The following is a 120,250-nucleotide window of genomic DNA, read 5'->3' as shown; positions in this document are numbered from 1 at the left end:
CAATAAAGATGTAAAAAAAAAAAATGTCAATGTCAAATTTTCTCTTCATTGCCGCCTCAAGTTCTGCCAGCTGGGCCTTGCTTCATGCTGCATACAAGGATCCTTGTACGTTTTGGCTGAAGGTAAGAACTAGGAATGAACTGAAGCTCAGCTTCAGCCTGGGAACTTGTACATTATCTGCTCCTCAACTTCAGCCTTTGCAAGGTTTAACAGTTGAATGCCTACTTCAGATTGCTTTCTGGCACCCACAGCTTGTGTATAATCAATGACTATGTGATTACATAGGTTATGGTCATACCTAATTAGTATGGCATCTTGATTTATAATTAATCATTGAATGTTCACTTTCAAATAAACATTTTAGATGTAACTTGGGAGTGAAAATCTCCCTATGTGCTTAACATGTCGAAATCTATCCACCAGTTTAAGTGTGAATGTGCCTTTAGAATGCAAGTATTTCTTACATGATGCTTGCTGTAAAGTTTCTCCTTCTACTGCAGGGAAGATGCTGAAATTGGTGTGCATACACGCAACTAAAAATGATATGCAACTTGAAATTCAGAAGCAATATTTTTATCTTGAGAGCCAGTCACATCACTCCAGTGCCAGATTTCTAGAACCAACATTTACTGACAATTGTTTTCTCAAGCAAATGTGTGATGCAGTAAATCCCTGCAAAAACATTAGAAAAAAAAATAAACAAGGGCAACATATCTTAGGTTTCTGAAAACTTTATCCAATTGTGCATAAGGTTTCAGTTAGTGAGAATACTTTAATAAAACTGTATCATCACCACTGACCCCCAAAACTTTAAATCCAGGAGTTAAAGAGGAAATACCTTTTAACTTACTAATGGAGAAAAAGCAAATGATTTGATAGAAACTTCATCATGAGTTGGTCTCTGCTCTACACTTGAAAGTAACTACTTAATACCTTAAATAAGTAGTTTAACATTGAGTGTGGGAGCAATTGAGAAGTTGAAAAAAGTGAGAAATTAATGATTCTGAACTACACTAAAATTTTAAAATATAATTGATGTAATAAAACTATAATTTTTGAATAAAATTAATTCATGTATTTTAGAACTTGTATACTATGATGGTACTTTTCAACTTAGGCCTTGGCCAAATATTAATTTCAAGAATCAACCATTGAGCATTTGGTCAATATGTGCACTATAAATGTGACTCAGCCATATACCACAGTTAAGACATGGCAGTCAGCAAGGTTGCATACCCTATCTCCAGCTTACCCACTTTCCAGGTTTGTGAACCTCATGTAAGAGGTTGACCAGAGCCTACACCAAGACTTGTCCATCCATCTTACTTCCGAAGAGAAAGAAGTAGAAAGCTAAGGGTCAAGTGGGTGCACTTAATCAGAAATGAGATATGGCCCTCTATGGCTAGGATCCTGACTTTAGATTGCTAATTTATCTTATTTTGTTATTTTCAGGTCAAAATGAAATGAAAACTTTTCTTGGAAATGAAACATTTCAGTTAGGCATGCTTGAAATGTTAACTACAGCAACGTGTATGGAAAGTTTGGTTCATACAAGGAAGAATGCAATTTTAATACATTTAAAGCAACTTTCCGCTCTGAAAATAACCAGAGCAGAGTCGATAAATATTTTTCCTTTTCATTCAACAGGACCAAATAACTCAAAAATCATTTCTCATTAAAGACTAAAGCATTTAAAATTTCAAACCGATTCTTTTCCCCAAAGTCAGAAGTCATGGTATACCTTTAGAAAAAGAGGGCAAGTTGTCTATTTGGAAATTCAGGCCAAGACCATCAAATGAAATGATACTTCATGCTCAAGTGGCTATAAAAGAGATGAAGAACAGATATAAGGAGTTACACTACTTTAAGGATTATTCATTCACAAGTCTTTACAAATAGCACAGCTGAAATCTCCCAAAGGCAAGTCATTGTAATAGAAGGGTGGGCATGATTTCATATAAATTAACTGGAATGTTAAGGTTCACTGCCTGACAGAACTTGGGCTTGGTTTAGAAAACCTGGTGGTGTGTAATAGACCTTACCATTCTCAGATCAATGCCACAGCACCAGTGAATTCAGTTCATTTCCTTCTTTACAACCAACCTACCTTGACTGGATCTGTGAACTCTTAATATACAATCAAAGAACAAAGGAAGACAGGTAAACCAGAAAGAGGAAAAGCGCTAGCTAGCCAAATGAGGCTCTGTCAAGTGCTCCTTCTGACAGAAATGCTAATTTGTGTACTTCTACTTCTCATATATGCCAAGTTTATTCTTGTCTTCTGGGCCTTTACCTTCACTGTTCTGTCCATTTCTGGTTCCTTCTCATCCTTCATGTTTCTCTTACAGAGGCCTTCCCAGATGACACTTTCTAAAGTACTGCCCCCAAGCAACTCTCTTCCACTCCTCAGTTCATCATCCTGGATATTTCCCCATCACTATCAGAAGTTTGCTCCTTTACTGTCTACCATCATTAAAATGTGAACTTAAGTGTAAAGGGGAACCTTCTTTATTTTGCTCACCCTTATACCCAAGCATCTATAAGTATTTGCTGAATCAATGAATGAACGGAAAAGAAGAAAATGATTAGTAAGAGTGACAATGACTATAACTCGAAGATCCAGAATGGCAGTCATGGGAAGCACGTGTGTCAAGTTCCATGGTTACCTCTGGAAAAGAGGATGGAAAAATTAAGAGATAAGTTGGAGAAACAAAAGGCATGAGAGTCTAGCAGAAAGGAAGGAACAACTCATTTTTAACTCTTGAGGTACTGTTTTAATAACTGGGGAAACACAAAGACTTGGTAGGTGTATTGCTAGCTTAAACTAAATTGATCTCACCCAGCCAACACTCGCACAACTGCATCTCACAGCTATCAGCACAGCACTGTGCCAATTATAACCCATAAAGCCAGGCTCTTGAGTTTTTTTTCTGGACCCAACCTTCTCTTGCCTCTAAGTTCCCAACTGTCTTTTCTCCTGAATAGATACCAGAGCCCTAGTCCTATGGCAGTGAACTTCTAATATTTTCCTATCGCGGGCGAGGTGGGGTAGTTTAAGAAACTGGCAACACTGGCACAACAGAATAAATAGCTGACTAAATTATGACCTAAAACAGTACAAAGTTCACTCTAAGCTCCTGGAAGGCAGGGGCAAGATCTTACACATCTTTTTCATCTCCAACAGTTCAGACATCTGCTCTCAAACTGACTGAACAGAGGACACTTTGTGACCAGAGATCCTGCATTAGTTCAATCTATTAAATAGGTAATGATTACAGTAAATAAAGATGGATTAATGACCGGTAGGACAGTGATTTCCTTTCTTAATTACATTTAAAATAATATATTGTATAGATTTCTATTTCCTCTGTATATTTAATAACAAAAAGGCCACTTTACCTAGGTTCCAAAACATTTTGTAAAATGGGAAAACTTTCCAAAAAAATGAAGTCTGGGCTGGAATGAGTAATACAAATGTGACTTTAGCAAGCATATTAAAATATAAAGAGTTTTACAAATTAACTTTAGAGGGTGTTATTTTACCTGGCTATTTTATTGCTAATTTAAAAGGTTAGTATTAATTACATCAATTTCGGGGGAAAATATTTTTTTCTTTTTTGAAAATTAGGTATACCAGGCTATTAGTATGAAAGGCAAGGAAAGCCTTACAACTTTTTACTTTCTGATTGGTAGATGTTTTTACTTGAGAAAGATAAAGCTTTCAAAATGACATCTCTGAGAAATGAGGTTAAAATTGGTATATAGTTTCCTACATACAGTATCTAAACACACAAAGGGCAGCTTTTGGAATTAGCTTATTATGTCATTTACAACACCTATTTAATAGTATAAATTTACAATTAAGGAATTAGAGTTTGGTATAATTTCAATCTACTCTGTAGTTCATATATTTAAACTGGACATCTTTTCAGTCTTTAACAGGTATATACCCTTTTTTTATCAATACTGTTCTTAACTTGGATTTGGAAATAAATGTTTTCTACCTCTAAAAGTCAATTAAAATTCAGTAATCAAAGTAGCTGTATACTAACTTTAATTACTATGCACTGTTAGTATATTTTAATAGTCATATCACTATACTCAACATTGTATGGGGGTGTTTTCAATCCTAAATACATGCACTAAAAAATCTTATACATGCAAATGTGTTCAATTAGTATTTTAAGAGAAAATCTTTTGACCACTCCACTTGAAAACAACAAAAAGAATGAAAATGAATAATTCACTAAATAAAAACCAGTAAACATAAAAAAAGATATTCCACTTTACTAATAAGCAAATGTATGCAAATTAAAACAAGATTTATGTTTCATCTTTTAAGGAGGAAAAGATGCATCAACAATAGTAAAATTGGTATATAGTTTACTTATAGGAGGAAATTATCCTCACACAATTGCAGGACTAAAACTGATATAATCTTATTGGAGGGAAATTTAATAGGTATCAAAGTTTAAAATGTATATACCCTTCCACCAAGCAATTTTACCGGTGAGAAATTATCCTAAGGAGATAACAGTCCAAGTTCACTAAGATACAATATATTTGTAATACAAGAATACTTCATTTTATTGCGCTTCGCTGTACTACACTTCACAAATCCTGAGTTTTTTGTATAATGAATGCTGGTAGCAACCCTGCATTATCAGATGATGGTTAGCATTATTTTAGCAATGAAACATTTTAAATTTAGGATGTACATTTTTTAAGACATAATACTATTTCACAGTTAATGTACTACAGTGCAGTGTAAACATAACTTTTATATGTACCGGGAAACCAAAAAATTCGTGTGACTTGCTTTATTGTGGTATGCACTTTTATTGTAGTGGTCTGGAACTGAATCCACAGTATCTCCAAGGTACGCCTGTAGTGAAAAAGAAGAAATCTGTCTAAATGTTCATCCAGATGAATCTTTTAAACTAGTTATGGTATATATGAAGGCTTTAAAAAGAATATAAATATCAAAGACCCTTTTCTACTTGAGTGAAATAAGTAGATTACAGGCAAGCATACATGGTATGATGACATCACTGTTGAGAAAATAAAAACAGTATGTTGTAGTATAAATTCAGAAGAAAATAAGAAAGTTAAGAAAAACAAGATGTTAAAAATAGTAGTCAATTTACTTTTAACTTTATTTTAAAAAATGTTAAATTTATTTATTTTTTGGAGGTAGAAAGACTCTGCAAAAAGCAATCACACAGGACACCAGTCAGTCAGTCAGTTTGAATATATGAGAAAAAACTGGGGCAAGGTAAACTTCACACGACTATAAAAGAGCGATTTTTTTCTTGGCCCGAAGAGGGGTAAATTATGTCTTATGTACATCCTTATACCCTTCAACATATCACCCCAGTCAAAGTGTATATACTCAAATGCCTACTGTACCTCCGAGGATATCATTATCGACAAGTTATTACCACTCTAGGATCCTAATATTTCAAAGCAAACAGCACTTAATCTTAGTTTCAACTGTTACCTGTGTATTTAGGCTATTTCAAGTTTAAAATATTCCATTTAAAAATTCCTTCCCTTTTAGAAAATCCTCATGGAACCACTGGAAATTTTCAACAGATAGTGACAACTATTCCCTGCTTTAAATACAGACTGGAGAAATCATACACAAAATAGAAATATGATAATCTTGTGGCACTTCAATTTCATCCCAGTATCTGAACAACAAAAAATTGTAACTAAGTTCACAGGAGCTTTCTTTTATCTTAACATGAGTTACCAGGGTGTATACATAAGAAGCTGTGAACAACAGAAGCTCTATAAGATATCCAGATACACAGCTGTTGAGAAACAGTCTTTACAATGCCAATCAAAGAGCAAAACATCTGGTTAGTTTTCAAACTAAATGAGCTGCTCTGCCCTCTGTGACAACTGCCAAGCAATAGGTCCTTTATGTCTTTCCCATTCATTACTGACTGATGCAGTAGTTCTCAACATTTTCACTAATTCTATGATCATTCCATTTTTTCCCCCAATCTTTCAAATGTATCTGTCTACTTGCTCACAGATAAAATTAGCAAGTTGATGGCACACAAGATTCATTTTAGCTCTTAATTTTAAAAAAATGTTATGGAGGGACTTCCCTGGCAGTCCAGTGGTTGGGACTCCACACTTCCACTGCAGGGGGCGCGGGTTTGATCCCTGGTCAGAGAACTAAGATCTGGGGAGCGCACCCGCCCCCCCCCAAAAAGCTATGGAATTTTATTTTCTAATTTTAATATTTTTTCTAGCGGAATGTTTTTCAAAACATTTAAACAAATCTTATAATAGGTGACCTGGTATCAACATGCTACTTAGACATTCCTAGAATAAATTAAAGTTTACTTTAAACTAAGTTTAAATGAAAACTTTCATATTACTGAGTAAATTTCTGAGGATCCCAAATTAAAGAAATCATTCAAAATGTGATACAGTCTAGTGTTTATTTTATGTTATGGCAGGTACACTTGAATTTCAAAAATTTAAAACATATAAAAAGTGGTTAGGGACTAACATTTGTATCAACAGTTGATAAATGTCTAAGATTGTTTATTATACAGCAGGGTTCAATGGTAATGCTAATGCCAACAGGGCACCATGGAAATTAGTCTAAAAATTATCATTAGGCTTTATACAAGCAACAACATTTGCTGCTGTTTTAGAATTTTGGGACACAGCCTGCTTCTAATGCTAAGCAGTCCTTTAACATTTTTAATGTTATACAGTGTTATAGTAATTAGTTTGGCAAATGTTTCAAAATAAAGTAGAAATGTATTCATAACATCACAGAAATGCACATCCAGTTTTGTTTTCAATAAGAACCATAATAGGTACAGGTCAGAACTCTTCCCTATATGAAATAATTTACACACAGATGAATGCTATAATATCACTATCTAAAATAATCACTAAATACAATTCTTTTTCAGAAATAAACAAGCAAAGGTTTTTTTTTCCATATCAAATATCAAAAACATAGAGAATGCATGTTTTTCAAACAAATGATACTCTAAAATTATTGAAATAATTTCAGTGAATTCAGTGAATGTGCAACCTAAATCAACCAAGTATACTGAAGTACAACGATATTAAGAAACCAATGATCAGAAAACACAACTGTATGAAAGAAATTTATAATCCACGAAACTGTTTCTCAGGCCTTAAGGTAAAATAGTTCCACAGTTTACAGGTAAAACCGAGGCAACAAAAATGCGTGCTTGTCTTCAATAAGTAGGTATTTTATGCAGAAGATGTAACACTTTGCTTGTAGACAGCATGGTATGCATTTCTCAGCAAGACATAAGGAAAACAAGATTCCAAAAGATCCATTGTCAGGAATGGGGATTCCTGCACAATCTGAAAAATCCCAAAAATGCATCAATTCAACTTATTTATAATGGGAACATTTACTGACAACTAGTAAAGCACAATTTTATATTGCCGTTATTGGGAACAGACATAAGTTTTCCTTTCACTTTAAAATCTGAAATGCGAATGTGCCACAGTGTATGCTATCAAAACATTTTAAATCACTACTTTTCAATTAAATCAATTAATCAACAGGAAATACTGAGCACTTGCATTGCCCTCAACAATATATCACATTTAAAATGTGGTCCATATCATCAAGTCTAACTGGAACCCAACATTAACCTAAAAAGCCAAATCAAACATGAGACCATCTATGATTAAGTGGAAAGCTGTTAAGTTCCAGAGAGTTCAAAAGAGTAGAAAAGTTAACATAGGCCGAAGTAATCAAGAAAGTCTATCTGAAAAAAGATTCGAGCTACGAGGTATGCCGAATCATTATTAGGATAGACACAGACCTCTGCAGATAAAGGAAATTATTCTAAGTGAGGAAAGAATCACATGGTAGAAACAAGCACAGGTGGTTTCATGGCAGTAAAGAGAAGGAACTGACGAGGCACAGAAAATTACAGGAAATGTTATTAGATGGGTGGGATGAAGTCAAAAAACAGAAAATTCGGAAAAGAGTTCAAACTGATACACTAGGAAAATATAAAGCCTGAGTGTTTCCCAATAGGTTGAAAACTATTCATAAAAGAATACTCTACAGGTGATGGTGATCTTTTATTCTGTTGTTTTCTGATGTGATTACCATATGGTAAAGTACAAGCGGTATCAGTCTATTTAGCAATTATTAGAAAGTGTGTGGCTTGGGTGGAGTGAATATAAATGGTCAAAAAAATACACCACTGTTATAAACCAGAAACTAACACACCATTGTAAAGCAATTATACTCCAATAAAGATGTTTTAAAAAAAATACATCAGCTCTTATTATAATTTAATGACTGAAGTATCAAGAAAAGACTATCAGGAATGACTGGAACTTATTTGTTGTTAGCAAAAATTAAAATAAGACTTACCATATCTAGCAGTAAATAAACAGATTCTCTATTTCTTGTTGTTGTTTTATCTGTCTCCTGGCCAATTTTCAGTAGACTGGAGGATGCAAGCTTAAAAGTGTACATACATTTTAAATAAATAAGTATTTTAAAATAAATGTTCACCATTTATTTTCAGTACGCTTCAACTTGCAACACATTTCAATCATAAGGTGAGCTTAGGCTCTTTACATTCAAGCAACAATTTAAGAGCTATTAAGGTATACACCAGATACAAAGGTAATAAATGTAATCAAATATTCTTATTGGTTTTTAAAACTGATTTTTTTCAGAACAAGTCTTTTTTTAAAAAACGATTTAAATTGCTTTTTCTCTTCCCAGTAACTGTATTAACTATATTTCTTAATTCCCAAATAAGAAGAAAATTTCACATTGAGTTTGAGTTAATAGGACCACAATGAGATTAAGACATTAAATCTTAAATAAAGGAAATAAAGAAAATGAAAAGAAAAATTTTCACTCTTAATACCGTTTTCTTTGAAATAGATGTTATTTTGTCCTCAAGTTAGTTTGCTACTACGTTTACTTTAAAAATAAAAAATTTTTTTAAAGCTAACAGGATTTATAACTTAAAAAGAAGCAAATATTCTAGTGTTCTTTATACCACACTGCATCTTTCTTTTAATTAAAATATGAAAAAGGTTAAGTTGATAAAGGGAAGGAAGAGCTACACTACCACAGAAACTAAAAGCTATACTTCATGAGGCTAGAGTTAGCACTACTACCCTCTTTCGGCAGTGAATAGTATTCTTACTTTTGAGTTTGATTCCATTAACAGTCTTTCTCCAAATAAATGGAAATAAGTAAAACACATCCTTTTAGAGGGATACATTCATCTTTTGCCTCAATTTTCCTTTGTTTTGTTTTTTCCTCTTTCAAACTCTAGGCAAAATTCTAGGGCAGTCCAAACATCAGCTTAGAAAAAAAAGTCACATTGCAGAGCTCTAGAAATGAGAGACTTCTAAGTCAAAGGAAAAAATGCTAAACTAACTGCTCCTTGACTTCAATGCCCTGTCTTTACTTATTCCTTATTCCAAAAATTAATTAATTAATTAAGAGAATTTACTGTTACACTTCATAGTTATGATTTTTAATTTTCTCTAAAAATTGTCATGAGTTTTGTTTGATTATACACACCGCCAGAAATTCTTTAAGCCGATCTTCAATGCTTCCCTTGTGAATTGTAAACAAAGCTGCAGCGATCTGGTTGATGGCTTTGGCCAAGCAGTGTATGTTGTTGCAGTGCCCTGAGAAAGCGCAAATAGGGTTTGTGGTTTCTGTGTGACCCCAAAATATCAAATCTTTAATGACTTCATAATCTACATAAATAGTGGCATGATTAAAAACAGAGCTGAAGCATCATAACCTGCCTTGCTTGCTCTCCCTTCACTTTCATGAGAACTAGTGCTTTTAAGAACAGTGTAGAAGAGAACAACAAATAATTATATCTATATTAAACAGGCACATTTTCAAAACCCCCTAAAAGAAACCATGTATTAGTTTTATATTGTCTTGGAAACTTAAAAAATAAGTGCTTAGCTGCTTTACAAATATTTCCTCATTCAATCCTTAAAATAATCCTAAGAGTTGGATACTCCCTTCACCATCCCCTGCCACACACACATTCAGGCACCCACAGGCTCACATATACACATTTCATATGTGTATACGAAACTGGGGCTTAGAAAAAGAAAAACTGACTATCCAAGGTTATACAACTAGTAAGCGGCAGAACTTAACCCACTTTTTATTATAAAAAAAAATCAATTACTTGAAAAGTACCTACTATGTCAAAACTCATAACTTTTCCAGTGCCAAAACAATTTTAAACCACTATTACCTTCTATAGCAGGGCTATACTGAGACATCACATTACTGGCCAGTGTTGGCAAAGAAACTGCCACAAAGACCATGAGGAGGCAGGCAATTTTATATTCTTCTTCTGGACTTATGTTTTCTAAGGGATAAAAATTAAAAATAAAGTCAAGGTATTTCTGTCAAGATTAGTTAAGAGTTGATCACCTAAACCAGAAAAAGCATATTTTAATTCTTGTGTATTTTACTGAGTCTCTATAGAACTGATTACAATTTTGTTACAAGACATATAGAATGAATAGAAATAAAACACATTACTATTGGCTATTATCAAGTCCTTAGGCATATTTCAAGGACATCTAATAAAACAATAAAGCAAAAAAAAATTTTTTTAAACTGTAAGATTTAAAAATATTAGTCCTGTAACTAAATACAGTTTTAGTTACAGGACTAAAAATATGTTTAGAATTACTGGAATCCTAAAATTTCCTAATTGAAAACTAATAATAACTTACTTTATAGGAAAATTCTATGTTTCAGTATAGAAAATTATGTCATAACTTACTCTGCAAAATCATCCAGAAAACTCTTAAGTTTTTTTTCTAAAATAGATATAAGTGAAATGTACTATTAAAAAGAGATAAATGTGGAAAGCAGACTGGATTTCTAATTTCTCCATTTTAGAAGACAGGAGAAACCAGTCATAAATGAATACAACTAGTATTGTCCTAAGGTTTTAAATATTTATTGTAAAATAATTTATCTAAAATATTTATTGTATCCATATACTAAAACTGTGGGTTATCTAGGTACTTCACTTATCGGGTACCTGGGAACTTCTAGTCACCTTACTATTTATCAACACATATAACTAAGAATTGAACATAAGAAAAGAGCCAGAATATATTTTAAAAATCTGGCTGGTCATGACTATCCACAATAGCTAAAACATGGAAACAACCTAAATGTCCATCGACAGATAATAGATAAAGAAGATGTGGTACATATATACAATGGAATACTACTCAGCCATAAAAAAGAACAAATTAATGCCACTTGCAGCAACACGGATGTAACTAGAGATTATTAAACTAAGTGAAGTCAGTCAGGAAGAGAAAGATAAATACCTTATGATATCACTTATATGTGGAATCTAAAATATGGCACAAATCAACCTATCCACAAAACAGAAATAAACTCACAGACATAGAAAACAGACTTCTGGTTGCCAAGGGGGAGGTGGGTGGAGGAGGGAAGGACTGGGAGTGTGGGATTAGCAGATGTGAACTATTATATACAGGATGGATGAACAACAAGGTCCTACTGTATAACACAGGGAACTATATTCAATGTCCTGTGATAAACCATATGGAAAAGAATATAAAAAAAAGAATGTATGTGTATAACTGAGTCATTTTGCTGTACAGCAGAGATTGGCACAACACTATAAATCAACTATATTTCAGGGAAAAAAAAATCTGGCTGATTATGAAAAATATAGCTGTGGCAAATCAAGTAATTATAGTAATTATCCATGTAACTATAATTAACATACTGCACGAATGATGAAACAAAAGTAATGTCAAATCAAAAAAGAACTGATGAACTCAGTCAAACACCATGTTACATCCAAAGAAGTAGGGGAAGGTATTTTAGTGCCAGAAGCAGATGAAATGTTTTTACTTTGTAGAAAAATCTAGAAATATGTAGAGAATTCTGTGTACCACATTTCAAAGGGCTGATTTTAAAATATTCTGAACGTTTAATATTACATAATAATGCACAGACTCTTTATGGTAAGTAGCTCTAGTCCAATTAATATAGGACACCCTTTTCTATTTTTCTATACATTTTATCTATTTGTTTGTTTGGCTGCACAGGAGCTTGTGGGATCTTAGTTTCCCAAGCAGGGATTGAACCCTGGCCCTGGCAGTGAAACAGCTGAGTCCTAACCACTAGACTGCCAGGGAATTCCCAAGACACCCTTTTCTAGATAACAATGCTTCTATCTATTAGACCATCTCCATCAGCACACAAATGCTATTATTTCCCCATGTGAAAAATATCCTTCTCTTGATTTTACTCTTGCCTCCTGCTACTATAATTTTACTTCTTTGCTCCCCTTTTTACAGTAAAACTCTGTGAGAGAGTTGTTTTATACTCATTATCTCTAATTTGTTTTCTCCCAAGCCCTCTTTAATGAGCCTTTTGCCTCTAAGACTTCACTGACATTGCTCTTGTCACACGTATTAATTCTACATAGCTGATCACTCCCTTTCCACTCTCCTCGAAGCGATTCTTTCCTGGTTTTTCTTCTCCTTCACAGATCCTTCCTTCTCAAATTTATCTTTTAGTAGTTCTTCCTTCTCCCTGAACTCTTAAACTTGAGAGTGTACCAGGACTCAGACTCTGATCCTCTTCATTTCTGCACACTAAATGGGCTTAATAACCTCATACAGTCTTATGACTTAAATATCTAATCTGTATGTACGACAAACAAAAAAAAACCTTGATATAAAGCAGGCAGTTGAACAAATAGATAAGTATCACAGCTATATCTGTGTTGTCCTGGTTATTTACTAAGACTACTACATAATTACTAATGCATTTTACCTGATTTTTGTGAGGAAAGAGCTACCACCAAGGCAGGATCAATCTCACACGGTAATCCAGCAGCTGATGACAATTCATATACATTCATTGCAACCTAAAAAATACAAGAATTATAGAGTAAGAAATATTCTAACAAATTTCTGAGAAATCTCACTTTAGTAAGAAAAAGTATAGTGTTTAAATTAGAGTCTGCCTACAAGAACACTAGAGAATTTCAGAAACTTGGCTATAGAAGGAACTACAGCACAACTAACTACACTGAACAAGCTGATTTAGTATTTTGTGTGTGCACTGCTGATTATAACTTGACACTACTAAGCCAAACAAAACTTCTATACTTTCTGTGGCAATTCCAACAGAATCATTCTAAAGCTATTATTTTTCTTCAAAGCATAAGTGTAAGACCAAGATCAAACCAACAGATATGAAAAAAAGAACAAAAGTGAATCAAAATTACCGGCCTTATGTTTTATGTCCATACTTGTCTAATTTAAAATTATAGTGCCTAATCATATTGTATCTATAAATACAGTAAATTACTTATTATAATAGATTTTTAAAGGAGTACTAATTTAAAACCTGATAAAGCAATTTCAAATGACTAATTTCTTTTGGTATCACATAAGGATTTCAAGGATACTCCGCTCAATAACTCAGTTAAAAACTACCTACATGGGACTTCCCTGGTGCCACAGTGGTTAAGAATTCACCTGCCAATGCAGGGGATACAGGTTCGATCCCTGGTCTGGGAAGATCCCACATGCCGCAGAGCAACTAAGCCGGTGTGCCACAACTACTGAAGCCCGTGCGCCTAGAGCCTGTGCTCCGCAATAAGAGAAGGCACTGCAATGAGAAGCTCGTGCAACGCAACGAAGAGTAGCCCCTGCTCACCGCAATCAGAGAAAGCCAGCACATAGCAACGAAGACCCAACGCAGCCAAAACTTAAAAAAAAACAAAACTACCTACATAATTGGTTAGCCCTGATATTACAACAACAAATGTTTACAATCTAGTATAAATTTAAGTGTTAAAACATAACTATAATACAGGGCAGAATATATTTAATTCTACAATGAACAAACAAAAAGTTCTCTGTAATACTAAAAAAAAAAAGAAAGAAGAGATGAAATGATCACTTGGGGATCCAGCAATATTTCTTAGAAGATGGCAACTGAATCAGGCATTAAAAGATGAGCAGCATTTCAAAAGGCAAAAATAGAAGAAGCCAGGATTTTCAGGAAGAATAAGTTAGAGAACAAAGTAGAAAATGTGAGAATGCACACAACAAGATTTGGTCATCTTACAGGACCCAATGGAAGAGAGGGATAGAGTAAGAAAGTAAAGAGAGAGAGAGAAGGATAGAACAAGTAATGGAAGATAAGCCTCAAAAATAAATTTGAGACTTGAACGCCATACAAAAAGTTTAGAAATAACTTTTTCAAGTCAGAGCTTTTCAAAATATGCAAAACAGAAAATAATCTTTCCAAGAAACATTAAAGTTCAGAAAATATAGATATGACAGGTCACTTATTAGATGTGTAACCACTGGTAAATCTGCTGGGATTAAATCAGTAGCTGATTTAATAAATAAATGATCAATAAATTTACAAAACAAACAAAACCTGTGGACTCTGGTAAGGCTACCAACCTTCTTATATTTATTTAAAACAGGATACTAATTTAAAAAATTATAGCCTATAATTAACATCCTTTTATAAGATTTTAACATCAATTTTAAAAAATTGAAATTAGCTTTATTTAAAACAAAACAACTCTCATTTCACTGGCTTATCTTTTTTTTTTTTGCAGTACGCGGGCCTCTCACTGTTGTGGCCTCTCCCACTGCGGAGCATAGGCTCCAGACGCGCAGGCTCAGCGGCCACGGCTCACGGGCCCAGCCGCTCCGCGGCATGTGGGATCTTCCCAGACTGGGGCACGAACCTGTGTCCCCTGCATCGGCAGGCGGACTCTCAACCACTGTGCCACCAGGGAAGCTCTGGCTTATCTTTTTCATTCTGCTTATGACCATGTATAAACAGCTATCAGTTTAAGGAAAAGGTGATTGATATTAACCCATTTTACATTGCTATAGGTGATCAAGGAAGATTGACTTTCAAAATGCCTATATAGTATTTTGGTGCTGAGCTCTCTAAGATGCATTTTCAAAGGCAAGCATGCTAACCCATCACTCTAAAATATAAACTTTATAGTAGCTTAGGATTTACTTAATTTTACTTCATATGTAAGTTAAATATGTCATTTTAGAAACTGTAAAATCCAAATAGAAATTTTATTACCTTCATATCAGTTTCCCTTGGAATGTGATCCTTGAAATCTTCAATTGAACTGACAAGAAAAGGAATGTGGTAGGACAAGACCTAGGCAGGAAAACAAATTAAGAATGCAGAATTATTTTTAAAAAGCAACCTCTAAACTTATGAGATATTACCATTCAATTACTTCTAGTTTGCATAAAAATTGTTTTACTTTGTCTATTTTCAAGTGATTTTCTGAAGTACTACAATACACATAAACGGAATGTATTTGATGCCAAACCAAGTATAGTCAAAATGGAAAATGCTCTAATGAAGAAAGAAGTTGAAAAAGTAGCACAATATTCAGGCAAGTTATATCCCCTAAATTTCAATACCAAAACAAAAAATGAGTTTAAGTAACTATAATTTTTATATGCTTTATTTCATATAAACTATGAAAACTGGAATTTTAATTATATTACTGCCAACTATAAATTTTTAAAGTTACTTTTAAATTTCTGGGAAATTAAAAAGGATTATTTGGCTATAGGATATGTACTCGTAATGGTTTCTTACATCTCTAAGTGCTTCTTGTGCCAATGATCGGAAGGATAAAATTACACCAATTATTGTCATCCTCTTCAAGACACTGTCAACAGCTAAATTTGAAGGAAGGGGAGAAAAGAAGAGAGTGAATTGGATTCTTTCTCAACCATGGAGAAAACTCTTAGTCATAAAATCCCCATGATAAAAGGCACAATTAAAAACAATTTGATTACAACCAATGATTAAAGAGGCAAGGGTACTGAAAACTGATGTTAAAATTAGGAAATTATAGTTTACTTCCAGTGGAGTACACTCTGTTCTTTAAAATGGTTTAGATGGTTCATCAGAATCCTGAAACAGTCATGCAAGTAGCCACCTGTATAATCCTATCACATTAATGGTAGTGATAGGAGGAAGGAGAGAGAGACTAGGGGAAAAAGAAGAAGTTGATCAGAGTGGATCCTCAAAAATCAACTGGCGGGACTTCCCTGGTGGTCCAGTAGTAGAGAATCCACCACCTTCCAATGCAGGGGATGAGGGTTCAATCCTTGGTCGGGGAACTAAGATCCCACACGCCTCCGGGCAACTAAGCCCACGCACCACAACTACTGAGCTCACACACCTCAATGAAAGAGCCCGCGTGCTCTGCAGACCACGTGCCACAACTACAGAGAAAAAAACCTGCACACCACAACTAGAGGGAAGCCCACGTGACACAATGAGGAGCCAGCGCACCGCAACAAAAGATGCCGCATGGCTCAATGAAGATCCTGTGTGCTGCAACTAAGACCCGACGCAGCCAAAAAAAAAAGAGAAAATATCAACTGGCCCTGCAACTTGGAGATGCTAAATTAAGTAGTTGAGATCTAGAGAGTCCAGAAACAAAAAATGACTATTGAGATCATAAGCAGTAAGACCAGGTTTCTGAAGACTATGAATGGATTTGATCACTTACATTTTGGTTAGAGAACATTATTCTGAAATTTATTGTTATTATATTCAATATCAAAACTTGGTTAAATAAAACCAGGAGATATTAGAATTAGAAGGATCAATACCTTCATATTTTAAAAAACCAAAATTTATTGAATTACTCCCCATACACAAGTCATTGTACTATATAAGAAACAAATATAAACAAAATAATAATCTAGACCTTAATAACAGTCTAAATGGACTGTCAAGAAAACTAAGAAAATATGATCCTATTTATATGAGAGAAGATATATATGTATATACATATATACACACACATATTTGTATATACATAATAAATTTCTTGACAGATGTACAGAAAACCGTTAACTGTAGTTAAACCTTTGAGAAGTAGGACTGGAAAGAATTTTGTTTTGACTTTCTACCTCCTGTGTGGTTTGTTTAAACCTTTACCATAAGCATCTTTTATTAATACACATGGAAAGGCATAATAGAAGCCAAAATGTGATGAGAATTAAAAGTGTTAACAAAATCATGTAAGGCACAAATATAAATTCCACAGGAGCAAAGTCTTATCTTTTTATCTATCTATAGCACTCAGCAGAGTGCTTAAGACCCACAAGACTAGAAGATGTTCAATAAAATGGTTATTCAAGAAATGAGACTAGAAAGTTGTTACTATCCAGATGAGAGAAGAAATGAGGGTAAAAGAAAATATTTCTCTGAGAATATGTCATCCAATTTATGGGCATAAAGGAGTGAGAACAAAAGGGCATTCCAGTCCAAAAAACAAGACAGCAAACCCAGAAAAAAGAATACAGAGAATAAGGTGAACAATCAGAAAATAAGTAGTGTGATATAATCATATACTTCGATGTTACCCAGAATTTAATGAAGTTTGCAAAGACTATAGCTATAACCTCCTCTTGAATATGCACAATAACATTAAAAGTTCTGAGAAACTTCACATTAAGAAATCTTGTTTAACTTACTGTTTTAATAAATAAAATAAATGTGCTCAAGTCACATAGTCAGAAATTCCAAAAAACTAAAAGTTAATTTCAGGTTGTCTCCCAATTCAGAGCTACTTTTTTTTTTTTTGGCCGCACCACGTGCCTTGCAAGATCTTACTTCCCCAACCAGGGATTGAATCCGGGCCATGGCAGTGCAAGTACCTAACTACTGGACCTCCAGGGAATTCCCCAGAGCTACTTTTAATAAATTATATTGCTTTCTCTTTTTTAGGGTATTTAAAAGAATGTGTTTGTTGACGATGAAAATCAAACTGCTACAAAAGTAAATCAATTTCTGTATATGGGATAAAGGCAGCACAAAGGTAAAGAAGAGATCAGAGACAAAAGAGAGTATTCTGGAAAACAGTTCAACTCAAAGCGTAGCTTTCTCTATTCCCCTAAATAAGTCACTCTCAAGCAGATCTTTTCTTTTTCCAAATCACAAAAAAGATTTTGTTTCAAATCCACGAATAGAAGAGTTAAAGTAACAGTAAACATGCATTGAACACTGCAGTGGATTAGCTGCTTCTAACCAGATGACACAGTCAAAACGTTGTTTATTAGCATGAAATTAAGTAGGGTTAAGGCCAGCTGGGTGATCAAATGAGTATTTAAAAATTAAAGAAATGTGAAAAAAAAAAATAAAGTAAAACATACTAGAAAATATAAGTATATGGTATAACAATGAACAAAAGATTGCCAGCAAACACAAGAAAGGATGCTCAAAATCACTAATCATTAGAAAAATGCAAATCAAAACTACAATGAGGTATCACCTCACACCGGTCAGAATGGCCATCATCAAAAAGTCTACAGTCCCTGGTCTGATTCCGTCCTGCGTGACTGTTCCTTCGAACGGTAGTCTTTTATCTCCGTCCACTTTCTCTCCCACCGAAGTGCGTGCCACCAACCCATGGAAGATTCGATGGACATGGACATGAGCCCCCTGAGGCCCCAGAACTATCTTTTCGGTTGTGAACTAAAGGCCGACAAAGATTATCACTTTAAGGTGGATAATGATGAAAATGAGCACCAGTTATCTTTAAGAACGGTCAGTTTAGGGGCTGGTGCAAAGGATGAATTGCACATTGTCGAAGCAGAGCCAATGAATTATGAAGGCAGTCCAATTAAAGTAACACTGGCAACTTTGAAAATGTCTGTGCAGCCAACGGTTTCCCTTGGGGGCTTTGAAATAACACCACCTGTGGTCTTACGGTTGAAGTGTGGTTCAGGGCCTGTGCATATTAGCGGACAGCACTTAGTAGCTGTGGAGGAAGATGCAGAGTCAGAAGATGAAGAGGAGGAGGATGTGAAGCTCCTAAGTATATCTGGAAAGCGTTCTGCCCCTGGAAGTGGTAGCAAGGTTCCACAGAAAAAAGTAAAACTTGCTGCTGATGAAGATGAAGATGATGATGATGACGACGACGATGATGATGAAGATGATGATGATGACGACTTTGATGATGAGGAAGCTGAAGAAAAAGCTCCAGTAAAGAAATCTGTACGAGATACTCCAGCCAAAAATGCACAAAAATCAAACCAGAATGGAAAAGACTCAAAACCATCAACACCAAGATCAAAAGGTCAAGAATCCTTCAAAAAACAGGAAAAAACTCCTAAAACACCGAAAGGACCTAGCTCTGTAGAAGACATTAAAGCAAAAATGCAAGCAAGTATAGAAAAAGGTGGTTCCCTTCCCAAAGTGGAAGCCAAATTCATCAATTATGTGAAGAATTGTTTCCGGATGACTGACCAGAAGGCTATTCAAGATCTCTGGCAGTGGAGGAAGTCTCTTTAAGAAAATAGTTTAAACAGTTTGTTAAAATTTTCCGTCTTATTTCATTTCTGTAACAGTTGATATCTGGCTGTCCTTTTTATAATGCAGAGTGAGAACTTTCCCTACCGTGTCTGATAAATGTTGTCCAGGTTCCATTGCCAAGAATGTGTTGTCCAAAATGCCTGTTTAGTTTTTAAAGATGGAACTCCACCCTTTGCTTGGTTTTAAGTATGTATGGAATGTTATGATAGGACATAGTAGTAGTGGTGGTCAGACAAATGGAAATGGTGGGGAGACAAAAATATACATGTGAAATAAACTCAGTATTTTAATACAGTAAAAAAAAAAAAAAAAAAAAAAGCCTACAAACAATAAATGCTGGAGAGGGTGTGGAGAAAAGGGAACCCTCTTGCACTGCTGGTGGGAATGTAAATTGATACAGCCACTATGGAGAAGAGTATGGAGGTTCCTTAAAAAACTAAAAATAGAACTACCATACACCCAGTGATCCCACTACTGGGCACATACCTTGAGAAAACCATAATTCAAAAAGAGTCATGTACCACAATGTTCACTGCAGCTCTATTTACAATAGCCAGGACATGTAAGCAACCTAAGAGTCCAATGACAGAAGAATGGATAAAGAAGATATGGCACATATACACAATGGAATATTACTCAGCCATAAAAAGAAAGAAAATTGCGTTATTTGTCGTGAGGTGGATGGACCTAGAGTCTGTCAAACAGAGTGAAGTAAGTCAGAAAGAGAAAAACAAATACCATAAGCTAACACATATATATGGAATCTAAAAAAAAAGAAAAAAAATGGTTCTGAAGAACCTAGGGGCAGGACAGGAATAAAGACGCAGACGTAGAGAATGGACTCAAGGACATGGGGAGGGGTAAGGGTAAGCTAGGAAGAAGTGAGAGAGTGGCATGGACATATATACACTACCAAATGTAAAACAGATAGCTAGTGGGAAGCAGCCACAGAGCATAGGGAGATCAGCTCGGTGCTTTGCGACCACCTAGAGGGGTGGGATAGGGAGGGTGGGAAGGAGACACAAGAGGGAGGGTATATGGGGATATATGTGTATGTACGTATAGCTGTTTTACTTTGTTATAAAGCAGAAACTAACACACTATTGTAAAGCAATTATATTCCAATAAAGACGTTAAAAAAAAACAATGAACAAAAGAGATCAGATAGGGATTTAAAAAATAATATCCTACTAAGATTTTTTTTTTTAATTTTTTATTTTTGGCTGGGTTGGGTCTTCATTGCCATGCATGGGCTTTTTCTAGTTGCGGTGCACAGGCTTCTCGTTGCGGTGGCTTCTCTTGTTGCAGAGCATGGGCTCTAGGCACACAGGCTTCAGTAGTTGCAGCACGCGTGCTCGGCAGTTGCAGCACATGGGCTTCAGTAGTTGCGGCGTGCAGGCTCAGTAGTTGTGGTGCACGGGCTTAGTTGCTCCGCAGCATGTGGGATCTTCCTGGACCAGGGATCGAACCTGGATTCCCTGTATTGGCAGGTGGATTCCGAAGTGCCACCAGGGAAGTCCCCTTACTAAGTATTTACTCCTCCTCCCTATAATGCTACCAAGTCAATCTTTCCTTTTTTTCATTTCATTTTTTAAAGTTCCATACAGTAAACTTGACTTTTCCCCCTTTCAGTGTACAGCTCTAGGAAAAATTTAACATGTGTAGATCTGTGTTACCACCATCACCACAGTGGTGACCAACTTCATCACCCCAAAAAACTCCTTTGCTGCTTTCCCTTTACAGTTCTGGCAACCACTGATCTGTTCTAAAAGGCAACCTGTAGTATAGTTTTTGTTTTTTTGGTTTTTTTTTGTGGTACGCGGGCCTTTCACTGTTGTGGCCTCTCCCGTTGCGGAGCACAGGCTCTGGACGCGGAGGCTCAGCGGCCATGGCTCATGGGCCCAGCCACTCCGCGGCATGTGGGATCCTCCCAGACCGGGGCACAAACCTGTGTTCCCTGCATCGGCAGGTGGACTCCCAACCACTGCGCCACCAGGGAAGCCCCTGTAGTATAGTCTTATATTAACTTTTATTAAATAATTTTGTATTTTTTTATTCATTTATTTTTTGGCTGCGTTGGGTCATTGTTGCTGCGTGTGGGCTTTCTCTATTTGCGGCGCACGGGCTCTAGGCGTGCAGGCTTCAGTAGTTGTGGCACAAGGGCTCAGTAGTTGTGGCTCATGGGCTCTAGAGTGCAGGCTCAGTAGTCGTGGCACACAAACTCGCTCCACGTCATGTGGAATCTTCCCGGACCAGGGCTCAAACCCGTGTCCTCTGCATTGGCAGGCAGATTCTTAACCACTGTGCCACCAGGGAAGCTCCAAAGTTTCTATTTTTAAAAGCAGGATAAGATAGCCTAATAAAGTGATTCTCTAAATCATTTTATAGTTTTATAAAATTTGATATAGCTGCAAAACATTTAAAAGAAAAACATCAAAGGGGAAGTATATAAAATATATGCATCTTTAATTTACTTCAGGGTTATTTTTTACTTGGGAAAATAAACTCTCTGGTTTTCTCAAATACGGAGAATATTTTATTTAGGATTTCACTAAATTTTTAATGTTGTAAAGGCTTTTGAATGAATTAGTAAGAAGTATGACTTTAAAATAATTTTTAATTATAACTTTGAGTTCAAGGACAAAAATCAAATGAAATTAATTCAAGTACATCTAAAATAGGTACTTGGCTAAACATACTTTAATAAACACTTAAGATTCACTGCTATTTCACATATCTCCCACAAAGAATCAGTATCAAGAAGATATTTTTTTAAGTTGTAGGCTCAGGTTTTCATGCAATGAATACTAGTTAGCAATAAAAGGAACAAAGTACTGATCCACTTAACACAGAGGGGTGAATCTCAACAATATATATGAAAGAGTATATACTGTGTGATTCTGTTTATATGAAGTTTTGGAACAGGCAAATTTAATCTACAGTGATAGAAATCAGATCAGTCACTGTCTAACGGTGTGAAACTGACTACAAAGAGTCATGAGAAGCTTTCTGAGGTGAATGGACTGCTCTACATCTTGACTGTGGTAATGGTTATGTGGATGTACACAACATTTGTCAAAATCCATCACACCGTTCACTTAAATGTGTGCATTTTACTTACATAAGCAATACCTCGATAAAGTTGATTTTCAGAAAATTACAGACGCTAAAGTTAAATCTCCTTCAGTCTAAATTAATATAGATTTATTGTATTTAATTTACTGGGTTCATGAACTAATTGATAATGATATCAAATATCTGACACATGGTACTAAGAGTATTGTAAAGAAAAAAAAATATGAAACAGGTAAGCCATTCACTTAAAAGTTCCTTTGACTGCAAAAATTTTCTAGTTCTCCTCATTACTGAAGAGTACTTTTCATAACTTACTATTTATAAAATTTGAGCAAAAGCTAAATACTGAGTGTCAAGGTGTTCTTAATGCTTATAAAAAGTATCATGATTTACTCACACGATAATCTTTTAAAGAGTGCAGCCATCTGGTCGGGTTTGTCAAAGCTGGTCCTCATTTGTGTTAGCACATCAACATTTTCCACCACAAGTTTCTAAAGAAAGGAAAAGGAAGATCCTAGGTCAGGCATAGACCTCCTTATGTTGATGAGATAAGAACATGCTTGGAAATTACAATCTAGCAAGTAGGAAAAATAATACATGAAATCTAGATGCTCTATGCTATGTTTCTGTTATTGTTTTCATAAAAGAATTTTAAAATTATTTACATAAAATTAATGTTTTCCTTCAGTTTGCAAATTCAAGAAGGGAGGAGTTCAGGAAAAAGCAATAAAGATAAGTAGTAGTATAAAGGATTATCTTCTGCTTAGACACAGAACAGCACCAATAATAAAAAGCAGACACTGAAGTGGATATAGAGAGCAATAAATTCCAACTAAAACAAAAAGAACTTGCTAAAGTTAAAGCTGGCTAAAGATAGCCTAGAGTTCATCATTGGATATATATATAATCAGAGGGAGAAAAACTTGTAGGGGTATGGTACCACTTCACAGAGAACAGAGCAATGTTTCCTAGCACAAAAAGGAAATGTCAACTATCTACCTCCTCTTTCAGGGATCACTGAGAAAAGGGAAGAGAAGAGAGGGAAGAGAGTGAAGGATAGCTAATTAAGAAAAGTATAACTCATTAAACAATGCTTTTCTTAAAAGGAGTACTGGAAAAGTAATTTCATTTAAAAGTTATAACTCAAACAAATATAATCAATTTTATTCTGGCAGAGATAGTGGGTATATGTATTTGGAAAGCCTGGATATCTCAATTCAGCAGGTCTGGGTGTGGAGATGTATGTAGCAAGCATATTGCTGAAGTGCCATAGTGGTTGTGTTACAAGCCAAAGGCTGATGACAACTGATTTAAGGGGAGCATGAAAAACTCCATGGAAAATCTATAAAAGTAATTTTTCCCATACTAGTATGAATTTTGCTTATGTTCCACTTGAGATCATTTCTGTTTATGCTCTCATTCAGATGTTCAGCTCCAGTAACATTTATTTGCTAAATTCAACCTCTACAGTGTCTAATTAGACTACCTGCTCTCTCTGAGGCCTATTCAATACTTGTCCCATCAATCAGTATACACTCAAATATATGCCCAACCTTGACTGTGCTCACGCACCTTGAACATAATATCATGTATCAGTGAATCAAAGACAGCAATGAATATTAAATGCACCATTATCTAATGTGCCATTAAGAAAAAAACTCGGGCTTCCCTGGTGGCGCAGTGGTTAAGAATCTGCCTGCCAATGCAGGGGACATGGTCTGGGAAGATCCCACATGCCACGGAGCAACTAAGCCAGTGCACCACAACTACTGAGCCTGCACTCTAGAGCCCGCGAGCCACAACTACTGAGCCTGCGTGTCGCAACTACTGAAGCCCGCATGCTGCAACTACTGAAGCCCACGCACATAGAGCCTGTACTCCGCAACAAGAGAAACTACCGCAATGAGAAGCCCACGCACCACGATGAAGAGTAGCCCCCGCTCGCCGCAACTAGAGAAAGCCCACTCACAGCAACAAAGACCCAATGTAGCCAAAAATAAATAAATTAAAAAAAAACCTCTACCAATTAAACTGACACAATGTTTTCTAATCATATGACTATAAGACATGTATAATTTCAGAAATGCTAATATAGGATAATTGTTTTAGAATCAATAAATTATTGTATATATTTATTTATTTATTTATTATTTTTATTTTTATTTTTTTGCGGTACGCGGGCCTCTCACTGTTGTGGCCTCTCCCGTTGTGGAGCACAGGTTCCGGACGCGCACGCTCAGCGGCCGTGGCTCACGGGCCCAGCCGCTCCGCGGCATGTGGGATCTTCCCGGACCGGGGCACGAATCCGTGTCCCCTGCATCGGCAGGCGGACTCTCAACCACTGCGCCACCAGGGAAGCCCTGTATATATTTGATAGTAAGATTCTGTAATCATTTTTAAGCTCCTCTACTAGGCAATTTACAAACAATCCCATTTACCCTCATCCAAATGAGGGAGGTGACAGTCCAGTTTCACAACTGAGAAAACTAAGGCTCAGAGAAGTTAGATAACTTACCCAAAGTTATAGATATTAAACAGTGGAATTTGGAATTTAAATTCAGGTATGCCTGATTTTAAAATCCATGCTCTTAATCCCCAAAGAAATGGTTGTTAATCTTCAGTGTGCATCAGAATGATCTGGAGGACTTGTTGGGTTCTAGCTCCACAGGTTCTGATTTAGCAGATCTTAGGTAGAACCAAAACTTGTGCATTTTTATTAAGATCCAAGTGGCAAGGCTGCCACTGCTATCTGGGGACCATGGTTTAAGAACGATTACCCCGAATTATTTGTTTGCACATTACTCTTAAAAAAAAGTTAATGATGTCTCCTCTTAAAAGTATAGTTTATATAAATTTCTTTTCTCCCTCGATTGCACCCTGAAACAGAGCTTTCTATACATTTAAAGCCATTGATTAATATCTCTGACAAATGGCCCAAAAGCTGTAACTAGGAATTATAACTAAATGGTTTGGAACAAACTGAGACTAATCAAGTGAAAAGAATCAAGACTACTAAAAAAAATGTTGGTTTTCTGTTAGAAAGTGTTAAATTCTTGGCACAATTCATATTTAAATTTCTTACTTCATCCTTCTAGGACTCTGAAGAACTAGAAGAACTGAAAGAACTGGCAAGACTCGAAGAAGTTGACTCGATGGGCACAACTCCAAATGAAACACCCCAAGAATTTTAGTAGGAATGGAGACACTGGTTGTTTTCTTCTCCAGAAAGTAATAAACACGTTTTATCATTAGTACATGTGCATAGTGTTGACTATGTCTGACACACGATTTACTCACAACCATTAAGTATAAAGAAGCTTTCCTTTTTTTTAATTGGCCCACAAATTTACTCTGAAATAAAAAAGGTCCTCAGCTAAAACAGGAACTGAAACAATCAATTAAGGTAATCTTTAAGATAAAAAGAAGATGCAGCCACATAATATTTAGTTTATGTCAGTTTAGATTAAATATAAAAAAAAAATAGAGAAAATTAAAAGCTAAGATGTTACAGAACTATCTTAAAAATATTATAATTCCCCCCAAAACACTGTATTCACTAATTTCATAAAGATTAAAATGCTATTTCGGCATCATCATGCTCTAATATGGAGAGTGTGAGTTACAATCTTTTCTGAGGGATATTTGACAATATCAGAAAAAAATGATCCACTTTCAGAAATTTGTCGTATAGAAATGTTCAAACAAGTATGTAGACTACATGCTGGCTAAACGTAGAGAACTCTATATCTATGTCTAAACTCTGCTTCTTCCAGAAATACACTGAAGTGATAGGAAAAAAATAAAAAGGCATAAATCTTTGGTAACAAAGGAGATAAAAGAAGAATGAGAGACACCAACAAAATTCTAGAAGATGAAAACCGGAGCAAAGAATAAGTGGAGATGAGAAATTTGAGCAGTTAAGTTCCTGTAGGGGAGATACTATGCAGAAGGCACGCTAATGGAAGCCTCAGGGCCTAGGTAGGACTCAGAAATTGTAGGCAGTGGCATAGAAAGGAAGACTTGGGCTTGATAACAAGAGGGTTATTACATGTCTGTAAGGGGGAGGGGGTCGTTACACACCCAACTTCTCACCGTCTTAAGAAGTGATGCTGACAAGGAGGACTCTACATTCAGGAACATCAGGAACAGAAGGTGGCCAGAGAGAAAGGGAGAACGACCTAAGAATCATGATAGCCAGCCAGATGTATTAGACCTCCTCCCTCCTCCCTCCCTTAATCTCCAACGGACTTCCACTCTTCAGCTGGAGGTGACTGCATGCGAAAAATTATTTGCAGGAATCATTTGAATCCTAGGATGAAGATACCTTTCTCCAGAGAGGATTTTTATTAGCGTCTGCCAAGCACCTTGGGGCACTACTAATCTAGGACCGCTTTTAATCCACATTCAAGACTTGAGATTCAAAACAAAAAGAGTAACACAGACAGGGCTGAAAATCCTGGGGGGACGGGGGTGTGTGTGAATCATTTCCAGTTCACTGTTACCCTGAAGGTATAACTCTTTGGGGTATCTATGTAAAGAGGGTGAAAGGGAATTTAAGCAGAATTCCTTTCCACTCCCACTCTGGGCAGTCTTTGGGTTTTGATTATGGAGCCCCTTGCTCCACAAGACCACCAAGACTCAGCTGAATCTTAACAAATGTTACTTCTGGATCAGCGAATGTCCTCACATCAGCACAGTGGCTTCCAGTGCTTTCCTTGATTTTAGCCTAGAAATAAACACCTCACTGACCTTTTAGCTCTTTTTTTAGAAAATGTTTTCTTTATATACATATATATATTTGTATATATACATTTCAAAAAAGTTGTCCTTAAGGGAAAAGTTGATCTAAATAACCTAGCCTACCAGTATTGGAAGCAGCAATCTGTATGTTATTTTACTTCTGTAATTTCATAAATTTGATTATTCTAAGGAAAGTAATTTTATAGGACACTGAAAAATGCAAAGCAATTAGAATCAGCACTGAAAGACAAGTACTTTTGGAGATTTATCTCAATGAGATATAAAACACACTGAACTTGTCTATATGAAACACCATTATATTATGATCATAAGATTTCTTATGGAATAAATTATAAGAATACACATTGAAGTATGCCTCAGTACACAGAGGCTGAGAATACAAAGTCATAAATAACACCTCCAGTTCTTAATAATATACAAGTAGTTAAATTCAGAGGGACTTCCCTGGTGGCTCAGTGGTTAAGAATCCACCTGCCAATGCAGGGGACATGGGTTCGATCCCTGGTCGGGAAAGATCCCACATGCCACGGAGCAACTAAGCCCGCGAGCCACAGCTACTGAAGCCCACGTGCCTAGAGCCCATACTCCACAATAAGAGAAGTCACCACAATGAGAAGCCTGTGCACTGCAACAAAGAGTAGCCCGTGCACTGCAACAAAGAGTAGCCTGTGTACTGCAATGAAGAGTAGCCCCCGCTCGCCACAACTAGAGAAAGCCCACGTGTAGCAACGAAGATCCAACGCAGCCAAAATAAATAAATTAATTAATTAAAAAATATAATAAATTCAGAGAAATCTGAATTACAATTTGGGATTATTAAGAAGGATCTCTAAGAAAACCACTGTAAAGCACTGTGCAATTCCAGAAAACTAAATCCTCAGGACTAGCTTTGTTTTGCAGAAATCTAAATGATAATGGGCACAATGCTAGAAATGTAAAGCTTTCATATTTACGGTTGACCACATGAAGAAGACGTCTGAAAAATACTCAACTAAATCAGGATTTAGTGTTTGAGAAGCAAAAAAATAAAAATAAAAAGCCCCTAAATACCAAAACATAATTATGTGATTTTCTAAAAGTCTTACAACTAACATTAAATCATTAATAAAATAGGCAAGTTTTTATGAAGGTAAAAAGAAAAGTTAAGGAAAATCACATAGATTATTAAAATCAAAAGTTTTAGAGAAAAAAATGTTTTAGTATCCTAAACCATCTTGGTTTTGGGGTATACTACATTTAATGAGAAACCCAAGCTAATTCACACCCACGTATCTCCAAAGATAATAAATCTAAGCTCTTACACAACAAGTTTCTCTTGTCTAGCTTTTTAACTCAGGTTTAATATTACCAAATATTTGAAAAAGAATCCAGCCAAGAAATAACACTCGTGAGTCAGAAAACTCATAGTATTAAAAAAAGTCAACACTATACTATTATGACATCAACTTTAAATTAAATTTTAATATCTGAGAAAGAAAATATGGTCATTCCAAGATACAAAAGAGAAATGTTAAAACATAAGCTCCTTCCATTTCTTTTAAAGAATAGGAATGTATTTGATAACACTGATACTTAAGGACATAGCTAAGACAGTTAAGTTTATAAAAGGATTACTGAAAGACTATGACAAAATCTGAACTAAAAAAATATCCAGAAATAATGAACAATATCTAACAAGATAAATTATTAAAGGAACAAAAATAAAGGTCTAAAAAACGAAATCACACAAAATACAAGATGTAGAAAGCCTGGTTCGAGTCTGTATATGAAAACAAAAGGGGAGGGGGACAGGGGAAAGGAGGAAAGGAGAAGGAGGAAGGGGGAAGGGAAAAAAAGGTACCTGATTCCAAGTTGAAAACAGGATGGTATAGCTATGTAAAGTGCTGATGCTATCTTAAACTGTATCAGTAAGTATGGTGTCCAGGGTAAGTAGGTGCACCCTCACTACTCAGATCTCTAGCTGATGTTTATTCTCAGTTCAGGGCACCAGCCTCTAAAAGTGACACCAATAAGATAGAATTTGTAATAGAAGAGAGTGAGACTAAATATGAATATACTTCACCTAGGGAAGAGAAATACCAACAAAAGTTTCTAAATATGTGAAGGGTCATGTTGTTAGAGGCAGTCTCTACCTCTTGATGTAAGAATGAGGACCAATCAAAAATTACTACTTAGATATTAACATAACTAGAGATATGCAGTAATTGATAAGACTGCCTCATTTTCAACAAGACCAAATCATCCACCCAGAAAAATGTATATTCCGGCATCAGATAAGGGTGGGTTAGCTGACTGCTAAGATCTCTTGCATTTCTCGAGACAGTGTAGTAGGGTACTAGTATAAACTCTGGAGCCAGATAGACTATATAGATTCAAATTAAAAGTTTCACCACTTATTAGCATGTGAGCCTGGACAAGTTACTTAATCTTTCTTGGTCTTACTTTTCTAATTTGTAAAATAGGGACAATAGCAGTTTTAAGAATTTAAAGGAGTTAATAAAAAATATATAAAGAGCTTAGAAAAGTCCTAGAACAAAGTAAAGAGTAAGGAAAGCTACCTGTTTTTATTTTTGAATCCAACAGATATTTACCAAGCACTACTATGTGCTGGACACTAATTTAGCACCAAGGTTTTTTTTTAAATTAATTAATTAACTAATTAATTAATTTTTGGCTGTGTTGGGGCTTCGTTTCTGTGCGAGGGCTTTCTCTAGTTGTGGCAAGCAGGGGCCACTCTTCATCATGGTGCGCGGGCCTCTCACTATCACGGCCTCTCTTGTTGCGGAGCACAGGCTCCAGACGCACAGGCTCAGTAGTTGTGGCTCACGGGCCTAGTTTTTCCGTGGCATGTAGGATCTTCCCAGACCAGGGCTCGAACCCGTGTCCCCTGCATTGTCAGGTAGATTCGCAACCACTGCACCACCAGGGAAGCCCTAGCACTAAGGTTTTAAGAGAGTTTATAATTGAGTTTTTATTCTAGTGAGTGACATAAGATGCATGACATGAAACGTCACAAGTAAAATACAAATAAAGCTGGATAAAAAGAATAAAAAGTAATGGTTGCGATTTTTAAAAGTGTGTTCAAGGATGGATATTCTGATAATTGAAAATACATGAATGTTATGAGAAGACAAGCTGAGACAGTATCTTAGTGAAGAGTATTTTGAGATGACACAATAGCAAGTAGGCCAGCCAGGATGGAGGAGTGTAAAAGGTGAGAAAAAGTGGAAGGCCAGATCCTCTAGGGGCCTTGCAGCACTGTTAAGGATACCAGATACCTTGAATTCTCATAGATATGAATAGACTAGTTTTTATTATCACATCATAGTACTCAACCCACCACATTAAATGGCAAAGAAGCACTAAAAATACAAACAGTTCTAGAAGAATCTGCTTATTCAGTCTGAAATAAAAAATAGTTGGCAAAAGCTAAATTACTGGACCATAATTCTTCTATTATTTCATACTGAAAAGAACACAAGAAATTAAAGATGAGAAATTTGTTCCCTGAGGCTTCTAGGCTTGCTGCTCATATTCTTGAAATGTTTTAAAGCTAAAATCAATAAAGACTATATTACCTTAAGTTCAGCAACTTGTGACGAAATATGCCACATAAGGCTTTCACTTAGGAACTTCATACCATATGGGCCTAGCAGTTCTGATAACGACCTCATTTCTGAAAGGAAATGAAATTTTATACTTTGACAGAGCAAATATTTTAAGAAACAAATTATTAATGGAAAACCCGAAGAAAAGTCAGTAGAATAAATAAGAACACAAATGCAAAGCTAAGTCTAAGATACAATGTATGATTATCCATATAATTGAATAAAAATAGTCACAACAGAATCAAAACCAAAAGAATCAAGCTTTCTTCATTCTCTAAAACATGTCAGAGTATTATTCACCTGATATGTCAGAATATTCCTCTGCGTTAAATGTTAATTCATTTTCCGTAGGTAAGTTCACAAATGCTTTCATTGCAGGGAAATAAGCTATATGACCATTGCTGACTTGTCTTAACAAAGTTTCCAGATACCTAAGGCGAAAAGTAAATTTACAAATGGAGAAATTAATTCAAAATTTATTATGGTATACATTACTGCATATAATTTTAAAGTTGACTAATAACATGAATGAGCAATTATCCATTAAAAAAAAAAACTTTCAGAAGGCATTCATTACAAAGAAACTTTATATCACTCCAAATTTCTAAATACGTTCCTTACCAATTTGTGTACAGACTTGTAATGGTTGGCTCTCCATGACTGTCTAAATGTTGTGTTTGTTGAAGAAGCACATTATTAAATACTCTTGTAATATCAATTTGCACATAGTTTTCTATTGACTGGAGTACAGTCATGTATGCTCTTACACTTGTCAGAAGCTCTGACGGTTTTGCAATTTCCTGTGTGGCTTGATTATACATAGTCATTCCAACAATAGACCTGGGGGGGGAGGGTAAAAAAAAATTAAAAAGTTCTAATTGTTGTATCTATATAAACAGGCCATTCAATCTACTGATCTCTAATATTAAATAGGCAATGAAATTTTAAATACACTTTGTTACAAGTTCATGAAATTACTACTATGTTTATCTTCCAAAGAAACAACTTTAAAAAAGAATATACACCTAAAAGGTATAATGAAATGGGAATGCAAGTGATTAAAAAAAATACTAAGGGCATCAGTAATAAAAATTATTTAAGAATAAAGAGGTTTAAAAAATTCCTTTAACACGATATGCTGTCTCCAGCAAGTACAGTGGACTATTTAGTCCATAGCCTGAATTCCTTTGGCACTGTTATGTGCCAGTAGTTTTTTAGGCTTTATATATATTACCTACAATCTTCATATTTAATAACCCTACTATGCAGTTATCACCACCATTGCATAGAGGGGGAAAAAAAAACAACTAAGGTGCAGAATTCAAGTAAACTGCTCAAGGTCACTTTGTTTGGAAGTGGTGGGTCTAGGATTTGACCCCACACCTGCCTGACTTAGGGCTACCTCTCAACAAAATGCATGACAATCAAAGCATGGCAACAACAAAAGCTTTATTGTACAATAATCACTCACACCACATAAAACACAGATCTGTTTGGTTTATACCCCAAGAAACTGTATAAGCCTAAAAGGAAACAAATGTTGAAAATACTTTCCTAAACTATCTTTTCCCACATTAGCCACCTTCTTTAAAACTCCCTGAGCATTAGATTTACAAAGATCTTAGACTTGTATTTGTAAGGATGAATCCATAAAGACACCAGACAAACCCCATCACTAGTATCAGTCCCAGAAGAACAACTCAAGACAAAAACTGCTATCCTTGTACACAGCCCCTAAGTCCTAAGACTGTGCTCAAGTGATCAGCAAAAATCAACAAACTAATACTCACAAGCTATTTGTCCTGGCATAAAAATCTTTCCCAGGTAAACAAGTTTATATAGCCTTGCCTTGATCCTGATCACTAAGTAGATGTTTGGTAAAAAGAACATCTGCTTCTCCATGGATTAACGGACCAGACTGTTTACAGAAGGAAAACAAGGGAGTTGTAAACTGAATCCTACCTCCCACCCACCACTCCCTACCCCACCCAGTTGAGAGCAATAAATACCAGAAGGCGTAATGTCCCTTTGGTCTAAATACTGGAGCAGTCTGGGTTTCACTTTCAGGATGCCTACCTTACTAAAGAAGAGCAAAAGATAGTCTTTGCTCAACACTGGACTCTTCTCAGCTGATGACTTAACACTCAATTTACTGCCTATTTAAATATTCTACTTTGTTCTATAATTGTCGAAGCTCTAAGCTTTATACCGTTTCATTACTACTCATAGTACTTAACAAACACAATGTTATGCATATGGCACAAACACTTGTTAGTGACTACAACCTTTTGCTAAAGTTTTTGAAAAACCTTTGGCAAAATTTTGTTTCATAAATTGCCTTAAGGCCTTCAAGAAAAACATGTTGAATCAATATTTTCTTTAATAAATAAGTGTGTAATTTTAGAAAAAGGCTGAAGCAATGTTTACAAAATTAAAAGATTTCTGACTTGTTACATAAAATATCATTGCAAGAAACATATATATAACTTATAAAATTAGAATCGAGCACCTCAAGAGTCTAGAATTCTACTGGCATAACAGCATACGTTGGAATTCACAAGACTTAAGTGTTCATCTAGTCCTGAGGTTTTCACACATTTGACTGTGATCCACTATAAGATATGTATCTAGCATCACAACACAGTACACACATACATAAACAGTTTCATGAAGCAGTATTTCTACTTACTACATGCAATGCACTGATTTTTTTCCTATTTCTTCTTCCTTCTTTACTTCCCTCCCTCTTCTTTCTTCCTTTAAATATTGACTACAACCTTCTAAACTGATTTCATGATCCTACTGGGTTGCCACCTGTCCGCTGAAGTACACTGATTTGCTCTAATCTTCTCCCTTTTTCTTACAAGGAAGTTAAGACTCACAGAGATTAACTGGCTTGTCCAGTGTTACAACTAGTTAATAAATATGGGATAAGAATCTGGATAATTTAAGTAATTCCCAGTTCACTATTCTTTATACTTCCCAGTTCATTATTTTTTATACTACCATTTCTACTAATTTATATATTATTTATATACCATTTCTACTAATGCTTTCCCTCATAAAAGTAAACATTGCATAGATATGAAGAATAAATATAACAAACTCATTAACTAAACCAACAAACAAAAACAGTTTATACTCTTTCTTACTTAGTAAAGCGGATTTCCAGATGAGAAGTCAAATATTCTCGTGGGGTAAAGGTATGTTCCCAAACCACCATGTTTGGTACATAATTTATAGAGAAACACAACTCAGAAAGTGCAGTGTGCAGTTTATCAAGGCTGAAAAAATATTATTAAACAGTAAATTAAAAATTTTTTTTAGCATTTCATCACAGCAATACAAAATTAATTTTATAAACATATCAGACTTTATTTGGGAATAATAACTGCAAAATCGATTTTTTCTCTCTTAAGATCTGAACTGACAAGTTCAAAATCTCTAAGGGTATCACTAACCTTTGAGAGCAATTTTCTAAAGACAGCATCATTCATTTGTTTCTTCATTCAGATGATGACTATACTGACTTAATATATAAGAAAGAGCTTATTCTGCACTCATAAAGAATTATTTCCAACTCCTGCTGTGTTTTCTGTTCTGGAGGAAGAAAGCTGTCCTCAAAATGGCCAATAGCTTGCTCAACACAGGAAGCAAGGAAGTAGGAAATTTACTTTAAACAAAAAATACTCACCTATTATTGCTCATCTATACCTCCCCTACAAACAAACAAACAGCACTGAATGCTATCTAGTCTAATATACCCATTAAAAAAAAAGGACATCAAGTATTTTCTAATATATGACAAGATGCCAAAATAGTGTCAGACATCTGACTTTAAATAAACTGAAAATTATAGACTGCTTATAGTATACCCCCCCAAATTTTTAGACAGATTCTTGGCCTTCAATATTCAACATACAAAGACAAATGACATCTATTTCATGTATTTTCTTCAAAAATCCAAAATATGTATTTTGAGATGAAATAAGCACTTACTGGCTAATCAAGTTCAAAAAGGTCAAAAAAATTAACAACTGGGAAATGAAGAATTTACAATTACCAGCATTTCCTCAGTACTAATGCCATACAAAAAATGAAAAAAAACTCCTCTACCTGTAACAAAAAGATACAATAATAGTGGATGGCTTACTTGGTCACTACCAGCCTGTTTTTCCTCATGCTCTCAACTCCTGGTTTTTCCCTCTCAGGTTCCCCTTTCTTACCAGTCTGTTTTTTTGACTTCTTATTCACTGCTTGACTGATGGTTTTGGCACAATGCTTGGGCAGCAACTAAATTTAAAAAGAAATGAAATCATACAAACCAATTACTTTGAAAACATTAACTACTGAAACAAACCTTAGCTAAATCCAGACTATGTGGCAAATATCATGCTAGCACTAAAAAGAGAGGTAATAGGTGAGATGTAGAGTTTACCTAGCCAGCTTGGAGAGCCCACTCAGCTTGGTGAAAAACAGAAACAGGTAAATCTTGTGTGAAGAAACACTTCATAGAGGTAGTTATATCAAAGCTACAGTTAAAGGACAAGTTAAAAAATACCAGGCAAATGAGGAATAAGAAAGAACATTTTACTGAAAGGAAAATGGCCTATGAAGACCAAGACTATGATAGGACATGATGTGTTCAGAATCTAGTTAGAATGACTAGGTAGTGGAGTATAAAGTACAGGCTAGAGTGGTTTGAGCTACCTTAGGAAGGGACTTGAATGCCAAGCTAGAAGCTTAATTTTAAACTGTAATCCTAAGGACAGAGGGAATTTTAAAAAAATCTAATAATGGAGTTTCACAACATGAGGTAATGAGATTTACTGATAGTGTGAGAATAAAATTAAAAAATGGAAAAGAACTAGCTAAGAGATCATTTTCTTGCCTTCCTACACAATTTTCCTATCTGTAGGGGAACATTTAAATTATCACCTGGTCACTAAGAGTACACTGTTCCGTGCAAATATCAGTGATGAGATTTCTAGCTTGTTTGGCCATTTCATCGAGGAACATATTACATAAGGAAAGACTGCGATCTCCAATATGATGTCTCTGTTAAAGCAAAATAGTAACAACAACAATAATAAAAATTATAAGAAAGTAGTTTGAATTAAAACACTTTTTAAATAAACATGGAAAATAAGGTTCAAGTCTATTCTACAATAAGGAGTGAGGATGGGAGATGTTATAGATTTCTTTTATCTCTTTTAACAACTAACCTACCATACTGTATTTGCACACAACCGACATAAAGTAAGTACCTGGTGATTATACAATTATGATTGCAAGGAATCTGAAAGGATCAGTGTCTTCCTTAACATGAAAAACTATTAATTTTCAAATTCCAATGTCCTATATCCAGTTCTTAAATACTAGAATATCAAACACACAATACGAAAGATCAGACTTAAGAGTTATGTTTTCTGATCTCACCTGATTATATACAAAAATCTTGAAAACACAGAATTTTGTAGTGTATAAACAGAAATGTTAAAATATTTAAATAAAATCATTAGGTATCAACTCAGTAAAACAAACAAATGCACAAGGCATTCAACTCTCTAAAATCAAACTCCCCATCCCAGAAGAGAAAAAAAAGGCTGACCACAAATGCATTTTCTGAACACAACAGGGGAAAAAAGAACATTATATCTAATGTTTGGGAGATTATATACGTATATGTAGATACATACACTCACTCAAATCAATCTATCTCTAGCTACAGAAGATAGATTGTATCTATCTGTATCATTCTGTATCATTTTAGTTTTGGTGGGCGTTGCAACAGTTTAATGGGTTTTTCTTATCAATGGTAACTGGAATGTTGAGTATATAATGCTGTACAACTTTGCACTATACATTTGCAATACTTACAAAGAGACAGCTTTTTAAAAAAATTTTATTGGAGTATAGTTGATTTAAAATGTTGTGTTAGTTTCTGGAGACAGATTTATAAGTTTTCCTTCCCTGATCTTCCATAATTATATAACAAACATATGCAGACATTACAAACATTATTTCTATGCTGAAATAAATATAAGATAATATAAAAGAATATAAAAATACTTAAACATGTAAAATAACTGTTCCTAGATGTACCATGCTACCTTATAATGTATTTTAAATGCCCTTTAAAACTTGAATAGGAAGCAAAACCTAAAGGGATCTACAGACCAGATACAATTAAATAATGCTTCACTTTATTTAAGGAAAAATTTCAAATTATAAACATTTGCGTTTTATTTAACCAAATTCTGACTCCTGAAAGATAAAACATATCCCTTGCTATCCCTTCTTCCTGAAAAAAAGAACTCTGAACCAGCATTGCTTCAAACTTACTAGACTAACTTATTTAAAATACAGATCTGATTTCACTACTTCTCTTCAATGGCTCAAAAATGCTAAGACTGGAAGGAAAACAACTAAGATTTCTTAACTCTGGCTCTGTGCTGAGAACAGAGGATAATGGCAGAAGCAAAGAGACCACTTAGGAGACAATAACAATCAACCAGGCAAAAGATGATGTGGCTTGTTCAAGGGTGAGAAGAGGCAGGAGTTTGAATATCTATATATACATATATAAAGGCAGAGCTCAAAACAGAAAGGCTCCAAGTTGGGGTGGATGTGGAAAATCAATAATTCTATTCTGGACATGTTACACTTCAGATGGCTAAAAATACCTAAGTTGCAGCAGGATATAGAGAAAATCTAACTCGAAGGGAAAGGTGTGGGCTGCAGATATAGATTTAGGAGACATTAGCATATGGAAGATTTTTAAACAATGAAACTGGAAACTGGAAAAGATGAGTGAACTACTCTACTGGATGGTACAGTTATAGCAACATGATAATTAGTTTCTCATTAGTACTGGCTACCATTATCTGGGAATCCTGCTGACCCAGGAGGGTGTGAATTTCAAATCTAGTTCAAAAGGTACCATCTTTCTTCAAATTCACTGTAAGTACTACAGCTTAAACTAAAGCCTCAGCATTAAGAAGTTGTTCTAGAGGCCTTTTCTATAACCTTTCTGATCTAAATGAGATGAATGGCTAAAACTAAAATAACAAAGCAAGACTGCACTGAGAACTATTAACTGTGCACACCAACTTACTCTATCCTCACCCTTAGGTGAATTCCCTCATCACCCTTAAGTGAATTCCCTCAATGTTCCCAGAGTGCCCCATGTATATTTCTACCACAACACAGATCATCAGATCACGGATTTGTCTAGGGTAAAGACTGTGTCTTTGCATCCTTTCAATCACAGGTTTAAGAAGGCACAGCTGGAATATAACAGGCTTTAACAAGTTTGCTAAATGAAAAACAGAATAGTACCACTTACTAGCTATATGAATATAGGGAGAAAAAAACCATCAGTCCACCAGAAATTATCAGTAGTTCTGACTATGCTGTTACTTTGTTGTAATAATCAAATGCAACAAAAGATGAGAAATGCTGTATAAATTTTATGGTTCTACATAAATATAAACACACTATTAATTACCTGTTGTAATTATTTGGTAAGAATTGAGTCTTACCCCATTAAGGAACCATAACTTTACCAACAAAATGAGGTAGAAACGTTAAAATAAATGATACAGGTTAGATGATGATAGATAAAATAATGATGAAAGTGCTATGAAAATATGGTTAAGGAGGGACAAATTTTAACTGGAGGAATGCTGAAAATCTTTTTGGAGGAGGTGGATTCAAGCTGATCACTGAAGAAAAAGTAAGAGTACGACAGGTAGAGGTGTAGTGAAATGAATTTTATGTATGAGGAAAAAGCCTCTAAGATGCCAAAAAGTAGACTAGTAAATGAGTACAGTTTACCTAAGGTGGGATAGTTACAGTAGGGAGTGGAAAGTAGAAGACTGTGAGTATATAGTGGATAAACAAAATGTGATATATACATACAATGGATTATTATCATTCATAAAATGAAAGTTCTGATATATCTATAACACGGATGAGCCTTGAAACAGTATGTTAAACGAAACAGGCCAGACACAAAGGGACAAACATTGTATGATTCCACTTATATGAACTCTCTAGAAGAGGCAAATTCATAGACAGAAAGCAGACTGGAGTATACCATTCCAATGGAATGCTGAAGGATGGGGAGTTATTGCTTAAAGGTATACAGAGTCTCTGGTTGGGGTGATGAAAGTTTTAGAAATGAACAGTGGTGAGGTTGCACAACACTGTAAAAGTAATTAATGTCACTGAACTATACATTTTAAAATACTTAAAATTACATTTTTATGTTTATATATATATATATTTTTTCTTAAAGACATAAAACAAAAGAAAAAAAAGAATGGGGGTAGAGATCAAATTGTTGAGGATTTTAAATGCCTAAGAAATTTTTACTTTCTCCATATGCAATGGAGAACCACTGATGGTTCTTTAAGAAGGAAAGAGGCACTCTGGTGGCTTTGTGTTAGTCTTTAAGGCAGATATTGAAGGAAGAAAAATTATTTAGCAGTACAGATGAAAAACACTGAAAAGCTGAACTACAATATACCATACAAATAAAATGAAGAGGACTTGATGGGTAATTAATGGGAAGGATGATGGTGAGGAAAAATTGACAATATATCTTAGGTGTCACGATTGGGGGAAAAAAATCTTTTAATTGTAAAAAATCTACAAATCTATTAAAATTGGTGGTATTATATCCTCACAGGTATTAATCCTAAAAGCACTCCCTAATAAACTTCCTGCAGGCTAATTTCTGTCTGAGCCTGCTTCCAATGGAATGCTGAAAAACAATCTACAACAGATACTACCTAATGCTTAAAGATAATAATAATGCTGCTATTTGTAAGGTTTTTTTTGACAAGTTCTGCAGCTCTAAGTAAAGGGATTCAACACTAAGTTAAATTATTTTTTAAAATACTATTTAATTTTAATATATATTCTTACCATACTCACAAAGTGATATTTCTTCTTGAAAGATTAGAAGAAATACTAAGTACATTTTTGATAGATACTTGGTATCTGTAAAACTTGAGTAGTTCAATTACTCAGTAACTGTGTGTGCCTGTATGTGAATATATTACAAATACCAGCAAATCTGGATTTTGCTTACTGTATCTATTATATTGACGAGTCAGTGAAATTCCTCTTTGAAATGTTTATGTTTAGTCAGTAATCTCTCCAATTTTCAAGTCTTTTCAATGAGCGTTTCAGAGGAAAAACTAAGCATTCAAAAATCAATCACTATATAACTTTACCATAAATATTAATACCTGACTCACTATTTTAATAAAGGTAATTCCAAGTGACTTTATATGTTCTTACAAACATGTATGTATATTTATCTGATTATTCAGATATATATTATGTCTATATCATATATCTATTCAAGCATTCTTCTGATTCTGCACAGAGATGCATTAGTGGGCAGCTAGATTAGATAATTAGGACTTTGTGAGTCTTTGTGAACATTCGGTCAGCTTTATGTTTGGAGTAGTTTTTTCTGAATACCATATAAATCACAATACTACTCTGAAATTACCTCTTCTGGACACAGTTCATGTGTGCAACTCATAAAATGAGTGCAAAGTAGTGGGAATGCAATTGAGTATCTTGACTGAGAGGGTAACTCCAAACATTGTTGAAACATCTTCTCAAAAGCACGACTATAAAAACTATAAGGAAACAAAAATTAGAATCACAATTTTTATAGTTAAAATTAAAATTTTATGAAACAGTACCTTATAATTAATTTAATTTGATTCAAGTGAGTAAAAATTACCAACTGTAGCATTTATTCTCTTAGGAAAAGAAAAGTTATTTTTCCAAAGAGTTATCTCTTACACACCAATAATCATTTCAGAGTAATAAAAATATTATTTATATAACATTAACACATTTTTAAATAAAAAAATTAAAGAGAAGATAAACCATATCTATGGCATATGAATATATGACATTCAAATCTTACATCATCAAATTTTATCAAAGCTAAGTCACTATCAATTTTAAGAAACACCATTATTTTATGTACCACTAAGAAAGAAAAACATTGTCAATTAAACAATGACACACCATCAATTTTAAATTACTTCCGGATTTAAGAGATGTTAAATCTAAAAGAATGTGAGGTGATAAAATATAGTACATCTTGGAATAATGAAGACAAACAGAAGTCGTACACATGTCTTTATCTTGGATATGACAAAGTAAGACTGTGGTTAAGAGAAAATATGGATAAAAATTAATTAAATGACTGAAAATTTGCAAATTTTAAACATTATTCAAAGTGCCTTTATTTCCAAGAAAGAGAAGAGGAATTTCTGATTGCTGTATCCTTCTTTTGCAATAGGAACCTTTCTGTAGCTCAAAAACACCTAAACGTAAAATGTTCCATTTTCTTTCCAAGGTAGCCTTTGGGTCAGACAATAGGATAGGGTTCCAAATAATCCTTAAAATTCTTACAAACTTGTTATGTGATAACTGTGTTTCATGACTTGCATTAAGAGATCCCTATGTCTTCCCCACCTGGCGATTTGGATTTCTTCTGTAACACTGCTAATTAAAGCCATACTACAAACTGCAAAAATCAGTGTAGATTGGTTTTTTTCCCCCAAAAATAAAAGCAACGAGACACTTTTCATAATGATCTCTATTCAATACAAAGAAACTACTATCACTATCCACTGAGACTATCTCAGCATTTTAGAATTAAAGGGATCTACTAGACTATTCCATCAGCTTCCCTAAAGGAAAAAAGGTCAGGAAGCAGAAACAGAGTTGTTATTGTACAGCTCTGGTGTAAGAATACTTAAGTTTGAGTCCTGACACCACTGTCTATTAATTTTATTACAATCAAGCTCACTTATTCATTTAGATATTTATTAAGTACCTACTATATTAGACATTAAGGAAACAAAAACATGACCTTCTTCAAGAACCATATTATGGGGCTTCCCTGGTGGCGCAGTGGTTAAGAATCCGCCTGCCAATGCTGCGGACACGGGTTCAAGCCCTGGTCTGGGAGGATCCCACATGCTGTGGAGCAACTAAGCCCATGCGCCACAACTACTGAGCCCGTGTGTCACAACTACTGAAGCCCGCGCACCTAGAGCACATGCTCCGTAACGAGAGAAGCCACCGCAATGGAAAGCCCACGCACCATAACGAGGAGTAGCCCCTGCTTGCCCCAACTAGAGAAAGCCCACGCACAGCAACAAAGACCCAATGCAGCCAAAAATAAATAAATAAATTTTAAAAAGAACCATATTATGTGGGGGAGAAGAAGAGTTGTAAAGTACTAAGTGTAACAAAAGAGCTATATGATAGAAGCAAAGGAGAGTGGAGCACAATGGAGGGAATAGTCACCACATCATCATAATATAAATGTCTAACTTAATACTGCAGAGTGAAATTATGTGCTATTTAATTTCCAATGTTTGCTCTATTTAACCCTGACCCAAAACTTTTTTCCTTTAGTCTAATGACACAATCTGAAGTGACTGTTTTCACCTCCTCAAAGAAAGTGTAAAAAATAAATTCACATCAGTAAGAGTTGCTCTTATAGAGAAAAATAGATATAAAATCCCAACTTGGTAAACTTCATTTTATTGGCAAGTTGTCCACTATTCCATTTATTCTTAAGAGTCTATTACTGAACTGTATTAAGCACCACACTAACATAAATAATCAAGAAATATACCTTTGGATAATAAAAATTTCAAATTCTGATTTAAAGAAAATTACAACATACCAAAATATGGAGAGATCTGATGTTTCCACCAACATTTCCACCAGGGAATCTACCATTTTTGTGTGAAAAATTATTGTATTCATCATCTTTCCAAGTTCTCTGTGATCTGAAAGACTAAGTGAAGCCTTAGAGACACTAGTATATGCCTGTAAAAGTAAAGCAAAAAACAAAAGTAGTTTAGGTAATGACTTTAGGTATAGACCAAGTCTACAGGGGGGAAAGAAAAAAGAAAAACACCCACTACTGAAAAATACTTAAAGTTTATTATGAGCAACATCACCTTTTAAAAATTGTCTACAGTGACCCAAACTTGAAATTCCTATCAAGAATTTCTTTAAATAAACTGAAATACTGTCCATAAAACAGAATCTAATACATGGGTCATTCATCTTGAATGCCCAAAATAAGTGAAGTTACAACATCAAAAGTATAAAACAATGAATTGTCACAGTGTCCCTACCAAAAGAGGTTTTCAATCTATTTCAAGAGAAAACATATATAGGAAACAATAAGATGAAAGTAGGTATTGCACATGTTGATTCAGGGAGGTTTTAGATTATACTGAATCATTAGAAACTGGATAACATAACACATTGTATTAACTGATGGATTCTAGAAAACCACTGTGAAGATGGTAAAATTAGTGTACGTTGACCAAAAAGGCAATAGGTCTTAACCGAAACCATCAGGATAGGTTGTGAGGGAAAGAAATTCCACTAAAGAGGTACCAACTCACAGAAAGCGAAACCTGCCCACAGATGGCGGACATTTCAGAAGGGTGGAGAACAAGAATAGGAGGGGTGCCTACAGAACAAAACACTGCTCACTATGGCTGTGGTTAGAGTGCAAAGAAGAGAAAGGAAATGGTAAAAGAAAAGATTCAACCAGATCCTGCAGACCCTTGAAAATCATGTTAAAGAATTTAAACTTTTTGGTGAACCACCGAAGGTTCTGTGTGATAGCTAATTATTGTTTAGAAAGATTATTCTTTGTGGAAGAGGAAACAGAGAGGGGTGGGCAGAAAGGGAACAGGAGGCAGAGATCTATTAGGATGAAGTGGTGGCAATAATCCAGACAGGATTATGCTATGGTCTAGGGTCGTACAATTCAAAAGTGTTTAATCTGGGAATGACTAGATGTGAGAGGCAACAGAGAATTATGGATGATGGCCAGGGTTCTGGCTTTAGGGAGACATTCCTTCATAAATCTCATATGTGTGCCTACACACCCTGCTGGATATGCCAAAAACGCAAGGCCCAGACCACTCACTATCCAGGCCATTTCTGGGGATTATATTTGCATCTACCAAACTTGAGAAATAAAGAAATGTGTCCCTCTGGAACAAAGAGCAAGTATGCTTACTGTTGATGACAAAACAGAGGGTTCCTCAAACTCAGTCCTCCTTAGCTGCAAGACATGACCAATGCATAGCATTCATCTGGGTCTCTCTGTACTACCCACATGAGACACGGAAGCAAGGGAAAAATGATGTATATATACTGATGTTCATGCCACTTCCTGTGCAGTGAATTAAGTCCTTTGTCTCTGATCCAAGACTCCCATGTCTTCTGCTAGTACACATGAAATATTAAGAGACTAAATAATTATTGCCTTTTAAGTAGGATAAAAATCAAACCTCAGCTTCTACAATGGGAAATCTCAGCTTCTACATGGAGAAAATTACCATTCACTGAGGCAGGCACATCACAAAGCAGAGTTTTATATTTGTTGTTTGTGTCTGCCAGTAAAGGGAAGAGAATGAGGAATATGATGGCAGTACTCTAATGGCAAGATATATTCTGGACATTCATCACAAACTCAGTCTAACGGAAGTTTAATTTACTTTTCATCAGATTTAAAGTATAAAGAGAAACCAGTAGTGGCCATGAGTTCAATAAAGACTTCCATTAACTGAGCCTCATTTTAAAAATTCTGAATTAAAATATCACTGTGAAAATAAATTCAGATGAAATAGATGGTGACAAAATGAGATAATTTGATTTAAAACACTCATTTGAAATGCCTGACAACAATGGAAGAAGAAACATACATTACTAAAAAAGAATTGGTTTAAATAAAAGTCTAAGATTTGAACAACCCACGTAAATTAGAAGGCAGAAGAGAAGAAGCTAAAAGAAAGAGTGACTGAAGATGCTTAAGGGACTAATGAGACACAGTGGAATGAGGTGCCTTAGGAAGCAGAAAAAAATGGCAGAGAATACATGTAGAGAAGGAGAACTCTTCTTTTAAGACTACAAAGACTCCAGTGAAGGCACAAAGCATATTATAACATTCCCCCAAATGCTTATCCTTCTAGCCCTGCTCTACTCAAGAAGTGATATCTATAGAGCTCAGGACATCTCTCTCTGGCCATATGCTTATACCTAATAACTCTTGTCCTTCTACCAGATCACTGATCAAATGCAGATCATTCATATCTTTTGTGAAGATATTGATATTTTCCTTCTTGTAGTAATACTTTACACTAAAAAGTTTCTTTACTTGCCCTTTCCTGTGTAAGCTATGTTCCTATTCAAATTCTACCTATCTTTCGATGTCTGGGTTAAAACGTTGCTTTCTCTATAAAGCCATTACTAGCAATTCCAACTTGAATAAAACTTTCTCCTTCCTAAGAAAACTATAATTAATTGTTAATCATACTCTGTTGGTGGCATATTTCAACTTAAGCTTTTAGATTTTTAAACTGCTATTTAATTTTTCATGTTTTATGCCTTGTCTTCATAGCCAGATTTATAAAATACCCAAAAGAGGATTTGTACTCTTCTACAGATTATATAATACTACTGTCAATATTTTATATCCTGCATCCTATGGTCTAGTCTGTAGTCTTAGAACCCTCATTGTTGACCTGCTCTTAATAATCTCTGCAAACCTCCTAGATTCTGGACACTGCCACCCACCTCGCACTTCTGCCCCCTTTTCCTAGTTAAGACTTCTCTGGCTCAGTTTTATGTCCCATTATTTCTTCCTTGGTATGTTCTGACCTATTATCACTAAAAAATAAGAACCTATTATGCAATAGAAAGGGGTTGAGTGACTGTATGTCACAATCCTGGTTAAGAGCAATGTTACGGGTTAAATTATATCCCCCAAAATTATAATCCCTAATACCATAGAATGTAAAGAGTCTTTATAGAGGTAATCAAGTTAAAATGAGGTCATTAAAGTGGACCCTAATCCAATATGATCAGCGTCCTTATAAAAAGAAGAAATTTGGGCTTCCCTGGTGCCTCAGTGGTTGAGAGTCCACCTGCCAATGCAGGGGACACGGGTTCGTGCCCCGGTCCGGGAAGGTCCCACATGCCATTGGAGCGGCTAGGCCTGTGGGCCATGGCCGCTGAGCCTGCGCGTCTGGAGCCTGTGCACCGCAGCGGGAGAGGCCACAACAGTGAGAGAACCGCGTACCACAAAAAAAAAAAAAGAAGAAATTTGGATACACAGATAAACAAAGAAGGAAGACTATGTGAAGAGAGATAGCAATGTCATTACAGTGTTGCATTTATAAGCTAAGTAAAATTAAAAAATCTCACAGAGGGATATATCAATTCTATATCTCTAATGCTCACTCAGATGCTTTATATTCTGCTGTATGACTGCACTGGACAAAGGTAAAATTCTCAAGTAAATTTTTCAAATGAATAAGATTAAGAATCCTGGAAGTATTTAATAAGGGTATATTTGAAATGCATCTAAATCTCTAAAATTCTCTGAACCTAAATGTTGGTTTAAGCACTCCCACAAACTAAGAGTAAGAGACTGAAAGCAGTTCAAACTTTGTGACAATGACTTTTAAAATTTTTGATGTATATATCCTTTGGCAGAGTAATTCCACTTCTATTTTCATTCATTTTATAAGCACTGCTTATGTATTGTTTCAGAGGTGTTTTTTTTTTTGGGTTTTTTTTTTGCGGTACATGGGCCTCTCACTGTTGTGGCCTCTCCCATTGTGGAGCACAGGCTCCGGACGCACAGGCTCAGTGGCCACGGCTCACGGGCCCAGCCGCTCCACGGCATGTGGGATCTTCCCGGACCGGGGCACGAACCCGTGTCCCCTGCACTGGCAGGCAGACTCTCTACCACTGCGCCACCAGGGAAGCCCCAGAGCATTTTTTAAAACAAGAAAATGTTAATTTCTAAACTTTATTTTTAACTGGAAGAAAATAACCTATAATATATACACATTAAACATTTGGGGATGGTGGTATCTCAAGTATTCTTCCCCTGATCTCCCACTAACCAGCTCTGTAATCTCAGGCAAGTTACTTAAAACTGTGGCTTAATTTATAAAATCTTAATTTCTAAAAATATGCTGTTGTAGAACACAGATCAACAGACAGAAAAGTACCTATATATTTTGACACTGGAAGGAAAGAACCTAACAAAAGCAAAAGCACCTCAGGGAACTAAGCAGACTGCCAGAAAACTATGCTCTTTCTATGAGTGCTTCCTGAGACTGTATTCATCTAAAAATCTCTTCCTCAAACACATGGTGCTTATATTTTCACTTTTAATTAAAACACTTTAAAATTTTTTTATGTTGCAGAACAGTATACAGTATAACCTCATTTATAGGTTTGAACATCTAAAAGGATACTGCATAGGCCAATTATTAAGAGTTAATATTTCTGGGGAATGAAACTGGGAAAAGTGCGAATTTTCCTTTTCTACTTTACCTCTGGATACTTTGACTTTTTATAATGAGAACATATTATTATTATTTTTAAATATACAGTTATTGAAAATACCATGCCACAGTTTCCCCATAATTACTAGAAATATTTAAGGGGCAATTAAATTCTATCATTAAATTTACAGTACATACAAAAATTTCAGGCTTGAATTTTAAAAAGTCCTTAAAAACTATTTATGTGATGGTTATATATTGAATAAAAACTTTTTAAGTCTAATATTTATTTCTGCATTTCATAAAAATGAAGCTTTTAGCACTAGATCAGGGGATGGTAAACTATGGTCTGTGAGCCAGCTGCCTGCTTTTATAAATAGTTTTATTGAAACACAACTATGCCCATTTGTTTACATATTAAATAAAGCTGCTCTCACACTACAATGGCAGAGTAGTTATAACAAAGACTACGTGGCCCAAAAACCTAGTTATGTAAAAAATATGATACTGTAATCAAAACTTTTATATTGGTATAAGTGAGAAATATATTTATCCAAATTTAACAACTAATACAAATTATGTCTTCTATATATACAACTCAATAGCAAAAAACCAAAACAAATCAATTAAAAAAGTGCAGAGGATCTGAATAGGGCTTTTCCCAAAGAAGACATACAGATGGCCAACAGGTACATAAAAAGATGCTCAACATTACTAATCATCAACTCACACCTGTTACAATGGTTATTATCAAAAAGACAATAAATAACAAGTGTTGGTGAGGATGTGGAGAAAAGGAAATCCATGTGCATCATTGGTGGGAATGGGAATGGGTGCAGCCATTATGGAAAACAGTATGGAGGTTCCTGAAAAAATTGAAAATAGAACTAACATATGATCTAACAATTCCATGTCTGGGTATTTACCTGAAGAAAATGAGAACACTAATGCAAAAAGATATCTACACTCCTTTGTTCACTGAAGCATCATTTACAATATTCACAACATGGAAACAACCTAAGTGTCCACTGATGGATGAATGGATAAAAAAAGTTGTGGGACACACACACACACAGGAATATTATTCAGCCATGAAAAAGGCAGGAAATCCTGCTATTTGTGACAACATGGATGGACCTTGAAGGCATTGTGCTAAGTGAAAGAAGTCAGACAGAGAAAGACAAATACCATATGATCTTACTTATATGTGGAATATAAAATAACAAAAAAACAAAACAAAATGAACAAAAGAAAAAACCAAACTTGCAGGTACAGACAACAGATTGGTGGTTGCCAGAGGCAGAGAGTCAGGGGTAGGTGAAATGGGTGAAGGTAGTCAAAAGATATAAACTTCCAGTTACAAAATAAGTCAGTCCTGGGTATGTAATGTACAGGATGGTGGCTATAGTTAATAACACTGTATTACATATTTGAAAGTTGCTAGGAGAGTAAATCCTAAAAGTTCTCATCACAAGAAAAAATAAACTTTGTAACTACATGTGGTAACGGATATTAACTAGACTTACTGTGATCATTTCAAAATATACTTATATATTGAATCATTATGTTGTATACCTGAAACTAACAGAACCTTTCATGTTAATTATACCTCAATAAAAAAAAGTTTCTTTCATGAAGTAGACTATGTTAGTTATACAAAAGGAGTCTTTTCAATAGGTATATAATGAATATTTTTTTCATATTAAGTTATGTTTTCATGTTAACTAAGGTATTCAATAACAAAACAGAATGACAATGAAAATTATTCTTACCTGTAATCTAAACCAATCTAATCTCATTCCTCTGAAATCAAATACTTCCCCATCTTCAACTACAATAATAGAAAAAAGATTACAAACCAAATTAATGTAATTAAGTTGTAATTAATATAATTTGTAATAATGTAATTATACAAACCTATAATCACATTTTAAAATTTAAGAGCTAAGACAATTCCACTTCTGGACATATATACAAAAGAATAAAGCAAGGTCTTGAAGATATGTGTACACGAATGTTTATAGCAGCATTATTCACAACTGTCAAAAGGTGGAAGTACCAAAAAGTCCATCAACAGGGGCTTCCCTGGTGGCGCAGTGGTTGAGAATCTGCCTGTTAATGCAGGGGACACAGGTTCGCACCCTGGTCTGGGAGGATCCCACATGCCGCGGAGCAACTAGGCCCATGAGCCACAACTGCTGAGCCTGCGCATCTGGAGTCTGTGCTCCACAATGAGAGAGGCCGCAATAGTGAGAGGCCCACGCACCGTGATGAGGAGTGGCCCCCGCTTGCCACAACTAGAGAAAGCCCTCGCACAGAAACAAAGACCCAACACAGCAAAAATAAATAAATAAATTAATAAACTCCTACCCCCAACATCTTAAAAAAAAAAAAAAGTCCATCAACAGACGAATGGATAAACAAAATGTGATATAAACACACAATGGCACATTATTTAGCCTTAAAAAGGGAATAAATTCTGCCACATACTACAACATGGATCAAATGTTGAGGACATTATGCTAAGTAAAATAAGTTAGTGACAAAAAAGACAAATACTGTACAATTCAGTTATGTGAAGTATCTACAATAGTCGAACTCATAGAAACATAAAGTAGAATAGTGGATCCAGGGGCTGGAGGGAAAGGAAAATGGGGAATTGTTATTTTTTAGAGTTTTAGTTTTACAAGATGAAAGGTTCTGATTATTTATTACACAACTAGGTGAGTATACTTAACACTACTGAACTGTACACTTAAAAATAATAAGATAGTAAATTTCATATTATGTTTATTTTGCAATTTAAAAATAATTTAATAGGTAAGAGTGAAATAATTCTCATATCCTATAAAGATGATGATAAAGGAGGCAGTTATGCTAAGAGAAGTGTAAAGTACAGACTTCTCTCCTAAACCCTGTGACTCTCAGTTTGCTTACATGTCAATTTAAAGGACCTAAAATAGAGCATGAGGAATCCTGCAAATAGAAACTTTGGATAGCATGCTGAAGTCCCACAAAATAACTTTATATAAACCAAACACAACCAGGCAAGGTTACAGTAGATTCATTACTTAAGTGTGATAACTATAAAGGTTAATAAAACTAAATAAATTTATTACTCAGAAATTTTCAAGGTTTCTGATACCTTTTACTTAAAGATTATAAAACTAGAACATCATATCAGTCTACTGGAATAGAGTATTCAACTAATGGAGAGGCAGTCTATTATAAGACATCAACTTTTGAGATGGACAGACCTGAACTTAAGATCCTACTGTAGTAGTTAACATCTGTTAGAGTGTGGGCAAACCATGTTAAATAATTGGGAGGTTAACCCTTAAACCTTAAGTTTCCAAATCTGTCAAATAAAAGTAGTAACAGCTTTTTAACACTGATGAGGATTAAATAGGATAATACATATAAAGTGCCTGCCCAGATTAACCATTTTATTAGTGGTATCCATTACTGTCATAGGTAATGCTTGGACCAAATATGCACTTTGTTACGATGTGGAGTGCTCATTTTTCTTTATTATTTTTTTATATTACAAAATGCTTTCTTCCCCCTGCTGAATAATAAGAAATGTTAAGCTATACTTCTTATGATTTTATAATCATCACACATCCATTCTGGAAACCTTTGCTTCAGAATGAACAAAGTTAAAACAAAAGAGAACAGGTTAAATATGTCCCAAAATAAGATAAGTAATTCTGTAAAAACTAACTGCTAAATCCTCTCCTTAATAATCTAATTTGAAACCTGATTACAAGAAAATGTTTTTATTTAAAAGACTTATTACCTTGTTTTACACTTAGAGAAGTCATAGTGTTCACAAAAGAGGACATGATGATTGATTCATCTTCAGGGCAAACAGAAAGATTCTGAAAATCAAAAAATAATGATAAAAACATCTAGCTGGGAAGAAACTCATAGGTCCATCAACTGGTAGATGGATAAACAAACTTGCATATCCATAATATGGAATATTTTTCTGCAATAAACATTCCTTTCTGGAATGGAAGGTTGATACACACAATAACATGGATGAATCTCAGAAACATTATGCTAATTGAAAGAAATGAAAAACAAGAAATTATATCATGACAATTTCATTTATAGGAAAAACTTTTTTACAAGGCAAAAGGTGACAAAGAGCAGACAAGGGGTTGCTGGGGGTCTAGAGAGGGAATCAACTACAAAGGTGCAGAAGAAAACTTTTAGTGTTGGAAATGCTCTACATCTTGACTGGTAATGTTACATGAATGTATACAGTTGCCCAAATTCAAACAGTACACTAAAAATGGATGATTTTTATCATACATAAATTTTACCTCAACAAAATTACGGCCAAAAAAAAAAATCCCTCTCAAACTGGCTAAAAAAAGTGAATATTTGATAACTGCATGTAAAGTAGATGCTAAATGATTAACTTTTTAAAAAGTGGATGCTTAGCTCACAAAAAGCATAAATAATTTTCAAAACATTTACACTTATACAACAATGTAAATGTACACAATGTCCTATACTATACACTTAAAAATGGTTAAAATGGTAACTTTTATGTTATGTATATTTTACCACAATTTAAAAAAATTTAATACCTATTACAATGAACTATTTTAACAGGTTAATCTTAGTTCTAAATTTAAATCCTAACAAGTGGTTAAAAACACTATGCATATACTTTACAACAGAAGTGGGTGGTAAAAAGCTCAGACATTTGAGTTAAGACTTGAGTTCAAATAGTGGCTCTATTACTCATGAACTGTGCAATACTGATCAAGTTACATAAGGTCTTTTTTCTTCACTATACCTACCGTCACAAAGTTGTTGTAGAGAAGTAATATACTATCAATAAATTTGCCAATTATTAATATTAGTATTATTATTGCTGCTGCTACTACTATTACTATAATCCCAGAAAAAATAAAAAATTAATTTTCTCAGTATTTTTAAAATCCAATTTATATAAAAGACACCAAAAGACATGGAGTGACTTAAAAATTCTAACACTTTAACATAAATCTGTAAAATATATTAATAAATATCCAACTAGTCACAGTAAGTTTCAAAATGCCATGAAACCAAGAGTCTGGTTTACTTTTTTAGATTGTGATAGCACAGTAGACTTTGGTTTATCTGGTAAGTAATAAGTATTCCAAAAAAAACTGCAGCAAAGCAATAACACTCTAAGCATAAAATCAGCTTTTCTATCCCCCCTTTTAATAGACATTATTAAAGGAAGCATATGAGCTCCATCTAGTGGATAAAAGAAATAAACTAGTTTAGGATAGTAAACTATAAACTGTATATAATCCAGGGTAAACAATTACATGAACAATTTTTTTTTAATTTGCATTTTTAGGTAGGTTTGAAAGAAAATTCGGATATCAAAGTATGGTTATTTATGTGGAAAACGAGTAGTTTTAGAGTAGTCTTAATATAAAGATAATTCGTGATGCTCTTCCTCTGTACCATGTTAGCTTATAGTAGTTTATAGACATCTGATTTTTTAAAATGAAAACACTGAAATATTATTTTCCTTAAAGTCAATTTATTTGGCATAAAAATAAATCTATATTAAGATTAAAAAGACTGAATCAAGAAATTATGGAAAGCAAAAAAATGAAAAAAGCTAAGACTAAAAATCAATAGAAGAAAATGCAAACTGAAAATAAAATTAGGACATTTTATTAAACTATGACATCTAGATGAATTTTTTTTTTTACTCGCCATTCTCTAACACACTATGCAAAAAGATTTATCTTCTGTTTTCCTCTAATACTTAATTATCAATTATAATGTCTCCATGAACTCTTCTTGATCTCCATAGCCACTGCCCAAGTTCAGGCTCTCAGCAGCTCTCACTTAGCCTACTACAGTAATTTTTCTTCTGATCTCTCTGCATCCTCACTTGGCCCCAGGCAATCTATCACCAACACTGAGTCAGGGTGATCTTCCTAAGTATTAAATCTGATTTATGACTAACCTCCTCTTTTGCAAGACCCTCTATAATTTGGTTACTGTACCTCTCCACCCCCAAGATAAAGAATTATTCCCTGCATGTGTTCACTATGAGTTTTATACACACGTAAGCATAATGCCCATCACACTGAACTACAACAAAATGTTTTTGCCCCTCTAGATGATGATCCCCTTAACAAAATATGACCATGACTTACTTACATTTGTATCTTCACCACTTGGCAAAAGATTACTTTCGTAAATGTTTACTGAGCAAATAAATCAGTTATTAGAGAGGAGGGAAATAAGGAACAAAAGGGAGAATATGACATAATTTTTTACCTGCACAAGTTCATTGAGGACAACAGCATCAAAGCCAGAAAGGTACTGCACGTAATACCTCTGCATTACAGGTCCGTATTTCCTCACATGTGCTCTAAGCTCTTCCATGTAAAATATTAATTCAGCAATGTGCCTTTTTAAAAAAATTCAAGAAAAATATTTCAAAAATTAAATTCACTGTTATCAAGGAAAATATGAAATGCCTTTGATATTGCTACATTAAGTTTCTTCCTTAGAAAAAGCACTGTTAAATATTTAATGTCAACTAGTTTCTTTTTATATTATTTCATATAAATAGATCATGGAAAGCAAAAAAAAAGCTAAGAATAAAAGACTGATAAAGGAAAATACAAAATAAAAATAAAATGAGGACATCTCATAAATACATCATTAAAAAATCATAAATGAAAGAAGATTACAGTATTAGGGAGAAGTAAGATTTTTCTGTATGCTCTTATTTCTCTGATTCATTTACCTAACTTGTATTGAGGGACCGTGGACTAAAATGAGAGAAAGATATTACAAATGACACAGTTGCAACTCCATTAGGATTCTTATTCAAATTTTTGTGTAGTACATAGTTTTGAAACATGAATTCCATAAGAAATACTATACTATAGCAAGAAAACAAACAAGAATTCTATGACCACCTAGAGTACTAAAGAGAAAACATTTAAAGCCCTAATTCTAAGCTAAAGTTGACTTTGCATTGTAATTCATATCACCTAACGATATATTATAAATACTCCCTCCATTACGACAAATATGAAAAGCCTTAAAAAAAGTTTTTAAAAATAATGTTACTTTAGTCCCCAAATTCCATAGCCCATAAATCAAAATATACAAATATTATACTTTTTAAATGTTGCTAAACTTACTTATCTATAAAGTCATCTGCACTCTTCTTTGGCATGTTATCTGCATGACGAAGTAGCCAGATAATTTCATCACGGGCAAAGGATAATGCCATAAAAACAAAAAGTGCCTGATAGATATTAAAAAAATAATAATAACATTATTTACTCTCATGCAAAGATTAAAAACAAAACGTATTCATAATCTTTCTCCAAGTGAAAAGTCATTAGCAAAACTGATAATACCAACTTTAAAAGACAGAAATGAGAAAACAGAGGAAAACTTCAATGTATCAAGGAAAGCATGCACATAAGCAAGATGTGAGGAAAATGCAGGAAGGTCTGATTTACGAGTGCCAAGTCAGCAAATCCACTCTCAGCTAAATATAAAATACACTTATGTAGTCCCTGACTCAAAGTTTTGTAAAATTTCACAGAGAGAGAAGAAAAAATTTTTTTTAATTTTAATATGATACACTGATTGTAGTTGAAATAAGGATTAAATCAATTACCTTGGGACCTAGCAAGCCAGGTTGATCAGAGAGGACAGTAGCCAATTCTTTCAGTGCAGACCTTAAAAACTTGCGTCTTTCTCTGTGCATTGAACCGCTATAGGGAAAGACACCCACCATTACAGTTTATCTGTTTCTAGTAAACTTATTATTGGCAATTAAATAACATCATTTCAGGGTCAACTTCCAAAGTTTTCTTAGGAAACAGAAGCCCTTACAAATATCTTCTATGTGTTTGTCATTAAGTGACTTTCCAATCTCATCTTTATCCCTGCCTTTCTTGTGCTGTTTTTAACCATGCTTATTTTCTTCTCTCTAGCTATCAAAATCCTACCCAAACTTCAAGACCAATCCTTCAAGAAGTATTTCCCAATATACAGATGTCTATTTCTGAATAATTTCTGCCAGTTTAGTATCATATAGACTAGCACTCTATAAACTATACTGTGAAATCCTCAAAAGTAAGCACTGTTCTATTGTATACTTGTCACCCCCACATAGAATCAATAAATATAACTTAATAAATATCTGATAATCTATATCCTCCTTTATTAAGTATATTCCTATTAAATATATAAAACTGACTAAATAGGGGCTTCCCTGGTGGTGCAGTGGTTGAGAGTCCGCCTGCCGATGCAGGGGACACGGGTTCGTGCCCCGGTCCGGGAAGATCCCACATGCCGCAGAGGAGCTGGGCCCGTGAGCCACGGCCGCTGAGCCTGCGCGTCCTGAGCCTGTGCTCCGCAACGGGAGAGGCCACAACAGTGAGAGGCCCGCGTACCGCAAAAAAACCCAAACAAAACAACAAAAAAGAAACTGACTAAATAAAAGCTATATTCAATAAGGTACTGGGATGAAATCTATTTGGTGCTACTGTTCAAAAACAGAAAGATGAGGAAAGGATAATCATAGATATTCATGTACTAGGTATCTTAAAAATAAAATACAAATTAGAAAAATTTATTCTCACACATTAACAAGGAAAAAAAAATCACAGAATATTCTATGAATTCCAACTCCTCATACTATTCAAAACATACATCATTCCAAAAAAGTTTTAAAATTTAGATAGTTGCAAAAAATAAATGGCCACACACACACCACACACACCATATGCCAAAAAACTAAGTATTGATAGAAGAAATATGCAACACCAGAAATTAAGCTGTGACACAACAGATTAATTTTAGAAGACACATTAAAACCCAATCTTTGCCTATGTGACCTCAGGTTCCATCTCTCTAAGCTTCAGCCTCTCATCTATAAAGCAGGGATGATGACATCTGACTCAAAAAAATACATCTTTCGTGATGCCTAATATATAGTACCTTTACAATGTCAGTATAATTCTAATGACAAGCTCTCTTTTAACTGACAATAATAAACACATCTGGTGTAATATCTAAGAAGAAAGTGGGCAAATGTTTTGATTATTTTGCTACTCAGGGTCCCTGCAAGGAATATTAACATCGAGAGAAAATATGGAGTACTATGGCACGTGTTAATGAAGGATAAGAATTACTACTCCTCACTATTTATACCTGTTTTATATAATAAATAAAGGGAATAAAAATGCCTTACTTTTAAAAGATCTTTATAAAAGATAGCTGAGACACCATATATCTGCCTAGGGTCTAACACATGAATAAGTCATAATCGTATGTATTTCTGTAGGTCAGGAAAGAAATTCTAACACATTCCAAAGTATGTTATTTGTACTAGAGAATGATTTTATAATAATATAAGTACTTTATTCAAGTGAAAAAATGCATGGGAAATAATATACTACAGTTAGCAATGAATAAAGATGATTTAAATTCCCAACATCCATTTTACAGCCTAAACCTAAATTCTAAAACTTCTTGTGGTTTTATATTTTTACCTGTGACCATGGTGCTTATCTTTTCTCTGCCTTATAGAAATACTGATGGATCAGATAATGTTATCTCTACATTACCTAGACTTACTGGAGAAACTATTCTATACAAGTATATCATACATAACAATTAAATGAAATATCAAATTATTCATGAGAAAATTGAAAAGTTGTTCAAACATCTTAAATACACTAATTTATATATTTACTAATAAAATATATTTACTAAAATTTGGGAAAGGTATGGGATTAACATACTTTGAAAAGTAAATATCATTTGGGAGAGTGTAAAGATATGTCAATTTTCATGAAGTATCATAAAAATCATCGTAACTTGCAAAGTATTGGCACCAAAGCATAGTGGCAGTAAGAGAACTGAATGATACCAAAATAAAGTCCTCTGTATAGTATTCCTTAGAGCATTTTTAAAAACAATTCAAAAATACTTAAAATCTGTCTGCATTAGCACCAATACAGAGATGTTGGTGTTAATACACTGTACTCTGGTACAGATACAGAGGTTATAAACTTATTCCTCGTTGGTTGAAAGTCCTTCACTTCTACGACCATATCTTACACACCATTAATCTGCACTCACTTCAACAAAATAATGCTTTAAGAAAGGAATTCTTGATTAAAAGTTCCACAGGTAAGTTAGAACTACTTACGCATGTGACACAGCTGCCTCTTTGCATTCTCTTATGTCATTAATACGCTTATTATAGCTATGAGCAAAAAGAAAAAAAAAGGAAATATGTTAATCTTAATTTGGTCAATAACAGTAAAAATAAGTTAGTCAAATACTAGTCAATTAAAAATGTCTTATTATCAACAAGAAAAACTGGCCTTCAAACTGGAAATACATGGAAGAAGTCTATCCACATCCTTTTCTAGCACCTTAAGTATCCAATCAACTATTCTTAGAAAAATAAATCTCATATTATATTAAAATCCAGTAATAAAATTAAAATTTACCACGTAGATTTTTATTTTATTAAATACACTTCCTTAAACCCCCAATAGAGATATTAAAATTATACTTCTAATATAATTAGCAGTGATTTCCAAAAATTGGAAGTGCTGACAAAGCTATTACTTCTGGCTTTTTATCACTTGACTTTTTATGCTATCTCGCAAGCATAAAAAAATTTCTCAAAGGACACATACTAGTGATCAATACTAGTGACTGGGAATACGGCTTTTGTGGTGGAGAAAACTGGGGCAGGAAAGCATCTGACTACTTTAAATCATTTTAAGGAACAGAATTATGGGTGATTTTTACTCACCATTTTTAAAAAAACACTTTTTTTTCCGAATTAAAAACATTTAAATAAAAGAAACTGAACACCAACATCAAACAGTTTGAAGGTACCATCTAAAAAATAAACGCTAATAAATATATGCTAATTTCCTTACTACTAAACGCAAAAACTCAAAACTCCTAAAATGTTAAAGAAAAATTATCTTCCTGACAACCTGGCTAAAACCACTTAGACCAAGAACTTCAACTTCTAAATTAAGTACGCTAAGATTTTTGTGTTCTTTAGGGAAATGTCCAAAATACACTAATTCTGTAATCACTGACCTGTATAAATAATGAGCTCTTATACTTGTGGTCTGACTTGTAATTACTATAATAATTCACATTTTAAGTTGGATCAATCACTCACGATTTAATAAAAAATTAAAACTTTTCAACTTTAAATACAGAGATTCTTAAATGGTAAATTTAACAAAAATTTGCGTAACAAGGGAATTCCCGGGCAGTCCAGTGGTTAGGATGCAGGGCTTTCACTGCTGTGGGCCCAGGTTCAATCCCTGGTCAGGGAACTAAGATCTTGCAAGCCGTGTGGCACAGACAAAAAAAAAGGCGTAACAAAAAGACAATCAGTTTCATGATGCCATTAAACTTATCTGTACCATATGTACCATATGCTCACTCGATATGTGGAGACTGTCTGGTTCTAAATGTTTACATATATTTAAATATAATTCCACAGACAGGATGTCAGTATGCTAAGACATCACATAAGTTTCAGGATTTTTGAACTGAATCAATCAGAAAATGACAAAGCCCACAACGACACAGGATATTTCCAGGTACTCCACCCTATATAATAAAAGGTGAACTAAGAGTTGAAAAATACAGAGGGTACTATTTCTCGTACTATGACTGAGAGACTACCTGCATGAGAATATCAGAATCACTTATGGTGACAAAATCAAAACAGTGGTCACTTGAGAAGGCTAGAGCGAGAGGGATCAGGGGTGGCAGTACTGATCAGAAAGAGGCACAAGAGAATTTTCTGGGGATAACGGAAATATTCTGTATCTTCATCTAAGTGGTCACCAAGGGTATTCATATGCAAACTTGTTGAGCTGTACACCTAAAATTTATGCATTCTTCTGTTTGTAAATTTACCTCAATAAACTACTGGGGGGGGGGAAGGGCAGATTTCTTTAATCTCTCTAAGATACAGATAAAGGAGATACAGAAGGTTAGAGGTGATGCCCAGGAACCTGGATTTTAATCTGCATCCCAGGGTACTTCACATGCACACTAAAATTTGAGATAGTATAGTGGCTTAAACTGTCAGTACTAGACATAGCTTTACGTTTTAATAACTAATAGATTTTTTAAAATCTCAATTTCTTTAGGACATTACTGAATTGGATATGAAACAAATGTAGGTAAATTTCACTTCTATGAAGCTGACAAACCCAACACAATTATTCAATATTTTCAGGTTCGGGGGACCCCCAGGATATTTTAGATGCTCCTAATTTCAAAACATTTTAAAACCAAGCCTGAATTCAACAAATGCAGGCATTAAAAATTCCAAGAAAACAAATTTGAGGATCATTTGTGTTACAGGGAATGAATCACTTAGAATACTTCCTTATTATAAGGAAACATGATTTCCTTTTTGCAGTGTGTGACTTCTGTACTTGTTATAATTAATGAAGTGTTTTTGATTGATTCATATACTTTTCTAAATGCAAGATATTCTAAAATACACTTGTAAAATAGCACTTCTAAAAATTTCAACTCTTAAAATGTACATTGTGCTTTTAGTAATATTTATGTCTAAAACCATATTACAATATGCAAAACAGTACATATCTTCTTTCTCCTAGAATGCACATTTTGAAAGGGCAGGAACACTAGATTTTTTAACCTGTGAAATTACCTGTAAAAAATATCAGGATCATTGCTAAAAACAACTTGGTGTGACTGGTAAGTTGGTATAGGCTACATCTTCTTGTGTAATATGATCCTTCTCTATCCCCAAAACTTTAATAGATATTCCACTCACTACTCTTCTCCAAAAAAGACAAAAAAACTGAAAATGCCATACCCTCGTATGTTTACGAATAAGTCTTCTGCAGCTTTGTGAATGTGGAAAACTTCATCCCGAAAGAGAGAGAGGCAAGAGCTACTTTGAAGAGCTAGCTTCCAAAGGTTCAGTGCTGTTGCATCAGTATTTAGGATCCCATGGCACAAAATAAATCCAACTTTAAACAAATGAAAAAGAAGTGCAAATATAAAAGTATTCCAAAGTTAGATTATTTCAGTTACAGGGTAGCTTTTTAAAAGTAAAGAAACATTAACAAATCACTAAACTGAGGCTTTTAAGTGACAGTTAATAATACATATACATACAAGATACCAGCAATATTTCTCTTTTTCAATTATAATTTTCTGTACTCTGCAAAACCAGTGCTTTGAACCTACACTGATGAAATGGGAAAAAATGTCACTTCTGGGTTGAGAAGGAAGTGGTTTTAAAAAATGAGTAAAAGATACTTTAAGCCAGAGATCAGAAGCTACCAATTTACACATAATACAGTAATCATTACAGTTTTTAACAAAAACTGAAAAAGCTAATCTACTCTTCTAAATCTCCAGAAGAAATTAAATAGCATCTCACATTTTCATAGCAAATTATAGTTACTAAATAAGTCCTTTGACATGATTATCCTATAGTGTAGAAAGAACCAGTGGTATCTTTTTCTTATAATTGAAGAAATGAAGGTCAATGACTTGACTAAAGTTATACTAATAAAGTATTAGAGCTAGATTTTGCCTCAAGCAGTTACCATTAAAGTCCAATATTCTTTCAATATATTACGCTGTTCTCTATCATATGAATTTGAGTATCTTTTACCTTCTGTCATCTAATTTAGAAATCCTACACAAATGTGTAATGCTGTATGTTTGTTGATGTCCTCCCTAGCGCTCTATTCTAGGCCATAGAACCTCATCTTTCATTCTTTCAACATTACTGAGTGCGTATTATAAACTAGGTACCGTACTGGCCAGTTACAAATTCAATCCTATTTTCTGAGATTTCCCTCTGACTCTCAATAGTCACTCCCATCTTTAAACTCCTGAATCGTTAACATTTAACTTGCCATTTGTCTTTTATTCTTAGCTCAACCTTCCTTTTAAAGGGTCACTATCCAAGCAAGCTAACTGTTAAGCATATATTGAGAAGTCATACATACAGAAGTACATTGGGGCTTCCCTGGTGGCGCAGTGGTCAAGAGTCCACCTGCCGATGCAGGGGACACGGGTTCGTGCCCCAGTCTGGGAAAATCCCACATGCCGCGGAGCGGCTGGGCCCGTGAGCCATGGCCGCTGAGCCTGCACGTCCGGAGCCTGTGCTCCGCAACGGGAGAGGCCACAACAGTGAGAGGCCCGCGTACCGCAAAAAAAAACAAAAACAAAAACAAAAGTACATTGAACTTCCTTAAATTTCCTGAAATATATTAAGATGTTTTTCATACAACAGGGCCCCTAAATGCAAGCCTAATTATTTGATCTAGTACGTAACCAAAGAAATAGAACATACTGTATGAAAATTTTAAAAATCCTTGAGAAGTTTTGTAAAAATTTTTGCCTCGTGTACTGACTTTTTTAAAAAAATAAATTTATTTATTTATTTTTGGCTGCATTGGGTCTTCATTGCTGTGCACGGGCATTCTCTAGTTGCAGCGAGTGGGGGGGCTACTCTTCGTTGTGGTGCATGGGCTTCTCACTGCAGTGGCTTCTCTTATTGCGGAGCATGGACTCTAGGCACACAGGCTTCAGTAGTTGCGGCACGCAGGCTCTAGAGAGCAGGCTCAGTAGTTGTGGTGCACGGGCTTAGCTGCTCCGTGGCATGTGGGATCTTCCCGGACCAGGGCTCGAAACCATGTCCCCTGCATTAGCAGGCGGATTCTTTTTTTTTTTTTTTTTTAGCAGGCGGATTCTTAACCACTGTACTACCAGGGAAGTCCCATATACTGACATTTTATACTCTAATCCCCTTAGTACAATGAAATTTCACTTAGTGCCTTGTACCTCAATGTATACTTAGATTCACAAGATTGCTGTTGATAATAAAATTTCTCTGAGAATATTATCAGTTTCATTATGGGTTACTGTATATTTTACTTTTTTAAGATATGAGTCACATTATACATTAAGATATATTCATTTGTTTATGATAAGATCAATAAAAGGTAAATTAATTTAAAATAGCCCAAGATTAAGAAGACAATTTATTAATTGAAGCACACATTAACCTCCTTTCCCCACTAAGGTCCCAATAAAAGGACAGGAAAAAAAAATTTTTTTAAGCCATAAAAATATTAGAAAACAAGATAGAAGACCAATACTAGACAAGAAAGTTGGAGAAAATCTTTGAAGAAAGAAAGACTGTACTATCAATTTAAAAAGAGGTCTTTCCCAAGGAGTCCTCTTAGTGTAATTAATAGAGTAAGAACAGACCCTGAAAAGAATATCAGGATAAGTTATGGTGTAACTGCATTCAAAAGAGCAGGGTCCTCAACATTGCAGACCCTCAACAATGCTTGGTCCTAGGCTATAATCTAGATCAGTGACTGAAACTTTAGCTTTCTAGCAGGATCACTGGGAAGGCATATTAAATCACAGGTTGCTGGGATCCATTCAGAGTTTCTCATTCAGTAGGTCTAGGGTAGAGATCAGTATTCTGCGTATCTAACAAGTTCCTAGGTGATACTGCTAGCCTTTGAACTAATCTAGAGCAAAGCTCTAAAGAAAGTAGACCATCTTCTATAGAAAGTCCTAGAGTGGGAATTGATGTCAAAAAGAGAAGTGCACAGTTTGACCTAATTCTATTAATTCTACTCAAGGCTCAAATAAATGAAAGCAGCAAAACTGAGTAAACATTCCTTACTTTGGGCAATTGTGGTTATCCCAAATCTGTTTGCCTTTTCCATGCCCAGGTATCTTCCCCTTAGGGTAGTCTGTCTTCTGACTCACATTCCTGGCTCATTACACAAAGCCTGCATTCCCTTTTAAGGTAAAGACTGCGGGGAAACAGTCCTATTTAATGCTAGAGGTCACCTAACTCATGCCACCTAACTCTACTAATCACACTAGTTCTTTATCCACACATTCATAAACATAAAACAGTCAAGGATCACCATACTTTTGAGCAAAATCAATACTCTGAAAGTTGTGTTTTTAAATCAACAAAGCACGAAAACCTTAACTACCATTATAAAAGAAAATCTAAACATCCAAACCTGATCAACATAAAAATTATAATTAATAAAAATGGCTAAGGGCAGGGTGTGTGTGCTAAATTCTTCCTCTTTCATACTAATAACAGTGCTACTCAAACTGCCAGTGCATACTGAGATTAAGTAGAGAACTGAGAGTATTTAGAAACTTTCATTTAGAAAACTTTTCACTGACAGCAATTTATAAGTAGAAACCTAATAACAATCAAATTGTTAGATTAAATTGAATCTAATAATTAAAATGTGGGCTTTCATTTTGTCTTTGCTTATTACTTTATTTCTGATAATTCCAGTAATTCAGTTCCACTGTATTTTATAAAAGTATCAATCTAAAAATCACTAAAAAAGAAAAACTGGTCCTTCACCAGTTTTAGAAACAGTATAATAAAAAGTCATCAAATAGTACCTAAATGTTAATAAATTAAGAAACAAGAACTATAAGAACTAAAAAGCACAAACTGCTCAAAATTATTCCCCTCTGCCAGTGGACCTGGGGTGGTAGAAAAAATTATAGCAATTCTCATTTATATTATATGTGTGTCTATTTCTCCCATAGTTTGTGAACTTCCTAGGAGTGCAAACAAGTAATTTTATCTCCCATGCAAACATATGAGTCATCTATTACATATACTAAAGTAATTAAGACCAAAAACTTTAACTGAATAAATGCAATATGAAGAAAATCATTAAAAATAAAATAAAAATTTAGTTTGGATGGCCGTGTTGAGAGGAAATATAATGTAGACCATCAGCCTTGGATTTAGTGTGGGTTCTCTGTCTTTGTCACTTACTAGCTGCGTGGACGAAACTTTAGATTCCTCATCTATAAAATAGACCATCTACCCTAACAGGGTGAGTATAAGGATTGAATGAGGTAATGTACATAGAAGTCTTAGTACAGTGCTTGGCACAAAAGTAATACATGTTACCTGTTATTTTTCTCTAAAACTTAAACCTGAGGGGGTAATCAAAAACTAACCAATTTTACTTACAGATAATCCATTTTTCCATGGCATCCAAAGAGAGATATTCGCAAGGCATCTTAAAAAGAGAAAATATAAATTTGTGGCTTAAAGAAATTCTTAAAAAAAATATTCTGTACTGAGTCACTCCTCCTTCTCTTCCTCCTGAGAAGTCTGACTACTCAACTCTTGGTTCAAATACCACCACAACATATTTGAAAAGTTGGATGAAAGTTTTATAACCTATATTTATACTTGCAGTCCATAAAGGACAATGAAAGCTGTGCCTCTTTCACAGTTACACACCCTGAAACTTCTCTTTAAAAAATATTGTTGCTAAATTGTTTTCAATCTGGTAAATGACTACTTCCAAATTTCCCAAGTCTATCGCAGAGTTTGCAGTATTCCAAAGGATAAAATTTTAGTCAAGTTAAAGAAAAGATTTATGTACCTCGATGTTCACTGTCTCACCCAAATCAGTAATTATGTGTGTGTATTCTCCATATGCGTAACATCTATGTTCATATACACAGAAAAAAGCTTGAAAAGAAATGTAACAGAATACAACAGCGATTTTCTCTAGTTGGTGAGATTTGGGATGATTTTTGTTTTCTTCTTTATAATTTTCTGAATCTTCCAAATTTTCTACCATAATAAGGCTAAGCAAATTTTTAAACCTTAGAAGAAAATACTCGTACTACTAATTTTACTAACTTAGCATCAGAATCTAGAAATACAAAAACTAAATGGTATGATTTAAATACTGAGCATTTTACAATAAATAAACTTCACTGACAGGCTAATACTTATTAGAAGAAAAACTGCAATAGCACTGCTTAACTGATATTTTTTTTAAAAAATCAACTTTACTATTTTCATTCAAAAAAGAAAATACAGAACCATACAGTGTCAGACTGTGCAGGGTTAAGCATTGTACTGGGTGCACTGATGAGACTCAATAATTGAGCATTTCTCCACTGGTCAGCTGAAAGATTCCTTCGTGGATACACCATCTGAAGAGAAATCAGTGCATCTGAAAGAGACTAATTAAATAGAAAAAAAGAAAGTTGAGGAATAAAACGGGTTTTTTTTCAATTTCCATTTAAATTCCAGCTACAACTGCTGTGTGTTTCTAACTGTATCATCGTAAAACAACAAGGGTATAATTACAACTACGCTCCATATAATATTTGAGGTGGGTTCCAGTTACCCTCCTCTAGATTTTTTTTTTTTTAACTTCATGAAGCTACATAGATTCTGCATTCCTCAGCAAAAGCTTAGCTCAAGAAATCATGTTACTTTCTTCAGGTGAAAATGTTTGGCAATCTTGAGATCTTTATTTCAAAAAGGGTAGAGAGTCTAGGGTAATCATTTTGTGCATCACTTTCTACTCAATAGCTCTCACTGAAAGAAAAAGACATTAAGGTTACATGACTAAGTGTTAATAGAGCTCAACATGTTTCATATTTCTTCAAAGAATGCCTTCTAAAAATAACCCACTGTACTTTATCTTAATAAATTACTTAACTTCTATTTGCCATTTGGTCTATTAATTACAGCTTTACTATCTAGGTATTTAATTTTTCATCTCATCTGATTCTTGCTTGCTTTTAACTATTCTTTGCTATTCACTCCTCCTTCCTAAAAATTCTGTACGAGTGGTTCTATAATCTGGCTGCACATAAACTGCCAGGGAAGTCTGTTCAGAAAAAGAGAATCCAGGGCTCTGCCTGAACCAGAACCTCTGGGAGTAAAGCCCAGGAATCTGTTCTTATCACACTCCACCAAGTGATTCAGAATAGCTTTTTAAATTAAATTAACTGAATTTTAACAAATCCTAGCAAATACATGATGGTCTTTCTATCAAAACCCTGAGATATCACAGAACATCGGAAAACTCAAGATTAGGAAAAAACTGGTCTAATTTAAATGGACAATTCTCCTCAAGTAATTATTAATTGTCTAATATAAGCTAATGGCTATGGAGAACTTAGAGATCCAACAGCCTTTAAAAGAAATTTTCATCAACTAACTGGGAAAAAAACCAAATTTGAAGTGGCTAACTAAAAACAAGGCCATACATGATTGGCAAGAAGTTAGAAACAGATCCAGAGAAAAAACAGGAAAGGAGTAGGGAAGACATTTCTAGGTGAGGAAAAAGGACTATCAAAATCAGAGAGACAGACAACAATGATCTGCTCAGCACTTTGAGGAATCCTGGCACTTTCATCTACAATGCTGATTTTTACTTCAAAACTAATGTCATCTACTAGCCTCTTTCAAACTAATGATTCAACTAACTCCAAGACATTAAACCTACATAAATTTGTAGATATAATACAGCTATGCAAAGAAATTAAACTGGAAATGCATCTTCAGAATTTTCATGGGAGTAAGAAAACTGAAGGAAAATTCTTGCTGTCAACTGTATGTCAAAAAAAAAGCATAGATTCATACAAAATACTGTATTACTAAGAAGTCTAACTCCGGGCTTCCCTGGTGGCACCATGGTTAAGAATCCTCCTGCCAAGGCAGGGGACATGGGTTCGAGCCCTGGTCTGGGAAGATCCCACATGCCGTGGAACAACTAAGCCTGTGCACCACAACTACTGAGCCTGCGCTCTAGAGCCCGCAAGCCACAACTAGTGAGTCCATGTGTCACAACTACTGAAGCCTGCGTGCCTAGAGCTTGTGCTCCGCAACGAGAAGCCACTGCAATGAGAAGCCCATGCACCGCAACGAAGAGTAGCCCCCACTCGCCACAACTAGAGAAAGCCCGCGCACAGCAACAAAGACCCAACGCAGCCAAAAATAAAATAAATAAATTAAAAAAAAAATTCTAACTCTCATCATTCAAAGAGAACAATGGGCCAAGATTCTAATATCCTGGGTTTTAGCTCTAGTTTTGCCACTATTGCTACCAAATGGCTTACTTCATCATATCACTTCTCCAGCCTCAATTTCCTTATCTATAAATAATGAGGATACCTGTAAATTTCCTTGATGTACTTAGGAACTAGCCCTCCCTCAGAGAAGCCATAAAGGCAAGACTCTAAACCAAAACTATTTCATTAAGAACTAGTTTTTTAATATACCATAAAAGACAGACATGCCAAATTATCACAAAACTCCTGTAGTATTTCTCTCATTAAGAGGCTATATTATAATAATATAGCTAAAATTTATTAAATACTATGTACCTAAATACTCTTTACAAAGTAACTCATTTAATACTGCACTTTTACAGGTAAGAAAACTGAGGTACACTGAAGTTGGTTAAGTAACTTGCCCAGTATTACACTGTAATTGGCAGAGTTGGGATTAGAACCCAAGCAATCTGATACAAATATAGACATTCTCAAATACTAAACTTCACTATATACACTATATTGAACCTAAAAACTACAATGGATCAATATATTCCTGAATCTCTATTCACTATTCTGAATCTAATTAATGAGTTCTCTGGTTCACAATTAGATAAAACCATGCATAACTATTATTCACATCTCATTATAATTTTCTTTCTTAAAAGTAGTTTATCACTCTAACTATCCACCCTTAAGCTATCTCATATGCCTATTGAAGCACCCCTAAAAACCAGCTCTTACCTTGCTATGGGGTACAAATTCTTCCATCATCTTCTTTAAAGGGTTTTCATAATCCACAATCATCTGACCAAGACGTGGGTATTCTCGGTCACTTAAAACAGACATATCAAATATCACTGAGTTGTAAGCCATAAAATTAATTGGGAATTTCACACAGATTTTTATAATGCAGGTTTACCTTGCTCCATGGGTCATTTCATGCGCATAGTTGTATAATCCAATGATTGCCTTCCTTTCTTCAATTCGAGACAGCAGTATCATTAGTGTTGTATATGTTATGATCAAATCTAAGTAGTTCTTCGTTAAATCAAAGTTTACAGTCTAGGGGAAAAAAACCATTAAGTTCAACTCCTTCCTATTCCACAAACTTTTAAGCACACACACAAAAATCTTCATGGCAGCTACTGAAAGCTAATAATTTTCTATAGTTATTTGTTTTATCCCCATTTCTGAAATTCTATCTAATTCCTTTCACCAAAAAAATGCCTATAATTTTGGAGTTATAGATAATAGTTTTGTGCTTGTGACACAATTTTATGGCTGAAACAGAGTCTGTGATCACCCTATTCAAACTGCTAACAGTTTAAAAGAATAACCAAAACCAGAAAAATAATAAACATGAAAGCAAATCTCACTAAGCAAGAAAAAAGGAGTATTAAATAAATAGGTTCACCATTAAGTCAGTGGAGACGTTTTTCACTTTGACTTCCTATATCTAGAAATTGACTTATCAAGAAAGATTTTTATCAAGTATGCTTTTTATAGAGAAAAGGATTATTTGTGTAACCTTTTAAAATTGGGCCTATTAAAATACTAAAATTAACAACTATTTCCGAATATGTACAAGATTTATATTCAATGACAATCAAATAAACAAGTGAAAATACAGTATAACTCCTTACCTTAAAAAATACAAGCCAAATTAACAATGCTGAAACTTTATATACTAATCATTTACATTTTCTCTAAAGAAAAGCATTTGATCCCCTTAGTTCTACTAGAAACAGACAGAAGAATTGGAAATTTTTCTGAAAATAATACTTACAATATCAAAGAAGACTTGGCAAACATCAATAGTATTCAGCAATTCACAAACATGGTCCTGAAAATAAAAGTTTATTTAAACCTTTTACCTATATGTATACTACTAAATTCAGAAAACACACACAAATAAAATGTATTTTGAATTTTTGTTCTAGAAGAATTCTAATTTTATTATCTACAAGTGACAGAACAATTTATATGATTAACAAATATCAATCTATCTCTGAAATGTTAAATTCTATACATTAAAATACATACCTTAAATTCCATAACATCTACAAATGTGAAGTAATATAATGCCAGATTTTTCAGAATCTCTGATTTTTCTTTCTGTAGTTGTGCAAGCTGTTGCTGTGAAAACAAAATTAGAATGCATTGTTTACAGAGAACAAAATTATTTAGTTTTACTACAAACTATCTTCTTTTATGATTGCTAAATGGAAGCACAAGCTTTTAGGACAATATTTCTAGATGATTAAGGCTCTTTTAAAAAACCAAAATACTTGAGACAGCAACTGCTAATAGTGACCAGCAACTGACATTGTGAGGCTATAAAACGAATCAAAGCAGATTAGTACCAAACTGCACTACTATTAAGGAAAATTGGAAAGTGTTAGGAAAAAATAATTATCAAATGAACTCTTTAAAAAAACTAAAAACAACTCATGAGCATGACCACATTACTAGAAGTGGGAGAAAAGAAGGTGAAAAACATTATAACTTAACACTACAAAAAACAATATGCTTTATAAATTTGGAACTTACCAAAAAGAACATCCAGGCAAAGCCACGTTACGCATGCAAAATAAAATGTAGATACAAACATAAAATACAGTAACGGTTCCCTGACCAGATCCACAAAACACAATAATACATTAAAGAAAAGCAAAAACCAAAACAACAAAAAAGATATGAGAAAGAAGCAAAACTAGAGTTAAGACACTGGTAAACATATGAAGAAGGAAATGTGAATACAAAAGACAAATATTATTTCAATCAACTGTATTATTAAATTTACAAAAGTCCTAAGTTTTCTCTTTAAAACAACTATTAATATAATTTCTGAAAGAATCCAGCCATATTTAACATCATATATCATAAGTCTGCCAGAATTCCGGAAAAACATCTAGAACCTATCTGATACTCTGAATGTAGTCTACAGAATAGAAACTTCCACATCTTCCACTTCTGTTAGAAGAGCAGAATCTCAGGCCCACCTAAAACCTACCAAATCAGAATCTGCCATTTAACAAGATACCCAGGTGATCTGAATGCACATTAAATATAAAATAATTCACCTAGAACATGAGAAAACCAGAAAATATGAGAAAGTGCTTCAAAATATCAAACTTGCTATCAAAGCCCATACAGTTTTGAGGCCCTCAATCAGTTCTTAAACTTACACCTACACAGGAGTGTTGGGGGAGAGGTGCCTCTACACATAATTGTATTGAACCATTATGATAAGTCAGAAAATTTACAATAGTGAGCATAACATCAGGAGATTAAAAAAAACTATTAAAAGACTATTTAAAAAGCAGCAAGCACAGGGGCTTCCCTGGTGGCGCAGTGGTTGAGAGTCCGCCTGCCGATGCAGGGGACGCAGGTTCGTGCCCCAGTCTGGGAAGATCCCACATGCCGCAGAGGGGCTGGGCCCGTGAGCCATGGCCGCTGAGCCTGCGCGTCCGGAGCCTGTGCTCCGCAATGGGAGAGGCCACAACAGTGAGAGGCCCACGTACAGCAAAAACCAAACCAAACCAAACCAAACCAAAACAAAACAAAAAACAGCAAGCACAGCATTCTGGTAGACCCAACTATTGTAAAGTGCCCTAGACACGGCAGTCCCTGAGGACATGTAAAAAAGTGTAAACGAAGTATCTCTACTTCCCCTATATGCCAGGCAAACTGAGACATATACTTATAGTGATGTATGTAACCGTTCTAACTTTATCTGTGGTAGTAGTTGACTTTATTTTGAATATATGTTTCAAAACAATTCTATGTTTATAAGCACACTTTTAATCATTACCACTCACAACATCAAGCAGACACCTTTTTAAATGACTCTGTTTCCTCTGTTACCTTGTTCAATAACATTAAATACAATTGACGTCTTAATCCTTTCCCCTACTTTTCAGTACTTTAAATTTGAACTTTGCAAGGTAACAGGTGAAAGTAAACTCATAATATAATAGGATAAAAAGCAAAAGTATAATTTGGTTGCTACTGGGTTAATTATTAACAGTGCCTCCTTGCAATTTCAGTGTCCTACTTTGGACAAAAAATGACACAGTCACCATCTTATTATGGGCCTTAAGGATCTTTTATACAAATTCTCATTTTGCATATTAAGAAGCTAATGCTCACAGAACTTAAAAGAATCTTCCCAAGGTTATATAACTACTTAATATGACAAGGCCAGGATTAAAAATTTCATATCCATGCTCCTGATAGTGTTCTTTCTACCATTCCACATGCCCCCCCATCTTCCTTTTTAATAGTAAAATCTCATTATGGTCTCAATTTCTCATTCAATTTTATTCCCCCCCAAACTGTATGTAACTAGCCTCTACACTGGCTAAAACAAATTTACTGAACTAAAGGATATCTAAATTCAAAATAACTACTCAAGTTTTTAAGACCCTACATAATTTGGTCCTAATTTACCTTTCCAATCTAAATTTCCCCTACATCCATTCACACACTATACAGAGTAGCCAAAACAAACTATTCACTATTTTCTACACACATCTCATGTTTTCTTTACTGTTTTCTCTCTTGAGATGTCCAAATTCCACCACTCACGTATGTCCAAATCCTACTACTCCTAAACTACTCAATTTAAATGTTGATTTTCAAGAAAACATCCCTGATTGAACTTTTTCCCTCAATGCAAATAACATCTCCCTACTCTAAATGTGTATAATTTCTAATAATATCACTTTCTACCTTATATCAGTTACCTGCAACACTATGAGACAGTGTATCAAACTCCACAGCCCATATCAAACAGCTCTGCACATAAAGAAGTACACAATATAAACATCTATCAGATGAGTGATTAGGACAATATTAAAAAACCTTTATATGTCAGCGTCAGATGACATGTTTTAGCAAGTGACACCAACCTCTTACTGTGAAATCACAGCTAAATGACTTAACCTCTCAAGAGTCTAATACCCCCATTATCAAAATGGGAGCTGATGTGGGCAGTTTAGCCAAGATAATATACATGAGAACACTTTACAGTGCCTGGCACCCAGAATCTGCTCATTAAATATTAAGTGAATAACAGAAGATGCTCACAGACCACTTCTCCAAAATAAGCAAGAATAAAGCTGTTTTAAATAATCCCAATACTACTCATAGTACTTCTAATAAGACCTGATATTTAACTGAGCATGCTCTCTTTGCCAGGCAGTGTTCCAAATAACATACAAGTATTTCACAAAATTCCCTCAATGTCTCTACATATAGTTACAATTATGTTCCTTATTTAATGAAAATAAATTCCATAAAGCTCTGCATGAAAGTTCAACTATAACAACAAAGAATAAAAGTGTCTACAACTCCTGGGCTTCAACTGAAAAAAAATGCTCCTATTTTAGTTTTTAAAGTGAAGTAGAGCAGACACTATCAAAAAGTATTTAACTTCTAGGTTCAACAACCAGAACAAGTTTTTTTCCCATTATCTCTTTGTTTTATAGTAAATAAAAAGTAGGAAATGGTTTAAGAATATAGATCAGTAACAGATTGTTTGATGCTACAGAACAGAACATTAGAAAAGTACAATTTTGAGAAATGATTCTATCAATATTCGCTAACACTTTAAAAGCATATAATGGATACATGGGTTAACTATATGAGCAAAATATCTGTACAATGCTTTCATTAAAGCTTCTGACTGTGGAACATTATTCTTAAAATTTAAGTAAAATGTGTAGAAACAAAATAAACAGGATAAATAGCCATGCAGATCACAAAATAAGATCATATCTTTGCAATGAAAAATCTTGGTAATTAATCTTTGTACAATTAAGAAGCATTTTCTACACAAAATATAAGTATCTAAAAAACTGATTGAAATTTAGTATTTACTAGCTTTCATTCTTTCAAAGAAAAGATACTAGCAAATTACAATAAGGAACCAATGACTAAGAGAGCTAACTCAGATTTTCAACATAAAGGAAAGTGACTGAAGTCCTTTATTCACCCATCTCAAATATTCTTTCATCATCGAAACTGCTTATGCATAATAAATTATTTTTCTTGACCTAAACTATGCTAGTATTTTGTTCCTCTTAAAAAACAACCAAGTACAGAAATTTGGTTCAGGGAAGGCTTTGTTCAATTTCTTAGTATGATATTCTAAATCAGGCTTTTCTTTCTTTTTTATTTAATTTTATTATTATTTATTTTGGGGCGGCTAAGTTGGGTCTTCATTGCTGCATGCAGGCTATCCCTAGTTGCAGTGAGCAAGGGCTACTCTTTGTTGCGGTGCACGGGCTTCTCATTGTGGTGGCTTCTCTTGTGCGGAGCATGGGCTCTAGGCCCGGGGGCTTCAGTAGTTGCAGTGCAAGGGCTCAGTACTTGTGCCTTGCATGCTCTAGAGCGCAGGCTCAGTAGTTGTGGCACATGGGCTTAGTTGCGCCATGGCATGTGGGATCCTCCCGGACCAGGGCTTGAACCCGTGTCCCCTGCATTGGCAGGCGGATTCCCAACCACTGTGCCACCAGGGAAGTCCCTAAACCAGGCTTTTTAAAATAAGAGTGCTGAGAGGCTATTTGTGTAAACCTCTTTTTTTTTGCGGTACGCGGGCCTCTCACTGTTGTGGCCTCTCCCGTTGCGGAGCACAGGCTCCGGATGCGCAGGCTCAGCGGCCATGGCTCACGGGCCTAGCCACTCCGCGGCATGTGGGATCTTCCCGGACCGGGGCACGAACCCGTGTCCCCTGCATTGACAGGCGGACTCTCAACCACTGCAGCACCAGGGAAGCCCATAAACCTCTTTTAAGGAACTGTCCAGCCACCACTCTACTCATCAACACTCATGTGGACTACTAACTACTAACTGATCTCTGTACTTCTGCTCTTGCCTCTTCAGTCTTCTCCATATAGTGGCAGGAGAGTGGACATTATAAGGTAACACACTACCCTGAAGAGATGATTCCAATGAAGGTTATACAAGATATTAACACTGGATGAAGAGTATACATGAACTCACTGTATTATTTTTGTTTTAGTCTAATATTATTTCAAAATAAAGGGTTTTAAAAAAATTTTTAATAAGTTTCCCATCACACTTAAAATACAAAGTCTCTTACCAATGTCTCAGAATAAAATTTGAATAGGACCCCTGCCTGTCTCTACAACTTCATCTCCCCTCATGCTCCTCCAGCCTCTCACAGTAGTTGTCATACTGGTCTGCGTGCTATGTTCATCAAATAAATTCACCAAGGTTGGTCCCACCTCTGAGCCTTTGCACTTGCTCTTTATCATGTCTGGAATGCTCTTCTCTACTTCTTCACATAGCTCAATCCTTCACTTCACTTCTCTTCAGAGAAGCCATTGTTGTGCACTTACCTAAAATAGTCTTCTCACCCACGTTACTCTCTTACTCCTCATCCTGCTTTCTATTTCTTCCTACCACTTATCTCCAAATAAAAGTACGTATTTATTCACTTTAGTTGTTTGTTGTCTAACATCCTAACTTGAATTGAGATTCCACAGAGGAAAGGAGGTTTGTATTATTTCATGCTCTTGTATCCAAGGTCTAGATACTAGCACACAGTAGATGCACTTTAAATGAATAAATAAATGATCTTCAAGTTTCTCAACATAAGTCATAGAATCAACTTTTAAATTGTACTAATTATCAATGAATGCAATATCAGGTATCAATTCATGTCTCAAATGAGTTTATGTATCCTAACACGGAGTGGTAATTTAATCCCTTGAATAAATCCCTGTTGGATAAAATACTTCATTATGTCCTTACAGGATAAGAAATGAGAAACATTTAAAGAAAATGACATATTCATATCAAATATAAGCAAATCTCCTAAGATTATATGAAAATCCAAATTAACACAAAGATTAGTCATTTTAAAAAAGGTTCATGGGAACTTGTTGAACTTTCATTTTATTATATACAAATGATTCTACTGGCATTCAATATTTCATAAATGCATTTTTCTGAGCAAAAGGTAGTAAATAAATTTTAGGGCAAGTTATCCTAACACTTGCCTAGTAAATAAGCATTACTGAATGTTTAATATTTGTTACTAAACTAAATCCTCACCACAACTTTGCAAGGTTCAGTTTTTAAATTGTGGTAAAACATAACAAAGTCTACCAATATAGCCATATTTTATAAGTGTGCAGTTCACACGTACAAATATATCTGCAGTGCTGTGCAACCATCACCCTGCCTATCTCCAGAATTTTTTTCATCTTCCCAGTCATGGTATATTTTTATCCTCATTTTCCAGATATAGAAACAGACTAGAAAAGGGTTAAGATGTTAATCCAGGTCAATCAGATTTCAAAGTTCAAAACACCTCTTCAATACACTTTAAAATTCAAGTTGCCACACCATGACAAAAGTAGTATAGGGATAAGCAAAGCTAAGGCTATTTTCTTCTCAGAAAATACTTCTATTTAATTGTAGCTTCATCAATCTCACAGATTGAAGCTTCTAAGAACTCTAATTCAACCTCTTCATTTTATATACTAAAGTGATCTTTTTCAAGTTTATATTGCTGTCATCTGTTCAAATTAATTCTGAAAAGCAAAGAGTTTTGTTTTTTAAAGAACAGAAAGGCAAAAAAAAATTAAAGGTTTTATGCATGCCTCTTTGCAATAGGACTTTACTGTTCCTCTCATCAAGAGATGTAGTTTATTTTTCCACCCTTACAATCCCAGCTGGCCTTGTGACTTGCTGTGACCAAGAGAAAGCAGCGGAAATGATACTCTTAACTTACAAGGCCTTATAACTTCACATTTTGTTCTTTTTTGGAACACTGTCCTAAAGTGTCATGTGTGAGAAAGCTAACATATCCCACAGAAAGGAAGGTTCCACATCCTCTATCCCAACAGGCCCCATGCCCCAACCACCCACCAGATGAACGCAGCTGTGACCTAAGGCTGGTGAGACCAGCAGAGGAACTGCCCAATCAACCCCAGAATATGAAATGAGTTGTTGTTGTTTTAAGTCCATTAAGATTTGGGGTGGTCTGTTAGGCAGCACTCGGTAACTGAAACAAAGATTAATAAAAAGTTCAATAAAAGAAATTAAAATAATCTCTATTTCACCACCTGAGCACATTAACTTGCACCAGGAAAAATCTTGGAAGTTTAAGATTTCTGGTCACAAGATGGTTAAATTAATGCAAACTAATGAAACTAATTTTATCATTAGTACTAGAAAAGCACTAAATATATGCCCCAGTATAGTGTGGTCAGTCAGATCTAACATCTTTGTATGAAAGATATCACACTGTATTAACGAAAATACAATTTACCTCATATAATGGTACCATTTTCCATTATGAATGAAAATGTAAATGAAGCTAGCCCCTTTACACTCAATTTTAATAATATTTTTTAAAAGTCTTTCAGATATGTGATTAGCTTGCTTTCACAACTTGGGTACAGCGAAATAAGTCAGGCTTTTCTTACTGATTAGATATCATAACTGTAATCAATTATACTGAGCTAATTATGTCAAGATGGCCTCAGGTGCTACTGACATGTGCAAGGTAACATGCCAACATTAAACAGTCCTTGCTGGCTATACTTTTTACTTTTTAAAGTTTTTATTTCTCTTCCTATCAATTACCATTTGCTCCTGATGAGAATACCCTTTAAGGTACAATGCATTAGAAAATATACGTGTTAACAATTTTACCTAAGCAAACTCAACAAGCTTGGGCACAGTGAGAACCAAAAAGCTTACTTCTGAATAAACTTCATTTTTTATAAACTACCATTTCTGGTTGCTCAAAATCATTTGTTTTTTACAGGTTTACTGAGGTATAATTTATATACCATAAAATTCATCCATCAGAAGTGAACAATTAAATTATTTTAGTAAATCTACAGAGTTGTGCAACCACCAACCCTACCCAGTTTTAGAACATTTCCATTATCCCAAAAAGTTCCCTTGTGCCTATTTACAGTTAATCCCATTCTTACCCGCATCCCTAATAATTACTGATCTGCTTTCTGCCTCGATAAATTTGCTTTTTCCAGACACTCTCTATAAAATGAAATCAAATAATATATAAGCTTTCTACATCTAGCTTCTTTCATTTAGCCTAATGTTTCTGGAGTTCATCCATGCTATAACATGTATTGGTAGCTTGTTTCTTTTAATTGCTAAATAGTACTCCATTAACTGCATATACTACCAATTTACTTTATTCATCAGTTGATGGGCATTTGAATTATTTCCAGTTTTAAGCTCTTATGAACAATGAATGCTGCTATAAACATATCTATATGTGGACATGTAATGTACTTCCATTTTTCTTGAGCAGATTCCTACAAGTGGTATTGCTTCCTAGTTCCCAGATGTGATTCAGAGAGGCTTGTGATATGAAAAGTAACCTCTAAAAAGAGACAAGTTACTGTAATAATATTATTATTCATTTAGTTAACAATTATATTATTCATTTAGTCAACAAATACCCCAACATGATATTATATTGTCAGACACTGTTGGAAGAGCTGGGGATAAAACTATGAATAAAATGATGACCCTGCCCCTAAATGAGCATACAATCTAGTGAGGACTGTATATCTAGATATACAGGTAATTCTCACTTTTTTTAGATAACTATCCAGTTTTAGAATCTGGTTACACCACACTAACTTCTAAGTATAAGGTTCAAAGATGGTGAAAAACTACAATGATTAATTCCCACCTTCCCTTCAAGACAAAGACCCTCACCAATTTGTAATAACATGAAAGAGGTTTATAAAAACAACAACAACAACAACAAAAAAACCCCACACACAAAATAGTATGAGAAAGACCATAACAAGAAAGGTCAGAGCTTCTAAGGGTGGTGAAGATGAGAAACAAGACGGGGAAAATTAAAGGAGGGCCTAAAACTCAGAGAGCACTCAGGGATTATTTTTGTTAATTGATTACATACTAACAGAGAGTGGTGGCTCATATTAAATTACCTCAATCAGTAGGCCTGTAAAGAGGAATAAAGTTTATGCTTAGGCTGTCTTGACTTCTTTCTGGCCTTTTTGGACATCTGTTGTTCTTGGGAGATTTGGAGATAAGGTGAAGTGGCATCAGTGGAAGAATACTTCCCACTTGATATCTCTAATACCCTCTTAATACCCTACCTTCATCAATTCTTTGAGCTTGGAGGGAGCTCCTATTCATTCATCCTACTATCTTTTTATTGAAATACAACCTCTCATGTTCGGTTTCCTCTTTTGGCCCATCATTATATTACTCCCTTGTAATATAATGGTCCTTCATTATATTACTCCCTTGTCCCCCTATCATAATTACCTGATAAAACCCACAGCAGGAGAAAGCCTATGTCTATGCTGACTCCATCTCAACCTGAATTCACAATCATTAAATATAACTGAGTAGCAACATTATGCCATTTTCACCATCAATTCACTCTCACACTCTCCTCAGTGATTATCCCACTCCTTCTCCTCTCTCTCAATAATTCCTCTTCAACTTGATTCTCAGCTTAATGCTAGCCTGAGCCCTAGGCTTATATATACAATTGGCTACTCAGCATCTCCACTCAGACTTCTAGCAGGTCTCTCAAACTTAACATAGCTAATATCAAGCTACTGAGTACTATCCCTTCTATACTCCCACCCCAAACCAGTTCCTCTTGCTTCTTCACTCCAGTAAATCTTGATATTTCCTCAACCCAAAAACCTTGGGGTCTTACATTTCTCACTGTCTCATATACCCCATACCCAATACATTGGCAAATACCATAGGCTCTGTCTTCAAAACATCCAAAATCTGAACATTTCTCACCTGTACCACCCTAGACCAAGCGACTATCAGCTCTCCTCTCAATGACTGCAAATTTCCTAACCAGTTTGTTTTTACTTCTGTTCCCCTGCAGACTATTTCTCAACCCAGCAACCACAGTGATCATAGGTATATCATTTCATTCCTCTACCACTCTTATCCAATAACATCTCTACTCAAGAGTAATTAGCCAAAGTCCTTACTATGTCCTAGAAAGCCATATCTCATCTGCTGACCCCTTCAATCACTGTCCTCATCTCCTACCACTATCTCCCAGCCCCTTTCCCCAATCACTCTGGTCTATTCATAATGGCCTACTTCCTGTTCCATGAACAAGACAGGCACACTCCCGCCTGAGCCTTTGCCACTGCTGCTCCCTCAGCACAGAAGGCTCCTCCCCCAGCTCACCTCACTTCCTCCTATCTTTAAATCTTTTGCTATATTGCCTCCTCCTCAGTAAGGCTTTCCCCAGGTCAAGTAAATTGGCATCTTCCCACTATCACTTTGTTCTTTTTAGAACTCAACTCTATGTGGCACTATGTGTTTTTCCGTTTGTTTGTTTGGGTTTTTTTTTTTTTGGTCTATCTCTGCCCAGCAGAATGTAAGCTCTACAAAGCCCAGTGACTTGTTTATTTACTGCTGGATTCCCTCTCCCAGAACAGGACTTAGCTAATAGAAGGCACCCAGTAAATGTTTTAAATAAATAAATGAATAATAGAGAGGACTATGAGAACATACACAAGCAGCACTTAACCTAATTTGAAAGAGTTAGAAAAAGCTTCTCTGGAATGGTGACATCTAAGGATAGACCTGAAAGACAAGTAGAAATTATCCTAGTGAAACAATATGGGAGAGAAAGATTGTTCTAGATAGGAAAAACAGCATAAACAAAAGACCCAGAGGCAAGAGAAAGAATGGCCATTTGTGCCATGAAAGTGTATACTCTTCCAAAATAAAATATTTCTTTAAAAAATAAAGCAATTAAATCTACTTCCCCATTTTCTACATTCTATCCTACACCAGACAATGAGGACTAACACAGTATACTATCCTATATGTTCTTGGCCAAAGACCATTACTGTACATATTTAAAACATTTTTAGCCAAGATGAGTGAGTGCTAGGAAGAACAAAAGAAAATAAGTATTTTACAACATCTGTTATTCATTCCCTTATTTCTTTTGCTGTCTTCAATTTTGGATCTTGGCAAATAACTTTTGATTTGACAACAGGTAAAACCGGACTGGCCATGAAAAACAATAAGATACCATGTCAAAGGTACTCAAAGGATAGCAGGTTAAAAGTGGCTAAAGACCCCTTCAAACAAATGACCAAGAAAATAAAAGCTAAAGATCAACAGGTGATTAGGTACTGGTAACATCCTTTGCTATTATGAAGGAAATCATTATCACCATTGCAGCCAAAGGGATTGGCTAACAACGTTTGGAAGATAGCTGAAAAACTGGCAAGATATAACTTCAGGAAATTTGAAGAAAATGGATAAATGATTGCAAATGGCAGGAATGCATCTCCTTGGGGACTATGCTATGAAACCCCAGTATAATGCTCATTGGCCATTTCATTTGCAGAAAAACTGACAGCATCCTTGAGCTAAAGAAGATATTACTGCAGTTTAGTATGATTAGAATATAGAGTGGGCAAGATTCACAACATAAGGTGATTTTAAAACAGATATGTTTTGGGATCATAAGAACCACCCTTGGGAACATGACAAAAGCTGAAAAATACATTCACACAAGAACTCTGTACACAATTTCAGGGGATTTCCAAACTCTATGAAACTCAGTGTGAAAGTTCAGGTGAAAACCATTACACTCAGGACAATAAAGAGAAATATGTCCCAGGATGAGAGCTATGCAGCAGGCTTATGCAAATTATCCAGAGGGAAGTTAGAAGACAGAGGATTATAGGAAAGTGGGCTCCAGAAAAAAAAAAAGCTTACAGAAAGGTGGTATGATTATTAGACTGGATAAATTTTAAAATTCTATAAAGGCACTTAACTAATTCAAGAAAGTCAATACATCTATGTAACAAATTTAACTGTGAAATATTCTGGAAGAGAGAATCCATTTCACTTTGATAATAAATATATGATATTATGTATATAAAAAAACATATAATGTAAACATATTATGTATTTGGACTTATAAGAATAAGTGCAAAGTGTGATAATGGAGTGTAGCAATGCAAACCTAACACTCAGGTCTTTATTAATTTTAATTTTTAGAATCAGCATATAATTCAATCTCAGAACACTTCATGATTACAGAACCAAAGGAAAGCATTAACAATTTTGACAACATGAAAGTATAAATGACCAAGGGTAAGTGTACAACTATAAAGAACTATACACTATTTAAAGTTTAAAAAGAAGTAACCAATGATCCAAAAATGTTAGCAAAAAAACTATCAAACATCAGGAAGAGGGGAGAGGGTAAATGAGGGGAGGAAACCTAATGAGCTAAATCTTCATATTTTGTAGCAAAGAATTAATAGATCCTGTCTAAAGTTGGCAAATGAATATATAAAAGAAATCAGCATATTCCTTATAGTTCTGGAGGTAACCTCCAGATACACTAAAAGCAGAAGTTCCCCCTGAGAAATCAGCATATTCCTTATAGTTCTGGAGGTAACCTCCAGATACACTAAAAGCAGAAGTTCCCCCTGAGAAATATGACCAGGGTGGGAGAGAGTGGGGTAGGATTACATACACTCACTTTTCATCCTTAATTCTTCTAGACTATTCAATTCATTATCATGTATTCATGTTAGCATGGTAAAAATTAAAAATAAAAAGATTTAAACGTTTAGGTAGGTCATTAGGGCTGATGCAATTCCCTGCCATCACTTGACCTATTTCAAATACTTTTCAAATATATTAAAGGCTTAGTTGTTTCTTCTAGTGAGGGGTTCATTCTTATATTTACTTTCTTTATTCAAGGCAGAATTAAAGACTATTACATGTAGAAGAGATATTAACTAAATGTTGAAGATACATTTTTAAAAGAATATTGACACAAGTTAGTTCTCACTGTATTAAAATTCTTTGAATTTTGGTAAAGTTTAATTGGTCAAAACCAATATTTCTTTAAGTTGCCATTAGGATACACACACATACTTCTTCACAAAAGTACATCATCAAAACTGTTACAGGGCTTCCCTGGTGGCGCAGTGGTTGAGAGTCCGCCTGCCAATGCAGGGGACACGGGTTCGTGCCCCGATCCGGGAAGATCCCACATGCCGCGTAGCGGTTGGGCCCGTGAGCCATGGCCGCTGAGCCTGCGCGTCCGGAGCCTGTGCTCCGCAACGGGAGAGGCCACAACAGTGAGAGGCCCGCGTACCGCAAAAAAACCCCACAAAACTCTGTTACAGGGCTTCACTGGCGGTGCAGTGGTTAAGAATCCACCTGCCAATGCAGGAGACACAGGTTCAAGCCCTGGTCCGGGAAGATCCCACATGCTGAGGAGCAACTAAGCCCACATGCCACAACTACTGAGGCCGCGTGCCTAGAGCCCCTGCTCTGCAACAAGAGAAGCCACTGCAATGAGAAGCCCACGCACTGCAACGAAGAGTAACCCCCACTTGCCGCAACTAGAGAAAGCCCAGGCGCAGCAACGAAGACCCAATGCAGCCAAAAATACATAAATAAAATAAAATAAATTTATATAAAAAAAGTTAAAGGGGTTTCCAAAGGTTCCAGTTTAGGTAACCAAGTGAATGGTGATGGCTCAAAACAGAGAACACAGAAGAGAAACAAAATGGAGGATAATCATGTATTCAACACTGGATACAATGTTTGATATTTAGCTTGTGGAGCTGTCCAAAGGGTAACTACAGATAGTATATTACTAGATAGTATACTATCTAGTATATTACTTAGTTGATAGTATATTACTTAGTTGAAGCCATGGAAGTAAAATGTTTTCATACATATATACTGCAGGGTGTGAAAAAAAAGGTCATTTAGAAATACCCACGTTGAAAGAGCTGCTAGAAGAAAAGCCAGTAAAGTAGACCAAAAAGTCAGAGAAGTAATATAAATAACAGCTTCCATTTTTCAAAAGTAATTTGTTACACAAATCTGCTAAGTGCTTTAGGAGATATTAAACTGCTTCTTAAGATTGGAATTATCACCATTTATTTATTTTTAATCTATTTTTAATTAGATTAATTAATCAATTTATTTAATTTCTGGCAGTGCTGGGTCTTCGTTGCTGCGCGCGGGCTTTCTCTAGTTGCGGCAAGCAGGGGCTACTCTTCGTTGCGGTGCGCAGGCTTCTCATTGCGGTGGCTTCTCTTGTTGCAGAGCACAGGCTCTAGGTGCACGGGCTTCCGTAGTTGTGGCATGCGGGCTCAGCAGTTGTGGCTCACAGGCTCTAGAGCGCAAGGTCAGTCATTCTGGTGCATGGGCTTAGTTGCTCTGCAGCATATGGGATCTTCTTGTACCAGGACTCGAACCCGTGTCCCCTGCATTGGCAGGCGGATTCTTAACCACTGTCCACCAGGAAAGTTCCTATCATCACTTTAGAGATAAGCACAAAGAGACCTTAAGATGTTGAATGATCTGTCCAATATTATTCAGCCAAGTGGAAAGACCAAAATTCAAATTCTGGTTTGTTGTCCATCCTCTTAACCAGTATACTACCATCATAATGGAAGCCATGATAAGACAAGTAATGCCCATTTAGAGACTAGGAACGAGTAAGTTTTCTTACCCTTTCTTTCTGACTCCTGACTAAACCACAGTGCATGTGTCAAGAGCCTCCCCATCCCCATCCCCAATACCATCACCCCACCCCCAGAACACATTTATGTTTTCAGGAAGCTGGGACTCCACTAAAAATAAAAAGTACAGTTATTTTTATAGCTAATAACATAATGAAGTTTTTAAAAAAAGTGTTGGTAAGTCTGAATCCTGACATAGTTCTAAGACAATGTTTGAATAAATGAAAGTTAGCTAAATTAAATCATATCAGTTAGGTTCATTCACTCATCATTATTTAGTGCCTCTTATCTGCCAAGCACTAGGGATAAAATGGTGTCTAAAAACAGACTCTAATGCTGTATCTCTGAACAAACCTTACTGCAATGACGACACCTTTAGAGTTGCTTTATTTTGTCTTGCCTTGAGTGACAGTTGTAAGCTACTTAAATAAAAAATATAATTGCATAGTATTTGTAATACTGTGCTCCTTGAAAGAGGAAATAAACAATATCTATAACACAAAATATTCCTCTAAGTCTGAAAGCTTAATTTCAAATTATTTCAATAATGGCCTGTATCTAAGTCCAGAATCCCTATATTATTATTGTGCCACTCTACTCACAATGTCTTCATTCTTAGGGCATTAAGATCTAATTTAACATATACAGGACAGTAATTTATATCATTTCCCCCTTAATTTGGGAATCAAGTCCAAAATTTTGTACTAAAATGGACAATAAAGAGGAAAATCCCATAATGACACTTTTGTGCCAGATACTTTTACTGTGTAGGAAGAAAGGGGAAGGGAAATTAAGTTTTCTAACTTTTAGAAAAAAAAATTTCTTAAGAAAAGTTTTAACATACACCTGAATATTAGCTTTTAGGATTTCTTGGGCAAAACAATTTTTACCTGTTGATAAAATAAGGAGTTTCTACTATTTTCTCCATCCAGGGAAATGACAGATTTCCCTCTATATGCTCATAAGAAACCTATGAGAAACAAATCATAAATCCATTTGACAGTTACACTTTCAAAATAATGGAAGATATCATGTTATAGGCAAATTAGATAATCTCTCAACTCAGAACCGCTTTCCTTAATCTAAACTAAATAAGAAAGTCTATAAAGTCTATTAAAATATATAGCCTGGCACATATTAGACACTCAATTAAGTGTCTGTTATAATTATAAAACTGGATGGCTTTTATTCATATGAATTTTACTTAATCAAGCTGCTTTGAAGCGTATAGGGCATTTAGTTCAACACCATGACCCAGGAAAAAAGCAGAATCACATTCCTTGGTACAGACTCTCCCTAAGTCCAGAATTGGGGGGGAAAGTTTGTAAGTTTATAACTGGTCACAAAGAGGCCTAAGCAAGACAGTAAAAGTGACTCGACAGAGTGCAACATCATCACTTATTGAAGCCATGTTAGGAACCAATTCTGCTATTAGTCGGCACTGCCTTCCTTCATTGTATACTAGATATCTATGTGCTCCCAGCCTCTACTGGATTTCGAAGTATAGGAGCTGGAAGCAGGAGCAGTTACTAAAGAAACAATCAAAAATCAACATTTTTTTTTTTTTTTTTTTTGCGGCACGCGGGCCTCTCACTGTTGTGGCCTCTCCCGCTGCGGAGCACAGGCTCAGCGAACATGGCTCACGGGCCCAGCCACTCTGCGGCATGTAGGATCTTCCCAGACTGGGGCACGAACCCGTGTCCCCTGCATCGGCAGGCGGACTTTCAACCACTGCACCACCAGGGAAGCCCAAGACTGGCTTTTTTGTAAGGATCTATTTTAGAAACTTGAAAGCAAAAATTTTGCTGAATTTTTCACTGAAAAAATCTTAATTTTCGTGACTGCCTTTTCTGAAATTGGGGACAAGTGGTGCTTGTATAACATAAATCAAAACAAAAAAGTGCTAACCAGTAATCTTCTTGATCCCTGAGATAAAGTAAGCATGTTCTGAAGCACATATTTATACAATGGCCCAAAGAATAAGAAAAGAGTAAGGAATAAGAAAGAAAAAAACCAACTGTGATATCAATACTATTTCTTCAGTGTGCTTTAGTAGCCAGAAATCTGCAAGCTCCTATCAATACGAGATGCTACTGTCATTCCCTGTCCTTAAGCTTCTATTAACTATTTCTCTAGAATTAAATATAACAATAAAACTAAACTCCTCACTTCTCATTTCCTAACCTAAACTGGCTAGGAACTTCTCAAAGGATTTTAGCAGGCCCAAATCAAAATAAGATCACAAAACTTCACAAATACTCAAAAACTACGCAGTGCTTCAGGAGGTTAAAAAAAAAAAAAGAATAGCATTACATAGAATAGTTGTAAAGACCATATGACAGAACTCAGACTTTGCAAACAAAACAACCAGAGTACATTCTACAAGTAGTCATAACATTCAACAACGTTGTATAATTGATTTTATAGGTTAAACATAGAATTATCACATGACCCAGCAATTCCACTCCTAGGTATATATCCAAGAGAAATAAAAAACATATGTCCACATAACTTTTACACAAATATTCGTAGCAGCATTATTCATAATAGTCAAGCAGAAACAACTCAAGCATTCATCAACTGATGAATGGATAAATAAAATGTGATATACCCACACAATGGAATATTTTTTGGCAATAAAAAGAAATGAAGTACTGATACATGCTACAACTTGAATAGACTGAAAACAATACACTAAGTGAAAGAAGCCAGTCAAAAAAGACATGTTATTTGACTCTATATAAAATCTCCAGGATAGGCAGGCATACAGAAAGCAGATTCATGTTTGCCTAGGGTTGGGCGCAGGGGAGGGTGGATGTTGGCAGGAGTGACTGCTACTGGGTCTGGACTTTCTTAGGGGGATGATGAAAATGTTCTAAAATTGATTGTGGCATTGGATGCACAACTGTGTGGAGATACTAAAACCCACTGAATTGTATACTTTAAATGGGTGAACTGCATGCTATGTAAATCATATTGCAATAAAGCTGTTATTTAAAAAATCAATTTTGTACTGCAAAAGTTAAAAAGGTAAGTAAAAGTATTAAAAAACAAACAAGCAAAAAAAACCCCCCAACAGCATTATTGTAAACAGCTTGCCCAGCAAATCAAGAACAAAGATTCTCTATTTATTCTTTAACAAAAAATTTTACTGTTATGAAACAGTGAATATATATTTAATCAGATCTTGCTAATTTTCTAAGAAAATGCTCATTCTCACACAGAAATTTACATATATATGTATATAAATTAAACTGAAAAGATTCTCTGAAGAGCTCATATCACAGAGATTTTGAGCCATGAAAAAGAGAAGTGTATATGAAATTAAACATAAGACAGATTTTATTATAAAATCTCTTTAATTTAGAGTGAGTACATAATCTCTCAGATGAGTTAGCTAATTAATGTCAATAACTAAAAAAGAGTTCTCCACACAAATAACAGTGTTCTTAAGGATATGTGCTTTGAATCACTCACTTGTAATCAGGAACTAATTGTGATACCTTAATATACCAATGATAAAACACAATCTTCTGTGAAACAAAGAAAGACTTCTATTAACCCATACTCACAAAAAACATAAAAACTTTTTAAAATTAATTCTTTAAAAAGCACTTTATCAGATGTATTTTGTTAATTGTGACTGGTATTTTTCCTCTATATTAAAATATTTTTAAGTGAAAGATGAATCAACAGGCTAATACAAATCTTCAATGAACATACATGATTTGAGGAAACCAAAAGATGACAAAATATTTCTTAAGCAGAGCTTCTTAGAAGTAGGGAAATCACATGTAAGAGGAAATTTCTAGACTAAGTTTGTACATTAAGAAAAAGAGATAGCAAGAATTATAACATAAGACTATCAAAGAAAAAAATAAAGGAAAAAGAGAAGACATGCAGAAAGACTCCGAGTCAACAAAATTTAAATGAAAAGGCCACAGCAAGGTGAAAAATAACTCCAATTTCCTAAAATTAGTTATTCATAGCAGTTATTATAAGTAATTACCAAAAGATATGTGAACATATTGGGAAGACTAAATATTTCAATAGAGTACTATGAAAAATTTTCCCATCAGAGAAAAGTAATATGGGATAATAAAGATCCTAACACCATCAGCTTGTTATATTATTTTTCAAAAATGTTTTTCTCAATTATAAAAAAAACTAGAGAAACAAATACATTTTAAAGCTAAACACAGCTAATTACTAAAAACAATACAAGCCCTATGAAGACATTTTCTAACTTCAAGACAGTTAAGTCTATGACTATAAGAAAACACTCCCCAACTAGTCATGCAAATATTTGAAATACACATGTATCTATTACCTTACTCTTTGTTGCAATTTGAAAGGTAATAAGTGTATATAAGAAATTAAGATCTTATGTTTTCTATAATAAAATGGCAATGTAGCTCATTTTTTTCCAGTTTAGAGATAAGAATATTAGCTCTAAAAGCCCTTAATCAATGTATGCAATTTGTATGTCTAAATATAAAGTAGATAAATAACAGCTACTTCAAGCATTATACTGACCACTACTTCCAATACAGATGGCTAAAATCAAGTAATATAAAAATTTAAATGACTTACATTGTTGTTGCGGGTTTCTACAGCAGGGAATTTTCTGACTATGAATTTCACAGCAGATTCCAGGTTTTTGTCAATAAGGTAGGATGGTTTTGCCTTGGGGTCTCCACAAGCCTATAAAACAACAGTAATAAAAGTGAAATGCATCCTTCTTCTAAAACCAAGGAATAATAGCAAATCTGTAATCAGAAATTAAGGAGATATTTGTTTTTGGTGAGCAGGTGACAAAATGAATAGGCAAAGTGCAGGGATTGTCACAGCTGAAATATGCAATGGGAGACAGTACAGAGATGTTCTTCTACTGAAAAAAATGCATGGAAAGTTTCAAAGCAGTTAGCGCAGAACAGCAGTGAAGGAAAAAGCTCAAACCTAAAAAAAAAGAAAAAGAAAAAGAAATTCTTGGTTTGAGGTAGGACTGTATTCATTTGAAGCTATTAAAATATTACAAAATTAAATATTCAGTAGAGTACTGGAAATGTTTCTTTCTACGTGTTATATAATAAAAGCTTATGTTTAAATGTCTCTTCCAAAATGTTTTCCTCATTCACTTTAAACATTTTAATACAAGAGCCCTAGTTCAAAAGAACTGGAAGCTGCTAAAATTGTCTTTACAGCACTAAAGCTGTGTTGCCTGTTCCTCTGAACATCTGAGTTACAACATTGGTTTCCATCATACCAGCAGCACTTCAAACAATGAAATCTATACCTATTCTATATCTCTTAAACACAGAACAAATGGAAATGTTTACATTTTGACCACATCAGCAGTACAGCATTCTCTCTAGTAAACTGTAAATCATTGTACAAATGTAAGGTATTATTATTAGAAAGAACTTTTTATCTGAACTATGAGCAATACAGAATAATCTTCAATACTGTTCAGTTTCATTCTGTGACATTTAATTAACTGCTTTCTAGTGAGATGCTATTTCTTAGGGAATTACTAAAATTATAACATTCTTACTTAACTTCTTTTTATTGCATTTTAAAGAGGATGTGCCTTTGAAAAGTTAACTATTATGTGTGAAGAAATACAGTTTTGCAATTTAATGTTTTTTCATCATTCACTATGGCTATGTTGTGGATTGCAGAAAGAGAAGTTATGAAACATGAAACTGATCTGAAAGCGGGCAAGCGGGCAGAGGGAAGGTGAAAAGCTTTGCAAACCTTCCAAACTTGTCCTTGCTGGGGAAGCATTGTAATAAAAAGAGAGAAAATTACTTGTAAACAATGATTGTCAAACTATGACACACGTTTCAGTAGAGAACTTATGCACTGCAGACTATGAATAACAAAACAAGATGAGAACTGTATGGTGCTATAATTTTAAAGGTATTTTAAGTAGCAAGTTTTAGTATACAATAGATTTATAGAGTTTATATTATTTATATATATTTAAATACTACTGTGTAGGTGTACAACCATGTCACTTTCTTGGTGCTCTTTCTAAATCAACTTAAAAATAATACTAGAAGGAAAAATAAAGACTACATGCAACTATAAAAACAGGAACAAAACCATCAGTGAAATTTTACATACCTTAAAAAGAAACGGTAGCCAAGAATAAAAATAAATCGTTATTGGATGACTTTTGCACTTCAGCTCAAATTAAAACTATTTTTCAAATATCAACTAACTCCTTTCCAAGCCAAAGTATAAAAATCAATGCAAACATTCCTATATTTTCCAAATGGAAATAGGAATGCAATAAGAATTATCTTAATTCTCAAACATAATTAGATAAGAAATTTAGAACTTTGTAATCCTTAACCACACCAATAAGAGGCTATTTTGTAAATTCCATTTCAACATCATAAATATTAAAATATATCTGACTTTTCCTCAGACTATCATTTGCTTAAAATATTATTTCTCATAAATTAATCTTCCAATTAATCTACTTCCCCCAAAAATATTATACTATAAAGAATAACTAAGAACCACATAACTAAGAATTTGTCCCAATAGAAATAGTTACATATTAGCATTTCCTTATATCAATGATAAAATGAAAAGCAAGTTTCATAAACATGCCTGAGGCCGTGAAGAATCCCAAAGTGATTCCAAATTCTTTTTAAATGATATGTATTATCTTTCATACTCTAATTACTTAAAAATTCAGTTATCCATCCTAACAATATTAGTGCAATCAACAAATGAAAATATGATAGACTATCACACCCATTTCCAATGATCACAAATTATGTAAGAATTTAATCAAGTAATTAAACATATATCTATATATGAATGGCTCTTCCTTATTACACTGAAAACATAAAGAATGGAATTTCATGGAAAAATAAATGGTTATATAGTCTTTCCTTGGAATTAATTTATCTTTTTCCACACTACTCAGTGAGCCATAACTAAACAAACTACACTGGGAGGCAGTATGCCATAAAGATTAAGAATACAGACTCTGGAATAAGACTGGCTGAATTTCAATTTTCATCACTTACTATCCATCGAACCTTGACTATATTACATAACATCTCCTAATCTCAGTTTCTTCACGTGTAAATGGGGACATCAGTACTTACCTCATAGAGTTAATTATGAGGATTAAAAGACAGATAAGCTATGTACAGTATTTAGCAAAAGGACTGGCACATAGTGCTCTAAAAATGTTAACTGTTGTTAATAATAGCTATAATTATAATTACCTAAGTAAAAGTCTCATATGAATAGTAACCACAGAATAGTCTTTATCAGAGTATACAGAACTAGTAATAATGACTACAACTCCTTCCCCCAATCACTTATTTCTTTATTTACTCCAAGTCTAAACATACTAAATTTGTTTTACTTATAGAAAAAGATTAGCCTAGTAGTTAAAAACATGGATATAGGCTGTCCATGTTCAAATCCTGGCTCCTAACTGTAATATAACCAAGTGATTTTCTGTGCCTCAGGTTCTTCATCTGTTAATTACGTGATAATAATTACAATGTACACAAAAAGGTTTTAAGCCCATTACATGAGTGTCTGTATGTGTGTACATGAGCAGAATTCTTAAAGGTATCTGGTATACCACAAGCACTCAAAAAAGGCCAATAAAAAATATAAGATTAATAGACACTATACGGAAGTACTAGGCACATTTTATTTTTTTCTGAAATCAACCTACTTGATTTATTTACTTAACACCCATACAGACACTTGCAAATACTCCGGCCAAAAAAAGTGCAAGAAAAAAATAAAACCCTACTAAAAGTACCTAGGTAATAACAGTATCCTCAGTTTATGGGTTAGAATACTGAGGCTTAGGTTAAGTAACTTGCCCAAGGTCATCTAGGTAAGTACATCTTGGCAAAGAGCCATACTGAATAATTTAGTTAAGAAGAATGTCCTACTATACTGAAAGAGTACAGCAAAATTCCAACTAACCAGATGTCTTGTTTTATAAAGATTAATCTTCTTTCCCACTCTAACTCAAAAATTTCATTTTGATGACATTGAGGACAAAGGAATCATAAGATAACTTATATTTTAAGAACACAGCCTGCACTTGATACACCTAAAACCCTATCTTACTGCAATAACAATATTACACAAAATTAATCTTTCATTCTTAAAAGTAACGCCCTTTGAAATAGCAGATTTAAGAAAATGATATAGACTACTATAGTTATCAATTCATTTTAGACTAATACATTCCAGAAACACTACCAAAAAGATTGAATCAAAAGGTTTAATAAATTACCAATTCAATTAAATAAAACTCTTGAGTACTTCTAACCTGCAAACCGCCGCCCCTGCCCCCCACCCCCAAAAAAAGAAAAGGTGAGTAGAGGGCAAAACTGTGTCTAAACCCCTGAATCTTAATAGCCCTACAATAAAAAGTTTTTTGCATAACTGGCTAAAAGGGCTATTTCACCAGACAAAAAGGAAACTATATCTGAACTACAGAATTTTTTTAAAAAGCACCACACTAAAACCTTATGTTTTACTTTATCTTGACTCAGCATGATTTCATAATGCATAAAATACTGTAATTTAAAATCCCAGAAGATCTAAAGCAAATTTAAATATTTATATACTTAAATTTCCAGTTTTCAGAATTGGAACTTTATTTCCCATGAATATTCTAATTATCTTTAAATTCAACAAAGTTAAGACTAATGTGGCAGATAAAATTACACAAGTGTTAAAGGAAATACTGTTAAACATAATAATTAACAACTCTTGTCTCTAAGTGGATCACAACCCATAGGACCTTAGGCAAGTTGCTTAACCTAAGCCTCAGTACTCTAACCCATAAACTGAGGATACTATTATTACCTACTTCATAGGGTAGACTGTTCAGATTTTTTAAAGACAAAATGCACATAAAGTACTTATTTCAGGTGCCTGGCCCACAAGTACTTATAACTTTTAAACAATTCTATTTTTTTAAGTAAAACTTTTCAAAACACCTGGATATCTATAGTGAGTTCCCAATTATCAAAATAAGATTTTCCATGTAACCAATTCAATGTCAGTATTGTCAATTCAGTATTTCCTAATTCGTTTTTTCACAAAACACAAATATAACATTATTACCCAAAATAAAGAACAAAGATGTTTCAAAGAACCACATAATATTCTATTAGGGGCACAAAATAAACATCTTTGATTAGAAACCTCAAGATCAGACTTTATGTAATTTTAAATATGACTTTAAAACAAATCTTTCTGCCAATCTACCACCAAAATTCCTTCCCAAGGCCTTTTCTCAGATTGTCTCAATATAGATTACGTACCACAGCTTAACTTCATATGGTTGATGTTACGTAGTTTTTCAAAAACTGCCTTACCACAATGTTAAAAAAATATATAGATAGAGGTAGTCCTCTCTCTATTCATAAGAGATTAAGCAACAATCATTAAAAAGGAAAACAATAAAGACACAAGAGTAGAGAGTAAAAGGAACATTTACTGGGTAGCTGTTGCGTGCAAAACACCTTGGTTTAGAAATTATCTAAACCATCACTCAACAGAGAGGAAAGGAGCATCTGAAATTCAGTGACTTGCTCAGGGTTTTACAGTTACTCTGAGTACCCAAAGATTCCAAAACACTAAAAACACTTATTTAAAAACATATGCTCCAACTTCCCTGGTGGCACAGTGGTTAAGAATCCACCTGCCAATGCAGGGGACACGGGTTCAAGCCCTGGTCCAGGAAGATCCCACATGCCGCAGAGCAACTAAGCCCGTGCGCCACAACTACTGAGCCCACGCGCCACAACTACTGAAGCCGCGCACCTAGAGCCCGTGCTCCGCAACAAGGGAAGCCACCACAACGAGAAGCCCACGCACCGCAACGAAGAGCAGTCCCTGCTCGCCGCAACTAGAGAAAGCCCATGCACAGCAACGAAGACCCAACACGGCCAAAAAATAAAATAAATTTAAATAATAATAATAATATAAATAAATAAATAAAAACATATGCTCCCATGGACTTCCCTCGTGGCACAGTGGTTAAGGATCTGCCTGCCAATGCAGGGGACACAGGTTTGAGTCCTGGTCCAGGAAGATCCCACATGCTGCGGAGCAACTAAGCCCGTGCACCACAACTACTGAGCCTGCACGCTGCAACTACTGAAGCCCACATGCTGCGACTGCTGAACCCGCGTGCTGCAACTACTGAAGCCTGCGTGCCTAGAGCCCATGCTCCGCAACAAGAGAAGTCACTGCAATGAGAAGCCTGCGCAGAGCAATGAAGAGTAATCTCTGCTTGTCGCAAGAAGAGAAAGCCCACGTGCAGTAACAAAGACCCAACACGGCCAAAGATATAAATAGATATATAAATAATTTTTTAAAAAAATAAATAAAAATAAAAACATATGCTCCCAGCTCAATATCAAAAACACAAAACCCAATCAAAAAATGGGCAGAAGATCGAAACAGACATTTCTCCAAAGAAGACATACAGATGGCCAAAAAGCACAGGAAAAGATGCTGTACATCACTAATTGAGAAATGCAAATCAAAACTACAATGAGGTATCACCTCACACCAGTCAGAATGGCCATCATCAAAAAATCTACAAACAATAAATGCTAGAGAGGGTGTGGAGAAAAGGGAACCCTCCTACACTGTTGGTGGGAATGTCAATTGGTACATACACTATGGAGAACAGTATGGAGGTTCCTTGAAAAACTAAAAACAGAGCTACCATACGATCTAGCAATCCCACTCCTGCACATATATCCGGAGAAAACCATAATTCAAAAAGATACATGCACTGCAATGTTCACTGCAGCACTACTCACCATAGCCAGAACATAGAAGCAACCTAAGTGTCCATCAACAGAGGAATGGTTAAAGAAGTGGTACATATATACGATGGAATATTACTCAGTCATAAAATGAACAAAATAATGCCATTTGCAGTGACATGGATGGACCCAGAGACTGTCATACTGAGTGAAGTAAGACAAAGATATGATATCATATCATATGATATCAAAGATGTATCGCTTATATGTGGAATCTAAAAAAATGGTACAAATGAACCTATTTACAAAACAGAAAGTCACAGATGTAGAAAACAAAGTTATGGTTACCAAGGGGGAAAGGAGGGAGGGATAAATTGGGAGACTGGGATTGACATATACACACTACTATATAAAAAATAAATAACTAAAAAGAACCTACTGTATAGCACAGGGAACTTTACTCAATACTCTGTAATAACCTATACGGGAAAAGAATCTAAAAAAGAGTGGATATATGTGTGTGTAAAACTGATTCACTTTGCTCTACAGCAGAAACTAACACAATATTGTAAATCAACTATACTCCAAAAAATTAATTAAAAATACATAAATTTAAAAAATAAAAATATATGCTCCCAAAAATGTATACAAAAATAGTTCCAGGGCTTCCCTGGTGGCGCAGTGGTTGAGAGTCCGCCTGCCGATCCAGGGGACACGGGTTCGTGCCCCGCTCCGGGAAGATCCCACATGCCGCGGAGCAGCTAGGCCCGTGAGCCATGGCCGCTGAGCCTGCGTGTCCGGAGCCTGTACTCCGCAACGGGAGAGGCAACAGCAGTGAGAGGCCCGCGTACAGCAAAAAAAAAAAAAAAAAAAAAGTTCCCTTCTTTCAGTACCTCAGCTGCTCAAAACTTTTATTGGAGTAATCACTATTAAAGGAAAATTCCTATGATTTCAATAAGTTTTATTTTTTAATTTCTAGTCTAACTCAGCAATAAAACACATTCCTTTGCCAAAATACTACAGAACAAAACGATTTCTTTTAATATAATAACTTAATTGAAAAGACCATGAACAAAATCCCAGGGATCAGAGTGAGAATGCTATTTTTGAGAGCATAGGAAAGAAATTAACCTCATCTGAATCGTATCAGGAAAGAGGAGAAAAATACAAAATGTAACCAATTTATGCTAGAAAGAGGAATTTAACTTTTACTCAATAAACAAGAAATAATAAACCTGTTTTAAAGCAGGCTTTGCAAAATTGAAGGCATAAAGGGACAAAGATTCTCCCTTGAGTCTTCAGCAAATTGAAATTAATGCCTAGAGGAAAAATGGACCCAATAAGATCATGGACCATAAAAGGAACTTGTGTATAATTCTTTTATTTTCTAATTTTAAAAATAATGAAATACGGTGTGAAATTTTCCAGTAAGTATTGGAAAATCTATCAAGACCAAAACAAGCTTCAAATTCTATTATTACTGATTAATTTTCCATTTTTTCCCCTCATTTGTATCACCTATATTTTGCCCAACCAATCTGCTTTCAATTTCACCCTTGAGCTGGGGTAGGTGAAAAAAAAAAAAAGGAAGGAAAAAGAAGTAACCCACTTCTACAGTTTGGATTAAGAAGCTTGATAGGAAAGTATACTGAAATTACTAGAAATGCTTTAGAATTAATGTAATTTTATACATTACCTCTTAATTAGAGTCAACAGTAGCAGATTTAAAGGTATATAAATTATGATTACTGTTTCCTAAGCACAGGTTCTGGGAAAACCATAAACTTAAGAAATATTTCAATGCATTATATATTTCAAAATTCACTGTTAAACATTTTAATGACTCAAATAAAAGTTACTAATTACCATTCAATTCTCAAGAAGATGTCTATGTCCTTGTTCTCAAACATTTTTCAGCTTCTCATATACAGAAACATTTCAGTTTATAAACAAAGGCATTCTGTTATAGTTTTTTAAAAGTGTTATATCTGGCCACATTTTTACTACTCTAAAGAAGTTGCTCTTTAAAGGACTGCTGAGAAACATACTTCTGAAGTACAAATAGTTATTCTGTATTAGCAGTAAGTAGATATCAAACTATAATATCAGACAGTAAAAAGGAATAATTAAGAAATGTTTCCTAAAGGTGGTCTTGAGCTGCGTTAATAGAAAAAAAATGAACACTTAGTAAATGTCCACTATGTTTCAAGCCCCAGAAGTAGAACTAATAGCTAACATTTATTCACTTCTTACTCTTGTGCCAGGCACTACACTAGCACTTTATGTGAATTAACTCATTTAATTCTCAACCTTATAAGGCTAATTAAAGAGTATTCCACAAATGTGGGAAAACTGGAATATCTAAGATTGCAAGAATTAGAATCAATAAGACTAATACGGCTTAGAAAACCAAAAAATATAACTTGAAGCATAAGAGAAGCTGAGAGCAAATAAGTACCCTATAGATGGTTTTGCTAGTATAGGGTCTACGTGCAGCTTAGCATTACAGAAATTTAGTTATCCCCAAAAAACAAAATTAAATCATTATAGCGAACGATTATCAGAAAAAGAAATCAGAAGTATTAAGAAGTTACACTTTACTTATTTTAGTGGTTCTTAACATCAAAACCACTTCAGGTGCTTTTTCTTATTCAGTAGGTTTGGGTCATGACCCAGATATATGTATTTTTAAAAACCTTCTAAAATGATTATATTGTGTATCCCTGACTAAGAACCACTGGTCCCCTCAATTTCTAAATAAAGAAACCCTAATTCAGAAAGACTAAACAACTTGTCCAAAGTTAAAAAAAAAAAAAAAATAAAGGATCAGAGCTTTACCTAGAATCTAGCCCTCTCAACCCACAGAATATGCTACAAGTATGGGAAAATAACAGAGAAGTTTAGAGGCTATATACCAGCAAGAAGGACATTAGATATTACTAGGGGATTTTATAACTTTATATTTTGTATCTTTATATACTCCACTGAAAAAATGTCTGAAATCTTGAATAATGACTGGCTGGCTACTCCTTGTCACTGCCCAGCTAAAGTTTCTATTCATACTTCAAAACCAAGCACAAGTCACTAACTCTTGTTCCCATCTCTCCCAGACAGGAATCTTTAACTCACTTTTCAAGACACCCACAACCACACTTAAACACTGCTTTTTAGTTAGTTATCTATACATCTCTCTCACCCACTACAATATGAATTTCTTGGCATTGGAAACTGTATCTTAATTTATCTGTTTTCCTAGTGTCCAGGAAGACATTCAATAAATGAAGAGTAAATGAATGAATGAAAAGGAAACTCCCAGTTTTTGGTACTGACTAAAAGAATAGTTCATGTGACTTATAAAATAGTTTTAAAGACACAGGTTTATTACTGTCAAATATCTAAAATAATCAACTGTGCAGTAAGAAAGTTTTTCCAGTACAGGCTCTTTTACTTAAAACAAGAGATTTCTTTGAAACCTTTAACCCATTATATATTTCAAAATTCATTATTAAAAATGTTAAAGATTCAAATAAAAGTTACTAATTACCATTCAATTCTCAAGAAGATGTTTATGTCACTGCAAGTGGAATTGAACAACATAGACAAACTAACAATTCAAGAGCTTATTAACTTATTTAAGTAAAACATGTCAGTACAATAGTATGTGACGAAATGATTAAGTAGGAGATTCTCTCATCACTGTCAGATTAAGTAAATCAAAATCTAATAATTACAGTACTGCAAATTTTTAATAGGATCAAAGTTAAGATTTTACATTTACTAATAAAGACAATATTAAAAACAGTCAACAGAAAAACATGCCTTGGGAATAGAAAAGAATACTGCTATTTTTGTAAACTCCAAGACAGAAAGAAACACACTTACTGGTTACACTTTCTTAATTGCATTTCTTATAATTCATGCAGGGTTTTTCAATGAAAAAACTGTTACCATTTGACTTCAGAAATCAAAATATAAAATGAAAAAGTATATTTAAAATCTCAAAATTAAAGATAGAATATCTGCAATGAGGAAATGATTGTATGTGTCCTTAAAATTAAGGAAGATAAATGCTATTTCACTGTTTCTTTGAGCTTACACCTTCCTTCCTGCTTTATATATATTCTACCCCCAGTTTAAAGCAAAATTTCCTGTTAGTTTTCTTAGTATTACTTGTATGGTCAGTCCTTTCAGTTTGTATATTTTAATATGTCATGAACTAAATATTAGAAATAATCACAAAGGAAAAATGCATATAATATGAAATGTAAATACAAAATACATGTTCTCAAAAATGCTAATAAACTGAATTTTAAATTTCCTAATTCTAAACTATTTCTCATTTTAATACATTAGGAAGCTAAACAGAAGTCTTTAATAATCACTGGTATACTGATAATTATGATCTCAATGATCTTTTCATAACAAATCCATAAAAGTTCATACAAAAGTAGTCTAAGAGGAAAATTATTTCTGTAATATAACTGCATATTTCTTTAAGGTTATTGTGTGTTCAAAATCTAATTATGTCTACCACGAAAATTTCACTAATGATTATAAATCTAATGGCAAAAATAAATTAAGAGCTCAGACTTAGGGGTTAAGAAAGAAAGGTGCCAATCCAATTCTTATTTTTTAAAGTAAGAATTGGGCAAATTTAATTCTCCAAATTCAATTGCTTTATCTATAGAATAGGTACCTACATCACAGATCTATGCAGAAAAAAATTTTTTTTAATTTAGCATATAATAGAGTCTCAATAAATAGCAGCTAGCATTACTTTTATTACACCTTATTTTTGTTGAACAATAAAGAGATAAAACTATTTAGTTCTAACACATAAAATGTACATCTACTGAACGTGATCTGAAATTACTGTTAGAATTTTACTTAACAGTAACACTGCTAGTAAATTATCGAAGAATACAAATTAAATTTTTAATCATCCTAGCCAGTTAAGGACAAGAATTTTCAACACTGACACACTTTCTCTTCTGGCTCCACTCATTTTTAACACATTGGATGTAGCTAGATAAATATGTCCATCCCTGTAATTTTCTTAAAATATAAGTATACTAGCAATAGATTAAGAACCCTAATTTCATTGATATATAAACTGTACCATGCTGCTTCCTCAATTTTATTTTTGGAAAGAACCTAATTGAATCATAATACAAAATATGCATGCACATATGTCAGCATTTGTACAGAAAATTGTTTAACTATATACAGCTTATTTTTAAAAGTGGGAGATGAGCAGGCAGAGAATTTTTGAAGTCATGTTTGAGTTTTTGACAATAAACCTGTATTCCTTTTATAATCATTAAAAAAATTAATATTTAAGTTATCTAACAATTCCACAAAGGAAACACAAGATGGATAATCTACCCCTGCCACTTAAAAAAATAATTTTTTTTCCTATGCAATTTTTCAGTGACCTTAATCTCCTCAGCCTACCATCCAGCATAACAAGAAACAGAATTATCAAATCTTCATTTTTTACAAGCAGCTTCCTTGAAAGTTACAGATGTAGTAGGATTTGTTTATGTAAATATATATATTATTTAAATACAGATTTATGAAGAGACTGTTCTCTTCTTAACACGTTTAAGGATCTTGATAATGAAATCTCCCTGGGGAAAAAAATCTTATGCATACTAACAATGTTTATTAGTCTACAACTTGCCAGAATCCCAATCTTTGGAACATGTTTCTGCTCCTGATCAACCAACACAGAAAATAAGGCCCTAAATGAAGAGAAACGTAACACTGAAAGGGAAGACTAAATCTGATTCCCCTCGCTTTACCTCGACTGCATTCTTCACATACATTTTTTTTCCTCCATTAGATAAGCAGATACCAGCTAAAGACTTGCAATTTTACACTGCTATTCTATTAATTTCTTTCCTCATGAAATAAATTCATCCAAAATCACGGGGAGAAGACTGTGGGAAAAAAGTACTCCTCAAATAAAGAAGTAAAAGTACATTGAAACCTGCAAAAATACACCATTAAAAAGAAGTTTGCAATAGTTGGGTAGGTCTTTTCTCCTTTTCTATCCTTTAAAATTGAAGCAATAATTTAACAAGATGAAAAATATGAAAGTATTAACTGATACCTTTTGTTATCCGTTGTTATCAAGTTCATGTTGGTGATGGTGTAGGAAAAAATAGAAAAAACAAGAAAGAGTAAACAAGAAAAAAACATTTTTAAGGTTAGCTAAAATGTCTTCTGTTGGAATTTCGGCATATGTGTTTGCTAAGCAGTAGTAAATTATTTCAGAGAAACAAATGTTGCCCCAAAAAGTTACTGAAACTCCTAAACAAATACTATCTTAGATTCAGAGAAGTTTTAAACTGTTTTCACATTGTTATTATCTTTTATCTTCACAAAAACAATTCTGTAAAGTAGGCAGAGCACACATTACCATCCCTATATTAAGGAAAACTAAACTGAGCTCAGTTCCTGTTTAAAACAGGCCTTAATGTCTACTTGAAAGATAACATAATCAGAGCTGGAACAGACTTTAGTGTTCCTTTCACAGTTAATTTCCCCCCATTTTACAGATGAGGAAAAATGAAGCTCAGGGAAGTCAAGACACCTACCCAGTATTACAAATCTCTCAGAGACAGACTGAAACATTGGAAGGCAGGTCTCCTAACTTCTGGCCCAGTACACTTTATTTCCACCACCACACTGCCTGCCATGCCATAGTAGCAGATATAAAAGTAGCCTGAAAATGTTAAAAATCACTATATAAGTGAGTAGCATTATTAGGTCCAGAAAAGGGAAGACATATTTTTAATTTTAAAAAAATTAAGGAATTATGCAAATAAATTTAAATGTGAAACTATCTACCACCTTCACCTTTTTTTCCTAAAATCCTCCTTTATGTGTTCTTACATCCCTGATTAGACTACAAATTCCTTAAAATTTTCATAACCTGTACATATAAGGATCTCAAAAAATTTTCAATTGATGAAATTTTATTTAAAAAAGCAAAACATTTTCCAGAAACCATGTTACATTCCCCTAATAAGCATTAAAGCCTATTACTCTTGATTACAGTAACTTAAAAAGTTATTTTACTTAGGTCACTGAAGTATTTTTCACTGTGTATGCTCACTAAAATATTGCCATTGCAGACTTTCAATTGAAACAGAGCAATCAGATCTGATAGACAATCTAATGCACACATGCATTAATAAAAATGTGATAATTGACTGGCAGGCACGTATTATGCGGTAGAAGTTTTTTTTGAGGTATAAGAGATAGAGATTGAAAAGATTATGTGGTTTATACTGTCATAAAAATGTAAACAGCAGGAACCTTATAAACACATGGTAAACAGATCTCACTCACTTTTTTGGCAAGATTTTTGAACAAATGTTTCAATCCTAGCCAGCCAGGAAGCTATGCCAGCCTTTACAGAAAACTCTATACAGGGCAAAAGATTCAAAATCCATCTGATGTATGTGTATGCAAAATCACACAAGGAGAGCAGAGCAAAAGCTATTACTATTAAAACTAGAGCAAGATTATACACATATTCATATATATGTTGCATATATATAAAATATACTATACATAATGTATTCATCCTTTTCAACAAGTCCTAACTGAAGGCCTCATGGACCAGGTAGGACCCTAAGTACCAGTAATTCAAAAATAAGTAACACTGTCCCCACCCAGAGAGAACTCACAATCAAGCAAGGTAGAAAAATATTTCTCAAGAAATTATAAATGCGTTAAGTGCTGAAATATAACATTTCAATAATTCAAAATATTAGCCACTTGGATATAATGATCACATTCAACTCATTTTAAATTTTACTAGTTTAATAATACAAGAGCCTGGAGTTTCTCAAAACAGGAAGTGAAAAAAAAATATGCTTTTGAGAAAAGGCAGTGAACTGGAATTATAAGCATTCAAATGCTTAGAATTTAGTCCAACCTTATTTCATTTATGAAGATGAAATATGTAAAGTTTGATTGTATTTATGCCATAAAAACGTTCAATGAATGCTTTAAAAAAAGGTATTTTGCCCAAATACCCAAATCACTTTTGATGTTACTCTCACTTCCTCTTCTGGAAACCATCATAACCATTTCCTTTAACCACAATACCACACGTCTAGAAACTTTTAGTAATGTTTGACTTGCTCGTTTTTTGCACAAAGGGCATATAGGAACCAATTTCCAAGTTTGTTAAGGAGCATAATTTCACAAAAAAGTTCTGGTCAATACAACCTATAAGTAATACTATCTAAAATTAAATTATTCCTAATTTACATAAATTTACAACCAAGGCTCATTGGTAAATGCAGAGGGCTTCTTTATAATGACCCTGAGCTCCTGCCACATAAAATGTAACAAAGTGAACAGGCTACTATCCCGATTGCACTGCGTTTAAAGTCAACCAATCCTCACGTCCAGGTAAGCGACTGGAACATAGCTATCTTTACACAAAATTTACCACTATTAAGCCAGGACAGTTTTTCCTCCTTTAGAATTCAGTGTCTACATCAAATTGTTCAAATAAGTCAGTTTTACACAACCCCATGTATGAATTTTTTTAAAATATTCTTTCTTCAGGAGTCCTAATTCACAAGGGCTACAACTCTACTGCTACGATTAAACTAAAAAGAAACCTTCAGGATGCAATAAAAAGCCAACAAAAATAATTACGAAGATATAACATCAAATACACATTGGAAACTGTCAGGATCTAGATTGCCAAAAAAATCTTAACTTTCTCTTTATCAAATTATTTAAAACTTTAACTTTGTCTTAAAAGAAAGAGGATTTTGGTCTTTCTTTCCTAAGATAAATTAATATTTGTTCTATCTTTACATCTATTTTTCTTAACTCCAACTCAGCCCCTCATTCCTTAATCTGCTGAAGCCACGTAAAGACTTTCAATGGGCCTATTAGCTAGATCTACTCAAATTATCAGAATACGCTATAAAATCAGCAGTAATAGCAACATATTCACAGTCTTTATTTTGTATAGACGCCGAACTTTAAGAAATGATGTTTTGGTATTATCAGACATGGTTGGAAAAACTAAGATGAGGAGGAGTAAAGAGGGAAGGGAGAGAAGGTTGTTATTCCTGTTCTAGTGACTCACAACCCAGAAGTATTTCAGGAGAAAACTGGTTCCACCCTCACTTCCCCCTCCTCTCCACCTTCAAAATGAAATAATTCCAAATCGTCAACACGCTCTCTAATGGCTTTTATTTGGCAATCTAAAATAAAATGGCAAAAGTGGAGGGGATGCGGGGTTCATCCTGATTAGCCATTCCCTTCCCACATTCCCACACTTAACAAACCCAAAACAGAAAACTGCTTCCATCTCCGCCAGGTTCCTACCATCCGACCTCAGTTATTGAACACCCAAGTTTTCCTATCCCCCTCTTAGACTCTCGCCCACCCACCCTCCTCTCTTTCCCGTAGAGCCCGTTCCGGGAGCCGGGGCGCCGAGGAGGGGGCGAGAGCGGCGGCGGCGCCCCTCACCCCGCGCCGGGCCGGCCGGATCTGGCCGCTGGGAGCGGGGAAATGGCTCCTCTCCGCCCCTAGCCGGCCCGCGAGCCAGCAGGAGAGGCGCTGGGACTCCGCAATAGGCCGCGGCGCATCCCGGCGACCCCGGCCGGGCCTGCAGCCGCGAGGCGGTGATTTCTGTCCCGGGAGCCGCCCGCCGCCCCCACCGCCCGGGCCTCCCCCGCTCTCCATCCCTCCTCAGCCCACCCGCCGCCCCCGCCGCGGCCTCGCCGGCCCGTGCGCACCTTCTTGATGTTGTAGAGGCGGGTGAGCATGCCGACGCCCCGGTCGTTGAGGATGGTGAGCTTCTCCGCCAGCTTCTGCTGACTGGGCTGCAGCACGGAGCGCGACATGGTGGTGGTGGTGGTGGTGGTGCCGCCGCCGCCGCCGCCGGCCGCCTCGCGCCCAGTCACCGGACCGCGGCCTCCGCAGCTACCTCTGTCGGGCCTCCTCCCCTCCCGCCCGCGACCTCCGCCTCAGGGGAGCGCGCCCATGGCCCCCGCGCCTTTAACCCGCGCCGGTGACAGAGCGAGCCGCGGCGGACGCCTCGGGGTCCCTTTCCCCTCAGCAGCCCGCGCCCCGGCAACCTCCTGCCTTCCGCCCGCCGCCCTTCCGTCCCCACCCCCGGCGCTCTCCGCCCCAGCCCCCACCGCGCCGCCTTCCCGGGCTCCTCCACTAGGTGTGGCGGCGGCGGCGTCGTCTCCGGCGGCTGAGAACGAGGCCGCTTCCCGCAGCCCGGGACGAGTGCTCGGTCACCTGATCGGCCGCGCCGGCGCCCCCGCGAGGCCGGACAGAGAACTGCGCCTGGGGGCCCTCGCCCTCCCCGCCCGGCTCCGCTGCTACCGCCGCTCGGGACGCGGCCTCGGCCCCACACCCGTCTCGACCCGGCCTGGCCCGCCCACTGCCCCTGAGCCCGGCAGGGGAGTCTAAGTCGGAACCTGATGAAGTCACGTTTCTCTGTTCGCCACACACCCTTCTCCTTCAAGTTCCCAAAAGTTGCCTTTCCACACCACCTCCCTAAAGAAACCACCAGAAGCCCGCGGGGAGGAGTGGGGCGGGGGCAGGGCGGGTGTTTTTCTGGCGAGTTTCTCCCGAGAGTGGGCTGGTGGCTCCATGCGCTTCTCCCTCCCACTGCTTGACAGACGTTCCCGGCTGAACACAGCAGATGTGCTCTGCGAGGCGGGCCTCGCCTCTCTTTCCCTCCCCATCCCATCCTGACTCTCCTGCCTCAAGGCAGTTCGTGAGAGAGGAGGTCGGAAGTGAGGGCAGCTCAAGTTCCTGAGATAATCAGAATCTGGAATTTGTCGACGAGGATCACCCTTCCGGAGAAGACGCCAATAGAAGAGGCCCTGGCATGTGGGAGGCAGAAAGAAATGTTTGTTCAATGAATGAAGGAACGGTCCCATTTTTTTTCTGGCCTCCACCCCAAATCCCACCCCTTCTTGAGAGCATTCTACTTTTCCATCTCTCTTTTCTTTTTTCCTGATCAATTTCCTCCCAGTCACACCCGAAGGCTACTCCCTCTGGTCAAATATATTAGATATGGTTCCAAAAGTGAGCAAAATTAAGGATTTATGTCATTGACTGGGGTGAGGAATTCCAGCAAAGAGGAGTCAAGCTGTTCTGATGGTTTTTTTCGCCCTAATTTCCTCTGATATATTAATCTTTTATATTATATTCATTAATTTTAAGTGAATGACAAAATATTCTGCCACCTTCAGTAAACGACATTGTAAGAGTAAATATCATTTCATTCATCAAAACACTTTAGGGAAAGGAAATTTTGACGAATATCTTTTGAAACATTTTTTAAGCTAGTATACGTACAGTTCCTACAGAAATCTTCGTTTTAATATGCCAAGGAGAGAAAGGCAGTAGACGGACTGAATTTGATTTAAGAAGCTTTAAATAGAGTCCTAAGTCCACCAAAAAGTCCTACCTGCCTTTGTGCTTGGAATCCTATACACAGAACTTAACTTGAATGAAGGTTTCTAATGCAAACACCTCAGAGAGATCACCTATTGAGCTATTATTAGTCATTAGCACGTTGGGGGGATTTAATTTATCTGGTTACATTCCAACCTGATAGTTTAAATATTAATTTAGAGGAGGTAAGAGTCTGGAGCCTGAGATAGTGAGAGCAGACCTGGGAAGGAGAGGTCCAGGGAGGGGCTTGGAGAGTAAAGATGTGCTCTTTTCAGGGACCACAGACAAATTTAACCAGAGGCAGAATTACAGAATCACACCAAAGAAAGGTTATATCATTTTCTACCTTTTCAAAACTCCTGTATAGAGAGAACAAGAAAATGGTGCCATATTAAAATTTGAACACAACTATCACTCAAGAAAAGCCACTGTCATGTTTCCATATGAACTTGAACATTTGTAGCTGCTTATAACTCAGAGTACCCAATAGAGGGAGAACTCTGTGGATTCTAGTCTCATTATTGAATTTTTATTATAAACAACTTTTAGACATATTGGCCCTAGATTGAATGGAACATGTCTATTCGAGTAAAAGATATTAGGTCTAGATGAAGTATTCACAATTCTTGCATTTCTCTACATTTTCCATCAAAAAGCATTTTGTTATTAAGAGCCAACCCTTTGGAAGTTTGACTGTATGTGTAGTATAAACTATACTGTCAGTGCTAAGGTAATAATCATATATTTTGCCATGCATGTATGATTTTATGGCAAGTGTAATTAGTATGTGTCATTTTATATTTCCTCTCAGTTTTCATACCATGTGAATCAGTCTATAAAGTTATTAAAAGAATTGCCCCTCTTGTAGATTTTTTTCCTGCTATAGTTTTCTGGAAAAGCATAACATTTTAAGAGTGATTAGGAAAGTTAAAAAAAGACATTAGGAAAGTAAGTTTTAAAAAGCATGATTGGGCTTCCCTGGTGGTGCAGTGGGTGAGAGTCTGCCTGCTGATGCAGGGGACACGGGTTCGTGCCTGGGTCCGGGAAGATCCCACGTGCCGCGGAGCGGCTGGGCCCGTGAGCCATGGCCGCTGAGCCTGTGCGTCCGGAGCCTGTGCTCCGCAACGGGAGAGGCACAACAGTGAGAGGCCCGCGTACCGCAAAAAAAATAAAAATAAAAAGCATGATTGAAGATTTTATTTCCCTCATCATATCAAGCACGCTCTTCACAGTTCCCTTCGTACTAAAGATTTTCAAATAGTTTCTCTTCAGTTAAGAGATTTCCACTGTTTGGCTCAGAACATAAGCATTCAGAGAGATTTAGAAAGTAGAAGACAGCTTCATATTTGTAGTAATCATAGAAAGTTAGCTAGCATAGACCAGTATACCTTAAAAAATGTGAATTTTACTGTACATAAAGTATATCTTAATAAATCTGACTAAAAGTTCTATATCTATGTTTGAAATTTTATTTTTTTATTGAGAGAAGTATAATGGTACCCACTCTAAGGAAAGTAAACATTTGAAAATCCTAATTGGAAAACGTTCAATCATTCATAGTAACAATCCTGGATGGATTTAAAGAATATTTTTCTATTCTATATAATAATCAAACTTATGTGTTTGATTGAACAATAAATACTTAAATTGTGCAAAGTGCTGTTGTTCTAGGAGGAGATATAAAGCTGTATAAGATATAGATTTTAATCTCCTTGAGCTCACATTCTCGGTGAGAATAGAAATATACATAAGGCCTGAGATACAGGGCTACAAGAGAAACCTAGGGAGAAGAGTTCCAACCTGAAGTTCCTGAAGTTCCTAAGAGTTATTCTAAAACTTACATTTGGGCTTTGAACGAGAAGTCAGTCTTGGACTTAAAAACGTATAGAAAAAGGGTTTCCCTGGTGGCATGGTGGTTGAGAGTCCGCCTGCCGATGCAAGGGACACGGGTTCGTGCCCCAGTCCGGGAAGATCCCACATGCCGCGGAGCGGCTAGGCCCATGCGCCATGGCTGCTGAGCCTGCGCGTCTGGAGCTTGTTGCTCCGCAACGGGAGAGGCCACAGCAGTAGAAAGGCCCGCGGACCGAAAAAAAAAAAAAACTTAGAGAAAAGGACACTCTAAGCAGAAGGTGCAACTTTAATAAATGCAAAATGATTTTTAAAAAGTGCAGGAAAATAATAGGAATTCTCATTACGTACATGAAAGAAACAATGGGAAATAAAGCTGGAGGTAGAACAGAAAATATGTAGGCCTATGATTGCTAAAGCGGGAGAAAAAAATTCAATGGAGAAGAAGAAATATCCAAAAAAAATGGGAGAACTAAAGGTAACTCTTGGGAATTTGAGGTTAATAAAGAAAATTTGAAATAGTTGCTGACTGTGACAAGGATTCCTAATTATCCTTCAGTATATTTCTCTTTCTTCCTTAGAATAAAGACTACATCTCCCAGTCTCCCTTGCAGCCTAGTATGGCCATATGACTAATGTTCTGGCCATTAGGATGTAAGCTTTCAGGAACCTTCCTTAAGAGACTGCTGTGATCTCTTTTTGCCAGTCTTCCCTTCTTACCTCGTTCTTCCACATGAAACAAGGATGCAATGACCACTATCTTAGGACATGAAGACAATGGCCACTCACTAAGGATGGCAGAACATAGAAATAGAAGGTACAAGTGGGCTTCTTAGAGCAGAACTACCATACTAAACCTGCCCTTTCTACATCTGGATTTTGTCTGAAAGAGAAAGTTTTATTTAAGCTTCTTTTATCTGGGACTTCTTTAAAAAATTACTCACAGCCCAACCTTATACTAAATGATAACAGTTTTTGAGGTCAACATTATAGTATCATTACTAGGAATAAAACAAGGACTAATAATCAGATTTAATATTGACTAAGTGTTTTTGTACTGTGTCAGGTGCTACTATTTGAGTTACATTTTCTCATCACCTCTCTCAACAATACTTTGAGCTATTATTATCCTCATTTTATAGGTGAGGAAACTGAAATACAGATAGTTTTTTTGTTTTATAGGTGAGGAAACTGAAATACAGATAGTTTTTTTGTTTTTAACTACTGAAGTGATAAATCTGGTACTAGATTCTTTATCAGTCTAACTCCAGAGTTCATGCATATTCTTAACCACTGTGATGTAACTGACAACAAGTTGGATGGCATACATTTGGCATGCATCAGTGAACATGATTCTGTAGTTTCTGCTAGAGTTCCTTAACTCTGCCCAGACCTTCATAAACAGTCCCTTCATTAAAGTTTCTTCAGTTAACAGCTAGACTCTGCCATATTTTTCCCAGATTGGTATACCAGTCTTTTAGGTGGTTTTCTTTAGCTTTGCCTCCTCCAGAAACTAGAATGGGAATTATTTCTGTAACACTTTTTGCTAATCATGAAGTATATTTCAGTTTGCCTTTTTAAATCACCCAGCCTTCTGTTCCTTCCCTATTGAAGACAAAAAGAAAGAAAAATTGAGAAAGAGCTTCTTCCTGGGTTCTTAGGGTAAAGCCCTTTGATTAGGATATCTCCTGACAAAGTTAATGTTCCACTTATTTTTTTTCCTCTTTCTCTCCACTAATTCTTAAAGACAAATGCAACATTTTTCCTCACATCAGACTTCAAACCAGGTAGCTATGTATGACTAGAAAAGTATGACGAAATTTCTCTGAGAAATAGCCTAGAAATATCATAGTAGACATATATTGGTTTTGTCTGTCTTCCATCCCTTCCTATTGTGAAACTGCTACCTTCTGACAAAATTGAGTGCAGAAAGCAAAAAATGAGTCAGGCTGTGGGGAAAACGATCAGGCATATGTAAACAAGAAATTAATGGAGTGTTGCAAGGAATTTTTACTTTTTAAATTGTTTTAAAGACTGCATGGACTTCCCTGGTGGTGCAGTGGTTAAGAATCCACCTGCCAATGCAGGGGACATGGGTTTGATCCCTGGTCTGGAAAGATCCCACATGCCACAGAGCAACTAAGCCCATGCGCCACAACTACTGATTCTGCACTCTAGAGCCCGTGAGCCACAGCTACTGAGTCCACGTGCCACAACTACTGAAGCCTGCGCAACTAGAGCCCGTGCTCAGCAACAAGAGAAGCCACTGCAGTGAGAAGCCCACACAACGCAACGGAGAGTAGCCCCCACTCGCGGCAACTAGAGAAAGCCCACGCACAAAAATGAAGACCCAATGAAGCCAAAAATAAATGAATAAATAAATAAATAAAGACTGCATATATTTGGACCATACCAAAGACAGAGGAACCGACTTTGGGTGAAGAACTGTGGAAAAGGACAATAGGAGATTTCACTGTGGTTTAATTGTGGTCATAAAAAGGATAGACAGTAAGATATATGCTAAATCCATACTTAAACTTCTGTTCTCCTACATATCCAAAGACCACAGGGTATGAAAATTTACTCAACTAAAAATGATTAAGAAAATGAATAGGGAAAAGATGGAGCAACAGTATCCCAGTATCTGTAGTAAATGAATAAGGAGTTAAGGCTTAGCCAGAGATTGCAACTTGGTATTGCAAAGGAGTAACCAAGACAGGTCTAAATGAAACATAAGATGTCTCCAGTAGTCAGCAGAAGACATGCCAGAAATAGAACTGATCCAAAAAGTTCAAAAAGAAAACAATGAAAAATTCATTACAGCCTTGATCTTGACCATTCACATCCAATGAAATTCATCTTACAGCCTGCCAGATCTTGATAATGCACTTCACACATGTTTATTTGCTTCTGTTCTGCAAACTGAAGATAGATTTATCTTTCCTTTTAAATTCACTCAAAGAACTTCAGTTTTTTCTGTGGAAAAACTCTAATGTAATGAACAATTTCAGTTTATGATTGGTTTTAAACTTTCTTGGTTCTTTTCTCAGTACAAAGGACTTGTGAGTTTTGGGGTCTTTTTAAAGAAATTTATTGTGCTTAGACTTATACCTAAATAGTAGATGACGTATCAGTGTATACATACACTTATTGGTTGATCTTTGGAGTTTGGTCTTAAGTATTTTTAAAATATTAGAATGCTACATGTAAAATTGGCAAAAACAATGGTAGAACAAAACTTGAGTTAGAATACAGGCTAAGCCTACGATGATAACCAACTTCCAGCTGAACATAAAATCCATTTATATTTTACATTTAGTCTACCTTAAAGATGAACAGTTTTTCAAAAATTGAGAAGGATATTGAACATACTGAACTGGACCTCCAAGGAGAGCTCTAGACTAGAGATGTAAATTTAGGATCATCAGAATGTGGGTGGTATTTGGAATCATGGCAATAGATGAGATCAGTTTTGGAGAGAGTATTTTTTTTTTTTTTTTTTTGGTGGTACGCAGGCCTCTTACTGTTGTGGCCTCTCCCATTGCAGAGCACAGGCTCCGGACGCGCAGGCTCAGCAGCCATGGCTCACGGGCCCAGCCGCTCTTGGCATGTGGGATCTTCCCAGACTGGGGCACGAACCCATGTCCCCTGCATTGGCAAGCGGACTCTCAACCACTGAGCCACCAGGGAAGCCCACAGGAGAGAGTATTTTAAAAAGGAAACTAGGGCCTAGTCCAAAGCCCTGAAGAACTCTGAATTTTAGGAATCAGATACAAGAAGAGTAGTCAGCAAATAAGACTGAACAGGAGTGTGAAGGGAACCAGAGACTAGGGCAATAGCTGGAGGGGTCAAGGGAGGGTTCTTCATCTATTTTCAGTAGTAGTTGTCAGATTATCCTGTAGAGAGGGAGAGAATTATAACTCAGTACAGAGAGAAAGCATAATCAAAGGTACAGAAGCCTTGACAGAACAGGAACGAAAGAGATGAAGGGGAAGCTGATGATAAACAGCCAAACTAATGTTGACCAGGTGTTTCAGGAAAAGACAGGATAATGATACTAGCTAACATTTGTTGAGTACTTGCAATGTGTCATGCTCTGTTCCAAGTGTCTTACATGTATTAATGTGTTTTTATCTTCATAACAAACTCTGAAATAGGAACACTATATCATTCCTATTAAAAAGATGAGGAAGTTGTACCTAAGGTCACAACTGGTAAGGGGAGGAGCTCAGGCTATTAACCACTTGATGTGTACACTGATGTAGGTCAATAGAATTGGTTTGTGGAAGATCAGAAAGTTTTCTCATATCTTGTATTTTCTCAATAAATTAGAAATAGTTCATCAGCCTAAACAGGAGGTCATGTGTCAGAAATTGTTGAATGTTCATTTGAGTTTGATGTCATATATTTAAATGTCTAACAGAAAAAAGCCTAGGCTCTGGGGTCAGACTGACAGGGTCTGAATCCTGGTTTTGCCACTTACAGTCGACCTTGGATATGTGACCAAAGCACTCTAAACCTCAAATTTTCACCTTAAATGGAAATGATTGTACTTACCTCACTGGATTGTTTGAGGAATGTATGGGATAATTTTTAGGACTGTACCTTGTGTAATTCAGTGAGTATAAATATTTGTTGTTACTACTATTATGGTGATTATTATTACTGCCTCAGTCTGTCCAGTTGTGTGATTTTCTACATTGGTACATGGCACAAAAGAGATGGAGGGTTGTAGATTTTTCTTTTTTTAGTTGAGTGCCATGGAGAGAGAGAGTGGCAAAGGAGTTGAGAGTAGTGGTTAGGGAACAATATAGCTAACTCTGTATTTTAGCACTTAACCAAAAAAATTTTAAAACCTACCTAATTATATTAACATTGCTTTGCTTGACAAATTCTATTTCAAAGTAATAATTTTTGAAAATGACATTTTCTCTATTTCATGTTAGACACACAGCATAATCATTAAGCTTCTAAGTGCTGATTATGTGCAAATGTTAGGGACACTAAATAATTTCTTATTATAAAATATACATTATGCTAAAATATTATAAACACATTATAAGATGATTTCCCTCCATTAAAACATCACTGAAGTCTAAATGTTTACAATAAGTCAAGTGTTCACTGATACATAAATTCAACTTTCTATTCCCACTTAAATTCAAATCCAGTGTTACTTAACCACCATCATACAAAACTGCTACTGTTTCTCTGCTTTAAAACTATGAACATTCACTGTCCCACCCAGATTATTTGCATGTTACATTTTTACCATTTCTTCCATTATTTCTAATTAGTTCAACTGGTTACTCTTTTCCCAACAAAACTTTAGAATCAGAATTTATTCAAACTTTCCACAATTACTTTGTGTATTTCTCTCATTCCCAATGGTCTTTATTTGTGCTGTATTTGAAATGATAGGATGAACAGTTAACTTTCAGTTTGTGAAGAGAGGAAAGCCATGTTTCCCAGCTAGTATCAAATTTTTAAATTATTTCATATCATAGATTCCACATTTACAATATTAGGAGCATGTTAAAACAAATTTTAAGGCTTCCCTGGTGGCGCAGTGGTTGAGAGTCCACCTGCCGATGCAGGGGACACGGGTTCGTGCCCCGGTCTGGGAAGATCCTACATGCCGCGGAACGGCTGGGCCCGTGAGCCATGGCTGCTGAGCCTGCGTGTCCGGAGCCTGTGCTCTGCAACGGGAGAGGCTACAACAGTGAGAGGACCGCGTACCGGAAAAAAAAAAACAACCCACAAACTTTAGCATATACGTATAAATAATTTCTTGTGTCAGCTTTTAATTATAGAATGGTTTGATATTTGTAAGTCGATTTAAATAAAAAATATTTATGTTATCTAATATATTAGATTTAAAAATGGTAGTCATTCTGTTATGTAATAGATTAGTTAAAAATGCAACCACTAGTTTACAAACTACAGTACTTCCAAACACCAGAAGGGAAGGTTGGTAGTCAATCAGTTCTGGAAATAACAAAGTTAGCCTAGCTCACGCTCTTGTTTTAAGAGAGGGTGTGATAGATTTAAAGCTCATGAATTGAATCAGAAGAAAGGAATGAAGCGAACAACTCATCTTTACTCATTTCCCCCAAGGAGTTGAAGCAGAAACAAAAGCAAAGCTGCAATCATTTTTTCCTTACATGTTGGTCTTTATAGGCCAAATTAATTCTTGGTTCTAACTAAGGTTCCTAATTAGCTTTGGCTCATGGACCTTATATAAGTCTAGTAAAACTAGGCATCCTATCCATAAAAATATACAAAATTTTAGTGCAATTTTAAAGAGTTCATTGTCTCACTAAAGCCAATATAAAGACCCATGGACACAAGATTCAGAACCATTCTGGATTGTAATGAGTCCATCCAAAAAGGTACAGTAAGGGCAATTGTATACCCAAAGTAATCATGTGTTAAATGTCCAGGTTTAACCTGACATAAATGTTGAAAAACAAATTTTTAGACCATCATCCAAAGATGCAAAAAGTATCTCTTTCCTGATCAGTTCAATGCATTAAAACCGACTCTATGGAAATCTTTCCACAGAAGTGATAGGGTAGACTTTGTAATCTACATGCTATCAGGACAAAATATCCCACCATAGTTAGATTACTCAAGTTCCCTCTTTATCTGCCTCCGTCTGGCTGCCAGACCTTTGTCACCTCCAACAGAAGGTAGGAAGGAGAACCGAAAGCACGCAACCCAAGTTGTTTTATTTTCAATTGAATACCTTGACTAAACAGTTTAGTGCAAAGGAAACTGCTATTTAGCACTAAATTTTTGAATTACTTGCAAGTTATCATTTGCCTACGTAGCCTTTCTCTTTCTGCTATGTATAATTCAGGGTTGGCTGCCTCCTTAATGAAACATACAGTACTTAAAGGGATTCTATGGCTTCTGCACATTACATAAGCCATAGTTAGTCTGCCTCAGGATGACTGCAGAAAAATTGTAAATTTAGTCTCAGAAGTCTGGTGCTAAAGCAGAGCCAGCCAGCTTTTCAGCTTTCAAATCTGCTTTGTATAAAGCAGCACATTTGAAATCTGTTGCTGGTACACTCTATTCATACTGGACTTATAACAAGTAAAACTTAACATGAAGAAGAAAGGGACATAGGATATATGAAAGGATCACAAAAATGCAAAAAGCAATAAATTCTAAGAAAATCCAGTATTGGTTAGGTTTTCAAATACCTAGACATTTATATGTCTTTGAATGTTGACAAGGTACTCTTGTTAGTGAAATGTCCCCTCTCTTGACCTCGATGCCTGGTGGCAACTTCTCCCTTTACACTGTACGATATGCCCTAAGTTTCATACTGCTATTGCTTTTTCAGGTAGGCAAAAAGTAAATATATAGTAAATACCACCACCATCATTTAACATTAAATAACTGTTTGACACAAAACAGTGGACTTGACTACAATTATCAGAGTTAGGTGAGGTGGCTTAAATTCTTTGTGGAATGAGATCATGTGAAAAAGATAATCAAAAAACTAAGATTGGGCTTCCATGGTGGTGCAGTGGTTGAGAGTCCGCCTGCCGATGCAGGCGACGCGGGTTCATGCCCCTGTCCGGGAAGATCCCACATGCCGCGGAGCGGCTAGGCCTGTGAGCCATGGTGGCTGTGCTCCGCAGCGGGAGAGGCCCACAACAGTGAGAGGCACGCGTACCGCAAAAAAAAAACAAAAACAAAAAATTAAGATTAAGGGTTTTTTTTTTTCTTCCCTCCATGGGAGACAGATTAATTTATGTGAAAGATTTCTTTTTCTTTTATGTCTCTTTTATTTCAAGAGGTGTTCCTACCTTTAGTGGGAAGATTTTTTTATTTTAACCTTTTGTTACAAATTGTTTCAAACATAAAAAGAATAAAGAGTATAATGACCTCTCATGTACTCATTACTCAGCTTTGACACTTACCCAAACTTGACTGTAAAGGGTTTTAATATGTCTGTAATCAAAACTAGAATTCCTTTATTTATGCAATAAATAATATATAATTAGAATATAAATAATATAATGATAAATAATTAGAAACTCTTGGAAGAGATCATTTTGAATTTTTTTTTTTTTTTTTTTTTTTTACGGTACATGGGCCTCTCACTGTTGTGGCCTCTCCCGTTGCAGAGCACAGGCTCCAGATGCACAGGCTCAGCGGCCATGGCTCACGGGCCCAGCCGCTCCGCGGCATGTGGGATCTTCCCGGACCGGGGCACGAACCTGTGTCCCCTGCCTCGGCAGGCGGACTCTCAACCACTGCGCCACCAGGGAAGCCCTTGAATTATTTTATAAAGACAACTATTGTTCCTTCAGAAAGGAACTGGACTTATTAACAGAATTATTAACAGAAGTTAATTTTATTTTCATGGTGCTCGATGGTAATTTTTAGAAACATTTTTAAAAGAGGAGACTGTAAGAGTAAATATCAAAGTGACATGCTTAGCAATAGCCAAACCAAGTGGTCAAACTTATTAAGATCAGTTAAATACATATCTCTCTATCAAACTGAAGCTAAGCTAATAGCATGTGATACACCACTGTGTGAGCTGGGCTTCCTAAATCTTGATTTCTTCGAGAAGCAAATGAAGAATGCAGTCAGTGCATTCATTGTGCTGAGTCACTGGATTGAAAGAGAGAAAGATAAACCACCTACTGAACAATCACATTTTTTTCTTCTAGGTGATCCACAATTCTTTGAAGACTGGCAGGCATGAAGCCACGAGGCATTGTGCTACCTGTCCTGTCTACAGTAATACTCACCCAGTGCTTGTTTCATATATTTTGCTCTCAGGCAAGTTTGATTATGGGAATTTGATTACGTAAAAAGCTCTCTGACTGGTATGTAGGTGTAAACAGAAACAATTTTTAAAAGATTAGATAATCTTCAGAATCATAGTGTTTTATTTATTAAAACCTTTTTCAGCTAGTATTAAACATTTACTAGATATTTGCACTAATTGACAAGAAAAATTACAAAATCATTTTGATTGATTCTGTCTAAGAATAGTTTATTCTTTTTTTATTTTCAAAGAATCATAGAAGAGCATTTTTGCTGGCAGTATTGGCTATAGCTTTGGGATATTTAACTTATTATATTGATAAGCTTGATTAATATATTCTTCATTTAATTTTTGTTTATTAAATTTTAAACTAAGCCTAAGATCCATTGTAAGAAAAAAAGCTGTAATAAAATAGAGAAATATTAGTCTTTATAATTTTGTATTGTTTGTGATATCAAGTGCCTTTTTCTCTCTATAACATACAAAAGTCCAAACTATATTTTCTTCATGAATTTACAATGTGGGAAAAAAGAAGTCTCTAAAATTTAGAGCAGCAAGACTCCATGCTTTGGAAAAGAAGAAAAACTAAGTTTAAAACGAAACTGCTTTTGTAGTGAAAAGAGCACTTTCATACAGCGCTGTAACCCCTTTGAAGATTAATTTGGGCATATGTATAAAGAACATTCAAAATATCCATGCCTTCTAAATATGAATACATACTAATATATTCAGCTCCTGAAATATTCCCTAAGGAAAAAAAATCCTAAATAAAAAAAAATTCTGCACAAGGATATTTTTATAATAACTTAGATGAGACACAACCTAAATTCTCATGGTAAGGAATAGTTACAGGAGTTATAGAACATCCACACCAAGAAAATTCTAAGCAATTCCATGTCAGTGAAAGAAAACATGGATATCCATGTCTTAACCAAAACCTGTTGTATATCTCCTGCTAGCTGGGGCTTTTGATAAAAGTTCTTGGTCTTCTATTAGCTTTTGAGAACTAAAAGTTATGTCTTTGTAGGTAGAGTAGGTCCTATACTGAAACCAAGTACATCACCAACTTGATGTGATATGAGTAACACAATAAGCTCTTGGTACTCAAGGTATTATAGTGATACTTTTCCTCAGCTCAGATTCTACAGCAGAAGGGAGAAAGTGAGTGAAATACTAAACTATCTTTCAGTCCCCTTTAAAGGTCGTAATCCAAGATTAAGTGATTCAGACAAATAGGCCTTCAAATAAGGGAACCTGAAACCTTGGTAGTCTAACAAGGGGTCAGGACAAGGCAGGCACAGCAGCTTTAAGAGCCACTTGGACTTTGGACAATGGCTGATAGAGTTGGAATTTTGAAGCCTAAAATCCACTAACCTCTGGGGACCAAAATGAAGTTTGCACTCTGGATTCTCTGTATCTTCTATGGTTAACCAATGCCAAAACCATCCCTTTCATAGACTGAAAAGGCAATTGTCAAAACTCTCCCTTTCATAGGCATTCCATGGTGTTGCTCTATCCTTTTAAAATCCCCATCATCCTTTAGTTTAGCCCAAAAATGTAGCTGCACTGACCACAAAGAGCTGCTTTTAAAATGTACTTATGTCAAAAGGTAAATGCAAATTCTCCAGTCCCTCTTTTTCCTTTGTGAAGCATGGATTAGGTCAGGAGGCAGCTTCATACTGAAGGTAAGACAGAAGAGAACTTAGTATATTTACTAAGGGGAAAAATGACAGTGATACTCATAGTGGTCTGGCCACGTTGTGGAGTAAGGAGTCTGTCTTCCCTGATAAGAAGAAGAGGACGTTTCCCTTTGCTAAAGAGTCAGCATTCAAGAATGCTGTAGGAGTAGATGTGGAACTCCAAAGGCAGGAAGCAATTTAAAAGGAATTTACCTGTAGAGTTGGGCTTAAAGTAAGGCCTGCTCTCAAAGGCAATGTATGGTGCCATAATTCTGCCTAAAGCTGCTTGAATAACGGTTTAGGACACCTGCCTCCTCCCTCTTCCTCTAAATCTTGGAGCATAGAGAATTTAATGTCACTGGAGGTTGTGATGGGAGGGGAAGTAGTAGAGATACCAAAACCCAGGGAGTCAGCTTTCCATTTCCCTGAAACTGAAAAGGGTTGGGTAGAACCAACTCCTGCTTTCTACCGTTCTCTCCATTGGCACAGGCTCTGACCCAGCCCATCTGAGGATCATCATGACTCTTCCAATTCCTTGGAGGGCTTTGACTCTGAAACTCCATCAGAGGAGATGTGGAGGTGTGAGTGCAAAATGAGTATATTTAAAGCTACAGAAGTTGTTTTCCCCCATGTAAGAACCCCTTTCAATCTGTCCTCATTTTAGAAAGTTAAGATATTCTAATGCAAAGAAAATGTAGCCAATTTTCATAGGAAAAGCAAGACTGAAATATTTAGGATTTGTAGGAATGGCAATCCAGTCATTATGGTAGTTTAAAAACTCTCCTTTATCTAACCTAGTAAGGGGAAAAGATCGCCTGACTTAGGTTTCAATTATTTTTATTTCCTGAGCTCATGTTCTCATAATGGTTCAAATTGAGTAGAGATATCAGAAAATCATAAAATTTGAAAGCTAAATAGACCTGGGAGATCAGTTCTTCCTTTTCATTTTATAGCACAGAAATTTCAGAAAGGATAAATGGCTCAAATGTAGGAAGCCAAAAAGTTGCAAGAGAAGCAGTAAGTATAGATAATCCATAAAATGAAAATCAGACCAAATGAAATCTTGAGTAACTTCCTGGCAGAAAGAATAACTTCCCGGCAGAAATTGTCATTACATTTAAACATATTTTCTCTGCAGTTTTGGGTATATGTTTGTTGTCTCTCTTTTTGTTGGTTAGAAATGGAACAAAGTTTTCCAAAATTATTTTTTGCTGCTACAATGGAAATCTACAAAAATGGGTAATAGACTATTTCGGGACCATTGTTCAGAAGTGCATTTGTCTTAGAAATGGTTACCATGGAGATGAGCACATGTTGTATGACTCTATAGCTTTCCAGTTAGAGTCTTCTATGCTACTAAGACATAAATAGTCATATATACACATAGATGCACATGAGCCCAGGCACACATGCGCACTGAAGTTACATTGTTCCTCTCTTTTTGTAATATAATAATAATAAAATTCCATGCAGTGCTGATCTCTAGTGATGGAAGAACCTGTAAATTCTAGACATTTTAAAAAGTAATATTGTATAATGATATAAAAATTACTTTTTAAGAACATTGTAGTCTAAACCAAGCTTAAAAACTAATAACATATATAACTTGTAAAATAAACAGTGTGAATATACTTCTTAGACGTCACTGCTCTTTCAAGTGGAAATATAAAAATAAGAACATTAAAAAAAACCCAGAGTATATTACAGAAAGTTTCCTGAGTTACTTTCCCAAAGCTTTCAATAATACTAGGCAAAATTATTTGCCTAGTGATTTTCTGTCTCCATCTTGTTGGCTATGTCATTTCTTTTTTTTTTTTCTTTTGTTTCCTTTCCTTTTTTTGCATTTTCTTTTCCATATATATATATATATATATATATATATATATATATAAATTATTTATTTATTTATTTT

The 120,250-nt window shown here is 35.3% G+C and overlaps 1 protein-coding gene and 1 pseudogene across 4 annotated transcripts; one reads left to right on the top strand and one right to left on the bottom strand.

Moving 5' to 3' along the window:
* Window positions 1–1,776: 1,776 nt before the first annotated feature.
* On the bottom strand, window positions 1,777–104,588 carry NCKAP1 (NCK associated protein 1). 4 transcript variants are annotated; one of them, XM_067741279.1, is made up of 33 exons: window positions 104,334–104,588; window positions 89,519–89,536; window positions 88,355–88,465; window positions 69,249–69,341; window positions 68,992–69,048; window positions 68,125–68,267; window positions 67,947–68,037; window positions 65,241–65,378; window positions 64,366–64,414; window positions 60,178–60,334; window positions 57,487–57,543; window positions 54,943–55,039; window positions 54,455–54,561; window positions 53,577–53,709; window positions 51,070–51,151; window positions 49,043–49,101; window positions 42,626–42,771; window positions 40,415–40,547; window positions 35,824–35,943; window positions 35,039–35,178; window positions 34,038–34,169; window positions 31,507–31,725; window positions 31,186–31,316; window positions 30,856–30,953; window positions 22,914–23,007; window positions 15,704–15,786; window positions 15,170–15,250; window positions 12,872–12,965; window positions 10,284–10,400; window positions 9,581–9,690; window positions 8,405–8,494; window positions 4,791–4,885; window positions 1,777–1,822 (listed from the first exon to the last, which is right to left on the bottom strand). In XM_067741279.1, the coding sequence occupies exons 1-33, from the start codon at window positions 104,439–104,441 to the stop codon at window positions 1,792–1,794; spliced, it is 3,414 nt and encodes a 1,137-aa protein (XP_067597380.1). In that variant the 5' UTR covers window positions 104,442–104,588; the 3' UTR covers window positions 1,777–1,791. The 4 variants fall into 4 exon arrangements, with proteins under 4 accessions (XP_067597380.1, XP_067597382.1, XP_067597381.1 ...); XM_067741281.1 differs by lacking the exon at window positions 89,519–89,536; XM_067741280.1 differs by lacking the exons at window positions 1,777–1,822; window positions 4,791–4,885 and adding an exon at window positions 6,440–7,371.
* Window positions 18,420–19,731, top strand: LOC137226443 (nucleophosmin pseudogene; annotated as a pseudogene).
* Window positions 104,589–120,250: the final 15,662 nt, after the last annotated feature.

Source organism: Pseudorca crassidens, chromosome 6 (genome assembly GCF_039906515.1).
Source record: "Pseudorca crassidens isolate mPseCra1 chromosome 6, mPseCra1.hap1, whole genome shotgun sequence".
Classification (NCBI taxonomy): domain Eukaryota; kingdom Metazoa; phylum Chordata; class Mammalia; order Artiodactyla; family Delphinidae; genus Pseudorca; species Pseudorca crassidens.
The sequence above is the reverse complement of the archived record's forward strand: the minus strand, read 5'-3'. Positions and strand labels throughout refer to the sequence as shown.

Bases quoted from the DNA above. Each gene is read 5' to 3' on its own strand.
- NCKAP1 (XM_067741279.1), bottom strand. From the start codon at position 104,441: ATGTCGCGCTCCGTGCTGCAGCCCAGTCAGCAGAAGCTGGCGGAGAAG. The intron at 68,268-68,991 runs GTAAGTATTATT...TTTTTCCCCTAG, and splicing joins GCCAAGTCTTCTTTGATATT to ACTGTAAACTTTGATTTAAC. The intron at 35,944-40,414 runs GTAATTTCAGAG...TTGCTTTAACAG, and splicing joins ATGAACTGTGTCCAGAAGAG to AGACATCATATTGGAGATCG.